The following is a 107270-nucleotide window of genomic DNA, read 5'->3' on the forward strand; positions in this document are numbered from 1 at the left end:
AACAGCAGTTTACAAAAATTGCCTTTCTCATAGCTGTGTGCTGAACGACGTGTCAAACTAACATATTGTCAATACAGAGATGAGCTTGTGCTTCAAATGAGCTGCATCGACTTCTTATTTACATACTGTAAGACAGAGGAAACCTTCAACATGCCCAGTATGATGTCATGCAAATTATTATTATTATTTATTAATAATATATAATAATAATTATTATTATTAAGATAATCGGGACCATTTTGAACGTGATCCCCACACCCCTTCCAGCCAAATTCAGACGATTAAACATCGCAACATTATCCTGACGCGATTATCCAATGAGTAATTTGAAAGGTTGTTTTACTACACCCTAGGCCCACTCAGTCATGATAATACATCTTTTCCAAGTATCCACTTTCAAAACATGTCTGCTATTTGAGTGGTCATTAGTTATTGTATGTGAATTGTGTTCATCAACAATGTGGTGAAAGAGCGACAACTCCAAGCTATAAGAGCCTCGAATAACCTCAACATACTCCTCCACTAGTGCACCTTAAGTCTTTTCTCCCACACATTTGCCTGAGTGAAAAGAATAGAGAAACAAGGGCATGCAAGGAGTACTTTGCAACAATCCGGCACCTTTTAACACAAGCAATATTTGATATGTTGTATGACAGCATGTAATATGATCCCTGCTTTTCAAGTGCCAAACTCCTGCAGAGAAAAGCGACACAATCTGTTGCTCCCCTCCAGTGACATAAAACGTGAGCAGTCATATGAAAATGCAATAATTTCAATGTGTGAAGCAAAGGAATGTATAATGCACAAAAGTGATGCATTTGTAGAGAGACAAAGATTTGTAATTGTGCAATACTGCATGCATTTCTTCAACCAGTCCTAATATTAGCATTCCACAGTTTTAGTCCATCAGAAAATTATACAATCCATGAGCCCAGAGTAGTTTGTCTGGTCTCTGGTGTTAGGACAGCTCCAAGCGTCAACCTCAAATTTGCAGACGCTTCTGTTCTGCTCGTCCATTTCCTGGAGGCACTACATCAGTAGCCTGAGAATTGCACTTGACCCACAGAAACTTCAGCCTGCTCAAAAGTGGGTCACAACAAAGTTAGCGCCATGTCAGGAGGCAGGAGGTGCATATTGGCAAAATGAATATGAGCCAAAAAGGATATAGAACATTGCTAATTTTCTAAATAATGTCTAATCATTGGTTGCTTGTGAGAAATAGAGCATTTTATATGCAGTTTGTCATGTCCACTACACTCTACAAAATGTTGACTCAACTTGAAAATATGAGGTAACAATTTGCAGGCATCTTTTCAACTCACGCTGTATGTTTCTGTTGTAAAACAAAGCACTCCTTTGCACAATTCCAACAGTTAGCAACCAATCATAGCAGAAAGAAGTTGGCATTGTCTGCTGCACCTATGAAGGTGAATGTAACCGTGCTGAATAAGGAGGTCCTGATGAAGGCTGACAGAGACCATACATTATGATGCAGTCGATTGGGTGGTTGCAAGCGTGAAATTGCTCTCCCACATCCATGGCTTACTAATATTAAAAAGGCACGCGTTCACATCACAGGGCCTAAGTCAATAATAATTCATTTTTACATGCACATTTCCTGAATAAGACATGCAATTGCGTGCAATTAGGTCAATATCTGTTTCCATTTTAGATGATAAACGGCATGGTAGGCTTCACTGCTAATTTAAAAATACACTAGTGAAGAAATTGAATACAATGTGAAGATGGCTCACATTCTCACAGCTCAATGGATGGTTTGTACACTCCATTCCATTTTATACTCACTCCGTATTTTCACATTTTGTTTTTAATTCTGAGGAAATTATCTCCAAAATATGTTGCATGTAATGACCAGAAACCAGTATATTTGTATCATCTGCAAACAAAACACATTTTCATAAGTGGGAAACTTTACATGCAGTATATCATTAATATATACAGTAAACAATATTGGTCTTTACTAGGGGTGTCAGGCAACTACATTTTTTTAATCATAATTAGTCGCATGACTTCAATAGTTAACTCACGATTAACCGCAAATTGTACATCTGTTCTAAACGTACAATAATTTTTGGGGAATTTTTCACAATTTTGTTACCATAAAACTGAGGAAAAAAATAGAACTAAAAACATGGCTGTATCTTTTAGTCATTGGTATTTCATAATAATTCATACAATTGAGTTAAAATTAAAAAGATGTACTGTACTGTAAAAAACAAGTGAGCTATTGTTTTGTGTTGATGTCGTTTTTCTGCCACTAGATGGCATCATTGCATTTGTAAGTCAATGACAGCTCAGTGCATTTTTCTTTTCATATTAAGAGCTATCTAATCTTGAACATAAAGTAACTTGTGAAATTCTGCACAATTTTACAATTGTAAAAAATACAACTTGACCCCAGTTCCCAGAAATAAAAGCATTACTATTAAATCTATTACTGCTAAATTTTAACCCCAATTACAGGCTTTTCAAGTAAGGGGTGGTCATTAATCGCACATTAAAAACATTCGTGGTGTTAAAGGAACTTTTAAATTAACACACTAATTTTGACATCCATAGTCTTGAATATCGACCCCTGGGAGATGCCAGACACAATCTGACAAACCAGCAATGAACCTATTTGCAACACGGTGACATATTTCTGATCATTTCTGCTTCCATGATTTTTAACCATGTCCACCTTTCTACATTTATTTTTATTTTTTTTATTTTTGTAAAAACATGTCTGTCTTATGTAAATCACCAGGAGCGTCTCAACACCGATGAGCATTACGATGCAGTTACTCAGCACTTTGATATTCAATATTTCATCTCTCGAATACAATATTTATTAAACACACACTGTGCTGTAATTGTAGTATTCATCCCAGTTGGACGACTGCTACGGAATGAACTCCGTCATTGGTTGCTGTGGTATTGAGGCAAAGAATCATATCATGCAATCCCCTCTTGAGACTCTATTAATTAATAACAGCTTTGCTAGGGAGGCCCTCATCCACTTACACTCTCTGTGGTGTCCTGAAAGAAATCGATTTGTGTCTCTCCTGCTGCCTGTGCGCCTGGCAGACATCTTTTAGTATCCTACAGTTTCCACGTCTTCAGCAGTGTGTCTGTCACTACAACATATACACTGCTTGATGAGAACTTCACATTGAGGATTACAGTTCTTTTTGGGGGCATTAACTAGGTTACTGATACAGACATTGTGAACTTTGACAAAAAAAAAAAAACACAAAAAAAATCAGTAAAATTGAATTATTTGTCAGTCACTGATGTTGGGCAGAGCAGTTTACTTACCTGACTTCTCCGCAGTCAGGGTTCAGCGTAAAAGGTTGCCTGTCTCTATGAAGTCTGTGATTAACTGTCAACCAGTACATGGCGTAGTCTCCATTTTGTCCTGTCAGATTCCGGCTCCCCGCTGCCCAAGGCAGGATAGGCATGATTGAAAGTGGATGGGTGGATGAATTCTTTGTGAACAGCCCAGCTCCACTTGGCCCCCAATGATGACCTTTGCTGTTGTTGAACAGTTATTGAATCACTGATAAATGCAAGGGAACCCACATTAAATGTAATTGATGCACTAAAGCAATGATAAAATCATTAAACTCCTGAATGGCCAAACACTCCAAAGAAAGTTCACAGCCTCCTAATTTATATAACAGAGTAACAAATGCAGTTCTGAAAAAGTTTGTTTGGTCAGCAATATCCATTTTTTTGCACAGCAAGTGCAGTTGACCAAGCGAATCTGTTATATATTTACTCACATTATGTTTCACATTTTCATTCCATGAGACTGGTTGTGAAAATGAATAAATTAGATTCTTAATGGGGTGAACTCTGAAATGAAAACAAACTATAATACCTATAACTATAAATAAATAAATAAATAAATAAATAAATAAATAAATAAATAAATATAATTTCTGGTTATGAGGAACATATGCACTTGTCTATAAGTCACGGGTGTCCATATTGTAGAAAAGTGTTGTCAACCAGCGTCGAAATCCCCATTCTTACTTCCTGGTAGGCTGCTACGTCAGCACTTCCAAATATGGGCACGCCGGAAGCCGTTCCTTTCCCTTTGCTTTAAAAGGACTTTAATTAAACAGTATAACAACAGCGAATAATATTGATTTAAGAAACTTAACTTAGGTAGAACAAAAGCAAAGCAAAAGAATGCTGAACAACCTCTGGAAATGTTTTATCATCTCCTTGTCTGCAACTTGTCTGATTTGTTTCATTAGGCTGTTAATGCTTCAGCACCCTGAACCATTCAGGCTCGAATTGAGAAGCCTTCGTATATTAAAGTGGACACATTTTATCCATTCAAATTCCCAGACTCGGGCTGGTAGAAGAGCACCCTGGAGGGAGCCGGAGAAAGTGTTTTCCTTTGGTGCTGTTAATGGGGTTATTGATCATTTTGGCAATGGCAACATTTCTATAAACCAAATGAAGGCACTGTCGAAAGTGTGCTGTGTCAGGCAAGAAATGCATTTAGATTACTTCATTCTGCAGAACCCCCTCAGAGATCACTATCTGCTCCATTCGCTTTGTCCCTTATAGGTTGCCTGATATTCAAATGTCCATGATGAAATGTTTCAAAGAGCAGCTTTCTCTCCAACTTGAATAGCTGCTATTTTTCTTTCAAGGTTGCCTTGACCCTTTTAGAGCAATACTGTATATCAGTGGCTGGGCAAAAAAGCATTACTACTGAGACACTTTACATTAAAATGCGATAATTATTCACAAAGGATTTGCCATGGAATATGACTTTAAAGGGATAAACAAAGCGAGACTTCGTTAAACAAACCCATGACAGGCATTAAAGTTTCGTTTTTCAGCTCAATCGTGATGCAGTGGCTATTAATTTAAACTGAAGCAGCCAGGGGCCTTTTCCAAACCGTTGCCACAAATCGGAAGCATTGAATTGCTCCTGCTCCAGCCCGACCATTAATTAATGATAAGGTGTGTCGTAAGAATTTTGTCCTTAGTGAGTACTGCAGTCAGTTTTACGACAGACCGTAATATCTAATACTCAGTTTAAATGAAGAATTGCTGTTAAAACATTTTTGAATCTCAAATACCATGTTTGTATGCTAGATGTGATCATAATTGTCACATGTAGAAATGGATAATCACAAGGACTCTTATGTGGTTTCATGCCAGTACTCGCTGACATCTGATTTTGTTTGTCCCATTTTACAAAAATAATTATCGTCATACACTTCAATGAAGCCACTTGACACAGTTAGGTTGATTAGACAGATTTGCACTTTTCCAGTGAGTGAAGGCTTTCAGCAGAGAGCCATAATGCAATGTAGCAGAGCATAAAATCACCGATATTAAAATCTGAGCAATGATTTGACTATAAAAAGAAAAAGAGGAACCATAATTTCTTGTAACATGACGAGAACAATAGCACAACTTCATCCATATGTCAATTTTGTATGTTTCAATGGCATGCCAGAGCCAGACAATTGCAGTCAGACCAACCTAACTTTAACGTTATGTGCAAGTTCTTTGGTGTTCATATTTTAAATAATATACAGTATTTGAATAGCAGCATTAGAAGCAATGCAACTCTCCTTTCTTCTTCTGCATTTATCAGAACCTTCTGTAACGTTTTCAGTTGATCCCAAAAACACAGACAAATAAGTGAATAAACAGATTTATTTACAACAGAAAATTAAGCACACAGGCAAAATTACAACAAAGAGCTTGCAATGGCAAGAGAAAATTCAATAACAAAAAAACGCACGCAACAAATATGCAGAACCATAAACACACTTGAGCCAGTCCAAAATGGCAACAAGGCAAAGTACAACAAAAATCTTCAAGAACTTACAAAGAACAAGATCAAAGTCGAAGTCTCAAACGAGTTTGAGGCTATCTTGGACCGAGGCATGAGCAAGCCAATAGTCCGACAAATGTCATAAGCAGTGTTAATTTTGCCAAACAATTTTTATTTAGTTTTAGTTTTTGTCGTTTGACTAAAGTTAATTAAAGTTTTAGTCATAGTCATCTGGTTGTATCTTAGTTTTAATCCAATTTTAGTCGACCAAAAAAAAAAAAAAGAGCAATTTTAGTCGACTAAATTGCCATTTTAGTTGATATTTTCCTTCAGTATACATTTCAACTTTTAATACAGAAAATTAAAACTGTAGTTTAACACGCAAGACACATTTAATACAATGGTTTCGTTATTGTTTTCATGAAACATGTTGAACTGACAATAATATACCTTTGTTTTCACCTAAATAAAAAAACAAATGCATAATTGCTTGAGATTAATCTTACAGCTGCACAATGAAATAAATAAAATTAAATAAATAAATTACATTACATTACATTAAATTATATTAAATAAAGTGCAGTGAACACTGATCAGTTTCTCAGTGGTTCTTTTCTCCAACCGGTGTTTTATTCCTTCTGATTGGATCGTGTGAATTTTCGTCACTGTATTGTTTTCATTTTCGTTTTAGTCATTGATGAAATTGTCAGTCAATTTTAGTTATAGTAACAGTCTCAATGTATGGCTTCTATTTTAGTTTCCGTTTAATTTTCGTCTGAAAAAAAATTGTGACGAAAATTATGACGGAAATTTTTCGCAGACGAAATGATCACTGATAAGCAGAAACTGCCTGAAACACATAAGACATAATTACTGATGAGCAGCAGCTGTGCAGAGTCTCATGAGCGCCACCGCTGGTCAGGCTCAAACCGGAATTACAACAAGACACAACTGAGCACAGCACAGCCTGCAGGCTTGGAACATGCTTCAATTCAAACATTTGGCATATGTTATTATAACGCACATCAGTTGGGCTTGTTATGTTGCCTAAAGACTTAGAAATAACTGTTACATAACCGACAGCAATTATCCAAATCGGTTGACTTAAATTGACGTCATGCAAACGGATCGAAAAGTGCTCCAATGTCGCCTCTGGATGCTGAACACAATCCACAGTTTAGCCTGTCTCCATCTCGGAGAAAGCTTGAGGAAAGACTTCAAGCAGCATGACACAGTGAGTGAAGCAGAGGATAAAAAGGCTAATCATGTCAGCGTAGAGCTTTCTTCTCTCTCTGAAGAACACAGCACTTTATTATTCTCTGTCGTGGCATTTAAATGGAAATATGAGACTTGTGCATGTTGAGGTACGTTTCACAGCACTCTTTGCCCCGCGAGAAAAAGCAGATAATTCAGCATAAAGCATATTCGCCAAATGTGCTGCATGTTTTTTATCTGTTCTCATGACCTTAAGTGTATGGATATTACCAGCATACTAATCACTTGTACGTGCTGATCTGCTGTTTTGCATTTCGATGTATAGATTTGCATGTGACATAAACGCAATGCAGTCATTCAATTTATGTGGATTAAAAACTATGACTCATGCACAACATGGTCATGGTCATTACAGAACGGGACTGTCAGTTTCCAGAAGTAAAACGTTTTTTTTGTTTTTTTGTTTTTTTTTTGTTTTTTTTGTTTTTTTATAATAATAATACAGACCCAGTTAAAAATCCTAAAAGTTTCTATTCATGTAGCTCAGTTCATTTTTCCCCTCATAAATAAAATGAAAATATCATATTCCATTTCATTTCTGCTGCCTCAATAGAAATGGTTTTCCACTAACAAAAAACAAACAAAAACAAAACTGATTCTAGAAAACAAATCACAAATAAATACAGGACCCCTGAATATTGATGAATATTCACCATCCTCAAGCGTGTCAACAGAAGACACGGATACACGTGTTGATTTTAAGAAAGCACAACTTATCCCTGATTGTTCATGTATTATTCATGGATTTCAGCAACATGGCAAGCAGTTTGCGGATTTGGGGTGGGCAGTCTTTAAGTGGTCTGCCTTCTCATGGAGTCGGAGCTACACAAGGGTGTGGTAGTCCATCACGCTTCCCCCTCTTCTCCTAAAAAGCTCTGATATCTCCCTGGTGGCTGACAAGCAGCCTTGCGCTTTCTGTACACAACTTAATGGCTGCTGTCACTGCACAACTCAACCATAGCTCACTCAGCAGCAACCCAATTATCAGTTTTCTGAGTCATTTTTGTGTATATACTACAGTTTTGCGGCATGATGAACATCAATCTCCTTTCTTAAAGCAACAGTGTCGTACTTATATTGCAACATTCCTTCTAATGCCGATCATTAACATTTGGCCATGTTTGTTTATGTTTAACTAACAAAATAACCACATAATACAATCATAGCTGGCGTATGGCTACCTGCTCATTAATCATCAAATTAAATTAATTAAAAAGCACGTTAGACAAGCAGTCTGTCTACCATGTGCCAACATTTAGACATGGTCTGAGGAGGTATACATTAAATCTAACAGACAATGTCAAAACACACACACTTTTTTCAAAAATCTTATTGGATTGCGATTGTTTATGTGTAGCAAAATCGAATCTGGCTGAGGGTGGCGAGTACGACCTTCAAGGCCACATTCAAGATGTCTGGTAACCTTAAATCACGCAAAATAATCTTTGATAGGTTGGAGGACAAGCAAAACCCTAATAACAAATCAAAGAAGCCTTTCTATACTGTAACACTTTTGAAATTTAACTTCTCGTTTAGTGCCCCTGCGGGTGCATTACACGAGACATGACGCCCACACGAGCGCTCACCCACCCCACCCCACCCCACCCCCACCTCCCACATTGTTTGAAAACATTTGGAATCCCCACTAAGTCACCATATAGTATGAATGTGGAGGAGAGGGATTTCGCTTCAAATAGCTGTCACGGGGACTGCTGTGCACAGAATCAATATCCAGTTAATTTCAGGCCACACTCTGATCCTTCAGCAATGACTCACTGATACAGAGCAGCTCCTGGGAGGCCAACGGTTGATGAGTACGACACCTCCAGAGGCTCCGTCAACAGGTCCGAATGCAGGGCATGTTTGATGGTACTGTTTTTGTTTCAATCACCTTTAGCTTTAGTGGGGGGGAATGACATGCCGATGTTTCCTGCTGTCACTCAATACATACGTGCATTATTATTATTTTTTTGAATAATGTGACTCTTTATATCACTCCACATGTTTGTTCTTTGAAATGGCACTTTTGAGGAAAAAAAAAAAAACTAAGGTAGGCTACGAAAGCAATAAACATAGCTCCCACGTCACCATTCACTATGTGACTCACTATGACAAAGCAATGATTTCTTTCCAAATATTATAAAAATACAAGCATGTTCTTGAAATATGATTGCCTGATAATTGCTCTCATATGTCAGCTGTTCAAAGTCAAGCAGTTCTACTTGCTGCATATTCTATGTAGTTGTAGTTTAGTGCTGTCACCTTCGAATATTTTTTGAATCAAATCGATGAAGCTATCGATTATTCAATCGATTAATCGACTAATGTGATTCGTTTTAATTCTGCATTAAAGTGTATTTCAAAAGGCATTTCCCCCCTAATTATTGTTTATTAACCAGTGATTGGTGTTTATATATTATGACTTCGTATTTGTATAGTGATTAAAAAAAAAAAAAAAAAAAAAAAAAAGGTTGATTGATGTTGTTCTATGTTACCGGTTTGGTCATTGGTTTTCAAAGCAAAAACAGATGTTTGCAAATGTCTTATTTTGATTAAACACAGAAGTTAATCAGTCTTCTTTCATTCAGTCTTCTTTCTTTGGACAATTTTAATAAAAAAAAAATGCTGCATTTTTAGTGTGTCTTATTTGAGAACAAATCCATTTGCTCGAGAATATTGGGATAAAATGCATGGTGAGACAGAAGCTAGTAACCTAATCTGAGAATAACAGGACAGGCCTCCTTTTCACGGCAAGAGCTTCCGGAACAATCACATGTGTGAGGCGCTTGGCTTGGCTGTGGTCCAGAAACGAATGTTGTTTATGACAGCCAGAGGTGATGCGCAATCTTCACACCGCAACCGAAGAAAACCCTTTCAGCCGCATCCATTGTTACGTTTTAATCTGGCAAATGTATCTGTTTTTGCAAGTGTGTCTGTTGCGGTGGTGTTACGTTCATTAGACAAATCATCTATGTAGGACAACAGTGATTTTAATCGTTCATTAAATACAACACCCCGCTTGTCATACATCAAGTATGTTTTACAGAAAATAAAGGAAGTAGCTGACGGATAAACGGTAGCTTTCACTAATAATCATCATGGGAAACCAAAGTAATGGCTAATGCTAACAAGTTTAAAGTAGCTAGCTCTACTTGTGTTTGTGTTGCAACTTATTTTGTTATTGACCGCCACAGCTGAACAGAATTTGTCGGAATTTGTCACATGAGCTGAACTGCTCATATGACAAACATAGCTGATTTATATGAATAATGAATTGTCTGTGTATCATTGGCATGGAGACAAATCCCTGTCCACGAATGATGGGCCCAGCTAAAACTTCCATTCTTATATGTGCTGCACATTAGATGCTGAAACAAGGTGAAGCTTAACTGCTGAAAACGTCTCAATTTTAGAAAGTGGCATTGAAATGCTTTATACAGTATACTGTAATTACGTTAGCAAGATGCTAAATGCAAGCTAACCATTTTGAGGGCTCAAAACAATTGCTCTATTGCTCTGAAAGCCATTTATGACACTGCTGTAGAGCTCACTTTATCGACCACAGAAAAACAACAACAACAACAACAACACATTTCTGTTTGGGGTGTGGCGATTCTTTATGCTGCGGAGTACAGATGTATTGATAACTGCGCTGACCTATCAATATAAACACAAAGGAAATTGAATTAACTTGCTGGTATTGCTTTCCGGTCATCATGGTGTAGATTAATGAGTTTGATATCTTTCATTAGATTGCAGTAACGTATCCAGTGTGTTGTAATGTGGGACTTTTTGCAGCCAGCTACTGTAAGATTTTAGTGGGAAGCAATCATTTCATTCTGATATATTTACTCTGGTGAGGGAGCTAATTTTCTTGGCATAGACAGGCACTATTAACCCACCTCCTCACTTTTCCATTATGTTCCACTGGACCACAGGGATGCTTGCGGCTGACTCATATTTGCTTTTCAGCAGCACTGTATATACATTTCTAGAGTTCTGTGTATGTTATATGCTACAAAATGTTCAACTCGAACAAAATTTATTTTTATAAAGAATTTTACAGTGACCTGTTTGTTTCTTAGAACAAAGTGGAGACAGAGCTTGGTGCTATAGTGGCTTCCAAATGGCGGGCCCAATTGCCTCTCGTCATCAGCTTGCCCCCACTCTGGCAGTTTTTAAATCACTTCTTAAAACTCACTTCTTCTCCTTAGTGTTCCCTGACCATCCATAAAGACTTGCAAACGTAGTGTTTTATTTATTTCATTCTTATTATGGTATTCAGTGCTCCAATGGCTTTATTTATGTCTTATTGCTTTTCTCTTTCAAAAGCACTTTGATGGTCACTGTTGTTTTAAAATGTGCTTATTTGGATTGTATTGGGTAATGTTAGTACTAGGGGTGTGCTAAAAACAAATTCAATATGGGAATATGTAGTTGTGGGCATGTTTACAATACACATTTAGATATGGAGGTGTCAGAATCGATATAGCACATTCATTCATAAAGTTTCCCGGCACATCTCTGAAAGCTCCTCCTTGCTGCGCCGTGCGCACACATTTTGACCCACGCACACTGCTGGCAATAAACCGGAAGGGTTCCTAACATTAGAAGAAGAACACACATTTTTGCCATCAAATATCATTTGTGTATACATATGACTCTTTTCATAGAATGTATGCAAAGTATGTAAAATGTATCGGACTATGTATCACCTTGAAGGTCATGTAATGGGATTCACGTGTCGCGATATTATATTATCGTATCGTGGCTATGGCAGGTATACAGTTCGCCTAGCAGTACATTGGGTGGACATATTCATTCACTTGCACAAGACAGGGGGAGGTGGTCATTTATCACGAAATAAGGGTCCGGTGAATGCCCTACACAAAAGTATTAAAACTGCTGTTAACCGAATGTAACATTTAAAAAAGTGAAGTGCCTGTTCAGGACTTCAAAAAGCAAACTAGCCATGGTATAATAAATCAATGGGATGATTTTCAGGGATTTGTCATTTTGTTTTTGTGTGTGGGGGGGGCAAACAAAACCAAATCAATGGAATATATATCAGGCCGCGGCGCTTACGCTTATCGTCACAGGGACTATTACCGCTACTATTTCTTGCCAAGAATGATCAAAACATCCAGATGCATTCTCGTTCAGCCTGTTATTTTTATTTTTTTATTTTTATTTTTTTGCAAAGATGCATCCTGCACTACGGCTTGTTATGTTGTCATGTTCAATTTAGTATAAGTCTTCATGGCATCATCCTGTTCTCAAAGACCACCGCAATCTAAATTTACCAAGGTCTTTCTAAAGGAAAAAAAAAAAAAAAACTCCTCTTGTGATGCTCACTTTTTGTGACCCCAGCTCCGGTTCACTTTTCAGACTGTGACACCAGTTGGTGTTGTAGCTGTCAATCTTCCCTGATGCTGTCACACCCGCACCAACCTCTGCCACTCTCCTCAGCCTCGCACGTTCCGGGCTGCACTCACAGCCTTGCACCTGGTCATTATCTCAGTAGTAAGCACAACACTTCCTTTTCATCACCATGTTGGTCGTTGTGCACTGAGCTTCGTTGGGTCCTGCCTGTCTGTGTTCTACTACAATATGATCGAAACAGAGCTATTGCTTTCACCTTCTGTATAATTGCGCCTCTCAATTCTGCACTTGAGTTGTCACAATTGTGACAAACAACAGCCAAAAAACGCATTAGATCTATAAAAAAAAAAAAAAAAAAAAAAAAAGCTGTATGGAGATGAGGAATACAACAACACAACACTTTCTGAATTCAAGTGGAGAGATTAGATGGAAAGGCTACTATATATATATATATATATATATATATATATATATATATATATATATATATATATATATATATATATATATATATATATATATATATACACATGTCTTGAATTTGAAAACAAACATTTTATTTTTCAATAAAGAACTGTCTGCGATTGGCAGGCAACCCCCGACTACTGCCCATAGCCAGCTGAGATAGGCTCCAGCACCCCCCGCGACCGTTGTGAGGAGCAAGTGCTTCAGAAAATGGATGGATGGATAAAGAATTGTTTGGTGAATGCACATAAGAAACCGGTGGGGCTCAGTACCTCCAACAAGGTTAAGATTGTTATGGCATGTGATGGTGAAAGTCCAATTAGACGAGTCGGATGTCCTCAACATATGAATCCTCACGACCTTTCAAAGACATTCGATCACGTGAACTGCCATTATTTGCCGTGCTGTATTCTAGTCACTTAATTTCATTTGAAATTAATATTTGACTTTTGTCTTTCAACCATTGTTGAAAAGCCGAGTTAAGAGCGCACAATCGCATTTGAAGTTCAAGGCAAGGTTCTTTCTTCCCCTGTTGCATTTTTAAAGGTCAGCTAAATCTCGTGAGTTGGAAAGCTGATCTGAGGCTTACATTTTTCCCATTCACAGAGGGGGAAATGTCAACCTTGTCACTGAGAAGGGAGTCCAAGAATGAATCCTTTTTCATATGAGACTAAATAAAGAAGTGGAGCTGAGAGAATGTGAAGAAATGTGCTCCACAGAAGAAGAAATAGAATGTCCAAAGAAGACATGCTGATTCAAGTTCTATGAGTCTGTGGTGAATTTGCATTCTTTATTTGTTTTCTCAAGTTTTGCAATGCATTTTTTCTTCACTTCACTTGGCGCTGTCGTTCTTCCATCATTACTTTGTGTGTTTGTATGTGCGTAAGGATACTTGTCAGTGTAATTCAAATTTGCTGTAAATGGCAAGCACCCAGACCACGGTTTACCCCACCTCTTGTCTAAAGTCACCCAGCACAATGGAGGATGGATGGATGGATGGATGGATGGATGGATGGATGGATGGATGGATGGAAGGATGGATGGATGGATGGATGGATGGATGGATGGATGGATGGATGGATGGATGGATGGATGGATGGAAGGATGATGGATGGATGGATCACTGAGTGTTGGATGGATGGATGGATGGATGGATGGATGGATGGATGGATGGATGATGGATGGATGGATGGATGGATGGATGGATGGATGGATGGATGGATGGATGATGGATGGATGGATGGATGGATGGATGGATGGATGGATGGACAGTTGGATGGATGGACGGATAATGGTTGGATGGATGGATGGATGGATGGATGGACAGTCAGAAGGATGATAGATGGAAGGAAGGATGGATGGATGATGGATGGATGGATGGAAGGATGATGGATGGATGGATCACTGAGTGTTGGATGGATGGATGGATGGATGGATGGATGGATGGATGATGGATGATGGATGGATGGATGGATGGATGGATGGATGGATGGATGGATGGATGGATGGATGGATGATGGATGGATGGATGGATGGATGGATGGATGGATGGACAGTTGGATGGATGGACGGATAATGGTTGGATGGATGGATGGATGGATGGATGGATGGATGGATGGATGGATGGATGGATGGATGGATGGATGGATGGACAGTCAGAAGGATGATAGATGGAAGGAAGGATGGATGGATGATGGATGGATGGATGGATGGACAGTCAGAAGAATGGATGGATTGAAGGATGGATGGATGGAGGCTGGATGGACGGATGGATTGATGGCTGGACAGAAGGATGATGGATGGACGGCTGGATAGACCGACGGATGGATGGACAGACAGATGCACGGGTGATGGATAGACAGATGGACGGACAGTTGGATGGATGGATGGATGGATGGATGGATGGATGGATGGATGGATGGATGGATAAGACTTAATGGATCCCAGGGTAACGATTGAGTGCATGAATTATTTTTCATTTGCCTTGCTCATTGAAATTAAATATACAAAAGTCTGCACTCGCAAGTGCACTATTTTATGACTGGTCATCAGTAGTGAAACAAAGTAAATTATTGTTGTGCCAAGATTAATAGAGGAGATCAATTTTAATGCTGCACTTGACTGGTAAAGGTTACAGGCTTATGTAGGTGTTCTGTTGTGTATCTTTCACTCTCATTCTCTCTTTATCTCTGGTGCCTGCATTGAGTGTCATGCCAGCTTGTTTATTAAATGGCCAAATCAAATATGTGGCCATTCCCCTTCCCCCGTCACTCATCTTGAGACTTGTGCTGGAAAAAAATGTGAAATCAGAACATGTAGATGTAACCATTGATTAGATGCGGTCATTCATACTGTGCAGTTTATATGAAACGCTTATGCTACATTTTCTGTTGTCTTCACTCTCTGAGGTGAATTTCAATGGTCTGGTTCTCCAAACAAAGGACTGCATCGCAGACAGGAAAGTAAAGGTGAACCAGTTGTTCGTGTTTAATCTAAATAAGGCCAAACAAGCATGGATTGACACTCGTCTGACATGACCTTTTCCATGTTGTGTGAACATGATTAAGGAATGGGCATACTGTGATTTAACATTTAGGCCAACATGCAGGTTATTGATTGTGTCTTCACCTGAAATCATGAGGAGGCACAAGCATCTTGGATGTAAAGTTTATTCCGAGATTCGACTCTTATTATTTATCCTTAATTAGTGTGATTGTAGGATTTGTATGCAATGTTATGGATAAAATAAAATTAATTCTGTTTGTTGCATGTTGGTTCATCTTTAGTTTACTTTTTGGGTTATTGTGTTACTTCACCAGCATTTAGTCCAAAATGCAATTGTAAAAATAAAGAGCTTTGGTGTTAAAAGTTTTAAAAAAAAGTAAAAAAAAAAAAAAAAAAAAAAAAAAAAAAACGTTGCTTACATTCCATCCTCAGATTGTTTAGTTATCACAAAGCCAATCTGTTCATTTTGTTATATATATATATATTTTTTTTTTCATTTCTTTACTGTAATTGCATATATTTGTTTTTAAAACTCATGAATTATATATGTTCATGAATTATTCAGTCCACTGCTTGCTGTGCTAATGTGAACAAAGTGACCTTATTCTTCATCTGTTTACTGTGGGCATCACACACAGTATGCAACTGGATGATGAGCATTTTCAAACTACAAATACAAATTCCAGTGAAATTGACACATTGAGCAAAATGTAAATTACAGAATACAATGATTTTGCGTTATATAACCCCGTCTATTTACCATTTACTAATTGTTGAAGCTTTGTAGGCGGAGTTTCCTATTCTTACTTAATGTACAACTTCAGGTGCTCATTGGTCCAGGGTCTTTGTTGTATTTTACGCGTCATAATGCACCACACAGCGGTGACAGGTCTGGACTGCTGGCAGGTCAGTCTAGCACTCGCACTTTTACTACAAAGCCACGCTGTAACACATGTAAAAAAAAAAAAAAAAATGTGATTTGGCATTGTCTAGCTGAAATGAAAAGGGACATTCCTGAAAAAGACATTGTTTAGATGGTAGTATATGTTTCTCCAGAACTTGCATGTACCTTTCAGCATTCATGGTTACGTCAGATATGTGCAATTTACCGTTGCCATGGGCACTAACCCACTCCTTTATCATCACAGATGCTGGCTCATGATGTTTGCGCTGGTAAAATCCAGATCGTCCTTTTCATGTATTTCCAAATATGAAATGTGGACTCATCAGACCACAGCACATTTTTCCACTTTGGGTCTGTCCATCTCAGTTGAACTCAGACAAGCCAGTGCCATTTTTGAGTGTTGTTATATGGCATGTTACAATTTTAACTAATATTTAGATTCACAATGAGAGAATATTGAGAAGAAAAAAAAAATGTCTTTGATGTTCGGTGTGCCAATTTGTGCATGTCATTGTGCACTCCACTGGGTTTCTACAGCCCATCCAACTTTTCCATATTAGTTTTTTGGCATCAGTCTGACTACTAAAACGTTCTAATTAAATCTCACGCCATTACATTATTATATTATGCTGTTATGGTAAGAGCCGTCAGATAACCGTGCCTTTGTTGACATTCTGGTGGTACTACTTTAGCGCCATTTGCATTTTCACTCCCAGCAGATTTTATGGCAGTTGTGTCCCAGCCCATTTGTCCAGATAGTGCATTTTAGTTTAAACTGTAATATACGTTTAAAGCAATGATCCATGTGCGTACAATTACCACCAGTTGAGGGAGGAGCACGTTTTGCTGTTGAAAGCCACGTTTTCCCCACGGAGCAGCGAGTGAGTCATGATGAACCTTGTGCTGACTCCTCATGGTGAGCTATCGATCCACTAGCAGGATCACCTCCTGGCCATCAACGTGAGGCCTCATTAGCAAAGGCTTATTAACTCAGTCGGGCCGTGATAATACCGTGCAAATAAAACTGCGGCCAAAAAGGGAAAACACATTTGATTTGAGGCATTTGTGGCTGCTGGCACTGAGATGTGAGCCCAAACCAAATCGATTTTACGAATCTTTTTGTTTATTGTTCTCTACGTTGTTGACTAAAATCAATGTGTTTGGTCCGAGTCAACATTTTTATCGTTATATGTCGCAGATATAAATAAAATTAAAACAATATTGGCAGACGTACCAGAAAATGGAAATATTTCTGCTGCGTGAGACAAAGAAATGATTTCTTCAGACGTATCTCATCAGTCACTAAGTGTTTCATTTTCAGTGACTGCGGCACTTTGCAATCCATCAAGGACAACATGTATTACTTCTTATCAAACAAATGCACTAAATTGCGTTAATATTCAGAGGCTGCATTCATTTGATTTTCCATTTCATTTACATGACACAAGTGGCTGCTTTTATCCTCTTCTGTAGTATCATATCCTTCGTTTGGACATCTTAATTGCATTGATTACAAATACATTGGTGACATACAGTATGGAATGCTACGTGTACATTAGAAGACTTTTGAAAAGAATTAGAAAAGACCCTTGGAAATCAATCATCTCTCACCCTGCTTACATTTAACACATTCACTGCCAGACCAGCAAAAAAAAAAAAAAAAAATGCATCATTTGACGTCTTTTTCCGTCAATGGCAGTCAATGAGTTAAAGACAAGTTTAGAGAGGGTATTTTTTTTTTTTTTTTTTTTAAATCACAGCCTAGTCTCAGACCGAGATTTTACAAAGACTGAATTTGAAGGGTCACTATTTACAAGATTAAAACCAGATTCTTGAGGCATTTTTCCCCCCCACAATGTAAAATTTCCCTCACCATTCTTTTGGTAGAAACTTACAAAATGCAGAAGCAGATGATTTTGGCTCTTGTGACTGCAAAGTTTCCTGTTTTGCTAGAGCTCTTCTATTGGTTGTTGGTTATGTCACATCATCACATTGATACACTTGTGATAATATCAAACACATTTGATATTGTGTCACAAGGCCAAGACAAGGAAAATACTGATCTCAAACAGCTGAGGTCACCACCTTATACGAAACGATTGAGATGACGGGACCATGTAAAAGCTTTAAAATTTCCTTATGAATTTCATCTTTGAATCTCAGACTGTGAAAAGCGTTCGAGATAACACACAAAGGCAAAATTGTTGGTAACCTTGTATTGGAGAAAGACCAACAATGCTACAAAAGAGAATTAGCAAACCTATCCAAAAATGATTATACACTCAAGTTAATAATTTGTTGCATAACCTTTTGAGGCAATCTTGCAATTAGTCATATCTTGTAGCTTTTAATAAGACTTGCGCACCGGTGGCGAGGTATATTGCCCCCACCTCTTGAGCAAACTGCTCCAGCTGTCTCAGATTAGAAGGGCGCCTTATCCCGACTGCACGGTTCACTTCCTTCCACTGCTGTTTAATAGGATTTCAGGGGTCCTCCAATTAGTTTAATGTTTTGTTCTTAGCCCTGTGTTGTTAGCATTTATCTGCACATTTCACTCTAAAATGCCTTGAGATTTCATTGTTCACCACACCACGTGCCCGAGAGGGCAAAGCAGCCCGAGAGCAAGTCAAAGCCAAGCCATCAAACACCTACTAGACCACTAAACTATGCAGCAGGATCAAGTTGCTGACCGCCTGGGAGAGACAAGTATGCAGAAGAGGTCAAAGAGTGATCAATTTTTATAGCGCTCTTCACATTGTTCTGGAGTAGAGTTGTCTTTCCTTTAGATTTAGCTATATTAAATGACTTAATTATATATATTACTTGTATTGGAATAATAGCTGCAACTGTCATTTTCTGTGTACTGCTTTGTTACTGCTTTGCTACATTCTAAGCACCGAATTACACTTTCATATCAACTGTGTGTGTGCGTGACTGTGCGTAGGATCAATTAACTGCAGGTGATAAAACATGAGTAAAGGCAAGGGGTTGATTACCCAGTGAAGCAAAGGTGGGAATAAAACGACTCACAAAAGGTAATTAAAACTTGATGACACAGGTGAGCAATGCGTCTCCATAAGTAGTGACTACACAAGTCAATATTTTCAACTTAACTAGGCCTTACAGCATGAGCTATTCATGTCGAGGCGAGTGCACATATCCAATGGAAGATGGCCAAGCTGTTTTTAAGGTCAAGAAGAACATGTTTCTCATCAACTTCATGTTGAGAGTTAGAAGTTGTACATATTGTTTGTATGTGGCAAAATCTTGCACAAAAGGTTGAAATCAAGACGGGGTACGGATTTCAAATCATTTCAATACGTTTGAAACATGGATTCGGATTTGGTTCACAATTAAATTTAGCAAAATTATTCATCAGCTTTTCAAAGTCGAAGCTGGTGACCATAAAGATTTGGTTTTTATTAAAACACAAATTCAGTTTTTGTGCTTTCATGGACAACTACAGCAATTCAGAATAATACAGCACATTGAGAGTCGTCTTTTTTTTTTTTTTTTTTTTAAATAACATTTAACTCATTCACTGCCAGCCATTTTAGAAAATTTTAAAATTTTCAATACTCACGTGATTTTACATTCAATAATTATATATAAACCGAATCTACCAAATGACAGAATAGACTCCCTACTTTTTGTCCCGTCCCGTTCTTTTATAATTGACTGTAGAAAAATGTAGGTTTTCCAAAATACAGCCATTTCTCCCATGGACTCTGAAACTGTGTTTATTTCGTATAAAATGGTGCAATGATGTCATCTACCGGTGGTTGGGCATCAGTAAAGTTGTTTCCAAGTTTGATATTTACAGTGGATCATAATCAGATTTACCCCAATTTAGCACTGCTCTAAAAAATACAATTGACAAGTATACTTGTCAAAGCCAGTGAATGTTAAAGAAAGGGTTCAAATTCAAACACATTTTACTTTGCAGTTTGTGTAATAAAATTTCTGGCAAGAACATTTTTTTTTCTTTTTAAACTGAATTTTTGCGTTCATTGTTTGCCAATGTCTGTGTGCTTCATTGTGTTTATTTTGACTTATCCAGTGTGATAGTAAAAGTTATTTAGTTCTTTGGCCACTGCAGAGAGGCGCAATTGAATGCAAGAGAGATGCTGCAAAAAGGGCAGGCAGTCGCCCAGGGGCCGAGCTGGAGGGGCTCGAGATACGGCTGTCATTGGTCCATATCAACAACACAACTGGAAACCCTTGCAGACACTGAAATGACATGGCAAGTGTTGGTAATTTCCTAGCAGCATTGCTTATTTTAGACAGGCAAGCATTATGACCTCTGTTAAATAAACAATATCATCTTTATTTGTACAGGACAAGAATCATTTCAAATATAAATGTTTAGCGATGTCTTATGTCTGAAAAAAGTTTCATGAATTTTCACCCATGTCATCACCCTCAAATACTGCCCCATTTTTCTTTGTCAACAGTGCATCGCCACAGCAACAGGGTAAAAAAAAGAAAAGAAAAAAAATCAACAACTTTTCATTTTAAACATCCTTAGATGAAACGCAAAATTTGAAGACGGTCGGATAAATTCCGGAGGAGTTACTTAAAATTTGACCTCTTAAAAAAAAAAAAGAAAGAAAAAGGTGACGAATTCCAAAGTAAAGCAAAATGGCGGACTTAGGTCACGTGGCTCTAATTAGTAGGGCTGGGAATCTCTGACTGTCTCACGATTTGATTCAATTACGATTTTTGGGTCTACGATTCGATTCAGAAACGATTTTCGATTCTCGATTCAAACAATTTTCGATTCAAAATTATTTGATTGACAATTGATTTCTTCTTTAATTTACAGATATGCACAACATTGTCATGATCGACTCCAGTCTGCTTTGCAAGACAAAATGACAAATAGAGACGTTAGTGTCTTTTTTTTTCTTGTTTAAACATTTATTAATTTTGTATTGTAAGTGGCTTTTCCCACAAAAACACCATGTGGGCTACATCTGCCTTTCCCCCTTCTTCTTCATTTCTAATTTAAATAAAAACGATTTTTGCACATTAATATCGATTCGATTCGATTAATAAATGAGAATCTCGATTCTTTTATGAATCGATTTTTTGGCACACTCCTACTAATTAGATTGTGAATGTGTTCTGAAAGTTGCAACCAGTGAGTGTAGTTGAACATCCGAGTGAAGGGCGGCGATTAGACGATCCAGTGTCCTGATATATTTTAGTGCGCCCACGCACGCCCCCATCAGACGCATGTGCGCGTTTGTGCAGCTGCGCGCACTGAGGATGCACACAGAGGACAGCGCGCGCCCGTGGACGTCGGCTGCTTGTGCTGCTGAAGTCGCGGCCACGCCACTCCATGTTTTGCCCTTCCCTTTCGTCTGCTCAGCCCGCCGTGCGCGTCTCATTTCCTCGTCACTCGACTCACACCGACACGTCGGCAGCGGGACAAGTTGACATCATTGAGCATCGCTGGAACCAACGGGTGCCTTCTTATTACACGAGACAATGAGCAGGACGTACGCCAACTGACGAGTGATTTCTTTGCTTCTTTTTTGAATGAACATCAAGATTGTCATCGGAGAGCTCTTCCAGGCATCCTTTCAAAAATTTCCTTTTCCTTCCTTCCTGGTGGATTTATCCTTTCTAAGAGACATCAAGGATTCCACGCTGTGGTTTGCGATGTGGAGACTGCAAGTGGTTGTGTGCACCCTGTGGGTTCTGCTGTCCACCGCTTTCTGTGCTGAGAGCAAAGCTCGAAGCTGCAGCGAAGTTAGGCAAGCGTATCATGCCAAAGGATTCAGTCTTGTCAATGTACCTCATCAGGAAATATCAGGTAAGGATAACAGACCACCATCATCTAACGCCCAATTGGCATGTGTCACCCCCCCCCCCCCCCACCCTTTGACTCCATTATAATGACAGCAACTGGGAGACAAGCAACCTATGTCCGCTCCTTTACAGAGGGGCCAAATAATAATCGTTATTGTGAAATTCGAGTGTATCATTACAGTAATTAACGGTGGTCGTCCAGAAATAAATCGCGTTGTTGACATGATCATGCATGGTAAGAAAAAGAGTGCCATGATTCTCTAAGAAATCCAATAGGGCCAATAAGTTTGATGTAAAGTGCATGCATGTTACTTTTGTGTCATGCTTAATCCTTCATTTCAAAATAATGCACAATTAGAATGTGGCCTGTCTCTCAATTTTCCAAATTTCATTGTTATTATGATGATGATGCAAAGTATACGGATGGAATAATGAGGCCGCTCATATTAGAAATCACAATTCATATTTAAAACTTATAGATGACTAAAACATGACAATATTAAGAGGATTGTACACAAGGAAAACACACCATGAAAATTGACACGTTCACATTGCCATAAACAAAACCCTCCAACAAGTACTAATGTTTGGCTATTTTTGATTACTAGCACTAATTTAATCACACATGAGCAAATACTAATATTATGTTAAGTGTTTTATGAGCTCCAGATGGTCATCAAGCTGACTTCACCCACAGGTCAAATATTTGAAATACAATCTGTTACCAAAAGAAGTGAGGTGTCCACTTATATTTATTCATCCAGCATCACTTTAGTAGCCAATTTTCCAAAAGTAAATGAAAACGAGACAGGCACGAGTAACCTGTTGCTCATATTCAACAGCAGATCATGCCGTGTGCTACATTTGATGCAACTCAGCACAGAATAATGTTCACCAGTAGGGGGCTGTATGCACTCAGCACCAAATCTTCTTTCTGATGTGAATTCGTATAGATTCCTCAAGGCTACAGCTTAGTTTTTAATTCATGCTCTTTGGTACAGCACAGATATGAGGTTTTATTATCTCTTGCGTGACAGTAATCACATTTATGGTCAAAGGGAAGAAGATTAGACCGTAAGCATGAGGAAAGGAGGGACATGCAGGGAGAGGTCAGAAGTTAATCACTCTATTGCCACTTATAAAAGAAAAAAAAAAGGTCACACACTATTGGTGATGTTGGGCAGTAATGATCATAGATGGTGATAGGGCTCATTAGCATTTTATTTAAATGAATCAAAATTCAACCTAATTCAGTTTACATTTAAGTATGTGTGGACACTTCCATTACTATTGGCAGAACAAATAACACTGTCTAATTGCATCTAAATGCATTTCCGTCCCACAACCATGCAAAATGAAATAAAAACAATCATATTGAAATGTTATACTTCATATTAGAAATCTGTCATTTAAAAAGAGCTGGTCCTTGTTCCTCTTTACATTGTTCAAGTTGAGATTTGCTAATAATGGGGAAGAGACAAGTTTTGAGGGAAGCATTTAAAAATGCACGTTACAAGCTGAAAACGTTGGGAGCGGAGAGAATGGACCGTCTGCCCGATGAGCTGAAGTTAATGTTGCTGTTTAAACTCCGCTGACTGTAAATTATTCTCACTTGTGGGCTTGTTTCATGTGGTAATCAGTGCTGCCTTGATGTAAAGGAAGACTGCCTTCATCGGGACACTGACATCATTCATCATATCCATCTGGGAGGAATAAAACACTGATCATAAGGACTATTATTTTTCAGATTTTACTCATGTATTATTCATGTTGTGAAACTTTCCCAGTTTAAATTCAATCTTTAGGTCATCTTTACAGCTCTGTAGAATTTAAGTAATCCAAGTGAAATGTGTAGTTAGGCATGCGTACCTAAATCTTTTGGAAATGTCTTCAATTAATGAAAGATACCAGATTGATGTTAAGCAAATAAAATGTCGCTCTTATCACTGGTATATTCCCCAATCTGTATTTAGCCTTGTTTTTAGCTGATGATCAAATAAAATAGGAACCAATTTACTAGGGATAGACTGATTATCAGTGCAGATATTTGGCATTTTGACAAATATCGGCATCAGCCTTTTTACGAATCTGAAGGCCGATAAAGCTGGTATCTCACTGAGCGGTGAATTCATGCCAACGTAAAGAATTTAGGGTTTTCAGCAGGATTTGAAAGATGTTCTCAGACAATTTTTACTTGTCGCAAACACATTTCAAACACATTCAGCCAATTTTTCACTGTCTGCGAAGATCTTTTAAAACCTTTTAAGAACCGGACGAAAACCCCAAATTAGATACAATCGCATGCATTGACATACAGGGAGCTTTTCGTTTTTGGATTTATTTAAATTTCCACTCATATATATATATATATATATATATATATATATATATATATATATATATATATATATATATATATATATATATATATATATATATATATATATATATACGATGCGGACACTGGGAACTCCCTACACATTTTATTTTTAACAGTTACAAAAAAAATAAAAAATAAAAAAATTAAAATAAGAAAATCTGTTGACATTTTAGAAAACTTTATTTACAAAAACTAAACTATTTTTCTTTACAACTTCTTACTAGCTTAGCTTTTAATTAAGCTCCCTGCAATTTTTGTTATATTTAAACAAAGCTGTCAATTCTTTTAATATTTAAAATGAAAAGAAAAAGTCTACATTTTTATTTAGTTATTTTTTAATTATGAGGCTAATATTTTCTCTATTACTGTAAATGAATATCGGCTTGAACTATCGGTTATCGGTCTCGGCCTTGAAAAAACCATATTGGTCTATCACTTCAATCTACACTATACTAGTATACACACACAGTGTGTTATTGGGCTTTGCTGTCTCCTAATAACCTTTGCATAAATACAGCAGAGGTTATATATGGGCCTCAAGAGAATTAGCTCTGCTCATAGAAACGTGTGGTAAACAGCATGAGACGAATTAATGTTCATCCCGCCATCAGCTGCTCTGTCATGCGACGGCTCTGAAAACGCAAACGTTTAATACCTTTGCAGAGGAGGCTACTTCACTCTGTAAGCTCAAATTTACATACAATAATTATTTCCACAGCAAGTTATGATTATATCTGAAGTGACAAATAAAAGCCATTTCACAAATCTACAAATGATCTTTAATTAAATGCAAATAGTGATGAATCTAATTAGAATGTGGACATTGAAATATAAGCTTTATGTTTATGAAGGTTGAGTTTCAAATTTAATTCTCCATGTCATTTTTAAAAGGGACTTCTGACAATGAATCAGCTTTTTGGCTTGACAACTATACTTAAAGAACACAATAAGAGAATGATTAGGTGATGCAATTAATTCCAAGTACTTTAGTGAGTTTTTCAAAATGGATTACTGCATGGTAAAGCAATAAAGGAGCATTAGAGACCTCTAGTGCTGTTCATTTGGACTTAATTGCTTGTCATAATTATTATTCACGCAGGGAAGTCCAACTGGTGGTCTTTAAATAGTGTCTGAAACATCAATACGCTTCATTAGTAATCACGTTTTAGCATGTTGACAACGCAGCATCACCTCACTATTATACAACAACACCGCCCAAGTGCATTTGTTTCGGAACATCATCGTTTGTCAGATGTTTGTCCTTGTGCGTGACTCACATTGCCACTTTATTACCTGCTCTTTGTTCACAACAGCCTCTGAATGCTCCAAGGCACTTAATATAAACATCGACTTTAAAGAGCATTTGGAAATCTCGCAGGTGAACTGAAAGTAAGCTATGAAACAAACGTCGCATGATGCACTCGAGTCGCTATGATTTGTCTTTGACAAAGGAAATCTAATAGAGTTAATGATTTGCAACGTAGGTGTATGCATAAGTAAGTGTTTGCAAGTTTAGCCAGATCCTTTGAGAACAAATTTGCTAAATAAGATGATGATAATAAGTTGTGGCATAAATTGGGGCGGCGTGAGGCGGTCTCAAGGACAAGAAAGCACATTGCGGCCTCCATGAACCCATTCCTTGATCAAGTGCTGCCACGGCACACCGATGGAATGGGCGCAATGTTATTAAAGTTAATGAAAACTAGTGGAAAAAAAATGGAAAAACATTTTCGAAATTGTAATTTATTATGCAATACTTTTTTTTTTTTTTGTCTTGCACTCAACAGACTAAAACTAAGTCTTAAAATACTTAAAAACTAAACTTAAAGCATTAAAAAAATTCTAAAAACTAATCAAAACTAACTGAATTTAAAAGCAAAAGTCAAACTGACATGTAGTGAAACTGACTACAATGAAAAATTCGAAAATGTATAACTGGTGGTGTGTTTTTTTTTGCCACCACCTCATCAGACGCCACGTCCAATTGCAGGGATGGCGGCAGAGTGACGTCAGAGTCTAAAGCGCATTTTTGGCGATGTAACAGGCTGCAGTCAATAAAACATGGAGAAACTTGAAGAAGCCTGAAGCACACCTGCAATCGGCAGAGGATCCTGATCCTGATGCCCTTAAAATCGGATAAAACCGATTGCTTTTTCTTGTTGCTATTCGTTATCTCCTTGCTAGTAAAAGTAGCGCCAAGGCTTTTTGTTGTAAATGTGACAAATCTATATTGCCGTCCAAACAAGGAGAAAAGCCTTTGGGCCACTTCGAGCTCAGTTGTGAAGATGCGTTTTCTTCACGTTGCCCAAAATAATCAGCACAACTACTTTGGTTAAATGTTACATCACCACAATCGAGTACTGCATAGCTCTCAGTCTTCAGAAATTATCTATAATCATGTACTGTTCATATTTGCATCTCAAAATTGAGTCATTTTATCTTTAATGACACCTTAAGTGACTGAGACCTTCAACAAATACAACTATAAAATTGTCGCTTAGCAAATTTCGTATAAAAATGTTCTTGACTGCACCAAGTTGGAAATAAGTCTCTTTCCACTGTACATCTTCAGAGAGAACCGTTAATGAGATGTGTTGATCATTCGCGTGCATGCGTGGGGGTGTGTTTGTTGCGTGTGTGTGTGAGGCACTTTCATTTCCTGGGTCTTCTTTTATTTTGGTTTGCTTCCAATTGCTGTGTTGGACTATTTTTGTGTTTGTTTACTTTTTTCCCAAGGTTAGAGAGCGTGTCTGTGTGGTACATTTAAATGAGTTGGAATGGAAATGGGCTTCACTTGCAAACTGCTTTTATAAGTGACCCGAGTTTGTCCTCCAAGCACTTTTCCAATTGCACCTCAATCACTGTAGCAAAATTCTTATTGTCATTAAAGAAACAACAATCTCATTTAAAAGGTCATATACCACTAGTTGCTACGTTTGATATGAAACCATTAATCATATGACAGCCTTAGTTAGCAAGCATACATTATATAAAGTATGTTTAAAGAGGAAGTTAATCCAAAACAAATTCTTGACAATAATATGTTATATGTGACCTCACTAGTCTAAAAATGACATTCTGATTAATATTACATTTGTGGAATATGAGTTAAGTAGCAAAATCCAGATGCATTTTAATCCATCTCAGAGGGCGGCCATTTTGCCACTTGCTGTCAACTGAAGATGACATCACAATTGCTAAGGCAACGACCAATCACGGCTCACATGTTTTCTGAAGCTGAGCTGTGATTGGTTGTTACCTGAGCAACTGTGATGTCATCTTCAGTTGACATCAAGTGGCCAAATGGCCGCTCCCTGAGATGGACAAAAACGGCTAGATTTTGCTTCATAACTCATATTCAACAAACATAATATTAATCAGACTGTCATGGTTAGACTAGTGACGTCACACATATTATTGTCAAGAAATATTTAAGGTTGACTTGCACTTTAAGTGTTTCTTCTGAGGAACGACTTGTAAAATACTAAAGGATTAAAAACAAAACAATTATTTAGCATAATGCAGCTCAGCTATCTGAATCTTGTTAGGAGGTTGCTCAGTGATTGGACAGCTGTTAGCAGCTCAGAACACAATTGACTCTCACTACTGACAATAAACTTGGCACAGCTGGCGGTTGGAGCCTGGATGAGTCATGGATTTCTTATTTCTGCCTTGTTCGATATGTTGAATTGTAATCTGACAATTGACTGACTGTAATATGTAAGGTCTGCATGATTTCTGCAAGCTACTTTTTTTTTTTTTTTTTTCCTGAGTAGTGTGAAAACCTCCGAATAACATATGGACTGCTACACTACAGCACTTTGCACTGCTTTCAATCAACTGCTGCTAAAGCAGTAGTGGATAAGGATTTTCATCCTTTTCTACCCTCTGAAGCCTCCTGAGCAACTCGAAAATATGCAATATGTTGCAGGAAACATCTCATGGGTAGGGATTAGCATGATGTGATTAAAGCCAGCATACATAAATCATGATAGAAAAACATTTGCTCTGTAAAAAGAACCACCAGCATATACAACCGGCACTGTAGAATTCACATAACACGAAGCCATGGCTATGAGATTCCTTTTATACTCAACTCTTTAAAATGTTACACACAATCCACTTGGTATCTGCAACAAATGCATTTTGGAAAGCAATACAGCTGCGGGGATACATTTCAGTGATGTTTGTTGGCGGTGGAAAAGTGCTTTCCCGTGGGATTTCTCTGTCGCTGATTGACGATTGAGAGGAGTGGGAGTTTAGGATGGCGCATGGTGTTTACTTTGAGCCATTGTTTTTTGCCAGGTAATATTTTTGTAAACATTCTTTATTATTTTATGAGAGTAGGTGAAATATTGACCCCCTTTGTCTTTCTCTTCTCATTTAGACTGTTGATGTACTCTGTGGCTGCTTGTTTAGGGTGTTTCTCCGTGCCCACAGAGACTTTACACCTCTGGAGGATCTGTGAATAGACTCCTAAGCTTGACTTAAGACTGATAGCGATATGATGTAGTGTGCTATTGAGAAACCTCAAGGGTTCAACAGAGGTGTCAAAGATGCAAATAACTTTGACACAGGAGACTTTTTATTTTTGTTTGTCAGTGCCCATGCCTGACTTAACACGCCAAATTAGACTCTCCTCAGTGATTTGGAAGTAAACAAGCATTTAGCAGCACAAACAAACAAGGTGTATCAAAAGTGTCACGGAAACATCAGGTGCTGTCAGCAAAATCCAAACCAACAGCCAGTCAGTCACCATGGAATGGAACACCGGTCTGCTCAATTTGCAATGACGTACGTGTGTGTCCATCCGTTTCATATAAGGCAGTTAAACATTTCTGCATCAGGAAATTTCAACAAGAGTGGGAGAGGACAGGATTATTTTTTATTTTTTATTTTTTTTTATGGTGTGGGACTGGAGCGGGGCAGGATTTTTTTCTGTGCAATGGGATGGGAGTGAAAATCCACTCACGTCACCCTCCAGTTCGAACATATTTGCGAGCATGTTGAAATATATTTTATTGCAAAAACATTTTAATGTACTGACAAATTTGCATAATGCTAAATGCTAAAAACGGGACATTGTCTTGTACAACTAACATTTTTTTAAAGCATTTGGCCTACATTATTATGAATATGTTCAAAAATTAAGTAAGTAAAGATTGCCTATTCATAATTTTTAAGAATAATTTTTCGTAGTGTTGTTCCGATACCGTTTTTTGGCCCCAGATACCGATACCGATATCCAACTTTGCCGTATCGGCCGATACCGATACCATACCGATATCTAAGTTTTTTTTTCCTCAACATGAAAAAGCTGTCCTGCCATTGGTTCAGAGCATTCAAGGGCCAATAGGAGATCTTAGATCGGCATGCAGTGAACATGTCACATACAGTGAATGTCGTGCACCAGCAAGACACAAGATGCTGCATCCAAAATCCTATATTAGTGTTGGAATTAATGGTATCGGCATGTTACTTGTGAGTAGTCACCGATACCGATACCACTGTTTTAATGCAGTATCGGCACCTCTGCTGATACCGGTATCGGTATCGGAACAACACAACTTATCACTGTAGTGCATGATTTCCATTTGGCACATATTTGTAACTATGTTCAAATGTATTTGCCAGTCAAAAATGTTTACTCCCCATTGGGCGTTCCACCCTTCTGTACTTTTAGGACAGGTTGCTATTTTACTCACATTCTTTTTCTTACTAACAGCATTGCATGTGTCAGTATTTACTATTTACTAACAAAAAAAAAAAAATGTAGAACAGAATGTGACATGTAAATCCTTGTTACAAACTGCTTGTTTCTTCAGCATTAATTAAAAAAAAAAAATGTATGGCAATTACTTGAGTTCATGACCTAGTCTGGTGTGATCCCGCTGGTACCCTAAGGTGAGCTGACTAATTGAGATCATCCCAAGTCTAATTGGAGTTATTTTTATGTTGATGCAAAAAGGTCGAGAGTTGATCTTAACCTCAGGTCAAATTGCTCTTGCTTTAATTAAAACATTTAATAACAGAAAATTCCCAAGAGGACATGATTGCTCCTAAATACATTAGAGGTCGATGTGTATTCTCTAACGCTTGTGATCGCAGATCTCTCCCGTTTTCGATCCATATGTTTTCTTTGTGGGGACTTGCAGCCTCCCCAATAATAACTAATAGCTACGCTAATACTGGCTAACAGCTATACTTCCTGATGTATGTAGTTTAATGACAACATGTTGCAGACAGACTTACACGGGGATCTGTTTTAAAGTGTGTATTCCAGCGCTTGAGCATCAGGTACACCTTCAACACACTAAGATACAACACTTGTAATGTATAATGCAGCACATTGAAAACCAAGCACAATATTTTTGCCAAACATCTTTCTAACAATGTCAAAGGCATTATTATCTTTGTCAAGACAAAATATTTCTTACTTCTTGAATTTTTGTTTCAAGTGAAAAAAATGTGAGTCATGTATGAAAACAGAAGTGTTGTTAAGTGCTTAAAGGTTGCGCACATTTCCTGTCAAAAGATTCAATAAGTCAAGGCCTGGTGAAAAGTGTACGAAAAGTTTTAGTAGCTAATGAAACATTTTACTTTGTGACGGCTCTTGGCACATCCTTTGTCCGTCCTTTGGCGCTTGCTCGAATTTGAATCGAAGCCAGGGTTTGCTTCTCCTGCTGTTTCCTGCCTCCTGTTTGAGCTGGTAAACGAGTGGGCCGGTCATCTCCGACTCCCACCCTGGGGCTCTACCTCAGGCTCTTCAGACCACCAGCTGTTGTGTTTAGACCTCGGTCGTGCACCTGCGTGTGAGTCTTTAACCTCACAATATGTGTTGTCCTCTTTTGCCAAAATAATGGAAAGCAATTCAGGTGAATTTCTGAAACATTAAGAGAAACTGCAGTAATATTAAAATCGAGTCAGTGTATGAAAATAGTCATGTTGTTATATGAAATTAACACTGATTAATTAGTGAGGGCTGAGTTTAAAAAAAAAATCTAATTGCTTTTCCTTTTCAAGCGTGATATCGCTTCATAAAACCATGAATCGATTTTTAACATTATTTTTTTTCCACATAAATTAACAAGGACATAGAATTTCTATAAAAAAGGCCAATATTTTTGTATCTGACTGTTTTTTTTTTTAATTTACAGTTCAAATGACATTATAAGTATTTATATACATTTATGACAGACCTGACTTATTGCACTTTATGACAATTCAGAATCTTTATAATTTGTATTTACAATGATGGAATTAGAATTATGAAAACATTTTCATCTCATCCATGCTGATGTCAATGTTTGTGAAACACTTAAGTGATTATAACGTGTTATTTTCATTAATAAATGCATGATTTAACCAGTAACCTCTGCAAAATTTTATTTGGAATTTAATGTTTGTGGATTTTTTTTTTATTATAATGTCCTTGATATTTAAGAAGAATTGATGTTCCATAATTAACCAATATCGAATTGAACTCTTGTGAATCAAAATCGAATCGATTGAGGAAATTTTATTCGATATCCAGCCCTAATATTAATATTTATACTGGGGTCCTACATGTGCTGCTGCTGGCCGACTACATCATCTCTCGGAACCCAGCGACTCAATTTCTGCTTCTGCGATATTAATCGTGTGTGAGGGGAGCCGCTTCGATTGGCCGGGAGTCGGCAGCGTTCCCTCCCACAATGGCACAAAAAAATCCTATTCGATCTGTGCTAATCATGCAAAGTACCAAAAGAAAGAAAACTCCATCCATGTTAGACTGCACTTTGTGTCGATTTGTGCTGGTCATGAAAATAGAGTCCGCAATCTCTTCATTATTAAATCCTAATATTTGCAGACACTCCTGTAATATTTTTATTTCCATGTTTTCGGATAGTTTTTATTGTGTTGGACAATGATGTTTATATAACATTTAGTCATAAGTTTATTTTCATTTCATTGCAATGGTAGATAGTGGCTTGTAATATAATACAAGCAATCTTTTGGAAGATTGTTGTAATAACGGGATCCTGCATGTCATTTAACATTGCTTACAGTTGCAATTGAAATTGTTCAGCACAGAGTTTTCATTACTTCAACTGAGTAATAGTGTCTCATTTAGGCCACGCTTTTCACTACGGAGCCAATTCGATCAGCACACAAAATGAAATGCTTGAGCATTTCTCATCTTTGGGGAAATTCTCCAAGGTATGCACTGGAAAATGAGCTGGATAGGAAAACATGGTAACAAAATGAAGGCAGCCGATAGATGATTACATGAAAGTGGAAGTAAACCTTTTATGTTGTTTTTTTTTTTTAGCGTCGCGCTGATAACAGTCTGTGTTGCCATACTTCCTATATAATTTGACTGTAAACAATGATGGTGATAGATATACGCTTGCATTAGAACCGTGAACCTCAGATCATTGTCGTCAGGGGTTCGGGCCTGGAAGTTATTTGAAAGTTAAAAAAAAAATTCCTTTAGCACCCTGCGAATGTGGTAGCATATGGCTGGAGCAATCGTGGGAGTTATCTGTGTCATCTTATTTGGACACATTCAATTAGGGTCTCAAGCCCCAGTGGATTCAGTTGAAAGCGGGTGATGTGGGTGATGGAGAGGAGATCCAGATGGCAAAGCAGCACTGAGATCAATCACGCTTGATGCATTTTTCCCACTTCAACATGCAGACAGATGTGATTTAGTGCCGTAATTGGGTTTCCTTCCAGTTCTTGCATTTCTGTTGACAAGTAATAATGGCCCATAAAGCATATGTGCGCACTTGCTTGTAAAAACTCAATCTTTATTATTTGATATAGCTAACAGAGGATAACTGTCAACAATCAAATTGGAATCAAAGTAAGTACAATGAGCTTCTGGGGAGAGCCATTCTTTAGTGCCTTATTAGGATAAGCGAGACAGTAAATGGATGGACGGATGGATATTGTATTTTATGATCTTAGCTTTGATCTTGATGTACAGTTAAAGTATGAACAAGTGTACATATATTAAAAACAAAACATCAGACGACAGTAACATTTGTGTGACCACTAACAAATCATTCACCTTGAATCCTGTTGCCTTGCTATCAAAAGCTGAAGATCTCACAACTTGCTAAACTGAGCTAGTTGCTTCTCTCTATGTGGGAATTGTAGTTTGTTTTGACCGCCATCACTCATAAAACATATTTTCGTCTCCATTTAATTAAGCATTCAATGAAAATGGTTTAATATTTTTTTTCTATTTTTTAAGCAAGGCTTGTTTTTATGAGTTTTGCCTATTTTATAGAACAGATGTACTGTACAGTACATTTGTCGCATGTTAATTAACTACAATTTTTTTTTTTTTTTTTTTAAGTAACAACTGAATTCTGTCTTCCAGCCAAGGTCACTCCAGGTAAGGCCCCATATGGGTCAGGAGCCAAAGCCATGGCAGTCATATCTCAAACGTGAGACAAGCCAATTGCGACTGAGTCACAAATTTCACAGACAAAAGTGTCAACCTTTTAATGGATGACGGGCCTCAGAATACACTTTAAGCAGAACTATTTACTCCAGTCATTGCAGTACTGTAATTCCACATGTCTAGTAGATGATAACATTTCTGTCAAGTGAGAAAATGAATCACATCTCATGCAAAAAACTTTTTTTTTTTTTCGAGCCATTCGTAAATGAGTCAATAATGGCAACATTAGACATTGCACGCCTCATTAGTGTCAGTAAAACAGCTAGTTACTACTTCTACTAGACCAGGGCGGGCAATTAATTTTCCACAGGGGGCATGTGATAAACTGAAATGGTTGTCGAGGGCCATGCCAACGTGCCTGCCTCAGTTGTTTTGTTTTGGGCAACAGGAGCCAATGTAAAGTCGCAGCTACGTGAGTTGTTGGAGAGGTGCGAGTAGGTTTATTGTACAATCCGACACCAATTTGCCACCTCACCAAATGCGGTGCTAAATTACCTTGTCTCCAAAATGTGTATGTGCATGGGTTAAAGTTTCCGTACATTTGCACACTTTCTCCTGTCACATGAAGTGACACGAACGACAAACATAAAAACAAAAAGCTTGTTGTTGGGTTTTGCACTTCAGGGCCACTGTAGGTTTGTCACTTACTGTACTGTATTCTCATAATTTAATTTGTGCTGATTTTTTTCCCCCTCAACGCTTAATTTTTATGAAAGTGTTTATACACAATTATAGTAGAACAAAACGTACTTGATAGTGGTTAAATCTTGACCTCGGGAGCGGTTTGAATTATCGGCATGCAGAAAATGTTGCCCTTATTAATGCAGACAAGAGTGGTCAAGGGATGTACCAGATGGCGTGCAACATATGCTTGTTGCCCTTTGGCCAGGTAGACTAATGAATCCTTGTGGGAGTTAATCACACTGTCTATTATCACACCTGGGAATAAAAGCCACTTTCTGGTATTGTTTGTATTATTTCTTCCACAGCAGCATACTTTTTAAACTGTTTGTGAATATATTAAGGGCAGCAGTAGCTCAATCTGTAGAAGACTTTTGCAGTTTTTACTACAGATTCCATTTGATTTTCCATTGGTATTATATCAGTTTGGCTAATCTGAAATGATACGATTCAATTTGATCCCAGGATTTATTTATTTTATTTTTTCATTTTTGTATGCCAAAATCGAAACCCTTGTGATTGTGAAACCTTGATAATGCAGTCGTAGAGTTTCTCATAAGACAATAAGCAAAGTGAGTATTACGTTTGCACATTCATGAAAATAAAGTAAAAAATAAAAAATTGCTACTAAACATAGCCGTCATTTAAATGGTGGAGATTGGAGTGCTGAAAATGAAAATGAGTTGTGATGATAGGCCCCGTTTAGCCATCCCTGGCTGCAGGTGTTCATGCCACATTGCTTGGCCTGTGACCGTTGTGATTGTAAATCACATGATTTCTTTATTATTGTAATCCCTTCATATTATCTGTGTGTTGTGTAAAAAAAAAAAAAAAAAAAAAAAGTGGCCGGGCAAATATGTGCAATATGAATTCACATGTATAACGGAACATATGGTGTTCCACAGGGTTCCGTTCTGGGAACTCTGCTGTTTTCTTTGTTTCTGCTTGTTTTAAAGTGCTCTAAATATAGAGTTAAGTGATGGGGGCGGAGTCAGCGTTTTACTGGCATAATTTACAATGTCAAGATATTACAGCACAACTAGCTATCTAGCAAAAATAAAAGAACTCTTCCCTAATTTACAGCCACTTTGGGTTTAGTTTTAGTTTTTTGGACAAAAATTATTAGACATGTTATACTCATCTCCTATATTCCGTAGCCTATGTGATAGCTTTAGTCAACAATAACTCAAAAGAGTTTTTTGACTAATTTTTAGTTCAGTCTAGTTTAGTCACGTTTGTGTAATCAATAATAATAATTAGCATTTCCTTTATAAGAGGGTATTACGCTTGCATAATGACAATAAAGAATATTGATAATCCATCCATCCATCCATTTTCTTGACCGCTTATTCCTCACAAGGGTCGCGGGGGCTGCTGGCGCCTATCTCAGCTGGCTCTGGCCAGTAGGCGGGCGAAAACCCTGGACTGGTTGCCAACCAATCGCAGAGAATATTGATAATAATAAATAATAAATAAAATAATAAAAATAGTACCACCTTAGAACGGCTTTGCTATCAAATAGAGGTGGGAATCTTGGGGCACCTCACGATTCGATTGCGATTACGATTCAGAGGCTACGATTCGATTATAAAACGATTATTGATTTCCCCCCCAGGCAGCAGGAAAAAAACAATGTATTTTGGTGCTTTTAATGTTTCGTACATTAGTTACAAAAATAGTACAAAAGTTCTCTCAGGCCTACATAAACTACTATTTCAGTATCAAGTTAACAGTTCAAAACAGTAAATAAAATACTCAAGTCCTCAATCTGTAACAACAGCTTTTAAGTATATTCAGTCTTCAACAGAATAAAACATAGCATTGAGCAAAAATATATTATTTTTATCCACTCAAAAGTGCATTGAGGTATAAATGAAAGACAATGTGAACTACTACTTCAATACAAATGCCTAAAAAAAAAAAAGTGCTTTCCTGCTTTTTAAGTTGTGTAAAGATGAACATGTAAACATTAAAGTTTCTCAGAGGTACAAAAAAAAAAAAAAAAAAAACTCAAGTGCTTTTCTGCTTTTTAACTTGTGTAAACATGAACGTGTAAACATTAATGGGATCGTTCGGCTTTTTTAACATGAATCTCGATTTGATCCTCACCTCCCGTGTGTGCGATCAGCATTGACTTCTTTCTGACAGCGTTCGGTGACACCAGTTCTGGTTCGACGTTGGACGAGAAGAAAATAAAAAAGAAAATAGTCCAGCAAGCTGGCTGGGGTCTCGGAAATAAAGCGTTTTTCTTCTAAAAACTTTTTGTTTTCAAAAGCGTGATACATTTCCACCACAATACTCTTTTCTGAATAAAGTCAGACGCCATTACCGCCAGCCACTACTTTTCTGTTCGTTCGTTCGTATCACTGCGCGGCGCCCTGTAGAACGCTAACCGACGCACTGCAGCCAGCTAGCTGATACTTCCGCCTCAAGTTGTTTTCCTTTTCGGAGCAGGTCTGATGTCATGAAGAGGTGGGTTGGTCAGCTCAGCCATGCTTGTTGTTGTTTTGAATCTCGAGGCGTGAGTTGTGGATGTGTACTCTCGGTCCGTCCCAAAAAGCGTCCCGAAGACCGCGCGCGCTACTGCGTTTCAGTTCCGCGTACTTTTCGCTCGTTTCGCTTCCCTTGGCATATTTATATAATCGGAATTTGGACGTTTGTGAATCGTTCTCGATTGTTCCACGGCCGAATCGTGAATAATCTAAGAATCGGAAATTTTGCACACCTCTACTATCAAATAAGCAAAACAAAAATAGGATAGCTTAATAAGCGCATGACTCATCGTCTAGTAAAGAGCGTAAGAAATTTTGAATGTAGGCGGCAGTGAAAAACCTCCAGCTTAAGACAAATCTGTGTCGCCTGGCAGTGAGACAGAAGCGGCAGCCCTGATTTAACATGAACATCTTCTTTTATCGTACATTGACACTTCTGTCAGTGTTGTCGCTCAAGTAAAGGCTTACTGCTCACTCGCTTAAATTCAACTGTACACCCTCCCACTTAGCTGTTGCTTGTTTGTTTTGTCATCTAAAACAACAAATACGTAACTGACAGAACACATTAAATGCATCACATCAGCGTAAATCAAACTTGTGCAGCCACTTTGGGTGAGCGGAAGTGCAGAGTGAGAAATGTGGTCACAGTAAAGATTTAGCAAACTATTTTGACAGATGCCACTGATGCATTCTGGGACTGTTACCAGCATTCCACGTCACCTCTTCACCTGTAGACGTCAAGTAATGTTTCTATTTGCTCTTGGCCATTCAACCAGAATTTTGCTTTTAATGATGGGTGAATTCTTCAAAGGAATGTCATCCGTGAACTTACATGACTTACACTGATGACATCGTAAAAAATTTATATGCACCACTACATCATAGACTAATGATCCAAAATTAGATGTGCATCAAAAATTTCTTCCTTGATAAAGTTAACTCCGTTCACTCTGTAACCAAATATTACAAACTGTTAACTCTTGTGTAAACCATTGCCAACTACTCATAATAATAAACGTATTGTTAAATTAATATCACTCTAACAGTGTCAATTAAGACTACAACTATGCTGTAATGTGCTGAATGTATTTTGGTAGTACATTTTAATGCAGGGGTTTTGGATGAGGGACTTCTCTTGAACAAGGTTATTTTAGTTAACGAAAAGTAACGAAAAACTAAAATTCAAAAACAATTTCGTTAACAAAATAGAATAAAAATGAAGATCCTTTTTTTTAAAAAACAAAACAAAAAAAAAACTAACTGAAACTACATTTTATGTTTACAAAACGAACTAAAACTATAATTACAGCAAAAATGTCCTTCAATTTAGTCTTCAGCAATTAAATTAATACATGAGCCTTTGGGTATGATCTTAAATGTGATTTTAAGTATATTTATTTCGATATTAACTGGAATAAGGACGTTTGAAAGTGTCTTGCACAGAAGTGGTGTCATCTAGCACCAGCCAAATAAAAACATACCTTCAGATGACGTCGCTCTTAGGCGACAATTTTGCGTGCTTGACTTTTGGCTCCAATGGCTTGGCTCGCCTGTTTTTTTTTATTTTCATTTAACTCAGCCGAAATGCAAAGCTAGGTAACAAATATGTTACTTTTTTTTATTTTACCATAGTGTTTATTTTAATATTGCACACAAATAATACACTTAAAAAAAAGAAAAAAAACTAATACTGAAACTAAAACTAAACTCAAATTAAGCATTGTTTAAATAACTAAAGCTAATAGATTAAAACTAACAGAACCACCCTGAAAACTAATTAAAACTAACTAAATTTAAAAAACAAAACTAAAATAAAAATTCAAATAATTTTATAATAACCCTGCCTTTGAACCCAGGAAATACAATCCAAAACTTTCTGCACAATTTTCCAGGAGTCAAATGGTTCATCTCTGGTGGCGATTTATTAAAATTATTTGTATTCAATCACAAGAACACGGTCGTCTTCGTGTGTCTGAGGAAGCCAAATATTTCACGTGTGAAGTAAAAAAACAAAAAACAAAAAAAAACACCGGAAGATGGCGAACGTGTGGAAACGGGACGCAGTCACATCACGTTTGATAGCTTCGGAATAGTTAACACAATCGTGCTGAAGCATGACAATAGCTCATCAAACGGAAGTATGCTTGCTTCCTCTGCAAATCAATTTTCCGTCTGCAGGTGCGCGGTGGTGTGAGCAACACTTCTGCTTCAAATTAGTCGGAGCAATCTTACAGAAATTAACACATTACATGTGTGTTGTTATGCTGGGCGGAGACGTCCTAGTCAACAGATAATCGTGAATCATTCAATAAAAAATAAATAAAGACAAAGCTGTACTAACGCCAAATTGCAAGGAGTTATTCAAATTATTCTAATGTATGATGGCATTGGAGTATGTCAATGAATTCATGGAACCTATTTCTTTCTGTTGTGTGACACCTTCATCGCTTTTATTGGTGATATTTGATTGATCTTACAAATAGAAATCGTACAATCCTCAGTCAGTATTATCAAAATTGAATGTGTTTTCCGTAAAAATAGAAACACGGGACTTTGAGGTGCTTCCTTTGAGGAAGGTTCCACATTTCAAAATGGAAAAAAAAAACTGTCCATGCACAGCGAGAGCTGGTCATTGTGCTGACATGAAAAAAAGAGAAGCCTTCATCTCCTACCTCAAACAGGAGTCTTCAACTCGGATACACAACTGTGATCTTGCTTGTATTGACAGCTTGGTTTCAAATTCCATATTTGTGCCACACAGTCAAGTAGAAGAGAACAGAGAGGCTCGTGAGCCAAAAGCACATCAAAATTTCAACAGACATTTCTTTTTTGCATCAAATGCTCAACATTGTTTCTGCAGTTTTGCCATTATTGCCATAAAGGAATTACTGTAATCTCTTCGTTTAACACTGCAATCAAAAGACTGAGACCAATTACATCGTTTGGACATATACTTAGCTGTTCAGTTTGTAATATTAAGTTCATAATTGTTTTTTTTCTTATCTGCAAATTTAACTTGAACTCTTGAACTCTTGAACTTGATACTCTTTGCTGCTTAAAAAAAATGTAGTTATGTATTTATTTATGTATTTATTTATTTTAGACTTTTCCCGGAACTGAACTTCCAAAATGTTTTAATATATTAAAAATGAAACCATTCACTTGCTGCTTCCAGTCTGCGCATGATGTCTTTCCAACACTTCGAACCAGAGTTGGTGTACGATGGGCGAGCTTATTTTAAAATAGTTGTAGCTTGTTTTTATCATGCTAGAATGACAAAAAAAAGTCAATATGTATACCTGGCTAGAGATGTCTCAGTGGGAAATGAAAGGAGCCACTTTGGGTAGCGACAAATCAAGTCAGCTGTGTTCACGCCCACAACGGCACAAAGTAAACTGTTTTAAATATGCTGGTGAAATGATACACTATAATCAACCTCTCAGGAGATTTAAAAACACCAGACTTGTGCCGGCGAGGAAAATATGGTACCAAGTAGTGTTAATTTTGTCTGACATTTTTAAATTTAGTTTCAGTTTTAGTCCAATTTCAGTCACGCTTGTTTTTATCAGTTAGTCAACCTCATTCCATTTTTATTTCGTCAATTTTTAGTCAACTATAAATATAGCCTTTAAGTCTTTATTTTAAGAAAACATAATTTTATTCTTCTATATAGTTTTTTTGGTCAGCAGACTATATTGAACTTTTTTGGATCTAAAACTATTTGATGTAAAATGTTCTTATCTTTTTGATGAAAAACAACTTATCACACAATTATAGTGGCTACTATGGTACCATGCTATGAGCTAGTAAGTTAGTCAGCATTAGTTAGCAGTCACATTAACGTTATTATTGAAACGTTATAGCCGTTGGATTAATATTAAGTTACAACTATAATTGACTTCTTTTTTTAAACCTTTCACCGTGAATCCACCTCCTGTCTGTCCCATGCGTTTGCGCTGTGTTTCACATGATAGTGTCACAGACGTGACAGATTAGCAGAGACAAGATTTGACAAAATCATCTCGTTTTTGTTCATGAATTTAAATGTCCACGGATTTTAGTCCAGTTTTTATTAAGTGAAGGACATCTTCGTCTCGTCTTCATTAGTCGACGAAAATGCATACTGATTTAGTCCCAGTTATTGTTTATTAATGAGGGTTTTAGTCTAGTCTAGTTTTAGTCCAGAGAAAAACTTGTGTTGACAAAATGATTTTTGTTTAGTTTTTGTTGACGAAATAAACACTAATACCAAGTACAGAATCAGGTATTTTCAGTTTTATCTACAACCCACTGTTGCTTTGTAATGAAAATATGACTCCAAATGAAAAGACATTTCTCATCAACTGCTGTATTTTGACTAAATCTGTTGCTTTTGTGAGTTGGGTCTCCGTGGCCATAAGGAGTTTACATTATTGAGGAGTAAAAATGGATTTGTGTTTATAACTGTTGTGGTTGTGCTGCGCTCATTATTGACGATTGGTGTCTCTCTCAGGACTGATTACGGAGTAAGAACATTCCGGAGTTCCGGCACGTTCTAGCACATATCCGATGTGCTTCATTATCTATGCACATGTGCAGTTTCTTCACCTATAGCTCTCTTTATATGCACGTAGAGCATCAGCTGGGTTGTATTGTGCAATTAGTTGGATCTGTAAAATTCCATGAGATGGTGGGAGAGGTACTAGTCCTACCCTGCTGCTTTGTGCTCTGCCTTTATTAAAACAATGGTTAAAGAAAGTGAAACAGGCAATATTACCGATTTGAAACTTTCTTTTGTGTATTATGACATTGTTCTGCCTGATTTAGAATTAATTGAACATTTAGTCACACTACCTGTGTGCTTTTAAATTCATTATTATGAAAAAAAAAAAAAAAAAAGGCATTAATGCCTGTCAGTACCATGAAATATTATTCCTAGTACCCTTTCTTCCTTCAAAGGCTTCGGTTTCTCGCATTACGGGCTTGACAGTTGGACTATAGGAAATCCTTCACCCACACAAACATGTTCATCTGAGACTAAGGAACCTTTCTGGACTGTGGAATTAGTTCCGCATACTATTTTATAGTATTTATATTTTTTAACAAACTGTGACGACTCAAAATGTAAATTATGCAACAAGGATGAGAACAACACTAAGCAGTTGAGAGCTTGGTGCCCTGCTCAAAAGCACCTCAACTGCCTACGTAAATCATTTCCATGTACAATTAGACTGAAATGTTAATTGATCATGTGCTGAAAACGATTTATATCATACCAGTCCTCACAGCCCAACTGTTTATAAATGCACTGCTTCTCATTTGCTGCTCATCGGTTGTGCTATCATTCTCGACCAAGAATGTGCATGTGCAGATCAGTCATCCTTAGAAATTTGTTACAATCCACATCTAATACATCAGCGATGAGGGGTGGGGAAGTCACAAGAGAGTTGTGATCAAACACGCAGCAGAGCCTTTGAAAAAAACGTCTGCGTGAGTGTAAAAACAATGCCTTTTGTGTTTACCTCTCAGGTGAGCACCTGCGCGTCTGTCCTCAGGGATACACCTGCTGCACATCCGACATGGAAGACAAGCTCAACCAGCAGAGCAAGATGGAGTTTGAGAAGCTGGTGGAGGAGAGCAGTCGCAACATGAGGGTGACGTTTGTTTCCAGTCATAAAAAGTTTGATGGTAAGCCAGGAAAAAGAGTTTGTTTCATCGCTTGCGTTCCATAGATGAGATACGTGATTACTCCTCCCGACACGCTTTGCAAATGTATTCATGCGAGTGCTGTCAGGCTTGTATTTGCAGACTCCTGATGGAATGATGAATAATTACTCTGACTAGTATTAATAAGATATGGGCAGACTGCTTGGTTTGACGGGTTCTCCCTCTTTCATCAATGTTTTCTCTCCAGTCTGGTACATTGGTAGACTAGACATGTTCTTTTTTAGACCTAGTGACATAAGCTGGCCTCGTCCATTTATTAGATTCTATTTTTTGCCTTTTTACTGCTGCCCATTAGGACTTTATGAGTACTTTATGCACTGTATTTCTGTCAGATAATGGCAGCTTCATTTTACTGCACAATTAAAAAAAAAAATGCAAGTTTCTACTTCTACCAATTTTCAATAAAATTCGCCTCCATACATAATTGAACAATTAGGCTGTTTCAGATAAAAATGTAATTTGTACTGGTTGGATAAAAAAAAGTCCAGTAAACTTTAGTTTTGTACTTATAACCCCTGTGATAAAAGCCATTCTGCGGAATAGGATTTGTACAAAACATTGAAAACCGGTGAAAATCTTGCCAACATTTTTATTTGCACTGTGATACCCTGAATAACAAAATACGATAATAGGCTACAATAAAGCTGTCAAAATTAAGTGATTAATTGACAAGTAATCGATCATTAAATTAATCGATAACTGTTTTAATAATCTCCGGAATTGTTCAGTGAGTTCTGTAGTCTTACGCTCGAGAACAATGACCAAACGTAACGTAACGTAACGTTGTACATCAACCCCATCCTTTTTTTTTTTTTTTTTTTTTTTTTTTAAATCACTATACAAAAACAAAGTACAAACAAAATAAACACCAATCACCGGTTAATAAACAGTAATCAGGGGGAAAAAATGCCTTTGTAATATATTTTAATGCGAAATGACAATTAATTTGATTATTCAATTATTCAATTGAATAATCGATAAATTAATCGATTCTAAAAATATTCAATAGTGACAGCACTAGCCTACAATGATAAGTGTTACCATAGTGACGTTGTTACTCATGTTGGTGTTTGTGCGGCTAATACAGGTACATAAAAATGCACAGTGGATTTGTGTTTCTGAAGCATTCTAATAATCAATATTGCTGATTGTTTTTCTTATGGTGTCTTATGGAAATCAGTCATGTGCATGCGAGCTTGGACAAAGGGAGACAGAAAGACGGAGGACAAGGGATAATGGATATGTAATCACATCTGTTGAAGATTAATTGCAGTGGAAAAAACATTGCAAAAAAAAAAAAAAAAAAAGTGGATCAATTGAGTACCAAAATACTGCACTGAAAGGTTTGTCGTCGGACAAAGCTGTCGTTTTTATAAATCACTTTGATTTCAAAGCTTCTTTAATGTTTCACAGATGCCACGGGGCTGTGAAAATAACATTTCACGCATGACTTACTGGAGAATTGAAAAAATAAATTGAAAGTGATATATAGGCTCAATCAAATGAATATTTTGAAGTTGTCTATTCATTCGCAAATGTCACAATTATACGACTGCAGTGATTTTTGTTTTCTTAAATCTTGACAATATTTTAATATTTTAAGTTTGAGTATTTATAACAAAAGAAAAACTTTTTGCCCAACATTTGAGTAGATTGTGACACCAATTTGTATTAGTTTGCATGGATCCCGGTACATTCTGACCAGGTTCCGTGCGGCCAGTGCTGTTCTGTCTTGTGGCTCGATTAATGTGTGACTGGTTGACTAAAGCCTGGGCTGAGCTGTAGCTTTGGTTGACTCACTTCTTTGATCGTTCCCCCCTCGGAGCTGCTCCGCTCAGCGTTTGAGAGCTGCTGTGGCCCTCATCCACGTCAACAATCCCTTATTCAACACCCGATTGAAACTAAATCAGACTCAACCACAACACCAGCGCTCGCTAATCTGCGGTCTCCCCAAACCCGCGGCCTCATTTTTGCTTGTGAGGAATTCATGCAAAAACAAGGCAGCCGTTATAACATTCATATATTTTTTATGTACTGCATTGGTTTAAATTTCTTCAAAATAAAAATGTACTTTTTCAGTACTAAAATATAGCTTCTTCAGATGGTCACGTCTGTTTTTGTTCCACATCAAACTAAATGATACAAGTGTCTGTGTTTTGGCAATATGTGGCACCCTAAACAGGATAAAATGGAAAACAGCCAATACAAAATGGATGATGATAAATAAAGATAAACTTGTCATGTCAATTGTCCTTGTTTCCTGTAAATTGACCTAAAATGTCACAAACTAAAGTGACTCAACTAAGCAGAAAATTGTGAGGAAAAACTCACATCTCAACATCAAATGAAGGCACACGTGTCACATACACAGTAATGTGTGTTTTTATGAAACACAAACAACAAGTAAGAACTGTTGCCGAGTTAGCTTATCCGTGTCAGCCCACCGCGGTCAACTTCTGGGATAAAACCATCCATTTTCAGAACCGCTTATCGTTTGCTACATTTACTGTGCTTTTTATTTCACCAAGCTGCAACCGTCAACTGACATCTGAAACATAATTTCTCTTTTATGCAAATCAATGACTGATGACGATAGAATAACTGTAGATTTCCTTCCTGAGAAAAATACTTAAACATGAATAAAAAGTACTTTGCATTGACTATAGTATCAAAAGGAAAATTTTTCCAAAAAGTTAATCAATAAATGTGTTGATGTAAATGTAATGCGAACTACCCACCTCAGGTTTCCTACTCAGAGGACCACGTGTAGTTTGTGTGCATGTTTCACCCAGTTAGCCACATTAAATACCGTAAAATCCCGTGTATAATACACCCCCGTGGATAAACTGCCTCATCACTGGCTGCATGTTCCGTCATTGGTAGCAATGACGATTGCTGCTGCTTTTAGCTTGACTAGTTTTGCTGACTGGACTGGATCAGACTACACGCAAACAATTTCTGGAAACAAGGTACTTAATTACATAAACTTGTAACATTAGACATTATACATCATGTTTGGAATGTAAGTACGGCTTTTTCTATAATTTCTAGGTAGGCCTACCCGTAATCGTCTATGAAAATGTTTCTGTGTATTGTACGATGGGGCGATTTTGGATAATTTTATACGGGAAGAAAAAAATGAGTGGATGAAAGCACAAATACTTTATGTGCAAAAGCCAACTGAGAAGTTGATATTTCATCAACTTTCATAATTTAATTACAGTAGAATTTAGGAAGGACGTACTCGTCGCACATAGCATGAACACATTTCCAAATAAAACAGTGGACTGTTTCATATATGTACACCAAATCTCTGCCAGAGATCCTTGTGGGATCCCAAAAAGCCATTACACTATGAGACAGAGTGGAAGGTGTCCGTTATGCTGCATTAACACGATGATCCCACTGGTTACAGCATCCCCAATTAACAGAGCCATCGTCTGGTGTCGGATTTTTGCCATTTTTGTCTTCAAACTAAGTTTACCGAGGGTCTAAAAACTTAGGGTCAATCACAGAAGAGAGTTGCTGAGTCCCATTGGCTCAAAGGCACGCTACGATGATACACACAGTCTACCATGGATGTCAGTTTCAGGCAGTCCCTCCCGTCCTGTCACCTACTAATGGAGTCCCTCACATTTCTCACATTTTGATCAAGGTCTGACATGTTTTTCACGTTCTGTCAAGGCTTTCTACAGATGAGACGTAGACGGCGGGCAGCTTTAAAGTATTTTTATGGCCTTGGCAGACTTGAATGACGCTCCCCTGGCGGGCTCCATTTTATTCTCCCAAACTTGGGTACAGTTCAAGGGAGCTCATCAAACGTTTGTTAATTTTAGTTCATTTCTCAACAACTAATTCAACAACACTAAAATAGACCATTTTTCACCTCCACGATGCACAGTGCGATCGCTTAGCTCCAAAATGATATGCTCGCTTTTCCGCTTGTTCAATCAGCAACAAAATGGCAACCATTATGCCCCAAATGGCCATTAGAATTTTGGGAAAATCCCGAATGGCTGGAACAAATCGGTTTCGGTGCATGTCAGCCGTCCTGTTGGTCACAGCATGTCCCTGGCTACCATACTGTAAGAACTGTGACAAAATTTGACAATTTTAAAACTACCATGCCGAAAATACATAATGTTTGTTTTCGGAATGCGGACCATCTAAAAGTTTTGTTAAGTCCTATTAATGATGTCAAGATTTGTTGCATTAACCCTGTTTTAATCACAGTATGTTTTTCATCTGCACCATGACTGTTGTGGAATTATTTTTTTGGCAGTTTAAAAATCTGGCATCCAGCCTGTCAGATTTGCCTTTTTCCATGCCCCCCACATTGTCCAACGACAAACCCAGTTTGTCCAAAGTGTGCTGAAACAGGAGTGGCGAGGCAGCTAGGAGTGCAGTCGCAGAATTAACAAGGTCACCATTATTAATTGACATATATCACTGTACTTTACTTTTTCTCACTGAATTTTCCTCAAATAATCTAATCCTTATGTGGCATAAAGCAACATGTTTGAGTATGTTAATCAGGCCTGATTAACACTCCCTTTAGATATTTTATTTATTTATTTTTTGGAAGCATGCTCCTCTGACAGAATTCACCACATAACATTTTACTCTGTCCAATAATACATTTCATAGAAACTGCTATCATCACATCTCATAAAGCCAACTTTGTTCCCACTGACTTCATAAGATGGATATTTTCAGTTAGAGGCAAACACATTTTATTTAGATGGAATGATGAACACAATAGATAGATTGCCATTTTTTCCCCATCATGCAATTTCTGCACATGGCCATTTTTGAGTTCTACTTCAAAGTAAGACAGTGATGATGTCCCTGGCCCTGAGTCCCAATGATTTTTTTTCTTTTTAAGCAAATTCAATTCTACACGTTCACACGATGCTGAAACTTCTTTTCAACTAGCTCATCAAGGCTGTAATTTTACCAGGTAGCTGTGAAAAAGCAAAGCCAATTCTATTTAATATAGATAGTGATAAAGAAAAGTTACCTACTTGCGCAATCTAATCTTAAAGCAAGAGATTGTAAAGCCTGCTGCAGCTTTTGTGAGCATGTCTAAAATCATTGGTAAAATGGATTCTTAATTTCCCAGAAATTAGCATCTCACAATCTCTTTGCTCTTTACATTTATTATTCATACTTGATGTTCAGTGAAGTACTTACCAAGTCAAATGCCAACAAGTCACAGCTGACATCAAATGGTTACATCAGTCTCGAAGGTCCTCATTATGCTATGTTCCTACTTCAGCTGTGAAGATAGGAGCTTAAATTATAATTACCATTTTGTCATAAGATAAAACAAGTGATCTGTTTACATTTGGATAGGTCATTGTGAATATTTGTTGTATTAGTCTTTATTATATTGGCAGATTTGAATTGCTGTACATATCTAATTAACAATTATCTACCTTTTGTTTAAGTTTATGGAGTCATTTGCAATTAAGATAATCCTTTGTGCATAGTGTAATTGGCTGATAGTATCAATAATTTATGCACTGAATAAATTAATAAAAAGATATTACACTTCATACATAAGTGAATATTTAGTCTCATTGGGGCAATGTGCTATAGTTTGCTTGATATGTGCTGTTTGGGGAATTTTTACTAAATTATAGTTCATGTCTTTTCAGTATTTGCATCAATTAAATGTCACAATTTATTTATTAAGTGCAACCAAGCCTTGAAAAGATTAATGTCTTCCTTTCAAAATTAACGGAGTCCCTACACTCACCATGAAACATGTCACGAAAAAGATGTGGAAGAGGACCCAAGTGCAGGAGGCAAACGAGGCAGAGGTGCTCAAAAAAGAAGTGTAATTTAATTAAACCAAAATAATAAAAAACAACAACTCCAAAACATAACCAAAGCATGACATGGGGGAAACATGGCAAACAAACTGGTAGCAAGGCGGGACAAAAACAACAATGAACCAACGCAGACCGACAGAATACCAGAGACTAAATACACATACACACTGATTGACAATGAGACACAGCTGGGCAAGACACAAGTGGCGGAGCGTGCTGATTGGTTGACACATGAGGAAGGGCAGGCAAACACAGGTGGACATGACAAGGCTTAACAAGACTAGGCGAGACAAGGAAAAACAAAACAAAACAGATCAAGATTGAACTTAAAGAAACATGATGACAAAATCAAACTAAACCCCAAATTAAACCTAAGCCATGACTTGAAGTTAAACCATGCCAGAAAAGTCCATGTAGTCCCACACGAAATGAGTGTATCCTTCAGGGATTGTGATCCCAGAGTGGTTCCAGGCTATAATCTGGTCCGCTTCCTTTGAAGGAATCCCTGTGAGAGTTTAAGACCTTGAAATGCCATCATGGAAGTAAAACAAGTTCAACTTCTCATTGCCTTCTCTTCCTTCTAATTAATGATATGATGAATAGATTGCTCGGAGGTAATATGTGAAGCCACATTATTGTCATTGTGAATTAAGTCGAGTACTGAAGTGTAATTGCAGCTATTTATGAACCATAAAATGTGTAGTACTGTTATAAATGAAGATTCACATATATGTGAGCACAAAAACACTCATTTTGAATTAGGAATGGTAGGTGAAGGCGACCATGAAAATGTGCCAAACTTTTGGCCTCATTATTTTAAGCGTGTTGGGCCAGATATTGTTCACAATCTGTACAAATCGAGTTTGCAAATAGAAAATAAAAATGAATAATAAATAAATGAAGAAAAGCAAAGTTTTAAACATTGATTTAAAAGCTTTTACACTCAGGACTGATTTCACTTCTACTGGCGGATCCATTTGTGTGCAGCGTAACAGCGAAATGCAGCTTCACCATGTTTGCTTTGAACTCTGGGCTCCACTCAGGTCCGAGTCAAGAGACCTCAGAGCCTTACCGGGTTTGCATTTCTGTACTCAGACCATCTTAACCAGATATCCTTTTGAATTGATTGCATTATTGGCACGACAGATGATTGAAGTTGTTGTTACCAAAAATATGTATGCAACCTTACCTGACCCAACAACCACTCAAAAGACAACCTTTAAAAGATGCTCGCTGAAGAAGGACAAGATAGGACACACCAGCCATCTAATGGCACAAGAATGTCATTACACTGGAGAGGACGTTAAATTCGACAAGGAGGGGCAGGACGCTGAGGCCAGGGCAAACATTGATCTCAACCCTTCATCGCAGTAATGAAGACGAAACCTCTGTGACAGTCCCATGTCCATTTCTAATGAAATATAAAACCATGCGCAAACACTGTTCCTGGAAATGTTCATGAATAAATAACCCGTGTTTTGGTGTTCATGTGTTATAGTAAGTGAATGTCAGGAAGACAGAAATTCTCTGAGGAAAGGAGGAATGTGGGCCTGTCCGGCAGTGCTTTAGCTGAGAGTTGGTGGCAGCTTCCATCAACTTGCACGGGCCGTAACCCTATGTCACTTCTCGACTTCAGGATGGATGGCCGCATAGCTAGAACGCACTAACTCGGTCCCACTGGTGAGCTTCAAGGGGAGGTTATAAGAGGAACGCTCGTTCTGCAAGTCACTGTTGCCAAGATGAGGACAAAATCCAAGGGCTCGGCAAAATGGGGTTCTTCTTCAAAATGTATGCAGGGGACATCAAGTTTACTTGGACTGATTATTTCTTTGGGAATCGATGAAACATGTCCCCATATGCTCTGAAAGGCGGTGATGCAATCCCTTAATAGATCAACTTCCTTTCCTTGTGATTTCAAGGCATCAAGATGAATGCACTGAATTCAGTTTTTTTATGTTGCGTTATATTGTAAGTATATCTGTATATGTGCATGACACACACGTGTTTGTTAATTTAAACATCATTGGCGATTTCAGACAATTTCTTCATTTTTGATTTTATGCCACCATGAGAGCATGGTTGTGATTAAACCACTCCTTCTCAAAGGGGGGCACAGTGCAAAGCTGAGGGGGAAACTTTATTATTATTATTATTATTATTATTATTATTATTATTATTATTATTATTATTATTTACAGTACTAGAACAAAGTGTAATTGCACATCCACTACAGTAGATGGCAGTGGTGCTCTTACTGTCAGCGTGCACAAGGAGTATTAATTCTTCTGCAGAGGTGTAGGCCTACTGAGAACGCTTTTAGAAATGAATAATATTTCTTGGGGGATTTTGAAGTTTATAACCCTACAATTTTGTAAATACAAATATAATACTTATTTTAGGCCCAACAGTATTTTGGTAGAACCCCAGCTTAGGTTTCAAGCATTTTCACATTGTAACTCTGAATAATAAAATGATGAGCTGAGTGAGCGAGAATGAGAAAATCTCTGAAATTATTTAAACTAAAAACAAATATTCATACTTTAACATTCGAAAGAAGACAGTATGATAACATATTCAGTATTGGCACACAACATAAAATCTCGGCTACATGCACAGTCTAATAAAATAATGATCCAATGATAGTCGTATTAAAATTGTTTGTGCTCGATAATGATCATTTTAATCCCGTTTGAAGCATTCACAATTCAGCATCTATTTTATATAAATCCCTCTCAAGATGAAGAGTGCAGACTTCCACCGAGATCAAATATTTCCAATATGGAACAACACCAAAGAACACCTTCATAGATGCCTCCCTCCTGTATCTTCAAATAATATTTGGTCAGATATTTAGTAAATGCTGTAGCTTGTATCTTTTTGTAGAGTATTTACTTACGCTACCAACCAAGCACCACTACCCTTCCACATAGTTTTGTAAAGTGAAGTATTCAATGCATAATTCTGACAACTTTGAAAAACAATTTCCTCAAAGGAGTTAATGAAAGTATAAATGGGGGGGGGGGGAAAAATCTGCAACCCAAGGACCATTCTTTATCTCTTTAATCCACATGTGGCATGAGCTTCAATCTCTTTTTTGACTGAAAAATGCTTTCTTCTTAGAAATGACAAGGACAGAGAGGAACAGCACATTTTTTGATTCTCTTTTCAGATCATCACTCTAACACAAGAATCACTCTACAGGAAAGATTAGTCATAGAAATGACTGCAGGGATCCTAATGCACAAGACAGCCACTCCAACAACCACATCGAGACAATACCGCTATTCAGGGTCACAGTCAAGAAACCGCATGTGCTGCCAATTTGCTCCTTTCTATTCAACAAGTTTTAGTACAATCCATGGAGGAAATTACTTTGATTCTTTGAGCCTGGCTAATTGACTTCCCCAGTGTCTGTCACTTGTGAACTCGGTGTCAGACACGGAGATGCCCCCAGCAAAAGGTGGCTTATGACAAGATAATTAATCCAACAGAAAACCACAACTGCTTTGCCTTGGAGGTTTAGTGCACAGCCAAGTCTGGAATGAAGGTAGGTCTGTCTCGTTCAACAATTAATGCAGTATCATTCGATCACAAAGCCAATTTGCGGCAGAGCGTAGTGGTGAGCACTCACAGCTTTGAATGCTGACACGGCTCACAGCTACATTCATGCAAAACAATTGAGATATTGTAGTGACAGACCAACCTTCTTAAAGATTTCAACAGATGGGCTTTTACAAATTCCTTGGAGCACCATGTGGTTTTATTGGTCAGAACGTGACACTTTGAGATACTGTACAAGTGAGCGAATTGTTGCAAATGTAATACAAGTGCCTCAAAACCAACGTCACTGTGCGCCTTTGAAGTCTAGCTTGATAAATTGTGAAACCTTTTCATCTATGATCTAATGTGAGGACCAGCAACAAGAACACAATTTCACCATGACAACCAGGAACAGAGCTGTCCTGAGCCCTGACTCCGCACGTTACTTTCGGAAAGAGTAACCCGAGCACCAGTAAAGACAGTAAAAGCATTGATTGTATTCTCACTAACGTCGCAGATTTGACCCATGCATCACTCAACATGCAATTTGAAAGCTTAGATGCACAGTCCCCAAATCATAAAGATAGCATTAGGATAAACAAATAAGGATCCAGAATGATTGTATTAGTTTTGAAAAATCACTTTCTGTTTAATAGATAATTGTGGTTTGATGAGTTTTTTACTCACAATTATAATAAGTCTGGCTACATTGTTACCCAAATGAATACAGCGATGAGAATAATTTTCTTCTAGTTCTAAATTACAATCAAATTGAGCATTTTAGAGTCAGAGAAGAAACTTTAATTTAGTTTCATTCCATTTTGGCCATTGTGACATTCCCATGCTTGCCATTAACGTGCCCAGCATTCAAAAGCGTTATTCAACACCGTTACGTTTGATGAGATACAATTCTTTGTCCTTTCATAACAATTTTGCCACCCAAAATAGACATGATAAAATCAGGTTATGGTGTATATACTGATAAGTGTTTAAGAGCCTTCATCTTTCCTTAGCCAGTAGTTTTTACAAGCAATTCTTGATCTGGAATGCAGCACAAAAATAAAGGAACAGCAAATCTCTCTATATCAGAAATAAAGTTTGACCTTGTATCAAAACTGACTACTCTTGTCAATGTCTACCTGCAGCGATGACATGTTACAAAGTGTGCTACTTTTAGCTTGTAGCTTCTGAAACTTGCCAAGTCTCATTATCTAAAAAACATGGCTGCTACCTGCTGTGAATGGTTTACAGCACTCACCTGAGCCAAGAAGTGGCTTTCTGCCTAGTTGAGGGAGATAATGCCACTGAAGCAGCTCATATTGTTGAAATGTTCATCTGTTTGTCTTATGCTCGGGATGTAAAGGTTTGTTGGCCATCCAGGATGTGCATACACGCCTCTTAAACATGTACAGAGATGATGAAAATATGTTCTGTACTGAGATTTTAGACAGCTGTTATTATGTGTCTCCTTGTAGTTTTTGGCTGCTGGCAGGAACTCATTATCTAAGAACAAAACCCCCCCCAAAAAAACATGTTCTCTATTTTTCTGGCTTCACAATGGGGAAAGAAAATGGGGAAATGCTCTCTTGGTGCACCATGGAGACAAATTGATGTCAAGAAATCGTGCTATAATGCAACCAGCAGCCTTCCTGAATGGAGTTGGTAAATACAGACTTTTATATAACTATTTATTGATACATGTTCATTAAGTGTAACTTATAGGGCCCGGTTTATTCCAAGTAGCTTTTTTTGTTTTTGTTTTGTTTTCTATCTGTCCCCAAAGCCCCAGAAAAAAATATACCGGTTTTGCTATTATGTAGCTATCCTGAGAGCATCTCACGTTCTTGTTTTTCAGAACATTCTGTTGAGAACTCATGAATATTGTTTTGGATGTGCCAGGAATGAAAACGAAAAAACAATACGAGTCTGTATTCGCAAGGGATATTTAATTCACCAAATGTTAAACAGGCCAAAGAAATGTCATGTAAATGCCACTTAAACATGATTTGGCCTTTTGGGTTCTTTCATGTGCTGCAGCTTCAATGTGAATGAAATTGCTGGGTGGTCTTCCAAAAGGTTGATCAAGATATGTCTTGAAATGCATCCTAGACTTTTAAGATTAATCATCAAAGAATATACATAATATGTCAAGAGAAATGTACGTTCAGTACACTGATATATATACTTGACACTTAGGGCCCTATCTACGTAGACATCTGCATTTTTGTGCAAGTTTTCATTTTTGGCAAGTCCAGTTGAGTGTGTTTGTGAATTTGATATACCGCATTATGCATCAAGAGGCATTCTGGCGTATTTGATTGCACGACACTGGCACATCTGGCAATTTGGTGACCAAAAGTAGACCAGACTTTAGACTAACTAAAATCAGGTCTAGCTTCTGGTGTAAGATCATATCTCACTCACCAGCGAAGGCTTGTGATGTTTTTTTTTTTTTTTTCCTATCAGAGTTCATCCAAGTTTGCAAAATTGTTCACCAGATGTTCTCGAACAGTTTATCTTCTAGCAAAAAAGCACAAGGACAAACTATCAACACACAATTTCTGCAATGTCGACAAATACTGTGTGCGCATCGAGTGCCCTAATTATAATGACAACGAGGTGAGACGATTCGATTAGCTGTGATTCGGCTACGTTCCATTACATACAAAATGCCCTTTGTTTATATGCGCTAGCAAAATTCCAAAAGAAAAAAAAACTTCTCAACTATGTGAACAATTAGACAGCACTTTGTGCTAGACTGGGAGCAAAAAGAGGGCTCTTAATCTATCGTGGCACAAATTGGTGAAAAAACAAAAAACTATTTAAAAACGCAGGGTTCCTTTTTTCCAGGTAACTTGTCTATAAATCACCAAACTATGTCATGTTTTTATTTACAACCACAATAGGGCTACCAAAACAGTTGCCACAAAGTTGAGAGCATAAAATTGTCCACAACTTCTTGCAAACCAGAATTCAATTCAGGGTGCCTTGCTGCACCATTCATTTAATCATTATTCAAGGTTCAAAGACTTTTTATTGTACGCTGTTGATACACCTAAAAAATGGTAGTAATGGATTCTTTCAGGACCCCTATATGCCCATTCACCAGTGAAGCGGCGCAGTCGTTGCATTATTCTTCTAATCAACAGACAGTCAGTCCCTTGACAGAGCATGTCTGCTCCTGTACAATTTTTGTCCGGTAGCAGTTGCTATTTTTGACCACAACAAACCCATTCCGCAGGCTTTCTCACATTCCATTGCCCTGTAGATAGAAAACACAACAGCCACTGAAATTGGAGGATTTCATCCCTCAATGTGTAAGCCTTAGGCTGATGGACCCTATTCACAACAAAGAAGAGGATCAACCCATTGAGTGTGGTGCATTGCGGTCCTTCGGCACATTCCGGGGAAAGGAGGACAGTGTCTGGAATCATGTTATCTTGCCAAATTGAGCAGCTGAAGTTTGGCGGACAATTCCAAATGCCATTCTTGTAGCTTGTGTGACTTGGTTTAGACCATTTTATCCAGTTATTTATTTTGATACAATAATAGGAATGACTTTACGACTACTACTACTACTACCACTACCACCACCACCACTTCTACTACTACTACTACTACTACTACTATTTATAATAACTTCAAGTAATTATAAAAAGTAACAGATTAGCAACAAATTTCTACATTAATAACTGGTCATAGATTAAAGGGCTTTAGGACTGATTAAGTTACTAACAAAACCACTAAATCGCCTGTGTGAGTCTTCCGTTCAAGTCCGTTATGTGGCAGCAATGTAGACGTTAGGCCATATTTTCGTAGACAAGGTGCACGTGCACTCGGCGTAAAAATTGGTGCACCTTCATTTTCGCGCCACAGCAAGTCTACTTTATTTTATTTCGGAATTTGGGAGACTGTGTTGCGCGTTCTGGCGGACTAAGGGCGTTTTCTGTTACACGGCCCCAGCGCACCTGACATGGTGACAGGAAGTAGATTAGACTTTAGACCAGCTAAAAGCAGGTCTAAGTCGTGGTGCAGGACTCTGCCTTTTGCTAGACTGGTGCTGGCCATGAAAATAGGGCCTTTGAGTTCCAAATATGTGCTTTCGTTATCACCAACATATGCACGCACACTGGTATGTCAGAAATCAAACTGTCCAATGAGTTTTCGAGGGCTGGTTCTCTGTGCACTACATAATAAATGGTATCCAGAACGGTCCAAATTCAAGTCTGTATCCGGCTACAGACAGGTTTAATTTGCACAGTGAATGTTTCGCTTCAATTAGACTGTTTATGCAGAATGAGTTGAAGTCTCTTATTAAGAGTAGGTTTAGAACTCATAAGCAAAAAATATTTAATTCTCAAGATCTTTTGTTCAAGCAAAAAGTTTCAAGGTGGCTTAAAGCATAATGCACTTGCCATCACAAAATAGCTTCTTTTTTTTTTTTTCTATTGGGGTTGGTGGCGACTCCATGTTTTGCAAGTAGTCACATCGTGTCTTTGAATGAAATTAGTTCATAAATCAAAATTCTCATGTGCATAAACAATCAAAGACTCAGTGGCTCAAAACTCCAAGCAGAAAAATGAGTGTCTGTGAAAGATATGACAGTTTTTCATCTTTCATTAACTTAGACCCACTTTCCACAGAGAGTGGCAGTGCAAAAAGGTAATTAATTTCCTCAAGGACAATTATTCTTGCGCTTTGAGATGTGATGATAGGAGCGCCGAAAAGTGGCAGACAGTGTTCTGAAGGAAAACTAGCTACATCAGTCGGGTTTCATCTTCTGTGAAAGATCTTCATTGGGGGAAAAATGCTAACTTAAACTGTGCAATTTTATCTGGATAAAATAGAAATTAGGCTATTTTTTTTTCCTTTTCCAATGACATTATAACTTATCATTTTGGCCACTCCTCCCAGCTGCTATACACTGTAACATAGCATTAATTCAATTCATTTCTGGTCCTGTTTAGGTATGTGTTTAGCATTATTTTATATAAATTGTTTCTCCTGACACTTTTTAATTTTGCTGTTGGATAAGTTATTAAGTAGTAGCCAGGCAAAGCTTGTTGCTAGCTAACTGCTATGGCATAAGTAGCAACGAGTTTGCCTCAACCTGGTGACTACAAGCACGTTACGCCATGTTTGTTCAGCCAAGTGAGGCATTTTGGGACCATCTCAGCTGTTCATTTACCCTAAAAATCTGTGTTTCTCAAAGTTTTGCTATTAATTGTGTGGAGCCACTTATTTCAAGCCCTGCATCCTATGGACCAGTGATGTTATTAGACAAAATATTTTTGTTAAAAAATTAATATTTTATAGACAAACTAGCTTCCTTTACTCCTCAGAGCCTCATAGATGCCATTTTGTAGTGTAATATGTCTTACAGTGTTTTAGAGATGTTGGTTGCAGCACATTTGCCAGACAGAACTGATCTTGCAACAAACTTAGAAATTGGCACCAATATCCACTCATCCTTTATTTACAGGGCCAGATGGTTGGTTTGGACGACACTGAACGACTTCTAATATAACAGATGCTGAATTGTAATATGCCCGTGTTTGGCTGGCTTGCTGTGCACCATTAATGTCTAAAAGCCCATTATCCAAGGCAAATATGTGCCCCCCTTCACTGCTGCTATCAGGGAGCATTAAGTTATTTCTTTGGGGAACTCAGAAGAGCCTTTTGCTCAATTCTATCTGTCAGTTTTCTGCATAAAAGCGGAGTATAGTGAGACCTTTTCCCCCACCGAATTTAGTTGAGATTCTATTTGCTGTCAGAAAACAATTGGTGTTTGTAAAAAGGCCGTGGCTGTAGCAACTGCAATATTAAAGACGCTTAAATGAGCTGCCAGTCCGTGATTGATGGGCTGTGTGGAAGTGGCCCGCGATTCCCCGAGATCCTATAAAAGGGGCTTTTAATTATGAGAACTTCATATTGATGTTGTCAGTTCTATTGCTATATGCAGCAGGTATGTGAGGGGAATGTAATTCATCGCCAGTATAGCACTGCACACAATGCAATCTACTGAAAATGCACTGTCATCAGAGTCAAGTGACAGACTCATCTACGTATTCACTCTCATTTATTGTGCAAAATGAATTCATTGAAGATTGATGAGCCGTCACTCATCAAATAACCTACTGTGTCAATGAGAACTATGTCACGCCAATATGTTATGCTCTGCTTTTGGATACCCTTCAAAGTCATGAATTCAACAGCATTCATTCATTAAATCCAGATGTGCATTGGAAGTGCCCATATACAGTTATTTCAGCAGGTGTGCTTATTTTCTTCTGTATAAAATTGGACATATGGCTGAATATTTAATTTGATTAATCACAGTAAATTCAATTTCTTTTTCTATTTATTTATTTTTTTTGTATGCTGCATCAGTTTTATTTGTGTAACCATCTCCCTTTCTGAAACAGCCATGCTTGAAGTCCTGTTTTGAAAACCTTATTGATGATTTAAAATTTGAGTTGATAATAGGTCTGTCCCCGCATAAAAAAAATAAATAAAAATAATAATGCACCAAAATGAGACTTTTTTTTTTTTTTGCATCCTTGTCCACCATGTTTTGGTGCATGTTGCAGTAGGAGTCCTACTGTAGGACTCTCTTCAAAGTACCATCAGAAGTCACAAAAAACACATCAACAACATGTTGCTCTTCTTTTTGATCATACAATAGGTTAAAATACGACTAAGATCCACCGTTTAGTTCAGTATCTATAGATAGTTTGTGACTGGCTCTGTGATGGGCTGTATCAAATCGTATAAAATGTTTAGTTGTTTTTCAGTAAATAACATTGCAAATTGGAATTTTGTGTTTGAGTTATTGCATTTAATCACATAAAAATAATAACTTGAGAACAAAACGGTCACCTTTTATGAGTCATGATAATTATTTCCAGTAATTATGGCAAAATCCATGCATCCCTTGCGCTGTTCTTCTTGAAAATTGATTTATCACACTCAGAATGACTTGGACGGTTCAGTATAATATATTCTGTATCAAATGTAATTGCTGCAAAGCCCATCTTTATGTAATTATGTTGTGATCATTGGACCGTAGTTACTCTTGAAGAGAGCGAGGGGAAAAAAAACACATTTTTTTTAGTTGGTTATAACTGGTGCTTATCAACAACAAAAGGTCAACAAAGTGATTAAAAAAAAGAGTGACATCAGATTTTTTAAAATATCTCAACATGGTTTGTGCATATGACGGAGCTTAACAATACTGTTGTATAATATTAAAAACATCATACAAAAAAAAGATATAATCCTCGGACGATTTTTAAGAGGCTCATGGAAAGACCAAGCTGCTGTTTCAGAGTTACTTACCGACTAACAGCTTTTTTTTGTTCTTTCCCTCTCTCCACATCTTTATAATCATTTCATGGTATATTCACCTGATCAGACCTTCGCTCTAATTTGAGTTGGTGTGTAACAATTGTTCGATGTATCATGTCTTGTCAGTAAGCACACACCCATTTATTCTTTCCAAAGCTGTTGAACGCTGTGCAAGGTCAATAACTCTCAGTCGGATAATTATGTGGCCTGATATGAGTTTTGTCCCATTAATGAGTTGGCCAGCTGCAGCTGCGGTCTGAAACTCCCACTGCAATATTTTTGAGGGATCTGGCCTTGAAATCACATAAGGCTAAATAGTTGCACAATGCTGGTGGTGATTCAAGAATATTCTAATACGATAGGGAACATATAACAACAAAAAAATGAAAATGTCTTTCAATAGTGTCGAGCAGTTTTCCTTATAACATATTTGTTGTATGTGTTTGATATCAGAGCTGTATCCTGTAATTCCACTATTTTAAATTTTTAATTTCTGCAAAGCAAAGCGTCAGAATTGTCCATCCAAGTATTCAAGCAAAACATATTTTGTGGAATACCCATCTACGTATGATTTTTATCCATCTGGAAAGCTTCTTAAAGGCTTGTACAGAGCCAACATTACATGTTCAGTACACATGAGACTGCTTGTCCTTGATTTAGATCCAATTGGAAAAAGCCCCACAGGCTTTCAATATTTAAACAAAGGTAGGTGTAATGGCAGGTCATTGCGCTGCAAGAAAAATAAGAAGAGTGACGACGAGGGACAACTCCCCCACCTCTTTTGGGTGGATACAGTTCAAATAAGGGAAGAGAATTTTGGCTGAACAACTTACTAAAAAAACAAAAAAAAAACAATGATGGTTTGTAAAACATGTCAAATAGACTCAACAGTAATTTAAACTTTTAAGGGATGCTAATTCAAAGTTAAGCCCATCACATAGGGTAGCACAGAATTGGGAGTCTATCCCAGTTTACTTCGAACAGGTCATTTTTATACTGTCGACGTCTGCTGAAAGCAGCAAATAAAGTAACTTGTAATTTACTACTTTTAAGCTAAAGTAATCATAAATAAAGTAAGTTACCTTTTCAACGTAACTGGTAATACTGGATGTAGGTTTGTTTATTGTAATCATACAATACCATTGGTGTTAATTTATACATATCTTTAGACTGAAAATATATTTTTTTACAAATCACTTTTACTATAGAGTAAAACAATACAAAAGGAAAAAGGGAGCGGCATTACAAGAACAATTGATGTTCATGAGTGGGAATTTTGTATGCTTTACTGTAAGTGCCAAGAGCCTAACAAGCAAGTAGAGCTCACGAGGCCCCAAATGTTTTATGAGCAAGCCTGCCACATGAAATGTTGATTCATGTGTCACATGCTTGTTTAAAAAGATAGATGTAGGAGGAATAGCTGACATTAATGAGCTCATGCTTGTAGATTGAGAAACATGTGATCCTATTTGCGAGGCTGATTTTGCTCGTTGGTGTCTTAAAGGGATTACATCACGGTTAAGTCCTTCCACAGTTAGCTATAGGCATAGGCCCTATGTAGCCGGGGCGGTTCACACGTCCGACCACACTGCGTTGTGTATATACATACATATGATTAAATCTTACCTTTGACACCATGGCGATGTAACTTTTAATGAAATATTCAGTGTTTTGCTGGTTATTTTTCTCACGTGGAAGTAAGACGCCTGGTTCAGTAAAACCCGCCTTTCCCTTGTGGTTGCCACGTCCCCCCGGCGAGCCTGCTGCTGGATCTCTGCGCTTGAGCATTCCTCTGAATGGCCACGCAAGCCATCAGCAAGTCTTCAATAAACATTTGAAACAAAACGGCTCCTTGGAGGAGGGGAGGAGAGAGAGAGAGAGAGAGAGAGAGAGAGAGAGAGAGAGAGAGAGAGAGAGAGAGCGAGAGAGAGAGAGAGAGAGCGAGAGAGAGAGAGAGAGAGAGAGAGAGAGAGAGAGAGAGAGAGCTGAGCTCGTTTGTTTTTCTGTTGTAATTATCTTTAAAATCTGTTGCAATTTTTCCCCAGAACAGAAAATCTTTGTATCATCAGAAAACAAGACAAACTTTAAAAAATTTTGATACTCTACATATGTAGTTGTATATGTAGATGTATAATATAAATAATTTTGGACCTAACATTGACCCCTGTGGTACTCCGCATGTAATGTAATGTAAAAATTTAATTGTAAAAAGTTATTTAGTTGCATTATAGAAAATATAATTCATCCATCCATCCATTTTATTAACCGCTTGCTCCTCACAAGGGTCGCAGGGGTGCTGGAGCCTATCCCAGCCGGCTTCAGGCAGTAGGCGGGGTACACCCTGAACTGGTTGCCAGCCAATTGCAGAGAAAATATAATTGTAATGATAAAATGTTTTGCTTGGTTTAATTATGACTTGTAAAAAGGCCCATTGAGCCAGTCAACTTTGGGTGTAAAAGGTGAGTTTGATAAGGAAAACACTTGTCATAACCTATTATATTTAGTTAGGTTTCGAACTGCTGATTTATTTATTTATTTTTTAAGAAAACATAAAAAAGGGAATAACTGCAGGTTATCAGAAAGATTATATTTATACATTTGCACCTCTATTACTAAAAAGTAAAACTTTTATGTAATTCATATTTTTGTAGAATGGGTACTTTATGACATAATGCACCTGCACATCGCACTTCAGTGTACATAAAGTGCAATAATGTGCGACCCATACAAAAGACCAGTCTTGGCTATAATATTTTGCCCACAGAGTCTTGTATTTGGAAATTAAAAAGTTATTACATGGTGTAATCTTTGCATCTTTGTTTCTCTTCTTTTTTTTCCTCTTTCACATCAATCCATACAGAGTTTTTCTTGGAACTCCTGGACAATTCCGAAAGGTCTCTGAGCAGCATGTTCTCAAGGACATTTGGGAAGCTGTACATGAAAAACTCCGAGGTGTTCCAGGACCTGTTCACTGAGCTCAAGCGCTATTACACAGGGGGCAACGTTAACCTGGAGGAGATGCTCAATGATTTCTGGTCCCGGCTTCTGGAGCGGATGTTCCAGCTATTGAACTCGCAGTACCACTTCACAGACGATTACCTGGAGTGTGTCAGTAAATACTCAGATCAACTCAAGCCTTTTGGAGACGTGCCCAGGAAACTGAAGGCTCAGGTCACCAGGGCCTTGATTGCTGCACGGACGTTTGTCCAGGGCCTCATGGTCGGTCGAGAAGTTGCCAACAGGGTTGCCAAGGTGAGTTTGATGCTGCTCTTACTGTAACTGTGTTTGCTTCTTATTATCTGCTGTGCCAAGAACATTTTACCTCCACTCAGCCACATGACATGCAGATATGGCGTACTTCGTCGTTGTCACTGTAATTCATTTTCAGGCCATGTCTGTTATAAATATGATACCTTCGCTTTGAGTACATCAAGGAAATAGTTTCCAAATCTTAACGGCACTATAGGAAGCGTTGAAATGAGCAATGCATCAATCCGAGACCTAAAAGGTACGCTCAGTCAGGATCAAATCCCACATTCCCTGCCCCCTCATCAATTATGAAGTGCAGCCAGGAAACAGTGTGGCATCGCTGAAGGCTGTCAGGATGGTGACCGCCCATAAACTGGAGGTGAAAAGTAGCTCGACATGACAAATCACCTTGACCTAACAATTACCTTCACTTCTCACAGCTTCCAGTGTGCAGTAACTTTCGTACATACGTCTATATAGTTTAACTGTAGCTGGTCACCGCCTTATGCCCAATTTCAAGTTTATCACCTCATTCCTGAACTAAGGCCAGTTTCAATGTCCTTTTTGACTTGTCTTGTTCAGAGTCTGCAGTAAAAACATTTCTGTCATCTTGTGCACAATTAAAATGGACGTTCACTGTACAAATTATTATTGAGAAGTGTTAGTGTTTGTTTTCCAACTCCCACCGTATGAGTTATCACCTGCGACAGCAAGTCAAAGCTAACACTGGAGTGAGGTACTTACACTTTATGGACTGACAAGAGACACGACTTGACTGTTTTCATTGTACATTTCCGTCGTTGTTGTTCCACTTAAGTCCTGTAGTTGTTGGTAGCACACACACTTTGAAACGTTTGCCAACTGTCAAAGAAAATTAAGAAGAAGACATTACGCTTTGTGGGCTGCGGCTAAAAACAACAACAACTAAGCAAGCCGCCTCCATTAACCGTGTGTATGCGTTCATCCGTGATGAAAACTCAAACAAAGAGCACATTTAGACATACAACTTAGCGCAGGAAGGAAAAATAAGTTAACACTGTCAACCAAGTACATTAGAACTTAAGACAGTGTACGGATGAGCACTAAAAACCTCTCATTTCAGCTATGAAGCAATGCACAAGTGCTCACACATGGTTTCTTTTTACAACATAGCAGGAACAGTAAGCTCCAGAGGAAAGTGTGGAAATTAGGTCGCTGATGCAGCCAGCACAAATAAAAAAGGGAAGTATCAGTTTCCTGGCTGGGTTTAATAATTTATGAAACAAAGTATTTATTATTTTACATACTTGCACCAATTTCCAGTCATATTTAAATCAAAATCAAATGTTGTGCAGTTGAATTTCTGTGAGGTGACATTTGTCAATCCATGGTTCCAATTTCATCTTCTGATTTAAATACTCTATGTAGCCTACAGTATATTTGGGCTGCAGCGATCAAACATTTTGGTTTTCATTTTTGGATAATCAACATTTTTTCCCCAAAATCTAAACCGTGGATAGCAACAAACTGTATTTTCTTTAGAAATATTAGTGAGATTCTGGGATGAGAGATGAAGTGACGTCAGAACCACAATAGCGATTTTTGCTGGCTAAAGCAGCACATTTGAGTAAGCACGATTTGTTGAAAATTTATCAATAAGACCTGGAAACGTGGCCGGCTGTCAAACATCAAAGTGTGCATTGTCATTTTTGCTAAGTAAACTGCCTTTGAAAAGAAATGTGATGGCTCTTGCCCAAGCTACTGATTTAGCGGCTAGCTAATAGCAACTAGCCGCTAATGCTGGCAACTGATGACCAATGATTTCAGAGTTGTGTTGATGCTTGTGGTAGCAGTTTTTAAATGCAATTCAAGCTTAAACTGGGCTTCAACTATCCAACTTCAAATTGGGAAGATGAGTTGAGTCAGCAGTCACGCCTAGGGTGACTGCATTTTAAAAATTTAAATCCAGGACAGTACAATTTCCTAGAAAATCAAATGTACAATAAATTATCACCAGGAACTATTTATAACAAATCTAGTTAATCGCTAGTCAGTCTGGTGACTGGGGGCTTTGTTATCGTGGTTGACAGTTCTCCAGCGCAAAACCATACAATGCACTCCTCATTGTCCAACCTTTGCTTGGTCATGGTGTTGTGGCAGTGTAGATAAAAAAAAGAAAAACGAAAAAAAAAAAAAAAATAAAATTGATTTGACAGCTGTTAAAACGTATGAAATGTTTCCACATACTGCCTGCAATGTGCTAGTCATTGGCGTTGAGTTGGGTTGAGTTGACTGAACTGGAGCTTTTCAAACTACAAAAAGTGTCACTTACACTCCAGAGAAGCTTTCAACCATCTGTCTGTTCAATTTTCCGTGTTTCTTTTGCACGAGATGATACGAAAACAATGAGGAAGCATACATAATTACGGCTTTTGCAATGAAGTCGGAACAAGAGAGATATCACTCCATAAAATGGGATTGCGCTGGCCTCCAACTGAACACTGTCATGGACTCCATGTCTGGATTAAGAGCAGAATCTCTCTGGATTACACTTTATGATGACCATTAAGAGTTTTATACTAGGGGTACTTAAAACACAGTCCAGTCACATTAAGACCTGCTCAGAAAAGATTGTGAGGATTTGGACCTTTGGAACGGTTTAAAGTTTGGGTATTTAGAGCACTTATCACTTACAGTGCATGAGCATGGAAACCAGCCTCATGCATGATGCATATTTAGTCATGATGATGGAAAGAAGTAGGGTATTTTGTACAGAGGGATTTTTTTCTTTTCGTGGTGGTGTATTTTGATCTCGTTACCCGAAATGGCAGTAAGCTCAAAGACACTTTCTAATATTTACACGCAACATACATCTTAAAGTGCTGTCATTTTATTGTCTTTGCTGAAAAGCAACAGGTACAACTATTTACTATGTGCTAAATGTGAATGTTCTTAAGTGCTGAGTCCATCTGTCAACATAACATTTTACAAACTGTTGGTGGTATTCAGTCAGTAGAAGGTGGTCACATAAATATAAATTATTGTGTGAAGCTTTTACAGTGTAAGGTAGTTTCTATTTTATGTTGTACCAGCTCCTGATCTTGGATCTTTTTTTTTATGTACAGTGTTACATTTTCCAAGTTTTATAAAGAAAACAAGACACACGACATTAATAAATAAAGCATACTCATAGCGTTATGTTGATTTAATTTTAATTAAAATTAGAAAATAATGTAGTATTTTGTGTATGAATGTAAAATGTATGTTTTTCCTAAATCTATATTGATTCTTAACCAGGCCACCAAACAGTACTGGCACACAGGAAACCGTCATTGCCTGATTTGTTGACACACTGTCTATTTTTCTGCCCCCACTTCACTTTCAAGTACTTGTAGTTTCCTTCCTGCCATTCAAGCAGTACAGATGAGAAACCTGTAGAGGCTTTTACAAAGTTAAATAGCGTAAATGCTATTTCCAAAGCCTGACTATTTCTTCAAATAAAGCAATCGTCCCACAGAAGCGCGGCACACTCTCGTCTCTCACCCTCTTGCTCAGCGTCTGTCTGGTCCTCTGTCGCTGGCTCACAGCGCTCACAGCTTGCCTGGGATGAGGTCTCGGCCGCAGCGCTGCAATGGCAGATGGCAACTGGCTCAAAAAAGGTTTGGCACATCATTGGGAAATGTGCTGCAGCAAAGATGCCTTTTTTAATTAAAAGATTTTGATCTGTGATGAACTGCAGAATGTTGGAAGAATGATCAACAGCATGTGCCTGAAATACAAAGACATGAAAGGATAGTAACGAAATGGAGTGTAGATGACAAGATGTGCTTGCACAATTGTGTTTTATTTCTGAATGATACAGACTCGCTCCATTTATGTATTGAGCAACCCAGAAACTTGGTTTGAAAAAAAATAAAATAGAATAAATGGGGCTGGATATCGATTCCAATTTCCTCAATCGATTCGATTTCGATTCGCAAGAGTCCAGTTCGATTCGATTTTTCCCAATTCGATTAAAATCACTTCATTTCAATCTGATATTGACTAATTATGGAACATCAATTCTTTTTAAATATCAATGACATGATAAAAACCACAAATATTAAATTCCAAAGTAAATTTTAAGATGTGTTATTACCTCTTAAGTGTTACACAAACATTGAAATCACCAAGGATGATTCTAATTCAATAAGTATAAATATAAATTAAAAAGATTCTGAATTGTCTAAAAGTGCAATATTTAGGTCATTTCATAAATATAAGAAAATACTTTTCCATTCATGTAAATAGTAAGTTCAGGCAAAGTAATATTTAAAAAAAAAATCAGCCTTTAAAATTCTATTTGCTTATGAGAAAAAGAGATATTAAAATATTTGATTCATGGTTTCATGAATCGATATCGGGCTTGAAAAGGAAAATCGATTTGATAGATTATTTGATTATTTTACACTCAGCCCTAACTTTTTTTTTTTTAATCCATCTTTCCCTACTCTATTTTTTGTTGCATGAATTTACGTTTGCTGTATATGCCACCATATCAGACGATGATGGCCTCATGACACCTTGATTGAAGCAGAATTTCACCACATTTTTATTCAACATCCATTTAAAGCTTGTCAAGCATTTGTCCCGGGATCGCCTTGCGAACAAATGAGGCTTTTTTTCCCCCTTCTTCTGATATTCAGGATAGGATGCTGGCCTTCCCTCAGGTGGACAGAAAATGCGCCTTTATCTGATGCGGAGGGACAACAATATTGTCTATGCATGTCATGTAACCACAAGAGATGGTAAATAGCTCATGGTGCAGTGGCACGAGCACGAGGCTGGCTTTTAACATGTTTGCGCTTGTCTCTGTAAATTAAAGAAACAGTCCCAACTGCTGCTCCAGACAAGCCACATAACACGGTTCATGTCAGGATAAATCAGCGGGGCCATCCCGTAGTGTACCAAAGACAGACAATTGTGCTGACTCATGCAGGTCACAAGGGGGACCGCTGTGCTCCTTCATAGAGTCACATCTGCCCACGTTATTATTATTCTGACAAGACAGGCAGACACGCATTGATTCACAGCAGATTCTCTAGAATCTTCTTAGGCGCCATCCTACACTGAAGACGAGGAGTCCAGGGAGTCTCAAGTTGAGGAGAGGTGTTTGGTGGAAAAAAAGAAAGTGATGCATGAATAATATTGGTGGGACACCTATCACGCAATTAATTAGGAGCGGGGGAGGCCATTGGAATTTCATCAGGCGGTTGCACTGTCCCACCCCATGGTCGAGGAATGGTCATGGCAGTATGTCGCTTGTCATCTGCAGCAGCCTGCCTCTAACACTTTCCAAGTTTTTCAATTTTAATGATCTGTTTTATCTTAGCAATGGTTTATATGTTCATTAAAAAAAACAACAAAAAAAAAAAACACAATTATCGGAAAATTCCATCAATAAGACCCAAAATCGTTCCACTGTACTATATACGGAATTCTAAAAATCACGTTTTATTATATTTTTTTTCAATCTTGTTTCACTTTTATTAGAGAACAAACGTTTTTGATATCGCCAAATGAATGAGCAATTAATTGTTGAAAATACCAATCTCTCTAAAACTAGGGCCAATTAAAAAAAATAATAAAAACAAATTAAAAAAATTAACATTGTTTTCAGACAGCAGCCCAAAATTACTCAAATCATTAAAATGTCCTTGGCAGTCAGGAAAAAAAAAAAAAAGTTGCCCATTATAATAAAGAATGCCAGTAAATCAAAGGATCGTATTATACAGAGAGAGAGGGTGTTTTTTTGGGTTTTTTTAGGGGTGGGGGTTTGGGGTTGGTTGGTTTATTGTACACGGGATTTTACAGTAATACATTTTAATATTTACTATAATTGAGTATCATGTATGAAGTCCTTACAATAATTTTGTGAAATTCATGTTGTAAATAGGTTAATATTGTAAAGCTTTATTGATGCACACGCTTACATTTTGCATCATGAATTTCATGGAATTTAGATTCTACTTCCTGCAAATGAAACTCGACTTGCAATTCTGCTTCCTGTTCACTTAAATTTAAATTCAAGAATTGAATTGGATTTTAGGGGTCATTCTCAATTCAGATTTTCATCAACTTTACATATTTTGTTATGGACACTAGTTGGTCTTCATAAACTAATTTTGTTTTTTAGAATATACTATACAATCATGAGGAAATCATTACTGTTTTTTTTTTTTTTTTTTTTTTTTTTATCACAGTGCGTCTTGGCTCTATTTCCCCACGAGCATCTAAACATCATTCCAGTCCCTTTTATTTTCTTGCTTTGTGGAAATCTAACAGCATTATTCGACATCAGATCACTTGTCAGTGTTGCAGGAGGCGAGCGTTTGATGTGGGATTTTAGGATTTACTCTAACCTTCTCTGAGCATATACAAGATTCTTGTAAGGAATTACTCTAACATCAGTTCACAGTTCTTTTTTTATGCAATACCTAGTAGTAATTACTGAAAATCTTGTTCCTCCCAAAATGTTTTGTTAGCCATGTTTGTCTTCAGAACAAGTGACAGTCTGTTTTGCACAATGACAGATCAGTCACACTGCTATCGACACTAATGGCTGTATAATTGAGTGGGGGGCAACGGGTCAGCAGCACCGTCCCACACCCGTGTCCAATCGCTGTGAAAGCAATGTGCTCAATGACAAAAATTATGACAGAATGGCTGAGACAAATTCTTGGCATCGCTCTCACTGTCCCACCAGTGTTCTCCTTGATTGGCCTTGGTAGCTTGCAAAGATATTGTCATTTCTCACAAGTGGCACCAAGCCATTTCGGTTGCACTCCCCCTGGAGGGAGTTCACGCCGTATGTGCGCGACAACACCCGGTTGGATAGGCAAGGTGATATTTCCGTGAGTGTCTTTTCCAAGCTGTCTCTCATCAATCTGCTCTTGATAATGTGGTCTGACTTTTTATATGCGCCGTGTTAGCAGGTGGGCGAATGAGCTCATGACTTTATACAGGCAGTGTTCAAGATGACGGCATTTAAATTACACGTTAATCCTTAATAAAGGATACTTCCATGGCAGCTCAATAGTTTGTCAGATGAACAGCTCATACTGCTCCTTCAAAACTGAAGGTTGATGAGCAGGCCATTTTCTCAGTCTCAGTATCATCTCCCGCACATACGGTACCCACACACACCATGCGGCGCTATCATCGCGCTTATACATCAGATGAGTAGATTAGTGTGTGTTAATCTTACACTGGATCTGAGACGTCTTCCGCCGCAGTCCTGCCCTCAGCCCGCCATGAAATATTCCAGTCACTCAACTGTAAAGATGTGCTAACAAGATTATCAGATTACCCTTCATCCAGCGCACACAGAGCAAACTGAAACAACGGCAAACAATTTAACAATGTTGACAAACTCAGGCGCATCTGAAACATGTTTACAGCTGGGATATAATTCTAAAACATGAGAGTACAGATGAAATATATTAAAAAAACAACAACTTAATATCGAGAGCTCACTTCTCATGTCAACATTTATTAGCAAAATCCTTGAAAAATCCTTATAATGTCTCCACAAGGGGTGCACATTCCCCATTCAAAGGCCAATGAACTTATGTCAAAATGCTAATTCAAAATTATTTCAACAAACAGTTTCCTGTTTGGGGCACAGCGCCAAATATTAAATTCCAAAGTACAGTACTCTGTTTTGAATATTGCAGTATTGTCGCAAGTGGCCTGATCGACCTTGATAAATGGACTCATTGGAGAAAAAATAATAATAATAATTATATATATATATATATATATATATATATATATATATATATATATATATATATATATATTGTTTTAGGATGTGCATTTGTGTAACCCTAGTGTATATCATTGTTTGCTTATCCCAGAAATAAACTTCCAATTTGACTTTATTCTTAAAAGCAATAAAATCCAAATCATTGAATAACACACTCAAATGCTTTGTGGGAAAGAATGTCATCGTGTAAACAAAAGAGACTAAAACAGTATTTGTCCTCTGCCTTTAACTCATCACACACGTGAGCAGGGCTTACAAAAAAAATAATAATAATAATAAATATTTTCCGTACATTAAATTTATTTTTAAATCTGTACATTAAATCTGTTCTGACTTGTTTTTCCCCTCTCAAGCATAAGATTCAAACCCCATGCTAATTAAAAAGTTAACTGTAATTACAGGTTGCATTTAATAAATATTATTTCATGTCTGGTAAATGTCTGCTTTTGACTCTACATAGAATTATAAATGCTTTGGCTAAAAAAAAAAATAAAAAAATAAAAAATTTAAAAAACAGTCTTTATGAAGACTGCTTTGGGATTTATCAGATGCAACTGCTTTAACTGCGTTAAAATGCAACTGCGTCTCTCATCCAAATGGGAAATGCCTGTGTCTAAGCCGAATATGATATTTTGCAAGTGTGTTTGCTGTTAAATGTCCCTTGTTTTCTAAAAATGTCACCCTGTTAACGATACTCCTAGGGTGATATAAACAATTTACTATAACACAAGCAGATTACATGAAGCAGTGGAAAACAGCAACAAGCAACCTAGTTGTAATGGCTTCTTAACAAGACATTGCATGATGTCAGTAGCAGATTGCAAATGTCAAATATGTTGAATTTGATCCTTGCTGCCAGTTGCCAAATAGTGGCAGCAAGTGCACTAATAGAGTCGATGTCACACGGGTTGCCGTTTTCCTGAGCTTCTTTCTTCTATTTGTTCTCCCACACAATAACACACATATTTATTGTACTAAATCAAAGACAAACCACAGTGATAACAACAGACAAGATGAAAGTTAGACAGAGACTCAGATGTCACAAATACTATTATTAAAGTGCACACTGTGTTGCATTGCGGAAATATCAGAAACACACAGATGCTAGGAATTGTTAATAGCTAGCTATAGATAGATATATACAATACTTAGCTAGCTATATAGACAATGTTAGCTCGCTATAGATAGATATAAACAATAGTTAGCTAGCTATGGATAGATATGTACAATAGTTAGCTAGCTTTAGATAGATATATACAATAGTTAGCTAGCTATAGATACATATACAATAGTTAGCTAGCTTTAGATGCATATATACAATAGTTAGCTAGCTATAGATAGATATATACAATAGTTAGCTAGTGAAAAGACAATAGCTAGCTAGATATTTGTGTTAGCGGGTAGGTAGGTAGGTAGGTAGGTAGGTAGGTAGGTAGGTAGGTAGGTAGGTAGGTAGATAGATAGATAGATAGATAGATAGATAGATAGATAGATAGATAGATAGATAGATAGATAGATAGATATTTTTTAGGACTTCATTGGTGTGAAGTCTAAGGCTTAGAATGCAGCCAGTGGTCTCGTCGTATGACTGGTGCTGTCTGATGTGTTACCAGTCTAACACAGAGGCGCACAGCAGTCTCCAGAGTATATGCTGGACACAATCTAGAGTCAAGCATGAATACAGAGGCTGACAGGCCAATTATCAGATGTACTCCTCGTTCTGCATCCCCACCTCTGAAGGGAAGCAGATGTGAGAATCCTGTCACTTTCACTCAAGCCACTGAGTAGCATGGCCCAATAACAAAAGGCGCAGCCTTCACAAAGGATCACGATGGACAGTGTTGAAAAGCTCATGTTGCCACGCTGTTTTATCTAGTGCATTTTTACATGTCCACACTCGGGACACGTGACATATGTGCAGTGTTTCGCAAATGTATTGAACTGCCATCCAATGGGAGGTTTATGCACCAGCACTAATTGTGCTTACATTTGTTAAAATGATAAAATCTGCAGAGGGCAGCACAGTGGAATATTGCTTGGCACTTCCACTTACCGAGTCTTTGGGTTAGAATTTAGGTTCAGGCTTTGCATGCTTTTGTGGTTTTCTCTGGATCAAAAAACTTGTATATTAGGTTTACTGAAGATTTTAAATATTGTTTGATTGTTCATTGGGAATTGTTTGTATCACACTGTGTTTGACTGGTGGTCAGTCTAATGTGCCACTCGTCTCTTGCCCAAAGTGAACTGAGATCCAGCTCATCAGTGAAACCAACTGAGGATAAACTGCCCAGAAAATGCACGGATGAGTTAGGGACTGAACACATCCAGACATTTTTGAAATGCTGGATGATCTTTGAGACAGATAATGGTGGTGGCAAGCATATTTGCCCTATCAATTCTCTCTAGAAATTGTATTCCTTACCATTGATCATTTAGAGACAGCCTTCTGTTTTATAATATGTATCTCTTATTTCGGCATATCCGGCTGCTCTGCAGGTGAATGTTGCTCCGGCGTGTGTCAGAGCCTTGACCAGGATGTTGTACTGCCCATATTGTCGAGGCATGCCTGGACTCAAGCCCTGCCAAAACTACTGTCAAAACGTCATGAGAGGCTGTCTCGCAAACCAGGCTGACCTCGATCTTGAATGGAACACTTTCACTGGTAAGTAAATGATTAAATCTGGTCTCAGTGCATCTGTTCCTCTTGCACGTATGTATCGTGTGTACTTTCAAAGTCGAGGCAATGTTACTTTTTCATGGCTCGGTCTGGGAATTGTCTCTGTGGGATTTCAATCGGATATGCTACATTTGGTTCTGCTCTGAAAGCTTTATAGAGACAAAACTGAGATTGTATTTGTTCAGCCATTCCTTCGTTTTTTTTTCTTTTCTGTGTGCAACTGTGCATTGGTGTTTTCTATTGCAAGGACCCGGGCTGAGTGCTTAAAGCTGGCTGTGGTCCCTGCTGTTTGGGATTGATAAAGGAGAGCAGATCCTAGGCAAACATATTTTCTGTCGAGTTTCCAGCAGAGCTTGCTGAGTAATAGAGCACTGCAGTTAGGCTGTAAGTAGCTGCTTGCCGAAAGACTCACTGTTAAATGCATACAAAGGAGGCACATTGAATGTTCCCTTTGGATTTTTTCAGGTTTAATGCTTTATTTGTCATGTACACCACCATCACACTAGCTGTTTTATTCCTTAAATGAGGTGAATTCTAGCTCGAGACATGTCTGACGACTATGTGAAGCCGAGTGTGCTTCTGAGCCACTTGCCGATTTGTGACAGGTCTGTATTCCAAAAAGCCTCCAGACTGCATAGCATGTGTTCTCTCGGGTGGCATGTCTGAAGCCTCAGATCAACACAGGCCCCTGTGTACTGAATGAAATGTCTCTCTGCTTTATGACATCTGTTAAAAAGTTAGTGTCTTGTTCACTTGTGAAGAGGCAAATCCATCGCCGCAAAGGGACATTGTTCCTGACAGTAATGGGAAAAGCTGCGTTTGTAACAGAATTTTAAATCTGGTTAGAGGAAGGGAACCCTTGAGATGTTTGTGAAAATTTATTGATATTATTGCACCCTAGTTTTAATGGGATGAAGTTTTTTTCCCCCTTGTTGTCTAGTTTGACTTTTCCTCTTCATTTTTGCACAAGAACAAGAAGGGCAATGACCCACCAGATCTGAATGACAGCACTGTGTTAAATTTATGACATTCTGTTTTTCCTCCATTAATCATTTTATAAACCTAGTGGTTCCACTACAAAATGACTAATAGTGCTGCAATTTTCAGCATGTCTATCTTGTTCTGACTATGCACCTGGTGACTCTTCCCATTTGCCCAGGAAGTGTGTTTCCCTGCGTAATAATAATTTAAAATGCTCTAAAAAGCTCTAAAAGTAATATATTTAGACTTTTAATGTACTATATATTTTATCTATTCAATCAGTAACATTCATTGATAAATACATACAGACATATGTGCCTGTTTCATTTAAAATTTCAAAGTATAGCATCTTTTCGAATGTATGATCGAAGGTAATTCTGGATGCCTTCTATATTTTTTTGATACATTCTCTATTCCCCAAAAACTTTGATGAGCAAACTAAAGAACTTTCAAAAAAGTATTGATCTGTCTTCCAAAATCCACTTCTAAATGTATCACAGGTCGCCTCCCAGCGTAACAGTACATAAAATCATCATGTGTAGACAGTCTGGATCACGATTCATTTAAATCTTCGCTTAGACTAAAATTTTTCTTCACAATCACTTAATGACATTTATGTGGACTTTGTTCATGCTGGAATGTGATTAACACAGGGGACCACTAGAGAAAAGGAAGGGAAGGTTTGTTTTATTTTTATGTTTTTACTGCCACAGAGTTATAGAAGTTGGATTTTTTTCCAAGGTGTTAACAGTATTTTATTTTTTTTATTTTTATTTTTTTTTGGGGGGGGGGGGGATCATGGAAAACACCACTGCCATTCTTTCCTTCAAATGTCATAAACATGTTTTTTCTGTCCAGTTTTCTGTCCACTTAAGTTATTTTACATTTGTAATGTAAAATAAACACAATTAGTGTAGATTATCCTTTCCCATACATTTGATAAATGTGGAGTGAGATACTCCATAGATAAATAAACGTGGATACTAAAACAACTATTTTTACATTCCTTGAAGTATATATATTTACATGCCAAAGATAAAAAGCGTGCATGAATGATGCTTTGAAACTATAATCCAAGTACCGTACAGTCGTCTAAAATGTCATTGCTATCTGAGATTCTAAGCAAACGGTGCGTATAAACTTCTGAAGTCAGCTGGAATTTACTTGCTTGTAAGTGTGGTGTGCGTGCTCATGTGTGCGTGTGTGCATGTGTGTCCGGTTTGTGATACCAGACCATCCGTCAACTGCCATTGTGACAAATATAGCCAGCTCTGCATCATGACGGACGCATCATCATCATTTGTCTTGTCAGCCCCTTGTTAAAATATCCTCAGAGAGACGAGAAGAGGCCTGCTGCTGATTTTTCTGCCCCTTGGTGTATCAGAATCGGTTCTATTTCTAACAGACAAACCGCCTTGTCGAAAGATGGTTATCAAGTGTTGTTTAGTGTAATTTCCTCACACTTGAAAAGAGGAAGAACTCGGAAGCTGGATTTCAATTACTTTTTTTTTTTTTCTGAAAGATTAAATGATTGCAATGTTGAGGTAATATGAGTAGAATTGTATTGTTGCACCACATATCCTAGTACAGCCTGGTACAGAAGAAAAAAAAATACACTCCTTTAGAATTTGACTTTTTCTCACAAAACATTTAATACGAGATCTTGGTCAGCGTTGAATTTTTGCTATCTACTTTGTCTGGGTGGTTCATTTATTTATTTATTTATTTATTTATTTGGTGTGAATTATTATTATTTTTTTTTTATTTATTTTAATTTTTTTTATTTTATTTTTTTTAAACAGTCCAAAAAGGTGCACGAGAGCGTGCTGCTGATTGAAGCAATTGCCAGCACCTGCTCGAGTGCGCACAGCAGCGAGCTCATGGCGGCTGCGCTCACAAGCAGCAGCTGGCCAGCCCCGCCCCCGCATGGATCGCTGCAACAGTAATACTCATATGGTTTGCAATTTAAGTAAAATCGTTCCTCGCCATACTGCGTCACGCTTTTGTGGACTCACTGTATTGCATATTTTAAAATGGTACAGATGTAATTAAATATCGCAGATTTTTCACCTATCCTGTGATTTTGTGATCATTTTTGTCACATTTTTCTACAATAATAGTGTTAGAATAAGATTTTTTGTTGTTGTTATCTTTTTTTTTTTTTTTTTTTTTTTTTTTTTTTTTTTTTTTTTATTATATAGTACCGTTGTTTTGTCATCTCGCTTTTTGCCTCTGGCACATTATTTTTCATAATTAGGATATAAGAATGTGTTGCCCTCTGATTAGTGACACCACTGTGTAAACAATCCTCATTGATTTCATTTGCTCATTTCTTTTTAATTGCATGGCTTGCTTCCAACTGTAACCTTACCTCCCCACAACTCCCTAGACCCTGAGAACCAAAGCCAATATTGTCCCCCCCACACACCTCCCCTTTCCTAACTAGGGCTCTCGGGTAGCTGTGAAATTTTGAGGACGGACACACTTGATGGGGTTTTACTTGAAATGATGTTTGGCAAAGGAGGCTCACATTCTACTTAACTGCATGAGTGTATCTGCAAAATTCATATATGGTCGGTCACATGTTGTCATTCGTTCCATCATTATTAACTCATTTGCTCCCAATAACGTGTAAATATGTTGTTGTTTTTTTGTTTTTTAATGTAAGTGTCCCAAAGACGTATTTATACGTTTGTTTGTTTTTTTGTTTGTTTTTTGTTGTTGTTGTTTTTTTTATGCTAGAGCATAGAGAAGGCTTTGATGCAGCCTCTCAACTGCAAAGAACGGTTGCAGAAATGGTAGTTAGTACACAAATGGCCAGCGGGTGGCAGCAGAACAAAGGAGATCAACCAGGGCCCTCTAGGAAAAAAAGCTAAATTACTTACAATTTTAAAAATATTTGTGAAAACTGATGAAACTTAGCTCTCTTCTAATGCTAATTGCTGCTAAACGGAAACAGATAGAAACAGTTTTTTTTTCCTGATGAAAGAAGAGCCTTTAATCTTTTAATCTTTAATCTTCCATGCTTTTATAGCAATTGAACATAATATTCTGTGGGCCTTGCAAAATCAGTCAAAATCCGGTAAAACGGCCGGGAGCGAACGGAATTACTTTTGTGAAAATGGCTGGGAGTGAATGAGTTAATAGTCAAAACTGTACATGGGAGTGAGAATAGAAGAAGTCATTACTAATATAGGCCATCAGAATCATCTTCATCACAAACATGTTCTATCTACATTGAGGTTGATGAATTCATGAGCAGAAGTCAATTTTAATTTACCTTTCCTAAAGAATTTAATTTAAACTTAATATAAAGTAATAGCAGTTATAGCAAATGCTCATAATCAATTTTCACGCAAGCAACTGAGCGTCACACCCATTTATTTATTTATTTATTCATTTTGTATAGCGCTTGCCTTATTCAGGTCACGTGAACCTAATCAGAAGATTTTGGGCGAGAGGCTCACCCAAGACTGGCCACATATCAATCACATGCAGGACTGAGGTCATCGACCCTTTATCGAATGATTCAAGGAATTGTCTCCAATATGGTCGCAGTTCTCTTTGAATTCTCCCGAGGCTTTTCTCCCACGCAGTTCGAGTGACGACTGCATAACACAGACGGCTGAAAACGGCATTGGACTGAGTTTGGCCCCCTACGTTGACCTCCAGCCAACTCCTGATGGAAATGAAACCAAGCGTCACGTTCGATTTTAGATTGCAGTGTAAACAAAGAGGAGTGCTCTTCAAAGAAGTTGCCACTAAGAAATAGAGAAGCGGAGTCTATCATGGCTCTCATCCCACTTTTCAAAGTAAAGCCATTTTAAAAGCATTACTTGAAAATCAATCTAGGTTGTGTCATATCAATCGGTTTCTTAAGAATTGAGTAACCTCACAAATCGCTGAAACTGGTGAGCTGGTCGACATCCAATTTTTTTGAAGCTGCAACTAGCCCCGTGGAACTCCTCCACAATCTGGCATAACCCAATGTTTAGAATCAACAACAACAACAACAACACAAAACTCTCAGATTTTTTAAAATATATTCCGATATTGCAATGCAAGGAAAGGTAGCAAAGGTTTATTGAAATAGCACACATGGAAACTCAGTGTGCTTCAAACAAGCAGACATAGCACCTCAAAACATTTACAAACACAACAGCTAATGATATTCAGAAAATAAAAGTAGCTTCTCGAAATTATGAAAAGGACGTACTTTGGAAGAAGACTTAAAAACATTTAAAAATAACACAAATAGAAATCTAAAATTACTATAAGAACTTAATCAAAGCTATGGAAAAAAAAAAAGAAAAGTTTGGATCCTGGTAAAGTATTTACACTCTGGGCTGATTTCACTCAGCTAATCGCATTTGTGCGCAGCACAACAGCAAAACGCTGCTTCACCATGTTTGATTCAAACTCTGGCCTACACTAATTGACCCGTGTGCAGATCTCAGAGCCCTACTGTGTTCTGCATTTTCTTTAATGTATTCGGGACACAAACCATTGAGTGGTTTGTAGACCTGACTGGGATTCAGTGTAAAGCCTTTAGGACTGGCGTAATATGTTCTGAGCTCTTTGTTCTGGTCAGCGCCGAGCTGCAGCATTCTGAATGAGCTGCAACTGTTTGATTCTCTTTTGTGGGAGTTCAGTCAAAAGACCGCGACAATAATCAAGTCTACTGGGGATAAAAGCATGGATAACCTTAAGTTTTACAATTTCTTCTCAAATGCAGGGCATTGTGCAGCTATTTCTTTCATCTGCTCACAAACATGATCAATAGTTGACTTTTCCTTTGTAAATGTTTTATTTAAAAGGAAGTGTGGTTCTCATGTGGATGTTTTTTTTTTTTTTTTGGTTTTGTTTTGTTTTTTCATGTTGTGACAGATGCCATGTTGCTGGTAGCAGAAAGACTGCAAGGACCTTTTCACATGGAAGCAGTCATTGAGCCAATTGACCTCAAGATTTCAGAGGCCATCATGACCATGCAGGATAACAACAAGATACTGTCAGCAAGGGTAAATTTCTTCAACTTGTTTAAAATGCAAGATGTTTCTGATTACTGCATGACTTTGTCTTGAAATGCTAAAATAGTAGGACAGACTTCATACTTAGAAATCAAATTTCCAATCAGCTAATTTATTTTAATGTGCAGCACAAATGCCTTCAAGATTCACTGTTCAATGAGATGACTTCTATTTAACCTGCAAATAAAGAAGCTCATTTATTCTTAAACCTCTTTCCATTTCAAATTACTCATCCATCTTCGGAATAGAAAATTCCAAAGCTCCAAGTTTAAAAAAAAAACTTCTCTTATCAAAAGGCAAGCTTCATTTCAACTTTTACACTCCGGTGTATTTAAGCCCATCTCCCGGCTAGATTCACACAGGTCAGTATGAATAAGATGTCCCATTCTTCCCCATATCACAGCAGCTGCAATTTATAACTTTAACCATTGTCTATGCACCTGAGGCTCTCTTCCCAAAAGATTGTTGCTTGGCTAAAAGATTGCTCGGAGATTACGATGGCTCGCAAAATTCACATTGCATTGTACCTTCACTCCAGTGGCACTGACCTGTGGAAAATCACTTTTTCTGTGCGATGCACAGGATATAAGAATTGTAATCGCGATGAAGGATTGATAAATATTAGACAAAAGACAGCCCTTGTCATAATAGCCACGTAGCCCCTCAACAAACAGAATTGGGGGCCAGCAGAGAGGCCACAAAGGCTGATGAGTTTTGCTGTTTGAATTTGTTGGGATCTGATTCTGAACACCCCTCAGAGGCTATGTTGTCGACAATTGTCAAACAATCTAGTCTCACAATGCACCAAGAGAAATTCAGACTGATTAATGTCTGGTTCAGGAATTTATTGTTTTGCGCTTCTTTTTCTGCAATAACTGAACTTTTGCATTGCTTTGAAACCTGCTCTCCAGCACTCGAAGAAGAATTATCCATTCAGAGGCTATAATGAGAAATATTTTGCTATTAGCATTTGAGGGTTAAATTTGCATAATGTTAGACTATTACCAAAGCTAATACCACAATTATCTATATCCAATATATTCACATTGGTTTCTTCCCTCCATTTATTATAATCATCTTTGTCTTTCTGGATTTGTTTTGGACTTATGTAGTATTATCTCTCAAATCATTTTTGTCTCCCTGCTTTTAGTTTTTTCAGAGTTGCGGTCCACCAAAACCTTCAGGCATAGGCAGGTCTGCACGTGGCATTTCAGATGTGTTCAGTGCCCGTTTCAGACCGTACCCTCCCGAGGAAAAGCCAACCACAGCCACAGAGACAAGCCTGGATCGACTGGTATGAACCGGGGACAGATTACTATATTTATTTAGTAATTAAAGAGTTGTTATTTCAATGATGTAAAAGTGCACTACATCATTTTGATAGGCGTTTCTAATAATTTGCATTTCCAAATCATAAAAATGGATGCATCTGCAGGGGTCGTACTGCAAAATACAACCATAGTAATTTGTTAAAATCATCTGACAAGATCTGTAATTGCCAGGATGCTGAAATATGTGAAAATAACCCCCTTTTTTTTATGTTTTTAGACTAAAGCTTACACTCAGAAAGCCTTTGCCAAGTCTGCCATCACTTACAGCAAAATTCACTAAATTCATTTCCTTTTCATGTGGATGATATATAGTCGATTGTAAACGAATGTTAGACAGAGTGCTCAAATGCTTATTTCTCTTCCCTGATGCAAAAAAAAATATGCTCATTAATCAGATCTGATGGTAGTAAGTCTGATAATTATTTCACAGTTGAGTTGAGGCAGTTCTATTGCTTTATTAAGTAGCACCATTTATCATTTAGCTTAAGGTCCACCAACTTGAGTATTTGTCTGTTCGACCTGTGTCCAATTAAGTCTGTCTTCTTCATTTTTCTGCTGCTGCTTCTTCAACTAGAGGGGCGTCTGGATGACAATGCAACACAGTGTAAGAATTCTATCTATTCCTCTAACATTCTTATGACTGTTGTGCACTCACATTTGGTCAGTTCAACTAAAATACGTTTGGGACAGATCACACCTTCCTTGACTTTTCCAAGGAGTCATAATACAACACTGACACCGCAATCTGACTTGTGGCTTATTTTGCGTTTATTTCTATTATGCAAAGTGGCATTTAGAATTGGCGACATATTAGGAAATATGCCAAAGTTCCTGTGCTTATGAATGAGGAATTGTGCTAGACATCTTCCAAGCATGGGAGGAACAGCCTAAATCCTAAATCCAAGTAGCCGAAATCCGGAGTAATTACAGTGGATGCTAATACGTGAACGATTAAATTAATACAAATGTGCAGGGCCAAATGGCCCTTCTCTGGGTTTGTTAGGTAATGAGATTATTTGGACCCTGCTTGGGGGTAAAAGGTGTTAATAGGAATTATGTCTTAGCTTTCATTATTTACTTAAAATCCAACCATATTCAAGGTTTTGAATTTGAAACCAAATATTGCCGGTTTCGGACAAAAGATCTTTATTTGTCCCCTGAGTGCTACACAATTATTGCCACCTGCTTCTCAGATATAGGTTAAATGAAGAGGTCAAATTTCATTGTGTATTGTTTATGTGCGATAGTTGTATCTTATTTTAATCGCAGCACTCTGGCTGTCAGATGTTGGTTCTTAGAGGTGAGCAAGCAACAGTTAATTGGGATTATACAACCTCTTATATTCAGCAGAGGTGAGGAAATGAAATAGGTCAGCCACATATAGACAGCCCTGACCATGTAGAGCTATAGACACGTCATGTTAGCACCACAAAGTGCATGAGAAGTGAACTCTCCTAACCTTGCATGTGATCTTAGTTTCAGGCAGTTTGATTGTGCACGCATCTTGTTTAAAATCTCAGGTGTTCATGTTGATCGAATTTAGCTGAATGAAATTGCTGCTCCGCTTGCTTTGGTTTTGATACAAAAAAAAAGACCACATTAAATTAGGAGTAGGCCCATTCCTAGAGGAGCAGTGTACAATTTAGGATGGCTTAATGGAAGAAATTGAGTATAATATCCATCATCATGTTCTCAGTAGTCTATAATCTCCTTAAGATAACAATCATTATGTTGTCATTTAGCTCGCTCGTGAAACAGAGACAGGCTGTTGTAGCCCATTCAGCGAGTAAACCTCTTCCCCCAATGCCTGAAGAGACAAAGTACTGCACATTTCGCAGCTTCTCAAGTGTTTCTATCAACAATATGATTGTGGGGCCATGGATGGCAGTTCAGTGTGGCAACCAAATACCCTGGAGGGAAATTGAATTCTCACTCTGATATTCAGTGTTTGTTGCATGCATTACAACAAATAATTATAGTAATCCATCCATCCATCCATCCAACTATTTTCTTGACCGCTTATTCCTCAAAAGGGTCGCGGGGAGTGCTGGAGCCTATCTCAGCTGGCTTTGGGCAGTAGGCGGGGGACACCCTGGACTGGTTGCCAGCCAATCGCAGGGCACACAGAGACGAACAACCATCCACACTCCCAAGCACACCTAGGGACAATTCGGAGCGCCCAATTAACCTGTCATGCATGTCTTTGGAATGTGGGAGGAGATTGGAGTACCCGGAGAAGACCCACACGGGCACGGAGAGAACATGCAAACTCCACCCAGGAAGGCCGGAGCCTGGACTCGAACCCGAGTCCTCAGAACTGGGAGGCAGACGTGCTAACCAGTCATCCACAGTGCATAATAGTAATCATTCATTTAATTTATATGGGCCTTTCATGACACTCAAGACAAAAGAAGAAAGAAGCACTACAATAAAAGAACATAAAGCATAATGTGTTTTATAAATAAATATTGTTTTATAAATAAAACACAAAAAGAAGCATGCAGAACACACAAACGGGCAAACTGAGTTTTGGCAGGGAATTGGAAGCAAACCAGCATCCCTCCAACAAACAGACGAACTCTATTTGTCTTGACCCTGCGATCCAGGGAAATTTTTTTTTTTTTTTTTTTCGCAAATGCGGAGGAAAAAACAAAGCTGTATATTCTCGACTTCATCACGTATAGAAATGGTCAGAGTAATCTGTCTTTTGAGAAATCATTCTGCTCAGTGGAAGTGTCGACAGGACTGCCAATTACAATATGACCAATGGCAACACAGCCAAATTGCTCCAAACCATTAACTTTGCTGTCAATGAATCCAGCTTCAGCTCCAATTAAACTTGCCTGCAGATCAGTTTTTCCATTTAAGAGCCCCAAAATGGGTGCAACATGGGAGGAAAGAGACAAAGTGTTAAGACCAAAAAATGATCACTGATTTGCTAATGAAATATTCTGTGCTTACTGATCAATAATCAAGCAGAGGTAGCACGCTGTTGGGTTAGCAAAACATTGCAATGAAGTGAACAACACCTGGGGGCATCTTGGCTATGACATCAGAGTCGTGAATGAGCTGTTGGTAAGCAAAGAAATAAAAATGCTCAAATTAATAGAAGAAAGAGGTAGAAGTATTAAGTTTGCCAAATCGTGTATTAATCATTAATGTAGCCTCGGTGCAACCTTACTTTGCTGCAATGTGGATGAGAAGTAATTTTATCAAAGTGATGTTTTCTGGCTGCAAGTCTCTAAAAGCCGTTTTAACAAGAGGGTATTTCCTCTAATTCCAACAGTTACGGTCAGACGTTTTTATATTTTATGTTCACTTCAGGGGAATTTTTTATGTGTTCCCCCTTCATTTCTTATCGCAGTTGCTTAAAAGAACTGCCTGCCCTTCCCATTAGACTCATTTCTAAAAGATTTCCAAATGAATTAGCAATACATTCTTCAAGAGACCAAAAAAAAATGTTGAGCTTTGTCTGCATTGTCTACGACTTAATTGCTTCACTCCCACGCAGTTGAATGAAGACAAAATACAACATAGGTGTATAGACACCAATTATAGTGAACCGCTTCTTCATTGTCGGGCATGGCGGGATTTGTCAAAGTCTCAAGCCATTGTGAGCTTGCTGTATAGTTTACTACATTGTTTGCCCACGTGTATGAAGACAGAGGCTGATGCTGGTATCATATTTATAGTCTTGTGCCACAGGACCTCAGCATGATTTTATGTTGACAATACCATAAAATTCTGACTGAGTTGGCACAAAAACTTCCTAATAGATTTCCTGTCTTATCTGTTCAAGCTTAATGGCCGTCAGTCGTTCGCAGCCGCGGTTGTCATTTTTGTGTGGCTTCTGTCTCACATTTCAAAAACCTCACTGAGGCAAACAAAGTTCAAATGGAGAGAAAGGAAACACTCGTCTGGTGTTGGCATAGGCTGCTGCGGTAGTTTCTGTCTCTGTCTCGTTTTCCTCTTCCGCGTCTTCACAGATCTTTTTGTCCGTATAGCTGCTACATAATAAAAGTTGAAATAATAAAAGTTTTAGGCTTGTGGAAGTTTTACATTTTGGAGTAATACTGTATATATTTAACATTATGTCTGACAGACGCATGTGCACCAAACAATCTGAGGCTTTGGGTTGAACCTATTTTGAATAATCATTTTAATGAGCAACACTGCGGGATTAAATAACGTTGCACTTTGCGTCGGAAATAAACTGATTTTATGCTCCCAAAAATACTGAATTGTGAATAACAAACCGGGATACAAGGTGAATGAGATGCATTTTTCTTATGCGCAAAGTTTTAGGTATGATGCCGATTCATCACTTGAACCATAAATACGTATCTTGTAGACGGGCAAGGGCGGGCAAGTGGTGGCCCACCGGCTGCAGTCACTCTGAGTGGCCCCTTGTTTCGTTTTATAAAACATTTTTTTTTATTCTTTTTTTATATTTATTTAATTTCTTTACAAACACAAACAATTAGGCACAAAAAAACACTGATAAATAATTAATATTCTTTTTCCACAAAAGACAGAAAGCAGATGGTGAAAAAAAATCCTGGAAAACCCATTAAAAAAATAACAACATTTATTTTAACAATTTATTTTTTGAAATGAAGAAAATAAAATAAAAAAACCCGAATACGCAAATTTGCAGGTGCTGTGAACTGCGAATATGCATCAAATGTAGTTTTAAGTTGTAATACCTCAAATCACCACTAGATAGCAGACATGGCTATCATTATGCAGCTATTTGGTTGCTTGCTTCAAACACTTTGTTGTCGGGTTAGGATAGTTTCTCTTTTATATATGCATTGAGAGGTGTATTGTGAAAAATTGAATATATTAAGAGCACATATTTTGCATCTCGGTGCGTGCAAAACCACCACTACCAGTAAGCCTTGATGAAAAATTGTGGCCTTCTCCAGCATTGAAGTTGCCAATCGCTGTTGTAGAGATATGCGCTAGAGTGACACCAATAGACATGATGTTATAATCTGTCAGTCAACCTGTGCGATTAATCATCTCTGAACTCTGTCATGCATTAGTCAGTAAAATAATACTTTAAAATCAAAACAGAGCTAATGTCACTGCTGACATTGATAGTAGAAAAATGTCCTCACGTGAACGTGAATTAACTAAACCTGTTGGTATTGTATATATCGAGACAATAGTCATGGATAGTTTCACTCAATACTGCAAAGTTCTTTAAAAAAAAAATAAAAAAAAATGTAATAAATACCAGTGTACTTGCAGCTGGCATTCAATCTTACTATGACTTCACAACTTTCCAACTAAATGGGGAGCAATTTCCCATTTGGGCCCTTTGGACCCAAACAGGTGATTCGTCAAACTTGTCTGCTTTACCCCCTGAGGGGCTTGTCTGCCAGGATGCCACCGCCTGTTCATCATCCAGCTGTTGGCTCACACTTTCTCTGTACAAAGTTCGCACAACACATCATCCAACCTGGGAAAGAAGACGACAACCTTACTTTGCCAGAGCAGAAGCTTTTCCTCATCTGCACTGACAAATTGAAATAAGTGTCACCGTGACTAAGGAACTCCATTTTAGCAAACTATTTGATGCACTGAATTACGTGATGCAGGGGGTGGCCAAGTTCGGTCCTCGAGATCCGCTTTCCTGCCTGTTCCCCATGTCTCCCTCCTTTAGCACAGCTGACTCTAATGATCAGCTCATCAGCAATCTTTGCAGAAGCCTGATAACGGTCCTGATCATGAATCAGGTGCGTTAGTGGAGAGAATCATGGAAAACAGGCTTGATAGCTTGAGGACCGAACTTGGCCACCACTGACCTAATGTAAGATCATTGTGTTAAAAAGCTAACCTCGTAATGCTGTGGGAGCTTATTTGCAGTTGTTAGTTTTTATCAAGTCGCGCATACTCAAATTTAATACTCCCATCTTTGTTATATCTTATTTTGTATTTATTTACCGGTAGTTGTACTAATTGACTGCCAATGTAAGAATTTCTGCACTTAGTTGATATAAAACAATCTGTACTGGAAAACACTGTAACCAAATAAGTTTTCAAGTTGCTTTGAAAGTTTACCAGATATGGAGCCATCTGTTTGTGAAACCCTTTCCCCAAATGGAATTTTTACCCTCGGGACAAGACATGAAACCGGCCGGGTTTGAAACATCCATCTGTGCTTCTATTAGGCAGGTCATGGTTTGTTTAGCATGAATATGCCGCGCTCAAACATCTTCCCCGTTGAGGTTCCTCTAAGTTTACAATAATAATAGTAAGAATGATTTCTACTTAGCTCACATGATGTATGACATGCATGGTGTATATTTGTTTCGACACTCAAAAAAACATTTGGGTAAAACAAAACCCAAATCGGGTCAAAAAGACACTGACCCAACTTTTTGGGTTAGTTATTCAACACAAAAGTAACTCAAATGTAAATAACCCAACTTTTGGGGTTATTTAATCCATACATCCATTTTCTTGACCGCTTATTCCTCACAAGGGTTGCGGGGGCTGCTGGAGCCCATCTCAGCTGGCTCTGGGCAGTAGGCGGGGGACACCCTGGACTGGTTGCCAGCCAAACACAGGGCACATTTGGGGTTATTTGTTTATCCCAAAAACTTAAATAACCTAACTTTATGGGAAATTGAACATAAAAACTATTTGGGTCATTAAACCCAAATAACCAAACTTTTTAGGTTATTTACTTAACCCAAAAAACTTGGGTCAAATGATTAAATCACAAAACAATCCAATTGTTTCTGTTGGGGGGAAAAAAATGAGGGCAACGGTTAAGTCATCTGTGTTGGTTGTGCAAAAACAAGACAATTTCTTGGGTTAAGCTTAGCAACACCTAAATAACAGAATGTCCACAATTTGAACCCGGGCTGTCCCTCAGAGCTGAGTATCCGAGCCAATTCCCATCTTCACTAAATCAGTCAGTCTCATCAGTACTCCGTTCTTCATCTCTTTCCCCCCATAAAGCACACGAAGGGGAGGATGTGTATCTGCATGTCTCTAATGTGTCAGTGTCTAGCAACTCAAACTCAGTCTTGAAAAGACCGAGCATTTGTTTCTCCCTGGGAAAAATTACGTCTCAAGATGCACCACATTTCTGCCTTTTCCTTTGCAATAAAGAAAAAGAAGAAAATACGATTCCAGCATGCCGCTTGACAACTCTGCCCAAATTTCTGTGACAACTTGCTCCTTTTGGTTTTCGACAAAAATTACAGCCTGGTATTGAACTATTCCTTATGAGAACAACTGTACAGGGAAACAAGTATTTTACCCTGAAACCTCTCTCTGATCTTCCTGCTGAGAATCCATCTGCCAAACATATTTTTTAATATGCTCAGCGTAATGGTCAGAGAGTCTTGCGCCCTGTGGCTCCTAGAATTTTCTCTCCGCACATATATTGCCTTGACTCTTGCTTATGCATGTCAAAGAATGAAATTTCCCCCCCAAAGCGTAAGCATCAACCTCTCACACCTTTATTATTATTATTATTATTATTATTTTATAGCTACCCGCTGTAGTTATCAGGAAAACATACACAGCAAGCAAGACACACTGGAGCTACTACGGCGCCCAGGGATCTGTTCAGAGAAAGAATCTAAAACTCTCCTCTCAATCCTTTCTGGAAACCTCATTTATTTTATTTTGAGTCCTGCAGAAGTGTGGCGTTGAAACATTGATATTTTCATTTCTAGTTTATCTGACTGCAGTAGCACAAAATGACGTTATCTAGTGGAAATTATTACATAATGTCAATCCACCCTTATCTAATCCACATACAGTAATAGGCAGTTGTTCATACTGTCTGGATTCCACAGGACATACAGTTCATTCAACATTATTGTCATATTTATCAATACTCAGTACAATGATTTATTTATTTTTGAAAATGCCATCTGCCACATTGATTTGAATGGATTGTTTAAATATGCCGTATTGATGTACCATTAGTGTGATTAGTAAAATAGTCAAGCATATGGTCTGATCAATACTGTGGCTGGGAGTTGAGGTCATCACCTCTGGTGGAGAACCAGACGCACATCAGAATGTCTTTAACCTAATGACTGTAATCTGGAGACCAAGGCACAAATACTATTAGTACCAGTGAGGCATGTCCCCCTCATCAGCATTTCCTCAATTCGATTCACGCTCAATATTGAAATAGTTGTACATGTGTAAAAGTTTAACAAACTGATTAGGTTTTACGACATAGTTACAAACAACAATAATAAAATGCAATGTAAATCTGACAGTGTCGATCAAAATGAAACTACCTTGTTTTTATAGAGCACAGTTCTTTTTTTATCTCATTCAATTGTTCCCAATTTTTTGGTTGGCGAGTGTACATTGTGTCACTTCAGGGTCCAGCAACAGTTCTCAATGAAACAGCTTTCTATGATGGAGCGGACATAAAACTCCCCTCAAACCCTGAGGACATAAAAGAACGAAGTCTCTGGAGAAGAAATTCAGAGTCAGCTCTCCTCTTGAGACAGCGAGCTGTACAATGTGAGCAAAAAAAAAGGGGGAATAGAACCTCGGAACAATTGCTAGAAATACAAATGTAATGGGATTATAGTTCTACATGAGGATTATTTGGGCTGTATTGCTAATATCGTAAATCCGACAGGGTAGATCCAATAAGCACAAGAAGTGGTTTTAAATAGAAACACTTGATAAAAGCAGTACATAATGTTACTGTATTTTCTGGATAACACAAATTTGTATATTACTATATGTGTACCTGAAATGTGTCTTTTTACTCATATTTTTTGTGTAAAGAGAAATTATCTTATCTTGTGGACCGTTTTGACTGTCAACATTTGAGCTGTCATGTTATGATCCCAAAATAAAGAACCGTAGAAAGTCCCGGATATGTTTCGATATTTACAGAGCGGCGAGAGTGTTGTGAAATGGTGCTAAGAATACTTGGAATGTACTGTACTGTACTTGTTGCTTTCTGGGGAACCCAGTTTTATGCAGAACATATCGGTTAAGGCATGTTTGTTTTTTATGTCCCTATAAAACCCCACCTCGATTTTGAATGATTGATGAAGTAGGTTGGCAAAATACATATATAGTAATGATGATTTCTGCTATATAAATCAAAATACATGTATTTACAATTATTAATGTGTCCAACGTTGTTGTGTTCTACAATGACAATAAAATATAGTGTGTTGTATTCCATAACAAGGTTGTTGTTTTTTTTATTTTTATTTTTATTAATTCCATCAGCAAACAAATCCCACTCACTTGACACTGTCTACTTATAATAATGGCCAAATGTGATTATGAATTAGGCTGAGGCTTGTGCTAAAATAAGAAAGATGAAAGAAACTAGCTAAGGGGGATTCAGCAAATGCAGTTAGTAGTTCAATGAGGAGCTCAACGTTGATTAGGAAACATACTGTATTATCAAGTGTCCTGGGGATTATTATCATTTATATTTAAAGAGTATATGTATTGTAGTCTATCCCATTCTCTGATTAAAATGAAGCTTGAAACAGAAAATGGAGTGGGGATGGAGGCTGCTCTTTATGCTGCAGCCAGGGAAGAGTTGTCGTTGTGAATTGTACAATAATCCACTGCAGTGATTGTTCACTTGCTTGGCCAAATTCATTTCATCATGTTGTGCACAATTGGTTATATGAAGCATAACTTTTTCTGCAAAAGCGTCTTTCCACGCAAGCGCATACAAGTGCACAGAAGTCCATCAATATTATGTTCAACATTTTTATTGATTATGTCTAACTCAGTCCATTCACATATTAGTCGATCTTCAGGGGTGCAGCATGTGAGACAGTTAGTGTAACAAATTCAAAATATATGGAAAAGAGGGAACACACTAGAAAATCAAACATTAAGTGGTTTGAAGTTTACTGCAAGAAAGTCTGTACAGTTTTGAACAGGCAACATTTTTTTCAATTTCATTTAACGTATCACAACTAGTTTAATATCAAGCTATTTTTGCTTGGAACGTTAACCGCTGTACTAGTGCATCTCTTGTACCGGATCTTTTTGGATTGTAACAGTTTCTGAGACTGGTGATCTGATGAACTTGTGTTATCATGACATCAGACACAACAGTAACAACATCTGTTCATGACGAGTCCCCGTGTTTTCCCCCTCCTGTTCATTTCTCACCCACTCAAATTTCGTGCTGAGTCCAGATGGAATCAGTCACGGGTGAGCACTTGTTCCAAATATTCAAGTCGAAACCCCGCATCTCTCTTCTAAGAATCAAAGACAAACACAATATGGATGCAAGTGGACAGGACATGTGGGAAGAAAAGCAAATGCAAACTCTCTTGATGGAATAAATGACAAAAGTAGTGATGCACGTACATGCCGCTTGATTGCCACCATATGTCAGAATATTCTTACAGAGATGTCAGTCTTTCTGTTCCATTCTGTTGTGCTGCATTTTGTTACCATATTGACTTACCCAACACATCCAGTGTTTCCAACTTGGTGCCTTTACAGACATCTCGGAGACTGGAAATGGTCAAAGGCAAATAGTGACATTAGTGACTTTTTATGGACAAATTGACATGCTAACTTATTCACATGATTAACATTTGGTGGTTTCCATAAGTCCATTCTTAGTCACAAAGTAATGCAGTCACTTCAAGAGCAAGCTCTTGGATAAAAGTAGCTGAATGAGTTTCCTCTGCAGGGTGTCCGGAGATAGGATGAGAAGCTCATTCATCTGGGAGAGTCTCAAAATAGAGCCGCTGCTGCCCCTGTGTCAATTAAAATGATCATTTTGAGAACTCTTGGATTGGATCTCATTTGATTGTGCAGCTACATGCAAGTTAGCCAGTGAATGATGTTGTTATTGTTTTATAATACATCAAAACGCCTACAAACCCTTAAGCCTTCAACATGTAAGGTAAAAATCAAGGTCATGTAAATTTCTGTGCTCTGTTTTGGCCTGCGGCAGGTGATTGACATCAAAGAGAAACTGAAGGTGTCCAAAAGGTTCTGGTCCAATCTACCAGATGACATCTGCGCCGATGGCAAATTGACAGAGTCTGATGAGGAGCACTGTTGGAATAGTCACACCAAGGCCAGGTGAGGACTTTTGTGACTCTTTAGAACCACAGTAAAGTGGGCCAGCTGTCTGATTATCGCGCTTTGCTAGGAATTAAAGTAGCAACACTGTGTTACTAGATTAACGCTCCCTCTAAAAGTACAATAATTAGTGCTTATATGGAGAGCTGCTACACACGCCAAGATTCTAATACCCAGAGGAGTCTGAACTTCAGTTATTACCACTGCAGTGTGGAGATCACTGAGCTGTACAGAAGACAGGACTGGCTGCCTCTTCCTTTGACAGCGAACCGGAGAGACGGGCTGAATATTTTACCACACCATCCCCTTTGCCCCCCGCAAATAACAAAATCACAGATGGTGCAATAAAAGATGTTAATTCCCTTGCTTGCGCCAGCACTGTTTTTAAACACCACTCTAAATCTGGAAAGGGAATCAATTGCTTTGCAACAGTAAAACCTCATTAACAGTCAAGACATGAGTGGACAGCGTATAATGAAATCATCTACATATAATTTTGCTTCATCACTAACAAGGTGTGCTTTACATGATTTCTCTCAAAAAAAAAAAACTCCAAGCAGTTTTTGCTTTCTATTAACGACCAGTAACAGACCATTCAATTAAACGTGATAATACATTTACCAAAATCGTTGCTGTTGTGTGTTATTTTATCTAGGTATTTCCCAGAAGTGGTTAAGGAAGGACTAACCAACCAGGTGAACAACCCAGAGATGAACTTAGACATCACCAGGCCAGACACACTAATTCGACAACAAATAATGGCACTGCGGGTGATGACCAATAAGCTGAAAAATGCATACAACGGAAATGATATCTATTTCCAAGACTCCAGTAAGTATTACTCATCATACAGTATATATTTGTTTTTGTATATCATATATATGTTTATAATATGGTGCATATACTGTACACTTGTTATGTGCAAACACATGTACTGATTACTATATATAAGCCACCACTTTCAAAGGAGGATTTCTGCTTTTTATCATGTTGCAACACATCATGCAACTCCAAAGGATGCATCAGTTATACAATGAGGCAAGAATGGCATCATTAGGTTAACAGATAGCCATTGTCATGGTGACGCAGACGATAGTACATTATCTCATGTGCGTCAAGTAGGGGTGTGAATTGCCTAGCACCTGACGATTCGATTCGTATCACGATTCACAGGTCACGATTCGATTCGATACCGATTAATCCCGATACGAATTTATAAGTCGATTGTTGCGATTTTTTTTCATTCAAATTTAGAAAATACTAATCAGTAAGCTTGTAGAGTGTAAGATTTATATGAAAATGTATTATTTATTTATCTGAAATTTCAGTCTTATAGAGGTTGTAATTTGTTTCATGTTTGAACAGCATTGAAATAAAATATTAAGGCTTAATGTTCCGTTCATATAACATTCTTCCATGCTTAAGGTGTGAATCCTAAAAAAAAAAAAAAAAAATCGATTTTGCCGATTATTGAATCGATTCGAGAATCGCGCGATGTAGTATCGCGATATATCGCCGAATCGATTTTTTATTTTTTTAACACCCCTAGCGTCAAGAAAAACTCAGGAAGAGAAGAGATATAATGACATCATAAATTGGTTGTGCTTGTTACAGGAAAAAACAAAAATACAAACAAGGAGAGGAGTATAGTACAGTCAGTTGTCTTACACACGATTTGAGGACATTTAAATGTCAAGCAATCACAACGGATGCAGTGTGGATCTCAGACTCCGCTGTGAATCCTTTTTCAGAGATTTTCTACTAAATGCAGCTTGTACATTCATTCCGATTTGCTTTCTGTTTGTTTCTTTTTCCAAGACAAGTATATTCTTTTCCTGTCCTTCCTTGTATCCTTGTTTAAAGTGCAAACACATTAAGAGTAGGACCAATTCAATTTGTTGTATTGGATCTAAATGTCCCCAAGCACACAGCCAAAATAACAGCTCTTTGCTTGGATACAGCTTCAGCTGATGCTTTGGATTCAATTCAGTTTTATGGGTTTCCACTATTTTTGGCAAGTTAAAATGAACAATTGGGCTCATAGATTCTGAAGGATATTCTGCTTAATGTATATGTTGTTCAGCCCTGCCTATATGATACGCACTTTTGTCATCAAATGTTTTGGTGAACCAAGACTTTGCAGTCAGGCACAGGAAAAGAAGAGTATTATTAAGATGGAGACTGTCCTCCAATTGAAAATGACCACAGAGGTCATTTACACATGCCGCAAATTACGACATTTGGATTTAAGCCCCCCCCCCCATTATTTGTGTAATAACTACCATTTCTGCAACCGCTCTTTGCAGCTGAGAGGCTGCATCAAAGCCTTCTGTATGCTCTAGCATAAAAAAAAAACAGACAAAACAAAAAAAACGTATAAATACGTCTTTGGGACACTTACAACATTAAAAAAAACGTATTTACACGTTATTGGGAGCAAATGAGATAACGTGTGCTTTCTCCATCCAGGTGACGAAGGCAGCAGTTCTGGCAGTGGCAGCGGCTGCCCGGATGGCTGCACAACGGAGGCTCTTCATGTGGGATCCGAAGCTCCTGTGATCGGAGCCGACAGAAGTGACGTACACACGGCAGCAGCGGGCAAGACACTCTCCCACGGCCCGTCGCAACTACTTATGATGACCACCCTCATAGTGTCATTCGGCGCAACGCAGCCCAGATGGAGATAATACACGAGTGTCGGTTGCTCACTAACTACTATACTGCTGCGTACAGTACGTTGAAGCACGTTCTACGGCTGCTCCCTCACCAGACCTGTAGAAGCTTCTGGAACACACCCTGTTGAGAGTGGCTGACCGTGTGCTAGGACTGCAATGAGTACAGTGCTGCATCCTTGTCATCCCCAAACGAATGCGCGGTGACGAAACTGAAAAAGCTTTCACCTCTGAACAAGATGATGGCGGGTGTTCACTCAATTGTTTTGGAGTACGTTTTTAAAATCATCGCAGGTGACAAGTCACTTGTTGGTGTTCCTGCCGGTTGTTTTTCAGATAATGCAGAAATGTGTTTTTCTTTCCTTTGGACAACAACTTTGCGACTGTGTTCAGTTTGGACAGAATAAAAAAAAATAATAAAAAAAAAAAGCTTACTGTGTGCATGCAAGGAAGTAAGGCTCAGATATGCTTTGTTTATCCATTTCAATGCAGGCTTTAAAAGTTTTTGGATTGAATGAATTGGACAAGATTATACATCTGTAGATCTGATATTTCATTCAGACATATCAGTTTGGTTTCAGGCAACTGCTTTCCTTTAACCGTGTTATACTTGCACATTTGCTCTCTAAAATAGGCCTCTTGGGGTGCACCGAGGGAACTGCTTTGCACAGATATGCTTTGCTGGCTTGATTTGTTTTAATTATACAAGAAACACGAATCAAAATACCTCTTTTTTTTACAATAATTGGAATTTTACTATCAAGCTGTAACTAGCTTTAATTGTTATGTTTCCTTTACAGTTTTATTGGTTTTGTTAAATATGAATAACTATTTGCTTAAAATACAAGTCACCTATAAAACAAAGGCAACTGAACAACTTGTCAAAAAAAAGAAAAGAAAAATCTGTCCATGATATATTTTGAAAAAACAAAACAAAACGTTGAGTTGTGTGCTGATTCCAAAATTGCAAAGTCTGTTTTTTTCTAACACGTCAAGTTCTTTCTCCACAGCTTACCCCCCAGATAAGCAAAATTCCATTGATTAGTTCTAGAAAGACTATAGCAAAAAGAGCTGATTTTATGATTGGACTCATCTACAGCTAAGTGACAACAACTTGTTTGTGCAGTCACAATTGAGGTAGTGCAATGAGAGATCATCTGCAAACAGAAAGCTAGCGTAATTAGCGCTGGTTATTCTTTTAACTTTAGAACATTGTACTGTAAGTTTCATTTTATTTTATTTCATTTTATGCTGTTTTTAGTTTTCAAAATTTGTAACTATTCCACTATAATGTTTTATTTACATATTTTTTTAAGAAAACAAGGCTCCTATAGCCCAAAAACTTGACGTGATAGAGAAAAACCAATATCCGTTTTGGATTCTGCACCCAAAAATTGTGATCCTCAGTGATATTGTTTTTAGCAATTCTAGCCTCCTTAAGAAACTATCTCATATTTACTTAACCGTCAGACCGCAGCTTGCAAATATAAATCAGAGTTACGGTTTCTGAACAAATCCACAAAGCCGTTGATTCGATACTAAGCTGAGGTTACAGCGATGTGCTGCTAATCGAACGATTAAGGTCACTCCGCACTCTTCTGTCTATCTCTTACAGACTTTGACCTCGACATGATATAAAAGCTTATGTGCCGGCCCATAACATATAATTTTTGTGACCTTGGGTAAAAAAGAAGAAAAAAAAACAAAAAAAAAACAAGTCCCACACATGATGCAGGGATGCCAATAAAAGAGGGCAAACGTTCGCAGTCGCACGGCACTGCAGAGTCACCATGATGCAGTGTGTCGAAAGATAAATACCTGAAAAGTGAGTCTCTTTTCTCAGAGGAGACTTTTCCCAAAGCCTTCCTCTCGAGCAAATTAACAGCTGCAGTGAGCTTCTCAAACAGATTACACGTTCCATGTAGCGGCCATGGAACATTACTCCTCTCCTCGCTGCTCTCCAGAGAGAGAGAAAGCACTTTCCCCTCACGGCCGCTGCCCTTAAAAAGTTCTTAAACACAAATGACAAGCACAACGGAAACGTGGTGCTGCTGTTGTCCTCTCAAATCAGCAAATATTTGACTAGTTATCAACTGAGACAACATTTGCAGCTAATTAAAAGTATTTGTGTTTGACCATATGGTTTACCGAAGAGAGTGCAGAAAAAAAAAAAAAAAAGCTTGGAGTCCAGGACAGACAAAGAAGCAAATGAATTGTGTCATCTCGTGTGCAGAAAGTGTATTAGCAGGAGGTGACCAGCAGATTCCCAGCAAACTCACCATGGTGCAATTGAATCAGGGACAAGACTCCCCAGTGTGAAACTGTGAGCCATACGGAAATAGATGAACAGAACGTTGCATAGTTGGGGACATGAAGCTCAAACTGTTTAGAAATGTTTATTTCTCAGCAAGTGCACCACTCATTTAGAATTGACTTTTCAGAAAAGGGTCTTTTGTCAGCTCTATGAAAGAGTGATGTCTCATGGTATCACTGCAATCTGAACTGGGAAAAGTTTAGATTATCTATTGTACATACTAATTTATACAAATGCTATTGTTTGTGAGAAAAAAAAAAAGTTTAATAGAAACAAAATTGCCTTTTTAGATTCAAGCGATCGATTAGTTAATAACCGCTTCTGAACTACAATATATACTATACTTTTTATTGCTGTACAGCTCAAGGCAGACCTCAACTGGCACAAAAAAAATTCATAAATAAATCAGCGATAACATTTCGACCAGCCCACACCCACACATGCTCGCTGAGAAGTCGTTTGTCATACCATCCACATTCAGGGTCTCATGAAATAAAATGGAAATAAAATTGACTCCTAAAACAGGTTCAAGTCCAAGTACAAAAAAAAAAAAAAGAAGTTTTTACTGAGCTTCATTTATGAGATAAAGCCATTTTATTTGCTTATACACTACAGTATTTATATCATGTATTTGCTAGCTAGCAGCCAATCAGAGCAGACACTGTTTTACATACTGCGATTAATGGCGCATTCATTCAAATCATGTCTAAAAAGCACAATGGCACAAGCAGCTCTTCCCTTCATTCTTCACAATTTAAACACAGAGTGGCTTTGGTTTGTTCCGGCTTGTATGAATGTGCTGAGCTAGGTTCTGGATATGTCGGTATTTTATTTCATGAAACAATAATGACTTTGGATGGACTGATACTTCTCAGCCACGTGTGCTTGTTATTGTGTGAAATTAGAAGATATAATTGACATTCACTGCAAAAGTCAAACGTTCTATTCTGAAGACAGAATAATGGATTAATTGGCTGCTACTTTTAAATTGTGGGTCGGTCTCTTGTGGTAAAATGGAAGACAATATACAAACCATATCAGCCCCAAAAGACGCCTGCTAGACACATCTCCTAGAATGCCAGATCACATCAAAGTGCTAACTGAGGGTCCAATCAGATTGATATGATGTCATCCATTATGTTTCCCAATTACTTTGGCATTTTAGCTCAGTGATATCATCTTTCAGCATTCACCTACAGTCCAATTCGGGAATTGTATTGTCTACTTTAATTCATCAGTGTGTACTCAAATAGTCAAAACTAACAAAAAAAAATTTTTTAAAAATGAATGCCATTACTATGATTGAAATATTTACCTAAAAGAAAAATTTGGCCTCGCATGCTATCATCTTTTCTGCTTAAACAGCTGTGTGCGAGCATCTCTGGCTTTACAAAGGCTGACACACTCCTGCACTTTTAAGAGCCCAAACAAGATAGTTGCCTGTAAAAAACAAAACTATTTTTGGCTGACTGAGAATACGCGAGTCTTTATTGGTGTCCCTGGAATGATGTGAAAAAAAAACAAATTTAAAAAAGATGTTATGAAGTTGGTCCAATCTCCCCAAAGAAGTTGCTCTTCTCCCATTGTGTTGAGATCGATGTTTGCCCTTTCATTCTGTTTTATGTATTCTCTCCCGACAAGCTTTCTCAACACTGTCACATATGCGGCATTTTTGTCTGAGATGTTTCAGAGCTTAATTGAATTTGTCTGGGAAACATCTTTTTTTTTGGTCTCCTTCAGACGCTCTGGCATTTCACAAGTGAAAAAGAACATTCTTCGTAAGTGACGACAATGACCACTAACTTGCGTTTGTGGATTTACAGAATGTTTTATGCAAGGTCCTTTCCATTTCGATGTAAAACATTTATTGCACTTTTGCTAAAACGTATGCTGTGAGTGTGGTACTGTACGTTTCATTTGCAAAATCAGATAACCAAGGAGCACAGCTGCCACTGCACAGTGTTTTAAGTGTTTTGGAACTGAAGTTGTTGATACAGCAGACATGCCTTACCATTTTTTAAAGTAATTGAATGGATTGCTCATTTGGCTTTTGTTACTGAAAATAATAGAAAGTAATATTAAAGATATTGTTTTAAAAATGTGCTCATCTGTTACTTTATGCATCCATCCATCCATCCATTTTCTTGACCGCTTATTCCTCACAAGGGTCGCGGGAGGTGCTGGAGCCTATCTCAGCTGGCTTTGGGCAGTAGGCGGGGGACACCCTGGACTGGTTGCCAGCCAATCGCAGTTCTTTATGCATATGTTATCATGACATTTTCCTGGATATTGCACAAAAACTCAAAGAATATCATTGTATATATTTTTTTTCTTTTAGCAAATATTACACTTCTATGCTGTACATGATTGACTTGCCACAAAACCAAAACTATTGATCTTTAGTGGTTAATGGTTAAAGGTTAAGGGTTCAGGTTAACATGTTCAGCTTGAAATAAGTAAATGTGAGTTCAGTTCAAGGAGAACTTAGATATGTCTGTTTTTAACACATACATGCAGTATGTATTCATGTACTGTAATTAAAAAAAAAAAACTACAAAATTGTGGTTGTCTCCACTTAGAGACTGAACATTAGCTATGAAGAGAGCTCATTAAAGTTTAACTGGTGGCCCACTGACAAAACCAAACACAGAAACAGGCAATAGCTTTTGATCTTTTACCACTTCAATTTTCACGAATAAAGCTTCATCCAACTCTTTGCTGTAGCAAAGAGAAATCATTTCTAGTATGGAGAAAACTGAAGGGTTTTGATTGGTTCTTCCGTAAACTGGGCACACACTGTGCAAATTCATCATATTTATAACTGGATTTTGAGTCAGCCCGTTTCAGTTTTGAATGAGCATCAATTTCATTTTTTGGATTGTTGACAGGTGTTTATTGGATAGTGTACAGAAGGGAATAGAAGTCAGCAGCTCCTGATCAGTTCGATTGAATGGATTATTGATGACTCTGTTATTTGTTTCAATTTTAACATGAATCATACAATGCCAAGTGGGTGGTCCGAATGCAAACATCACGACAAGGTGAGCATCAGGGTTGGGAAAAATTCTGAATTTCCGAATTCAGTTCAATTAAATTTAGTGGAAGAAACTGGATGTGGAATTGAATGTGAATTTGAATGGCCGGAAGTGGATTTGAATTTATTGCAATTCTGAGAAATTCATTCTCATCGCATATCAGTTGGAATAAGACTTTTAGTATAATTTTTTTCTTACAAATGGAAGTACAGAGACGAACATTAAGTATTGTATACATTTCCCTGCTTAGCAATATATCTATTATCTCAAAGTAGTGAAATGACACAATGTTTTCATAGTTAGGGGCAGGATGACATCGGTAATTTCGGAGGGCCAGTACATTTTCAGGCCAGTATTTTATTTGTATCACCAAAAATGCAAAGTGACCTCTTCTCACTTTCTCTAGACACAATCACGTTTTGTTTTTTGTTTTTTTTTCCCCATTCGTCTTCATTTCCAAAGGTTGGAATTATATAAACAGCAAACATGATTTCACATTATTCATTGGAAGAGACTCACTAAAGTAAACATTTGTCCAATGAAATGACAAATATGCAACCACTGTATATAAACTTCTGCCTTCATTCATTCAGTCATTCAAGGGGCAAGGATCTTGACCTAGTCGTCAGCCAATCACAAAGCACATCGTAAACAACCATTCAATTTCATTCACACTACGGGCAATTCAATTCAAGCTAACATGCATTTCTTTTTGGAATGTGGGAAGAAAATTGATTAACCCGTGTGAAGCCACACAAGCACAGGCAGAACATGCAAGCTCCACACCGAGGCGCCCACCAGGCTGCCACATTTCTGCCTTTATCAGGAAAATAAAGAAAATGTGGCTTGAAATGTTCAGTTTTAGTTGTAGTTTGTTTATTGAATTGGATGCTTTTTTTTTATCATCTTGAAAAGAGGACATGTCTGTGTAAAACTGGACGTCTGTTCACACTAATAAAAGTCCACAAAAATTAGGACAACAGAATCCCAACAGAGCCTTCATTTCAATAACATTTTCATCAGACCTTGGAAAAAGATGTGTTTTTATATAGAACTGAGCAGGAATCCCCCAGTGGTGCTGCTGGGCCAGAATGAGCTGCCACAACAATCAAATCCAAATTTCTGGCTGCATGTCTGTCAAATGCAGCCAAGCTGTCAAGGTTGGAAGGCACCAGGAGCGACACTTTGTGACCCGCACACAAGGATGTCAACAGCTGGTGACGAATATACAAAACCCTCCTCCTTCCTTTAACCACACTTGAAGTGAGAAGAAGATCTGCGACTTCCTGCTACTTGCACTTGAAGTGTTGATGTTCCCCAAGGTCCCGCCTGCTCTTCTGCATGATTTGTTTTTGTTGGTAGTGTTGCACTGAGGGATTCCTGAAGTGTTGTTCTGCGACTTGAACGCGCCACACTCCTGCTAAGTACACTTTGTAACTTTTTTTTTCTAATGACAACAAGTAGACCATTTGTGTTCAGTATAATTTGTCTCACTCAAACCGACATCAGCAAACTGCTCACCCACACGACGCCACACACATTGTCGGCCAAATACACTGAACAGAAAAACAAAAAACAAAAACAAAAAACAGTGAGAACACATCTCCAATGAGACCCCAATGAGGACGACGAGCATACAGATCCGCTTTTAACATCCATCCGTCCATTTTCTGAACCGCTTGCTCCTCACAAGGGTCGCGGGGGTGCTGGAGCCTATCCCTACTGGCTATGGGCAGTAGGCGGGGTACACCCTGGACTGGTTGCCAGCCAATCACAGGGCACACAGAGACGAACAACCATCCACACACACACAAGCACACTTGGGAACAATTTGAAGCACCCAATCAACCTGCCATGCATGTCTTTTGGATGTGGGAGGAGACCAGAGTACTCGGAGAAGACCCATGCAGGCACGGGGAGAACATGCGAACTCCACCCAGGAAGGCACGAGCCTGGACTTGATCTTGCGTCCTCAGTACGGACGCGCTAACCACAAATCCACCTCACTTTTAACATTACTGTTTAAAATGCATTTCCGAAAAGTATTGGCAAAACCAGTTGTCATTTTTATGTTAAGCCCCGCTGAAAGTAACTAAAAATTTACTTGTAATCTAACTTAGTTAAAATCAAGTAATCAGATAAGTAACCAAGTACTTTAAATTTTTCTTTAAAGCAATTTTACTTTTAAACTCAAGTAATCAGTTACTTTTCTTGATTACTTGATTTAACAAAGTAACTAAGTTACTTTTAAACTCAAATAATCAGTTACCTTGCAGCATACTTGATTCAACCAAGTAACTAGGTAAGTTTTTTCAAGCTGTGGCAATATTGCTGCTAAGTTTAATAGTTCGTAAAAAGCCAGCTGCTTAGGCAACAAGAATGGAACATGAACACGTCTAAATGATAGAATACATTTTGTTTAAAAAAAAAAAAATCACCCAGACTTAATTAAATCAAGCACTTCCACCCACTTAAAAAAAAAAAGGCATGCCAGTCATGTACCAGCTTGTGTTACAATATTTGCAGCAAATACTAGAAGAAAGGATCACTGTAATGGCAAATTCGCAGTGAAGATTTCTGGAGCTGTCAAAAGAGTCTGCTCAAGTCTAACACTGCTGAGATTCATGCAGACAGGTGAAATAAAACCTTAAAGTGTCTTGCTAGGGTGCTGGGCCACCACGGGCCACCAGAAAAGCCCCACCCTGTCATATATCTGACAAATCCCAAGAACTCTGCGGGTAGGTTGAGGAGGAGAGAGGGATGCATAAAGGAAAAGTGAGGGCTTGATGGGGCGGGGGGGTTTGGGCACCCTTCCTCAAAAGTGTTCTCTTCATTTGGTGTTTTGAAGTCTGCTGTCTAGTTCGTCAAGACTCTCTCAGAGGTGTCCAATCGGGTCGGGAGCTGATGACGGCAAAGGCCATAGCATTTAAGTTACATCATCTTCAACCGCGTCAAGCCCTTCTTCAAACTAGGCTCAGTGTCACGCGTTGTCAGGCGACGCAGAAAAACATCTTTCAGCCCGAGAACAAAAAACAAAAAGCTTAGTGCAATTCCACATCCATTACATCTAAGTAGCTCCTCCAAACATCCATTTATTCATTTGCACACGACAGCATCAATGGGGACAGCACGACACAGCTCCACATCTGAACCAGAATTATTCATTATAAGCTCGCTTTCTGTATGTACAATTATTTATAGGCTTCAATTATGGATAAAGTGGTGAGAGAGGGGCAAAGTCAAGATGTGATAGTTGTGATAGAAAGTTGGGCTTTTCACGAGACCTATGTGATAATTTGATGCTGCTCGCCGCAAAGACTTGTGGCTCCAAGAAGAAATAATTAGGCTTCTATTGTGATATATTGGGAATGGTTCAGCCACCTTTAGTTAGCCGCCATAACTACAAAAGTACCATTTGTCAAATTGAAATATTTGTTCATGCTCTATCTATAGGCCTACGTACTGTACATGTGAATTCATATTGTACATATTCATCCGACCACTTCCCTTTTTTTTTTTTTTTTTCTCGACATAGTATGAAGGGATTACAATGATAAAGAAATTACACAACATGCTATCAGAACAGACGCGTCGACGACTGAGAACGACTGTTTTAGACCATTTCAAAATGCATATATTTTGGATGAGCTACCGAGCTTAAATTTGAGCGTTGGACATCGGACAACATTGGACATAAATTGAAACTGAATATTGTAAAGTTAACTTTTGAAAAGTGTAAAACTTCCAACAGTATAACAGTATAGTGCCACGCAGTGAGTTTGTTTGTGTGTTTATGAAGGGTTTATCCAAAGATGTCAGCAGTTTTCAATTTAATATCACACACTCTGACATCAAGTTTGTAAGGAATAGCATGAGCTGACAACTAAATTATTTGGCTGGCAAAGAAATAATTAGTTACAGATTGTTTCTGGCTCAAGAGAGATGTTTCAAAGCAGGTGTCTGTTTGGCTTACAAATGAGCCCTCGCTGCTTTCTTTTTCAAGACTCCCTAATGATGATTCGGCATTTAAAAGGCTGATTCACGGTAAACCAGTTGACTGACATTTTTGTAAATTTTAATGTTTACTTTTTACATTTAAAAATGCTCACACAGTACACAGACTATAGCTGTTATTGTTCCAGCATACCTCATGTGAGACAGTTGCTATGTTTAGAACAACCCGGTGGATTTACGTCATTTTACTGTGACGTACGTTATTTTATACAGCTTTCGAATTCCTGGACATTTGAATAATTACCAACATTTCTAAGATACAATCATATCTGCTGGCTTAGCGAGCACTTAAAAGGAACCGCGGCTGTCATGACAAGTTTGCTCTATATTATTTGGTTGTTACTAACGTAACTATGAGATTAATTTTTCAAAAATAGTTTCCATCCATCCATTTTCTTGACCGCTTATTCCTCACACGGGTCGCGGGGGGTGCTGGCGCCTATCTCAGCTGGCTCTGGGCAGTAGGCGGGGGACACCCTGGACTGGTTGCCAGCCAATCGCAGGGCACACAGAGATGAACAACCATCCACACCTAGGGACAATTTGGAGCGCCCAATTAACCTGCCATGCATGTCTTTCGAATGTGACCGGAGTACCCGGCGAAGACCCACACAGACACGGGGAGAACATGCAAACTCCACCCAGGAAGGCCGGAGCCTGGACTCGAACCTGAGTCCTCAGTACTGGGAGGCAGATGTGCTAACCACTTTACCACCGTGGCACCATATTCATTTATTTATTTATTCATTTATTTATTTATTTATTTACATGTCTCGTGAATGCAAAAGACCATTTCGATAGGATTGGGTCCCAGGTGTAACTTCACTAAAGCAAACAGCCCAGAATGGAGCAGTACCAGTTCAACTCTGGGACCTGTGGTTAAAAAAAAAATAAAAAATAAAAAATAAAATAATATAAAAAAGGAGCAAGAGGCAGGCAGACGTTAATTTAACGAATGACCAATGTGACCATTGTTCTCAAGGGTCACCAAAGTGACACACTTTTGCTTCGCCAGGACCTCTTCTTAGGAAAAATCTGTATAAAATACTCATTTTCTGTAGTATTATTGTCAAATTTGAAATGGAACTATGGAAGATTTCAAGCAGTGATCCTGTTATATTTTCCAGTCCACCACTCCATGATACAAAAAAAAAAAAAAAAAAAAAAAAAAAAAAAAAAAAAAAAAATTTGTGTGTGTGTATTCAAACTTCCGTTACTTAGTGCCAGCAGCGCTTTCACAGACTTTTCACTGACTTTTGGGGAGGAAAAAAAAAAGTGTTGTCTTTAAAAAGAGCCCAATTCTCTGCTGATACTCCAAATGGTTCAAGAACAGCTTCATATTTACTTTGGGTGTATCTTTTTTTTAGGTGTTTTCAGTATAAATGACAAGAATTACAGAAAATTTTCCGTATTCATGGTCGACATATTTGATGTGCCTTCTCAAGTTTTGGCAAAGGTTTACCAAACCGATTTAGAATTCTTAATTTAATGCAGTTAATTAATTCTGCTAATGCAATGAATGTTTTGGAATGCAAATGAATGCATTAGATTAAGTCAATACTACAGAAAAAAATTATTATGTATATGTTTCACCGGGATGACTGAAAGAATTTGGTTTAAGAATGTCAACATTATGGGCCCTACATTCACAGACAGGTGCCCGACAATCTCTATGAGACATTGTAGAAATCAATTAATTTAATGAATTATTATCATTATCATCTAAAAAATAGGGGAGGAAGGGGCAGCAGTTACAATGAAAACAGAAGTGGCCCCAGAATTGAACCCTGTGGAACATCAAACGTTCTCTTATACATGTGAATTCACATACATACATCCATGATCTTGGGCGTGCCAAAGCCTCTCGATCCCCAGCAAGTCCATTTCTGCTTCCTGAATGTCAGGCATGCCTACGCTGTGACTGCCCAAAGGGGGCATTTGCTCAATCTTACAATGGTGCAAATGCCCCCTTACGCCCAATTCTATCTTTGTAAGGTCTAGACTTGCACTTTGGCCCTATGTCTTGCTGCAGATAAAGCAATCGCTCTCTTAAAGTCAGCCATAATCTTTTGTTCAGACTATTGTAGAAATGCTTGCTTCGGTGGCATCAGATATATGCCAAACATGCCTTTTAGTTGTCCTTCAACAAACTTGAGATGCATTTGAAAGTAGGGTGGTGACTGTGTGAAAGTATCGCAGTCTGAGGACACGGTTAATAGATCCTCTGGTGACACATTTCATTCAGGCAGTCATTGTAATTGCTTTTTACATGACAAAGTAATAGTGTTAGGGCTTTGGAGACGTCAAAAGTCCCTTGGAAATAGACAACTTTGAAATTAAACCTTGCTTTTCAATTTTCACTCCCATAAGAGCGGAGCAATTAAATGGATTTAACCCAGCTCTGTGTAATAAGACATAAATACGTTTCAAAAGAATCAGGTGTCAGGATTTCTTTTTGACAGACTTCAACCGAAAGTGATTTTTTTTGTTTTGTTCTACTTTATACTTATCAGGTGAGATCAGATACGGACGATTTCTCCGACTGCGTGTGATACGTTTTGTGAACTACTTGCGTTGGCTCACTCCGCTGGGACCGCTGATACGTGTGTGACATTGATCAGAGGCTTGTATTGTTTTTGATGGCGTGCTATTCAAACGGATTATTTTCGTTCAATACGAGCATGGACATTTGACTGCTATTTTCCTCCAGATTCAATGCCACTGGATCAGGTTCTTGTTCAAACATCATCAGTTACTTCCATGCACACTTTGCTCTTCTGATCAAAGGAAGTTTAACTAGCGAATCTTTTGATTTCTTTGTTTTCTTTGCATCTTGTGGTGTGGAACAAGCAGTGGTGACACATTGTCCAAGATACAGTACAGTGTTGAAACTTGGCTGAACGTTTGACTTCTTGTAGCCACATCACATCAGTATTAAAAAATAACTTCCTTTTTTTTTTTTTACCTGACTGATTTGAACTGCAGATCAAAGATATTGTTTACATCGCACAATCAACATCTCTGACTTGCAATATAAAACATGTGTACCGCCAGTTGCACTGCATAATTTAGCATTGTTTAGTTTAGCTTTTGTAGAATTTATTACCGTATTTTCCGCACTATAAGGCGCACCTAAAAGCCTTCAATTTTTTGAAAAGCTGACCATGTGCCTTATAATCCAGTGCGCCTTATATATGGATCAATATTGAGCCGCAACAGGTCTCGCTGTCAAGACGCTATCGGTGACCCTGCACGATCGGTGACACGCATGCGCAGAAGATCCCGCCATCTTGGATCGCTAGCTAATACTAATACTTTACCTCAGAGAAAATAACACAACAGCTCTTTATTCATTTTGGGAGTGAATGGAGTTGTCAGAAAGCTGGTTTGTAACCTATTAATAAAGTTTGACTGAACTATCTGACTGTTTTGTTTACATAACCTTTAGCGCAGCACCATCTAATGGATGCATAACGTAACCCCAGCCTCTAGCGACTTTTTATGGAAA

General features: G+C 37.9%; 1 protein-coding gene and 1 long non-coding RNA gene across 2 annotated transcripts; one reads left to right on the forward strand and one right to left on the reverse strand.

Moving 5' to 3' along the window:
- The first annotated feature begins 21598 nt into the window (after positions 1 to 21598).
- Positions 21599 to 98805, forward strand: LOC144017679 (glypican-6-like). The gene is made up of 10 exons (XM_077519508.1): positions 21599 to 22164; positions 42676 to 42834; positions 62458 to 62849; positions 73129 to 73294; positions 79178 to 79308; positions 80468 to 80611; positions 81223 to 81252; positions 91597 to 91727; positions 92383 to 92558; positions 94197 to 98805. Exons 1-10 carry the CDS (start codon positions 21888 to 21890, stop codon positions 94412 to 94414), a joined length of 1824 nt encoding a protein of 607 aa, XP_077375634.1. The 5' UTR covers positions 21599 to 21887; the 3' UTR covers positions 94415 to 98805.
- On the reverse strand, positions 31022 to 48811 carry LOC144017680 (uncharacterized). Its single transcript, XR_013283230.1, has 3 exons — positions 48635 to 48811; positions 42669 to 42770; positions 31022 to 31423 (listed from the first exon to the last, which is right to left on the reverse strand). It is a non-coding gene; the product is annotated as an uncharacterized LOC144017680 (long non-coding RNA).
- Positions 98806 to 107270: the final 8465 nt, after the last annotated feature.

Source organism: Festucalex cinctus, chromosome 4 (genome assembly GCF_051991245.1).
Source record: "Festucalex cinctus isolate MCC-2025b chromosome 4, RoL_Fcin_1.0, whole genome shotgun sequence".
NCBI classification, from domain to species: Eukaryota; Metazoa; Chordata; class Actinopteri; order Syngnathiformes; family Syngnathidae; genus Festucalex; species Festucalex cinctus.

What these genes read in the sequence shown, in the direction of transcription:
- LOC144017679 (XM_077519508.1), top strand. Translation starts at nt 21,888, where the DNA reads ATGAACATCAAGATTGTCATCGGAGAGCTCTTCCAGGCATCCTTTCAA. An exon ending in TGAATGGAACACTTTCACTG is followed by an intron (nt 73,295 to 79,177) that starts GTAAGTAAATGA and finishes ATGTTGTGACAG; the next exon opens with ATGCCATGTTGCTGGTAGCA. An exon ending in GGATGACAATGCAACACAGT is followed by an intron (nt 81,253 to 91,596) that starts GTAAGAATTCTA and finishes GGCCTGCGGCAG; the next exon opens with GTGATTGACATCAAAGAGAA.